This window comes from Malus sylvestris, chromosome 9, assembly GCF_916048215.2.
Source record: "Malus sylvestris chromosome 9, drMalSylv7.2, whole genome shotgun sequence".
Lineage (NCBI taxonomy): Eukaryota > Viridiplantae > Streptophyta > Magnoliopsida > Rosales > Rosaceae > Malus > Malus sylvestris.
Genome location: NC_062268.1, coordinates 27,443,601 through 27,586,115, shown reverse-complemented (window position 1 = coordinate 27,586,115; position 142,515 = coordinate 27,443,601). Strand labels below are relative to the sequence as shown.

The window sequence follows — 142,515 nt, the reverse complement described above, 5'->3', positions numbered from 1 at the left end:
TTAACAATTGAGCGCTAAATTTCAAATTAAAATACATGGACATTTTTTAGGGTTGAATGAAGAAAAAATGTTAAAATAATGGTTCTTATAATAATTTTCCAAAACAACAAAAAACTAAAAAATAAATTATTGTTTTCTGAATTTGTAGCACTTTTGATTCTTTGCCCAAAATGAAATTCTAGTCAGTATTGTGAAGTTTGAGATGCAATTTGGTGATTATACATAATAATTGTTACTAAACGTCCCAAAACTTACTCTATTTTAATCCCCAAATGAGTGAAATGTTCAAAATACTTATGAAAGGGAAAATGTTGACTTTGATTGACCTTTGAGGTTGTGACACCAATGATCTATTCTCTTAGCAATATCGTCATAGCACTCAACGATACAAACGTGTGGGCAGAAGCGAAGATAAAATTTAGAATTCAAAAGAAGATTTGGATCTTTAAAGTTCAAGAGCATTCTCGTAATCTACTATCTTCTAGATATTTCCTTTATTTTAAATTTTTATTCCTATTTAGTCACTTAATATTACGGTCTAGTAGTATTTCTCATCACTTGTAAGTGAGATCTCTTATATTCAATTCTCGTTAAAGGTAAATTTGAACCACATTATTACTATTATGAGATTAAGCCCTACTCCCTCCCTTAATAGAACAATATCGTTTATTAAAAAAAAAAAAAAAAAACAAAAGAAAAAGAAAGAAAGAGGTTCCTTTTAGTTTTGGGTCCACTGGGACCCATCAACTCTCTCTTTCTCGACCCTCTTTTTCCTCTTCCTCCTCTCTTCCGGAGTCGCACTCTTTTTCTCCCTCGTCATTCTCTCTCCCCTTTCTTCTTCTTTTAGACCACACGAACGCTTCGTCGCCGTTCTCCGACGAACCAAGCCACCCAACTATAACCGTTGTAATCTCTTCTTCCCCATGAGTTTGTTCCCAACTTCCATTGCCTGAAAATTCAACCTGAGATGTCAATTCAAGGAGCTCCGACACGGAGGAACTTTATCGGCGAGTTTCTCGCTGTTTCCAACGAAGGCAAGTCTCGTGTGACTACTACCATTGGATTCCTCGCGTTGAGTAGATCAATTTTATGTATTTATGTCGTGATTGGTTTAGAAATGAAGCTGATTCAAAACCGAGAAGTTTGTGTTTTTCGGCGAGAAATCCCAGGATCCGGCGAGAGGACAAAGGCATGCAAGGAATCGTTCCTCGAGGCTACCACCATTTGATTCATCTCAGTTCAAAGAGTCGGAATATTTCCTTGGATCAGACATCAGAGCAACGACGGCGGCACGGCGAAGAGTTGAAGAATCCTTGGATCGGACAATGGAGCAAGGACGATGGCACATCGAGGAGTTGAAGAATCCTGGCCGAATTCCCAATTTCTGGCGAGAGTAGTAACAACGTAAATTTATACACCTAGCATGTTCATGGCAGGGTATCTCTACATGAGCTCGTTCCATTGTCTGATGAGCATACCATACCTGTTTTATTGATGGTTTGTGATGTAATGCTTTTCAGTTAGGGGTGTGGACACACCCTATTTACTTCTCTCACAACTTTTTAATTTTTAACTGTCGGATCGGATGAATTGAAGAAAATCAACGGACAGAAATTAATTAGGGTGTTAGAAAAGTAAAAAAGGATGCATGGATGGCACACCCATTCAGTTATTCTTGATTTTTACTGATGCTGTAGTACTTTATACTATTTCGGTTTCGCAATAAGATACCTTGGAATTGTGATTTCCACCCGTTTGATCTTTCGCAACAAGATACCTTTGAATCATGATATAATAGTGCACTAGACCCAAATGTGATTAACTTCGTATTAAATTACTAATCGGTTAGCATTTGAATACATATGTTTCTATTTCGGTTTCGCAACAAGATACATTGGAATTGTAATATCCACCCGTTTGAAATTTCACAACAAGATAGCTTTGAATCATGATATAATAGTGTACTAGACCCAAATGTGATTAACATCGTATTAAGTTACTGATCGGTTAGCGTTTGAATACCTATGCATGTACATATATATTATTCATAGCTGAACTAATGAACAACATTTTATTGTTAAAACGTTTTATTCATTTCAATTCTTTATTGTAGAAAAAAGATTAGTACATGCTTATTTTGGAAGTCCAACATTATACCTAGCCCCTTATGGCTAATTTATAAATAGCTAGATCAAAGAAGTTTAACCTTTAACGCATCTGCATCTTCTACCAACAGTACAGTCGACCTTTCCCCCTTGACATACAAAATTAATTCCGGCGCAGTCAGTAGCATTGGAGCACACTTTGGGATAATCTGGTCCGCCGCACTCACATACCCCGATATACGTATTGCACGATCTATAGTTACCCCAAGGACATGGAAAATCTTTGCAGGTGGGGTCATTAATGTCATCTCCACAATATCTCACTAGTTCTTCCGAGAATATTAACGGTGCACCTGCAAATAGAAACTGCCGTTATTGCTAATACGCTGCTCAATATAAATCGAAGGAGAAATGTTAAGGAGACTCTCTATAGACTCTGCCACTTTATACTTTTGGCACAATATTTTACAATGTTACCACGAGAATTGATGTTAAAGTGTGAGGTGTCAGAGAGCCTATGAAGAGTTACACTTTGAGAGTTACGTATAATGTGGATGCTTATCACACCACTAGGAGGAAGAGAAATTAGATAGTAGTGTGGGAAGAGAAAACTCACAAGATGCGATGACCAGGAAGACGAAGATCATATGTGCCTGAGATGTAACGTTCTTCATCTTTCTTTCTCTTTTTCTTTGGAACTTGGAACGATATGATGAGAAATTTCAATGTTTTACATTACAGAATTGGTGACCTTATATGTACTAGGTTTAACGGTTGGGTAAATCTAATACTTTACTTCTCTGAAGTTAATACGAAATTCTTTTGCATGTTAGATTCAACATTTCCTTGATTAGGATTATCATCATGGAAACTAAGGATTTTCATTTTCCAAATTTTGAAACTTCTGTATATATTGAGATTAATTTCCTTATCGGTAAATCTCACGATCGAAATCACTTGCATAACTTGATACTTTGAGATCTCCTTACTATGTATAATTCTCACTCAAGTGTCAAAATTAACCTTTGCCTACACTGGACCCGTCTATTTTTTATTCCTTTTTTTAATACATCGATATTTTAACTCGAAAAGGACATCCTAATTTGGTATTACATTTGCCATCCACGAGATTCGAACTTTAGACCTCTCACTTCTAAGCCAAGAGGAATACTACCAAATCATAGTACTGAGTGGTTGTACCTATCTTTTTATTAGAACCAAATATATACACTACAACGATCCAACCATTTATATTTTAGATCTTCTATCAAAGATTGTGTCTACTAAAAATCATCAAAGTTTGAAATCATATGATCGTCATTTTAGTGTTTCTTTGAAGAACCATATTTGTCTATTTTCTTTACTAAAAATGAATGTCTTAATAGTTACGTATTTATCAAATTTTTACAAGAAGGATTTATGAATGATGAATTGAAATATAGACAACTCAGATCTTTGAAAATAAAATTACGAGTGGGCCCTATTAGTAATCTTGAGTTTGATTTAATTTCTTTATCAGTAATCTTGAGCTGGAAATCACATATAGATCACTCAGTTCTTTAAGATTTCCTTTAGTGCTCTATAGTGTTCTTTTAAGAAATTGTTGACCCTAAAAACTACCAAGCCTACGTGGCGCGCATGCCGAGTAATCTATGAGCTAACTACATCATTCGGTTGAATGCAGGGCGTGCCAACTCGTCGGCCGAGCTCAAACGAGGAGTAAAATATGTTGATGTTGCGTTGGGTGCGCGGCCGACTTCTTCGTCTTACGATTGCGACCAAGGAAGGAACACGTCTCGGCCTCTTGGGTTCTCGAACTTAAAGACAAGGCTACTATTCTTACGAAGTTCACGAATCGTCGTCGTCGTCAGATTCGGTCACAGTGATGGTATTTGTCAGAGTAAACTCATGCCGAATAGACACCAAGGTGTAAGGGCACAAATACTCAAAGCGGATACATGTTTTAACAATAAACGTGGTTCGGCCGTCGGAATGCCGAACTCTAAATCCCACTTGAGAGTATCCAATCATAAACCAACTCGGCATGCAATGTGCTGAGCCTAATAAATTGTAACGTCTCACTTCGTCGAAAAGGCTAATGAGATGACTTCCACCAACAAGGATTCGGAAACCCTTCTCGACCGAAACTTGGATAGATAACCAGTCACCCTCACCGCAGTGTTATCTATGCCAACTGAAGATGCTGCGAGACCGGCTGGTTCTACGGTGACAGTGCTATCTATGCCGACTGAAGATATCACAGGTTGCCTTCACAGTGCTGTTTATCCAAACTGAAGGTGTGTCGGCGAAAAAGAAAAGGAAAAAGTCTCAAGGTTGTTGAGAGAATTTGCGCAGGGCAATTGTATGTTGAATTGGAGAGAGCTGAACGATGCACAAACTCTTCTATTTATAGCACCAGACACTTTCTAGACTGAGTTAAAACCCTACTCGGATTAGGATTTCTTCTTCTCATCAAACACCATCTCGACCAGTCCTATGTTCACTATGACTTTGAACCCAATCCTTTATCAAATCGGATTCACTTCTATCCATATTTTGCCGAGACTCATTATTGTGCCAGGATTCAATTACCCGTCTCGCAGCATGACTTGACCAACCTAGGTTAGGAAGTCCATAAACTAAACGATCCATGGTAATCTTTCTGTAAGGCCTTCCGGGCCAAGAATACATCTCGGCCCAAACCAATATTTTGGGCCCAAACATTGCCCCCTTGCTTCTGAGGACTTTTTCGGCCTGAAGTTTCTGGCCGAGGCCTGACCTTGAAGAGGTGACACCATGCTCCGTCTCCCGAGGATCATTTATGAAGCATAATTGCACGATCTTGATTTCGTCAGATATCTCGCCAAGTGTCCTCTTCTCAGCATGACTTAGAATGTCCTTTCATCATTACCTCATTGATTCGCGAGATTTTTGAATTCCTCAAGATGTGCGGATGTCCAAACGTCTTCAAATCAATATACCTGTTGCCGCATGCCATCATGCAATCTTGATTTGCGAATCTTTCTGTACCCTCGAGATCATGCGGACACCAAAACGTCATTTCTTCATAAAAGACACCGTCACGAAATCATCATGACCCCTTAATCTGCGAGTTTTTTTTTTGTTCTTTCTCCTAAGTCTGTTAATATTCTCCATCACTCCATCTTTATTAGCAATCTTCCCTATCACTCTCCCCGTTTGGTTTTCCATTCCACGAGTCTATAAATACCCGACTTTCTATCATTCATTCTTTACGCTTTCAAATTTTCCTAACTCTCTTTTGCTCAAAGATTAAACTAAACCCCCTGACTTTCTCCCAGAAACCCTTCGAAACCATTTCCAATGGCCTCCTTCATTTCCAAGCTCTCTAAGGAATGCGACAAATGTGGGACCATCATCGATCAGCGCTCAATCAAGACTCTGCACTTTGAGAGCGATATGAGCACCCACCACTAAATCCTTGGTCCACTTTTCAAGGATGCAGTGCCACCAGCCATTACCAAGCTCTACAAGGATTAATGCCTAACACCCCTACTGTCAGGGTTTGAATGGTTGAGGTGGGATTTGGCAAAACCCCAAGGCTCTTGGCCCTCGACTACTGCGACCTGGGCAGCCTAATAAATCTTGCCAAGCCACCATTTTTCACTCACCCACCACACCGAGAACCCACATCCTCCACTTTCCTCACCGCATCCATCTTATCTTTTGCCTCTCTCGCTGCCATAGTTATCTCATTCACCAACCCTCTCGTTGCCATAGCCGTCAATTACGGCAATCCAAATCCGAAAACCTTCTAGAAGATTCCACAGCATGTTAAACATGGTCACGATGGTGATTGACAGCTTAGATCTGGCTGTGACGGTGAATGAGTTATCTACTATTGAGTACCCCGACCGGATTAGGATGAAACAACCGCTTTAGAACCTGGCTTTGTCCATACGATTTTAGAAACAAATTCTTTGAACCAGGAGTAGTATATGACCTTGGCAACGTCTTCAGATCCCGGTGGTAGATGCCACTGTTGTGGTAAAAATCGATGGCGGAGAAAGCTTTTGAAAATAGCTCACCGCCGCGGACCAGATCCATTACGAAATAGATCTTGGACTTGCTCGCCATGACCTTTTGGAGTTGGACGATGTTGGGTGCTTCATCATCCTCATCACAGAGGATATGAGGGTTTGGTAGGTTGGTGCAGACAAGAAAATGAAGGGATAAGGGAAGAAGGGAAGGTCGGAGGAGGTAGAAGACGACCAAATTTTTTTTTTTAATTTTTAATTTCTACGTGGACCCCTTAATGACACGTGTCGCCCAATCATTATCCACATAGGCACCACGTCATTAGTTAACGAGAGACTTAACAGCTAGACTAACAGATTTATAAGACTGTCTCAAAATTAACACTTCAGGTATGACTTTGGGTCAAAAAAAACTTCATGTACCAAATGTTGAAAACCACAAAACTTGAGGGTAGTAAAGAAAAGCAACAATTCAAGAAACTTACATGGACCTGCTTAGTCGTCTTGCACCCAAGTAGAACATAAACTTCCTTGAACATGTTGATATCTAGAAACTTAGAACCCTCTTGAAAAAAAAAAGGTTAAAAAATTAATCAAGTAATCTTAATAAAATTCACTATACAAATAAAATACAATAATAATATACTTTTATCTCTTGTTGCTTCTTCAGCCTATATGAGAATGCTTCAAACACGAGCGGTGGAGAAATTTCTTTTTCGACTTATTTATCTTGTTGGCCTGAGATCTCTTATGTTAAACATTAAATTTATTAGTGAATACATTGGAATAAAATTATTAAAATATTATTATACTTACCAAAAAAACTTAGGGTCCTGAAAAAATGGCTTCCAATCCTCCAACTGTTGCGCCAATTCCTTAGGGCAGGCAGTGACGATAATAGTCTCCATGTCCGGAAAAGCGAGAAAATGGCTGTGGAGGCCACTTTTCCACTCAATGTACCACCTAGTGAAAGCCTCATCTATATAGGTGATCATGTTGTGATCGAGGCCTTCAACATTAAAGTTCAACTGCAAATATCAACATTATTAAAATATTAATGATAATAGTCTTAATTATAGAAAGAATTATTAAAATTTGAATTTACATTTAGCTATAGCTCATGCCACATCACCTTCTTCATCTCTTCTGGCACTTTTGTTCAGGACAGCCACTGCATAAGTCAATGGGTCCGCATTATCGACCCTATGTCGTGCATGTTGTGCACCTTTTTGTGACCTATGTGTGACCTTAGTAGACTTGATTCGCTCATTTGACATATGTGTGACCTTAGCAAACGTGATCTGTCTTCAAGGCCCTCTGGTATTTTTCTTCCTTGCTAAAAAAAAAACATTTATGGTAAAAAATCAACATACAATTCTACCAAAAAATTGGTAGAACCTCCCTAAAATATAACAGTTCCCATAACCTACAAACAATTATATTCATACATATCTATCCAACCAATATTTTCAACAATTAACAGTAGTAATGGTGGGAAGGATGATAGTGGTGGTGTTAGGTGGTAGTAGTGGCGGGTGGAGTTAATGGTGGAAGCATGGTATGAGGTTGCGAGGAGGAGGATGGTGGAAGTGGTAGTGGTAGTAGATGTGGTGGGAATTTATAATAAAAGAGAGGAAAAAAAGTAAAACCTATCAAAATCTTGAGGGGAGAGGTATGATTTGTCATTGTATAAAATGCACTATAAAATCACTCAAATCAGCTAAAATCCTTCACCTTTCAAATCACTTTAAATTCAATTGATTTTTGAATGGCCCAAAACTTTTGAGAAAGTCCTCTTAGCATTTCTCAAATGATTAAATACAGCTTGATTTCTACGGACTTTTATAAACTCATTTACAATTATGATTGAATAGCTACAAACTTTCATTAAATTCTTTAAAATCTTAGTTGAATACCTTTAATTTTTTTTAAACTCCTTTAAAACCTCTCAAAACCCAAATTGAATACACCCATACTAAAAGTCATACGCATTTGGAGAAATATGTGTTTTATACATGACTTCTTGGCAAAATAAGATTCTAAATGATTCTTGGATAAAAAATTCCAAATTCATATACGCATTGACTTGAACAACTGATTTAATATATGTAATGTATACATAGGGAAAGCTACATAACGGCGATGAGTGGCGGCCGCCCCTCCCTTTACTAAAAAAGACTCCTAAAAGCGTTGGTTCCGCCTCTTTGCTTTTGTCGGAAGTGAGAAATGACGCTTTGGTGTGCTTTAGTTTATGCTGCTGCGCAACATGTTCTAGCTTGGATTTAAATAAGAAAAAATTAAAAATTCTACATAAAACAATGTCGTTTCGATGATTAGGTTAAAAAAAATCAATTATAGGAGGACCTCTGGTCCCCTATTACCTTTAACTCTGTTCCCACTTACCAATCAAAGAGCAACAAGGTGTGCTACTATCCTCCAATTCCCAGCAAGGTGTACAATATAGTATATTACACTCTTGGATTAAGAGTCTAAGACTTTGTTTCTTCCATTATACAGTACATAATGGAACGATACTATAAGAAACAATGCTTAAATCCTCCTTCAAATATTCCAGGTATTCCTCCTTTGAATATTCCAGATAGTCATTCGAGTATTCCGAGTAGTTCCCAACAAAGTGAGGTCATTGAGTTGGATGAAATATTGGCTAATTTTCCTGCTGACCCTGGACATAGACGTTAAATGATTGATTATCCACCTAAATATCGTAAAGCAATTCGTAGACACTATCTCCAAAAATAATCATTGTCAACCTAAAGATCACATCATGCTAAAAAGCTAGCGACAATCAATGTTTTATCACCCGTTGGTTTGATATTTTTGAGCAGTTCAAGTATAGTATAGTAACAGATGCCTCATTTTACCGTTATTGCTATCTTTTCAAATGTGATTTTGATAAGGGGGATATGCCCAAAGCGATGGCGTCACTAAGAGGGTTTATAAATTGAAAGAAAGGACTTGAAAATTTGAAAATTTTTTAGATCATCAAGGATGTGTTAGAAGTTTTCATAATAAAGCTTTACAACAAGTTAGAGATTTGATGACGCAAAAGCAACACATTAGACAGCAAACCGATGAAACTCGCATTAATTATCACACTGAAATGAGTGGCGCACCTGATTGCACAAGATGGTTGTTGCGACAATGTATGTTGTTTCGTAGCCATGATGAATCGTTGAAATCAAGCGATAGGGATAATTATGTGGAGCTTATGCAATTTCTTGCTTGAGAATGCTTCCAAAAATCTCAAGTATACTTCTTTCAGCATTCAAAAGGATCTTATCAATGCTTGTGCTGTTGAAACTATTGTTGTAATCACTAAAGATATGAAAGGTACATTTTTTTCTTTTTTGGTTGATGGATCACGTGATGTTTCAATTAAAGAGCAAATGTCGGTAGTGTTGTGTTATATGAATAAAAAAATGAGAAGTAATTGAAAGGTTTTTTGGTGTTCAACATATCTTCTCTACAAGTAGTAGGTTGCTTGAAGAGGTCATCAAGAGATTATTTGCTACAACAAATTTAAGTATGTCCAAGTTATGGGGACAAGGCTATGATTGAGCTAGTAATATGAGACGTGAGCTAAATGGCCTTAAAACAAGGATTTTGAACAAGTATCCTGAAGCTTTTTATGTTCATTGTTTGCACACCAACTTCAACTAACTTTGTAGCCGTTGCAAATGGTGATGAGGATGTTGCTATATTTTTTTCAACAATGCGAGTAGTTTGGTCAATATTATTAGATCATCATGTAAGCGTCATGATGCATTTAGAGAGAAATAACAAGAATAAATTAAGAAAGCTCTTGATTTAGTGATCTTGAAACCAGTAAAGAGTTGAATCAAGAGAGTAGTCTTATGTGTCCTTTTGATATACAGTGGAATTCACATTATGGTACTATAGTAGTATTATTGTTATGTTTGAAGCCGTGATGGAAATGGTTGAATGGATTACATGTGATGGCAACCAAGACAATTTCGATAAAGCAAATAAGTTATTTAGAGACATACAAACTTTTAATTTTGTGTTTCACTTTTTTTAATGAGACTTATATTGGGAATTACAAATGAGTTATCACAAATATTACAAACGAAAGATTAAGATATTTTGAGTGCGATGGCGTTAGTGGAAGTATGCAAGTTAAGACTATAATCATTGAGAGATGACTTTGAGGACTTGTTTAATGATGTACAAAAGTTTTGTGAGGAACATTATATTATTGTTCATAACATGGAGGATCTGCATCTTGTACCTGGAAAATCAAGAGGTAAGGCTCCAAGACTCACAAACATCCATTACTATCGTGTGGACCTCTATTTTCAAGTCCTTGATATGCAACTAAAGAAGTTGAATGACTCTTTAATGAGGTAAACACCGAGTTGCTTCTTTGTATGGCATATTTGAGTCCGGTGAATAATTTTGCATCTTTTGACAAAACAAAAATTGTTCGTTTAGCCCAACTTTATCCTCAAGATTTTGATCCTATGGACCTCATGAATCTTCCAATTCAACTTGGTAATTACATTCATGATATGAAGATGCATAGTGAATTTTCATCATCGAGAGAAATTAATGATCTTGCAAAGGAGTTGGTAAATACTAGGGATGTGCAAGCTATATGTTACTATATAAGCTTCTTACATTGGTTTTGGTGTTACAGGTTGCAACCGCTTCGATGGATAGAGTTTTTTCTGCTATGAAGATTGTGAAAACACCATTGCGTAACAAAATGGAGACCAATGGTTGAGTAATAGTATGATTGTTTACACTAGAGATGTATTTGCTTTTATTGCCCAGCCCATTAAACAGGCAAGAATACATTTTTCCGATGTCGGCCTTTCCTCTCTCATCTTCATTCCTTCAATTCCAAAATCCAGTTGCGATCGAATTTGTTGGTTTAGGTTTCCGAAAGAGAAAACGAAGAAGAAGCAGAAGCAGTTTGCGAAATGGCAGGGAGATTGAGCAGCGTAGCTTCCAGAATCATGGGCGGAAGCAGCATCGTCTCACGTTCAGCCGCTTCCTCTCTTCGTCTCCGTGCCGGCATGAGCCTTCCCGTCGGTAAGCATATCGTCCCCGACAGGCCCCTTCCCGTAAACGACGAGCTCGTCTGTGACGACGGCACGCCGTTTCCCGAACCCTGCATCGATCGAATCACCGACACCGTAGGAAAGTACGAAGCTTTGGCTTGGCTCTGTGGGGGTTTGAGCTGCTTTGCTGGTCTGGGTTTGTTAGCCGTGTGGAACGACAAGGCGTCCAAGATCCCATTTGCCCCAAAAGTATACCCCTACGACAACCTGCAAGTGGAGCTCGGCGGAGAACCGTAGGTACATCCAGTGGTTAGTTTCTTATTGTTCATTGTGTGGTTAATGATGTTTCGGATGTACTTTTGTTGATTTCTGTGTTTGATATGGTGGTTCTAAATAATGTTCTGTGGCTCATACTCAGATAATTGGTCCATTGTCGGCACTGTGATCTTCAAACAAATTGTGTTTCTTATTAGTATGAATTCCATGTGAAGATGCAATTTTTCTAGTTTTGTTCTCAGATTTAGGTCATAAAGGTATTGTATTATTTACAATGGATAACTGTTTTCAGAATAATAATACTTTGAGTAATGTAGCACTAACAAACTAAGTTGAAACCTGGAATTTGGTCTCAAGAGTCTGTTTGAAGTTTGTTTCGGTTTGGTTTGGAATGATGCATCTTTGATTTGATTCCGAAGTTGTGTTTGAAGGGTCATCCTGTGTCTTTGCTTGTGTTTCTGAGGATATAATAACAGCGTAGTTGAGGGTTGATTCATGTTGAGTTTGTTTTTGTACGAAAGGATTGTCATTTCTGAAATGGAGGCTGTAACCTTGAAATACCTTATGGATTCTTCACTTGTCGGAGTGTAAATACATAGTTGATTGAACAGATGCGAAAGGACAACCGTCCTACATTATAATCATTTCAGTTTTTCAGTAACACTTAAGTGGCTGTTGCAAGACTAAGGCTTGCTCTGCGCCACAGGTGGTAAAGGGGTTCCCTTTGAGGATGGTGCCATGAATTCATCCACAAGTTCCTCTACGCCCCCATCACATGAATCATTGTAAGAAGCTGCTCCATCGCTAGAGTTCATTGGCGTTCCAACTGATGCACCCTTCTCTATAGCCATAATCTTCTTCACCAATGCCAGCTCCTCTGCTACAGTGATTCGATATAAGCATGCCACAGTGATTCGATAGTTCTAATCAACATACTAACATTCATAGTCGTAGATATAATTATGGCATCAAAGATTATAGGCATACCTGTGCATCCCGTAAGATGTAGCATATTTCATAAATTCCGTCATTTCGCTAATTCTTATAAACTTTAGTCAAATCCAGACGTATGTAAGAAATTATTTTTCAATTGTATAAATGGAAACTATCAATCATATATATACACTATAAAAAGGAAAAGACCCACTCACAGATCATGTCGTCGAGTCGAACCCGTCTCGTAGCATCGGGAGTCCTTGCGATGCGTTTTGCCTAGAAACGAAACCATTTATGTAAATACGTAACGTACTAATCTATAAATGCATTTTCGTACAAAGTACGGCTAATAAAGAAACTATTTTAAAATGGTTGAATTTCAGAAAACGAAGGGCGGATTCAGGTCTGGCAGGTCGAGAAACCTAAGGAGAGACCTCGGGTTCCTCCCAGCACCGCCACACACGCCTCACGCGCCCTCACCACGTGCACCTCATGCGTTGCGAGTACATCATTACTCGCCTTCTCCGTGAGGGCCAGAATTTTGCTAGTTTTCTTCCTAACTTCCAAGGCTGATTTCTAACTCAATACTTCACCAAATTCAATTATTCAAAAGCCAACTCGAAGCTAGGAATGTGGGGAAGAGGTTTATACTAGTTTGGGGTCTAATAGTGGCTAGAGTTGAACAGGGGAACGACCTAAAAGTGGTATGATGGTCACTGCTAAATTTTCGAGAAATTTGGAAATTTCTTCCCAACTTTCATAGCTAATTTCTAATTCGATACTTAACCAAAATTGATGATTCAAAACTCATTTTGAAGTTAGAAGTGTAGATAAAAGAGTCGTACCCTTAAGAGGCCTAACGAAGATCGGAGTTGGCCTGGAATTTAGTCTGAAAAGGGCCAAATGGCCACGGTTCCTTGTTTTTCCAGAAATCTTTGAAAGGTTCCATTTCGTCATTTCAGTCACCACACCCTACCAAAACAAGTTTAAAACCCTAAGATCATTAACAAACAACGAAAAAGAAGGGAGATAGAGTGCTCCCGAGGTTCAGCTTAGTCGCAGACAGAAGAAACTCACCGAAGATGGTCAACTCGAAACAGATCCCTCCTTGGTCCGTACATGCCCAGAGAGCTCAGCTCTCGAATGAGGGTTTGGTAGTTAATATAGTAGTAATGGTTCAGTGACCTGAGATGGTGTGGGGTGCTACGGTTGTTCCTTTTGGTGCTTGCAAAGAAATAAGAGAACAAGGGGGAAATGGAGGGTTAGTAATAAGGGTTTGAAATAGGAGATGGAGGTGAGACAGTGCAGTGATGGTGGCCTGAGAACTCGCTAAGGTGGTGCTAGTGGTGATGGACCGATGTTGCTGCACCTTCTGTGAAGTGCATGTAACTTAGAGATAGAGGGAAAGAGTGGATGATGAGGGTGTATGGCCTTCGGCCTCTCTACATGTGAAAATAATAGAGAGAGAGAGTTTAAGAGGGATAGAGATGAAAGCTGAGAGGGTTAGAGGGAGAAAGTGACGTGGTAGCCATCTAGTGGAGGAAATACGATAGGGAGATTTGAAAAATGGGAAAAGGGTGTCCCAAGAGATAAAGAGACAAGGTAGTGGTGAAATAATGGGTGTGGGCCCTACATGTCTCACAAAACAATACAAAAATATCTTTCAAAATGGAATTACTAATACCCCATTTACAATCGTAGTTCCGTAAAATCTTCATCGTAACTCCAATTTTGATTTTGTTTGCGCCTACGCGTTCGTACCGTCGAGTACTTCGAAAATATGACAAAATAGTAACTCGTACGCATCACAAAAATATGGTCAACGAAAGTCAAAATCCTTGCCTCTAGGGACATTTCCGTCAATGCACTCATTTAAAATTAATAAAATTGTCAAATTAGGGACGGGTCGTCACAATCTACCCACCTTAAAAAAATTTCATCCCTAAAATTTGAAATCATTTGCTAAACATAAAAACTTCAACAAAAAAAAAAGTAGGGAGAAAGTATATATATAAGGAACAATCAAGCTGGAGCGGTTGCACAAAAGAGAACGTCATTCCGTCGCGATCGGATTGCAGTGATTCCTCTTTCATGCCTCCAAACTTAAACTTTCCTTCTCCTTCAATACAATACTACAATATAAAATCCTTTATGAAAACATCGAGTCAAAAATAGATATATATTAACATATCATCAAAATACGTATATAAATTAAAGTACAATTTAAAATAGTTGTGCTAAAATCAAAACTGAACATGAAATATTTTTCACCTACGCACTTGTTGCGTCACGTACTCTGAAGATAAGTGTGTATGTAATATCTTTGGGTCGAACCCAAACAGTAAATAGGTAAATATATAACAAATAAATAAATAAGTAATCTACCGTAAACGAACCTACCTATCCACTTGCTTAACGAATCCAACAAATAAGTTATCAATATTACAGTCTGCAGCCCGCGATATCAACCGTTCATTGTTGTCTCGATAAGCAAGTAACAAATTCTCGAGGGTGTAATATTACCATCTTGCCCCTCATTGGGAAATACATATAAGTCATCTAATTAGCGCCTCGACCGTGCTCACATACTACCTTATTGGGCAACATCGTCAATATTATAAAATTTTCTATATCGTAATCTCGATTATTCAAATACATGTTCACAATACTCTTCTGTCAATCATATGCTATGCATAAAGTCTCCATACTATGTCTTAACAGTGTCATACCCAGAACCAAAAATTGTAACCGTAGTTACAAGCAATTAAAATAAAGATAACTATATGTTACAACCATGCTAATTGTAGAACGGACGAAATGTAATACGTCCACTAAGGTCTGGCTAGTTCGTTCAAACTGATCATTAATCTGGGGGTAAAAATGTGATACTGGACAAAAACTTAGTACTCATAACCTTCAACAAGGCTTACCAAGACTTGGAAGCTAAACACGCATCACAATGAGGTACAACAACGACATGCATACCATGAAATCGAACAATGTAGTTCACAATGCCTTAGCCAGCAACTTCATATTGAATTTCCCCCGGATTTAGCGAAAACTATGTCGGGAAGGCTAAAAGAACAATTAAGAATTTGAGAGTCAAAACAAGTCCATCAATCTAGAATACAAAGTAACTAGATTAATGCATAACATCTCTCTACCACGGTAGCTTCTAGAATATTCAATCACCAACGGTAATGATTCGCTTAGCAGAGTATTTGTTGGGTGATTGAAACATTAATGGTCAAAACTAAAATTTGATATCCGAGCGATTTTTCTGAACAATTTGTCTATTTCAAAATTAATACGAAGTGTAGTAGAAATCTGGGAAAAGTTCCATTTCGTCCTTTCAGTCACCACACCCTACCAAAATAAGTTTAAAACCCTAAGATCATTAACAAACAACAAAAAAGAAGGGAGATAGAGTGCTCTCGAGGCCCACCTTAGTTGTGGACGGAAGAAACTCACTGGAGATGGTCAACTCGAAATGGATCCCTCCTCGGTCTATACGCGCCCATAGAGCTTAGTTCTCGAATGAGGGTTTGGTAGTTGATATAGTAGTAATGGTTCAGTGACCTGAGGTGGTGTGATGTGCTACGGTTATACCTCTCAGTGCTTGCAGAGAAATAAGAGAACAGGGGAAAATTGAGGGTTAGTAATAAGGGTTTGAAATAGGAGAGGGAGGTGAGACAGTGCATTGATGGTGGCCTAAGAACTTGTTGAGGTGGTGCTGGTGATGATGGACCGGTGTTGCTGCACCTTCTGTGCAATGCATATAACTTAGAGATGAAGGGAGAGAGTGGATGATAAGGGTGTATGACCTTCGGCCTCTCTGCGTGTGTAGAGAATAGAAAGAGAGTTTAAGAGGGATGGAGATGAAAGCTGAGAGGGTTAGAAGGAGAAAGTGACGTGGCAACCATCTAGTGGAGGAAATAAGATGGGGAGATTTGAAAAATGGGAAAAAGGGTGTCCTGAGAGATAGGGAGACATGGTAATGGTGAAGGAATGGGCCCCACATGTCTCATAAAATAATACAAAAATATCTTTCAAAATGGAATTACTAATACGCCCTTTATGATCGTAGTTCCGTAAAATCTTCATCGTAACTCCAATTTCAATTCTGCTTGCATCTACGCGTTTGTACCATTGAGTACTTCGAGAATACAACAAAATAGTAACTCGTACGTGTCATGAAAATACGGTCAACGAAAGTCAAAATCCTTGCCTCTAGGGACATTTCCGTCAATTCACTCATTTAAAGTTAATAAAATTGTCAAATTAGGGACGAGTCGTCACAAAAATTGATTTGCCTATCCAATTGCCTAAATCATTGAAGATGCTCTAAAATCTTAGCAAGAGTCGTAGATCAAATAATCTAATGGAATCTAATGACTTTTGTTTGAGAAATGTTAAGGAGACTCTCTCAAAGTATGACTCTCTATGGAGTCTCTGCTACCGTTGGAGTCAAGTACAACACTCCGGTGGGCTACAACATAGGAAGAGTTTTAGTTCTTTAAGCTTAAAATTACTAATCACTTGGGCTATTTTATAATTTTAATTGTCACAACCCACCTATCAAATAAAAGTATAAATCTTAGAGCTGGTTTTAGGAAAATAATAGTAAATAAGTATTAAATAAACTCATCACTTTGACCAATACTAAAATTTAATAGTGATAAATTAAAACTTGTATACCTTCCTTATTTTATTCATTTGAAATTTCAAAGGCTAGAAGTCAACAAAAAAAATTAAGTATTTGATTTTGTAGAAATAATTTTAGCTTAGCTCACTCACCGAATAATTTCTAGCTCTGTTATTGCTCTATGTGATCCCACAATTTAACATCAATCCACGTGCCAATAATATAAAATATTGTGTAAAAACATGAGATGACAGAGATTCTATAAAGAGTCTAACTTTTGAGAGAATCTTCTTAACATTTTAGGAATACGTGGGTTGTAAAAGTATCCAAATATAACCCTTAGTTTTTATTAATTTTGAGTCCCGTGAATCTAGGTCATCCAATACTTGTAGCATTTACTATTACGTATCATCGAAGTGGAACGCAGTTTGAGGAATCTGTTGATTGGGGATTATATGCCATACAACATTCAGCTTCAACTTATCACTTCCAAACTCATCATAGCCGCAAATGTTATTTGATAAAAATCAAAGGACAAGATTGACTGAAGTTGGGTAACGCTTAACATTTAACCTCAGCGTCCAGCATGTCTTTCTTGTCTGACATCTGTTCAAGTTCATCACTGATCGTTCTTTCTTTTCAATTGTTTCTGATTTTCGGTTATCATTTTTGTGTTAAGAGATAGAGGAGAAATACATACGAGAGATATGAGATATAGAAGAGTGAGCACGATGGGAGAGATGCAGAGAAAATGAAAACTAATTCTCGCATGAGATATAGAAGAGTGAGCACGGTGGGAGAGGCGCAGAGAAAACGAAAACTAATCCTCCATTTTCCCAAGCAGTCACTAATGCTGCACACAACAAATCACTAAAAGAAATTGTTAAGTTTTTCCAACTCTGCATGAGATTTTTTGATGAAAGGAGAATTTATAATATCATATTCTTGTGAGAAATAAATTTTATTGTGATTCAAATACAAAAATAAAAAAGCAAGGGAAATAAAAAACTCGATTTTTAATATACATAAAGGGCAATGACAGAGTCCATCGCGAATGATGGCATTACAAAACTCTGGGTAGCTTGCAGTTGCAAACACCACCCTCTTTTAACAAAAATAATCAGGAAAAAATAGAGCATTATTGAATTTGACATCGAGACGCTCATATCCGAACCTCCTAGCCAACAACATTCCGTATATACTAAAAGTAAATATTTAGTTCTTCTTCTGATTTTTGGCAGCGGCTGCAGAATCTCGCCTCGTGTTGATTCTCGGACAAATATACTTCTTGCCAAAAGCTTCACCAAGATGCATGAAGATAAAGTTTTCCTGCGTAAATGATGTACCGTCAAGTTAACAGAGTAACCTATTGTACAAATGAGATTGCATGAGAATTCGACAATGTGCATCGGTTAACAGAGAACCACTATTTTTACCAGGAATCTGAATAACATTTCACTGACCTATGGACTGGATGGCCGACTACTCAACCTCAATTAAGAATATGACTGATACTCGCAGTCAAAAACGGAAATTGTATGTTTTGGACAGAAATTGAGGTAACGGAAAGAAAACTAAGATCCTGATCCAGGTAACAAACTCTTAGGACCTAATACTTAAGAGAACTTATGACTAGAGCTATCATAAGTTTACATTACAGAGCCAGTTATTATTTACGCCCTTTATAAAACCTTTATCCTCTACTTACACCCGACAAACTATTCTTTTTTTTCTTTCCGCCCCCTACATGTGCTTCAACAGTGGAAAACTTCTAAGTTTGAACCAGGAACCCCTCTCCGCATCCACCTCCACCCACTTCCTCTCCCAAAACCCAGATTCCTTCTCTACTCTCTCACCTTGAAGCCTCCATGTCTAGTCATTGCTCTGGTTTTTTTCACTAGGTTTTAGAAAATCCAACAAAAAAGCGAAAAAGCAAGGGAAACTATGTTTATTTTCAATTATTTTGGTCTGTAACTATTTGATTTGTGACTGTTTGAATACAAATGTCTAATCTGTAATTGTGGAATTCTCTAATTATCTATAACAACGTCAGCCCCATTTCTGTGTCCCTTGCATGCCCAGTGCACCCCAAAACTCCGGCAATTGGTGAGCCGCCATTGGCCCTGCAACCTCCTATTCGTTTGGACATTCATAACAGGGCTGGGTGCAACAAAAAAGGGCTTCAAGTAAGAAGACTCATACTGGGCTAGTTGATTTTGCAGCTCGAATGAAGATCTTACACACCAAAATGAATTAAGGGGGCGGCAAATAAATAGAACAAAAGCTGTGGGTAAACAATGGATGGGGTTGTAACTAGGGGGTTATCCATAATTTCCCAAACATTAAACTCTGTGATGTACCTCCTTCACTTGAGACAGTATTCTGGATAATAACCACCAATAGGGTACCACCAAGCAGACAACTACAGAAATACAAATGGCCTCATCTAAATACAGTAGATCCATAAATGTAAAAGGAGTAACGACAAGCCAGTCACATTGGAGAATGACAAGTTTCTTTGATACACATATATCCCAAAGTAAGACAGAATTGTGCATGGACTTGGCAACCCAAGCAATTAGCATAAATTTCAGATGATTGAAGAAGTTCATGAACTTACAATTTGGCTTCCTTCAAATTTAGATGCATGGACTTTGTAAAGCTTTCATCTGCCATCATCTTGCTCATCTGTCTCCTCAAGAATGACATACTTTGCAACAACATTTGTCGAGACTGGTTCCTCCATGTCATCTTCACTTGTATGACGCGCCTTTAGCTTATCGTATCTGTAAGATAAATGCATAAATAATCATGAGTGAGACTTACGTATTTAAAAATTCTTGTCTTTTACTTCATCCTACTTCCATCCAAGCAGAAACTACTTCCCTACACACTTCCTATCTTCTCCTTTTCTCCCCAACCATATATCTAGACAAAACCAAAATTTACCAATCATAATTTCTCTGCCTCTCCTGCCTATATTGTTACTCATTCTCACTTGTAATTTTATGTATTTATTCAATTACTGAATGTAGGTATCCCACTACATATTTTCAGCAGACTAATGGATGATAACAATTTTCATATGACTGTTTCACTTTTGAACATGCTACAGCATAAGCAAAAGAGCAAACGATTCTCCCCAAACTGAAAGAGTACTTACTTGTACCAGTTGAATAAACTAACACCAAGCATAATTATGAAGAGTCCAGCTCCCTTCAACCTGGTAAATTCATCATGGAAGTAAATGACTGCAACCTGAGTATGACAAAATGATAGGATCAGAAATCAACACAAAATTTTGGCCTCCAGGATAAATATATGGACAAGTACAGAAACCTGATCAGCATCAAAAGAAGACAAGAACGCAAAATGATAAACAGAAATTTTCAACTTCTATGATTCTATCCACTAAAATCCATAGAGACTCAAATCAGAACATGTACAAAGCATAAAAGAAAGATCTAACATGTGAGTAACCAGATTGTTTGCAAACTCTCCCATGGCATAGATCTAGGATCTAGCAAATCATGAATGTAAAGTTCGCGCATAGAAAATGTAAACTAAGTGGGAATTAAATCAGGCATCACTGCAATCTGCAACTAGTTCATGCAACTCCTTAATTAATTTATGGAATCTAAGAGATAAAGCTCTAAAACATGAAACTATCGTATTAAACTATTAATGCAACCAGCTTAGTTGCTCCTCTCTTCACGCAATCAGTGGCATGAGGAAGTCTTTTGTTTGTTGCCACTTGATAGTTTACTGTTTTTCAAATCAGGTAGGAAAGCAGAAATCATTGATATCGACCATAGAATCCAAACATATTCCAAGCCTTGGCCTCCCAGTTCCACACCACTCAAGTCAAGTCAACTATTCCTTTATCTCCAAAAGGATAGGCCAGACAATCAACTGTTATTTAAGGTAAAAAAGAACTATAGTGATACATGCATATAGTTCTCCCTCTGATATACACTGTTCAGGCATACAGACAGTTCGACAACAACAGAATTCACATGCATAGACAGGTAAACTGTAACTAGCAGCCACTAGCACGAATCCATGCAGGGATTGAAAGCATGTCACCTTCTACAGAAAAGACGTTGACAAAACACTTCTCAACCTAAAACTGAAATTAGCCTAAAAAATTTGTTAGGACTACATATTCACACAATGCGAATAATTAAAGAAAAGGAAAAAAAAAGAAAAAAAAAAGAAAAGGATTCTGTTTCTCCAAGTGAATGTGGTTGTAATGCCAATGAAACCATTTGGGTACATTACAAGTACACACATAGATACACTCATAAATAAAAGTTTCACTATTTTTTTGCAAGACAACTTTTTCAGGCAGTGGGTATACCACTAGTCAGGAAAGTAGACTCCTAAGGTTCTATATATCAAACATCTTGTTTGTTTTTGACAATTAGGGTAACAACCAAGATTTACAACATTGATAGGCGCATAACATGCTACACATTGCAATAAGAAGATGCTTCGTGATCAATCCCTACTCTAAAGGGAAGTCATTCTAGCATTCACAAGAGTAGAATCAAGAGACGACAGTTACATGAATCTGCTTAACAGCACTGATGAGCCATTATGTATAACAGTACTCATGTAATTCTTAAAAGAAACAAAAAGTATATAACTATGAGATTGTCCAGCTTAGGACAAGTAGGTCCAAAAGGTAAGACAACCAGAAATTTAGAAGAAAGGACCAACATAGAAAACAGAACATACCAATATAGTGACAGCCTCCTTAACAACACCTGCTATTGTTACTGTGACAGCACTCGTTACGGAGACAAGAATGAATTCTGTTAATACCTGCAGGAAAAGGAGAGCTTTGTCAGCCTAAACCCTGCTTGATGATTATACAGTGTATATATATGCATGTATGTAACTATTCTCTTATAAGATCGTAAAAACACCTCTGCTTCAACCGTTCAATTATATATAAATAGCAGAGATGATTTGAGTGTATATCTTCTCAACTCCTATGCGTCTCAGCCATCCATATCCAATCTAACCACTAACAAAAAAAAAGGGATCTCTATTCAAGGACCTTATTACATACATACTTGGGTGTTTAAAATCAAAGTAGAACTTAAACCAGGAACTAGTCAACACATATCCTGCTAAACTTAAAGCAGCTCCTCAGCCCTCACATAATACCCAAATTTAAAGTCAACAACAAAAGTCTCAAGTATACAAACATACAGAAAAATAAAAAATAAATAAATAAATAAAAAAATTTGTAATAAGAAAAAGTTTTCACTATTCTCCTACCATAAAAAAGGCAAGGGTTCCACCAAAAAGCATCAGCAAGCAACTTCGACCGACATGCCCTGGATTGTTGAAGTAATTGTTTTTTCTAAGTTCATCCCACGGATCAAAGGCAAGAGAGAGAAGGGCAGTCAATACTGCCATCACTGGGGTCAAATAGCTCATCAATGTAAGCGGATTTCTCAAACCTAGAGCAATTGAACAGAACTACAGTAAGAGTATGTTATGCAAACTTGCAGCATTTATATATTGAAAAAGAGAAGATAGTCAGATAATGTCCTGATTCTTATAGAAATACTCCCATCTAAATAAAATTGACACCAGGAATTAACCTGGTGCGAATTGCATCTAACCTGACTGCATGCATAACCATAACTATTCCAGTGCCAAAATCTTGTCTAAACCAATCACCAATGGTAATCTCTCAACTTGGTCCGGTTCAGTTGGGTGAGATCATTGGAAAATAAGGTGGAGCTTCTTTAAATCAAGTATGAATTTTGTGCTATAACGTGATGAAAACATTTTCGAACATTACAATATAGTCTCGCAGACAACAAAATCAACAAGTATGTCTTCTTTTATTACGATATTAGTACTATCTCAAAATTACCATAAACTACAGATATTGAATCAATTTTAAATATCTTTAGATGAGAAAATAAACATGACATCATAAATTACATATCTTTAGAACATAATCATATCGCCATCGAACTACTTGAGGACTCACAGTATATAATATGAAAACAATTAATAAAATATCGTGGCAGTGAATGTAAGTACTTCTATATGCATTGATGCTCTTATTTCAAAAGAACTTGTAGAATTTACAAATCAAAATATTTGTTTAAATTATTAGAAAATGGAAAACTGTTACACTTGGCAACAACGACAATTTACTTGAATAAGTTGTAACTCTAGCAGGGACTGGCCACATTGACATGTTATTTATATTACATGTAATGATTTCACCATAGTGGCAACTGATGACCCTATACAAGGTGCAAGAACTCTTTTGAAGACAACAGGTGAAGTATAATAGTGAAACACTGCAAAAATATTGAGATTGCAATAATATCAAATAACACTTACCATAATCTTCTTTCTTTATTTCGATTTTGGGAAAACGTTCACGAGCATTGTGCATAACAAACCAATAAAATCATGTAAGAGCATGTAATTATTAAAAGTGAAAAATGGTTGAAACCCAGTAACACATAGAAAACACACCTGCAAAAGAATTTGGGTCATGCACCAACGGAAGCCGGACATTACAGCAGCAAGCATGACAAAAATGAATCCCCAAAAGTCAAATTCTGTCTCTTTTGCAACTGCACATCATTCAATATGGAAAGATAAGAAAACATTAACATCGGAAATCATACATGATTAAAAGTTCCACCTGAGAAATTTTCTTAAGAACCTAATTAAAGCAAGGACTAGTGGCATAAAAATCAACAAAAATGGTAAGGGTTTAAATTGAGGTCTCAGTTGATTGAGATACTTAAAATCTCAAAGTACCTTTACAAGTTCAAAAACTTAGTGATCAATCTGCACTAAATTCTAAAACATACAATAAGTTTTTAAAAAGTTTCTGTAAGTTCCACGAATGTGATCACAAAGATATCTTATTATAAATGGAACGTGACGGGGACCTTGGTTATTTCCATAAATAGGCCAAACCCAACAATAGCAAGACTTTAGGACAGATTTAATTTAACAAAGAGATGGCAGAAAAGCCTAATGATAAGTTCATTAAAATTAGAAGTATAAAATGTCCCGTTCAACTTTCTTTCAAGCAAACACAATATTGTTGAAAAGATTGATGAGAGGGAATGAAGTAGAGATAAATGAAACGAGAAGCAAGAAAGAAAGGGGCAGGAAGGGAAAGAATCTTTCATCGTGAGAATTGAAATATAAAATTTATAAAATGAAAAGAAAATATGTGCATATTGAAATAAATTATATGCTAAAGCTTGTTACCTGTTAATAGTATTCCGAGGGAGATAATTAATATGATCCCTGAAAGTCTAACACTTGGTGACTCCAATCTATGAAGCAGCGAATTTGCAGTGCACAGCAGGACAAGAGTCACAATCAGAGAGAAAAGGAAAGTGGTGGAAACCAAACAATAAGCACTAACGTAGAGGGTTTCTAGACAACAATTTGTAACACCCATTCTCAAATTTACTACTTAATTGAGGTAATATTTGATTGAGAGGCCGCACAGATTCTTACATTAAGAGTATGAATCCCAAATCGGGAAAATAAGAGACCTTGCATGTGCTTGGTGTTATGGTGGAACCCAACTTTCTTCATCTTAGGGGTTCATTATCAATTTATCAGTCATAATACATAAAGCTCATAAAAACAAATTTTGGCCCCTAACCTAAGATTGACCTCAAGCATGCAAAATCACAGAAATGGAAACTGGAAATGATAAACAAGACAAGAGAGTATTTATTTTAGTTTTCTTTTTAGTCATGTCTCGAGGCTTGGGGCGTGGCACAGTGACATGCATGATATAATTTATAGTTCAGTTCAACACTAATGTTGACCCAGAATAGATTTTATAACTATAGTATAAGAAATGAGGGAGAAGAATCGCTCAAGCACCAATAGGGATAGTAGAAAAGCACTGGATTACATAAAGTAAAGACTTGATAGCATTCAGGTACGGATATTTATGCACATGATTAAGGAATCTGGGTACAAAACTCTAATGGGAAGAAATTTACCTGAAAGCAAAAGCAAATAGAAGGAGAAATATAGGAGCAGCTGATTTACACTGCAGAAGTGGAAAGGGAAGTCAGTTGCTGACTGATAAAAGTTGAAAAATGATAGGTTGTGGATGTGTAGAGAAAGTAACCAACCATTGTGGCAAATGTGACGGATATAAAAACAAGGGATGCGTTGCTTAGATTAACATCCATTGCTGTTCCAATAGCCGTCGGTACAACTGTGAAAGGCAAAGTCCATCTGTAGCATTAGTTGATAGAAAAGTTAATTTACCAAATAAAATAAAAAGTATCAAGTATATGACCACAAACTTATAAGAATGGAAGGATATTTTGTAAACATTAGCATAAGGCACTAAAGGAAGTGTGGCAAATTTTTGATTAAGTGTCTATGAAAAATTAAATGCCATGCAAAGAACTCTGATTTTGACGTAATCTTTAGCAACTCTGTTTCCTTTACAATAATTGTCATTTGCGACAAATAATAAACGAGCTGATGCAAGTAAAAGTTGTTAATACTGCACTTGTCCAATTATAAACAAAAGCTCTGTTTCTAAACGAGGAAAAAAAATGCAAAATCAGTCCCAGCAGGGAAGCAGATTATGAGAGAACCTGCAATACGTACATGCTTCATGACCTAGGTCTAAGATTCCTCTAAAAACTTATACAAATCTACATTTGTTGGTTTGAGAGTACATGTCATTTTCTTAACTTACACGCGTCCTTAAACTCTCTGCAGTCTGCATCCTTCACCACTTGCTCCTTTGGAAAACACACACCCCCCCCCCCCCCCCCCCCCCAATTAGGAAAATATATACTAAAAGGAAGATTCTCTTGTTTTGACAGAAAATCCTAAGGAGAAGAAAATAGTCTCTCTCCCAAATTGATCCCATTTCCTCCTTCCAATAGAAGATTCTCTTGTTCTGTTCCAACCAAACAACACCACCAAAGGGACAAAATAGCACGTGCACAATGTGAGCACCTAATTAGCAACATTAATCAGACCGTGTTCTGACAGCACCAGATTTCAGTTTCTCAGTCACACTCACACCAAACCACCTCTAGCAGCCAATTCCAAATCAGCAATGCAAAATAAATGGTCTATACTTGCTCTCTCTCCTCTTTATAAAACACGCACATGTAAATAAACATGGAAAGGGACATATTTTCTGGAGCATGTCACGTGTTTTATTATCTTTCCATGAACCACCAACATGAGAAAATTTGCACCGTAGTTGGAACACCAGTATTCCAAACCAAGCCAAATGGCTCGAATGGAGAATCAAATTGATTGGTGGCCAACTCAACTGAATATGGAAATATTAGTACGAAAAGGAAAAGGAAGGATGAAACACCACGATCTTCTACTCAATTAGGATGGAAAGAAATATCCCTTAGAGTGGACAAGTCTGCATATTCTAATAATTGTCTATCATTCAAGTTTTTTACAAAACTGAAGGTTCCAAGAAATAACACGAAGTGAAGAATGGGAGGCCAAGGAGTAGATGGCAGCATTGCAGTTTAAAGAGATTCTATTTAAGATAACCTTGAGAAATGTAGTTCCAAGGACTTGGGAGAGAACCTTTCTCCGCTAATCGAGCATCCAACTCATTGGCTGAAACTCCTTATTTGCTCCTAATGACTAAAATCACAAGGAACATGCTCCTTTGGATATGAATATGGCTTGGTGCACGTGTAGGGCACAGTTCAAACAAAAAAACTATCGTTGCTTTACAAAAGATCATTAAATGCATTGCATCCTCTTCGCAGGCCACAATTATTAGAGTTATAGATGGTAGCATATAAATTTTACATTTTGCATAACAAAATACCACTTGAATCTTCAAAAGAAGATAAGAGAAAAAAAATTATGGGGGGAAACTAATCCACATAAATGCTCCTATTTGAAAGAAAAAAAAAAGAAAGTATAGATCCTAACAAACAATAAAAACACGGAAACTGCAAACCAACCAGTGTCTGAATTAAAAGATGAAAGCACTAGGTTATTCAGTCAAGAACTTCAATCAATTTACCAAATTGGAATAACGAAGCAAAACAAATATGACTTTACCTTTCACGAAGTAATCTCTCCATGACATAGCAACACCAGTTTGGAATCTATTAGACCAAAACCATGTGATTCCCTTTGACAAAACAGCTTGCATTGTGAAATGAACTGTATTCATCAAAAAGGGAGCAGGGAACTTCCCCAAATCATCTCCTAACAGACTTTTATTGTACCTAAACAATCCAGAGAACATTGAAAACCATAGGAAATAACTTTGCATCAGTAAGTAATTTGAATATTTGAGTAACTATATACATCTGATGATTAATAGAGACGAGAGGCAACTTACAAGGTCAACAACAGGCTGAAAGTGTACCATACAAGTACAAAGAACAATGTCTTCAACACATTTGTAAGAGTAATAGGGTTCTCCAAATTGGGTGGTAATGCTTTATGGTCATGCATAGAAATGAAGCTATCTACACCATTTGCCTCCCTTGCAGACCCATTCTCGATATCAAAGGGCAAATACTCCTCATTTCCGTTTGCACCAACCTGGTTAGCAGCAGAATCCATGGTATCACCACCGTTCAAGTGCATATTTCTCTTCTGAGATTTTGTATTGTGGTATTTGTCCTTATCTAAAATATTGTGTGCTGGCTCACCCTGTTGGAGCTTTGGCAATTCAAAGTCAGACTCTTCTTCTGCAGCCGCATCCGTATTTCCTAATAGACGATCAAAATGCATCGTCCCATCTTCATCGCACCAGCGAGAGAATGAGGGCTCCCTGCGATGACCTGACGAGTGGCTTCCACTCTGAGCGTAGTTGGCTTCCGTGTACCCGACCTTTTTTGTGGTCAAATCACTCCCTACCATCTCCTATCAAGATCTAAATTAGATCCATCTATACCCTCCAACACAATCCAATCTACCAAATGGCCTATGAGGTTTCCGTAAAAGCAGTCCAAAGCATTGTCTAGCTTAACCGCACCATATTATCTAGCGCATAAACAGCATTCTGAGCACGAGTTTCTTGGCCTAAACTCAAGACCCCTCCGAAGCTCCTCTAGAATTTCCACCAGATAACATAAAGTAATCAAACAGGTATGCTTGGATGAATGTGAAGACTCCTCCAGCAGTTGCTATTCAGATAAAAAATTCCATCAACAAAAAGCCAAAATTGTCCAATATAAGCTAAACTGAAATCAACGAGACGCAAGAACGAAAATTCTGAAGAAAACAACCCGCAACTCAGTACATAAATGATTAGCTGAGCTCTTGCAGGTTTTCCCGAGAAAAGTTTGGGTGGATCATAGAATTTCTAAGCAACCAAACAGTGTTGAACCCAATGAAATAAAGTGAATAAAGCATTACAGCTGGAGAGCAGGTACCAAACCCAAAAAACCAACTTTGGGTCTGTTCCTTAAAGCATTGAGATCAAATGAAACACGAATGAATGAATGAAAAAATGGATACAAAAAAGTAGCTCATCGGATTATAAGCACGACCCACAAACTCCAAGGCCACAATCTTTAGCTTAATTCCATCAGATTACACAGAAATATACAGATAAAATATGAAAGGTCAGAGTTAGAAATTGAATGCCAGAAGAGCATTGAACTGACCTCAAATTTTGCGTGTTTGCCAGAGAGAGAGAGAGAGAGAGATGTATAGAGCTGAGGAGGAGGAGGAGGAGGAGAAAAAGATCCAATCTGGGATTTGTTTGGTAATTTGCTTTAATTAAAATTTGATGTGAGATTAATATGCATACGGTGTTTGTAAATTGTAGGTGTGGTGTCGGAGGGATTTTTTTGTCAAAGGACAGAGGGGTATGAAACGGTGGAAATGTAGTTGCCCAATGATATTTCTCATGGTTTGCCAAAAAAAAATGATATTTCTCATGATTGCGCTCATGTCTGCCATAATTTGTCAAAAATATTGCAATTTAGTACTACAGTTTTTATTGATAAGCGGTAATTTAGTACTACAGTTTTTATTGATAAGCGGTAATTTTCAAGTTTGATTGTGAAACTTTCATTCTATCGTATGTAATAAAAAAAATATTGTCAAAACCGTTTTTAATTTAATATTAAAACAAATAAATTTGTCATCATATGGTATTTTATTGTCCTAAGAAAGTATAGTATTTTGGTTTTTATATTGAGCTTGGAAATTTATAGTTTGGTAGGATTTTGCTTTATTAGGTAGGGTTTTATTTTATTTTTTTATTGGGTAGGCATGAATTGAAATATTTGGATTTGGTGGATCGTAGACTCGAACCCTTATTAATATTTGCTTTATTTCTAAGATACAGGTTGGTCACTGGTGCCTGCATTCCCGCCGATGTGATTTTGACCCAACTTTTTTTATTATTATTATCATCAACAAAAAGAACTCGGGACTCATCTATAGAACTCAACACTCAATCAATTAAAATATTAGACCATATGAAAAATGAAAAACACGTCAAATTTGTAGTCGGAGATTGTTCTGGTAGTTAAGACATTTCCTCCAACTTAATGAGTCTAGCTTTCTAGCGTTAATTAATATAATAATATCAGTTCTATCCATAGATCCGGATAGGCCATTTTTTCTTATGATGGGCTAGGTTACTAAGACGGATAAAAGGTTAGACCACTAACGGAGTTATAGTTTGGGGCTTTCAAGCTGGCTCTTTCTGGCATGGACATAGTTATTATGCAGTTCGAACTATCTATGGGGTATTAGGCATCAAAATTTGGATATTTGTAGACGAGGAATAATAAGAACATAACAAACCTCCTTTTTTTTCTTTTCTATTGCAATTTCTTGATTATTATATGATGATTTTTTAACTTTCCATATATATATATATATATATATATATATATAGAAAGAGATAGATTTACGAAGAGAATATCACTAGAGTGCATAATTAGATTTTTTTTTTTTTTAAAGACAATGAGATATCTTGTATTGACATGTCATACTTTTATGTTGTAAGTTGTTATTAAAATGAAATAGTTCACCAGTATATATGTATGATGATATTTGGGGTTGGTGCAAAACAAACTTGCAAATGAAAAAATTGATGGGAAACTGTTAGCATTCAAAGTTTGGTACGAAATTGAAGGTAAAGTGTATTCCACGTAAAACTCAATCATTATAACAATAAAGAAGGTATTTTCATACACTTTTTTGTAGCTTCTTACACATTTTTTATTTATTTATAATCATTAGCTTTGAATAAATTAAACGGAATTAATGGACAAATTAAACAAAGGTGTGCAAGAAACTAAAAATGATATGTGTTTATCATTTCCCGTACTGATAATAGCTTGTCCCCCTAAAATAGGTGAGGGTTCAGGGTGCGACACCCTGAGTGAGTGTGGTATGAGCACAGTAGAAAATATCGATAATATCGGCGAAATATCGCCGATATTATCTTTTTTTTGGGACCCCGATATTTTAGTAACTATCCAACTTGTTTTCGGCAGAATATCGCGATATTATCGATAATATCGCGATATTTTCGAAACTATCGCGATATTTGGTATGGACTCATCGGAGAACACAGCCGGAGCAAATAATCCGAAACCCTAAATCCCCAAATTCTAATTCAAAGCAAATGAACTGAATCTACAATACAGGATTCCCTAAAATCGATTTCAGTACAAAAATCAACATGTTTACAAGCCGAGAAGAACGATTTCAGTACAAAAATCAAAGCAAATGAACCGAATCCCTAAATCCCCAAATTCGGATTCAAAGCAACTGAACTGAATCCCTAATTCCTAAATCCCTAAAATCGATTTCAGTACAAAAATCAAGCAACATGCAGATAAATCGCAATCTGTACAAAAATAGAAACCCTAATTCCTAAATCCCTAAAATCAATTTCAGTACAACAAAGGTGCAACATGCAGAAAAATTGAAATCTCTACAAAAATTTAAAGTAAAAGTCGAGAAGAAGAGAAGTAGGAGCTTGGAACATCGTCTTCCTCACGAATCCAAGACGGCTGGGACAAGGTCGTGCTCCTCAGTGGTGTCGACGGCTTGGACTACGATGATTTCCGGTCGATCTCCATGGATCAAGGTGGTTTAGAAGGCGGTTATGGAGTGGTGTCGACGGCTGGGTTTAGGGCGGGTGAGATGGGAGGAGCAAAGGGAGACAGGGAGACACGGAGACACGGACGAGGAGGATCGAGAATCGAGAGATGATGTCTCTGTGTGTGTGTGGAAGAACTGGAGAAGGGGGAAGGGAGGGAGAAGACTGAGAAGTTCTCGGTGAGAACAATGGCTCAGACCGACCTCAGAGAGAGAAGAGAGAAGAGAGAGATTGAGAGGATTCGAGAATATGGTAGTGGAGTGGGAAATGAAAGATCGAGAGAGAGACCTCCGTGTGTGGTGTACGTGTGTGGTGTGCGTGTGTGGTGTGGTGGGGGGGGGTCTCGAAGTGTGTGTGTGGTGAAGTGTGAGTTCTTCAGTCTTTTTTACTGTCTGAGTGATGGCGTGTAAGAAAAAAAAGCATCAAATGCTCCAAATTATTCAAAACCAAATCATTCCAAACCTATGTCTACCTCTCTGATCCAATGATCCAAAGAACTTTTTGCAATTTCAGAACATGCACAACAAATACTACTGCTTTCGTAATGAAAGCGTGTGACAGTCTTTCACATGCAAAACAGTGTCAATGTCTTTCACATGCAAAACAGTGTCAATGTCTGTTATATACTTACATTCTTTCATCCAGTGGAGTATCAGAGGCATTCACCGAATTTTAACTTACATTCTTCTTCCCATACCATTTTCAAAACCATTCCAGATCCTTTCCATAGCCAAGCAACACAAAGGCTTCCATATTTAAGGTAAGTTTACAAACTTAAATTTATATTATTGTAATTTATACAACAACAAATAAATTTGTGTGGACTCGTATGTTAATTTTTTTAAGTAATTACTTGCATGTTAATTTTTGTAAGTAATTAAGTAATGTTAATATTAATTGTTTTAAGTAATTAAGTAATGTTGTATAATTATTCCCTAGGACAATTTTAATATGTTTAATGTTATTTATTATTTTATTTTCCTTACCATTTTCAAAGTCATTCCAGATCCATTCCAAAGCTTGAACACAAAGGCTTCAATATTTAAGGTAAGTTTACAAACTTAAATTTATATTATTGTAATTTATACAACAACAAATAAATTTGTGTGGACTCGTATGTGAATCTTTTTAAGTAATTAATACTTGCATGTTAATTTTTGTAAGTAATTAAGTAATGTTAATATTAATTGTTTTAAGTAATTAAGTAATGTTGTATAATTATTCCCTAGGATAATTTTAATATGTTTAATATTATTTATTATTTTATTTCCCTTACCATCTTCATTATCAAATTGGATTATTATTCATTAATATTAGGTTTTTTTATTATCAAATTGGATTATTATTCTTTAATATTAGATTTTTTTATTATCAAATTGGATTATTATTCTTTTATATTAGGTTTTTTTATTATCAAATTGGATTATTATTCTTTTATATTAGGAAATGTTTTTATCAAATTGGTGGATTATTCATTAAATTGGATTATTATCAAATTGGATTATTATTCATCACCATGTTTTATATTAGGATAATTTTTTTATCAAATTGGTGGATTATTCATTAAATTGGATTATTATCAAATTGGATTATTATTCATCACCATGTTTTATATTAGGATTATTTTTTTATCAAAGTGGTGGATTATTCATTAAATTGGATTATTATCAAATTGGATTATTATTCATCACCATGTTTTATATTAGGATAATTTTTTTTATCAAATTGGTGGATTATTCATTAAATTGGATTATTATCAAATTGGATTATTATTCATCACCATGTTTTATATTAGGATTATTTTTTTATCAAAGTGGTGGATTATTCATTAAATTGGATTATTATCAAATTGGATTATTATTCATCACCATGTTTTATATTAGGATAATTTTTTTATCAAATTGGTGGATTATTCATTAAATTGGATTATTATCAAATTGGATTATTATTCATCACCATGTTTTAATTTAGGATAATTTTTTTTATCAAAGTGGTGGATTATTCATTAAATTGGATTATTATCAAATTGGATTATTATTATCAAATTGAATTATTATTCATCACCATGTTTTATATTAGGATTTTTTTTTTATCAAATTGGTGGATTATTCATTAAATTGGATTATTATCAAATTGGATTATTATTCATCACCATGTTTTATATTAGGATAATTTTTTTATCAAATTGGTGGATTATTCATTAAATTGGATTATTATCAAATTGGATTATTATTCATCACCATGTTTTATATTAGGATTTTTTTTTTTATCAAATTGGATTATTATTCATTAAATTGAATTATTATCAAATTGGATTATTATTCATTAATATTAGGTTTTATTATTCCATATTATTTGTATAATTACTTAACTTTTTACAATCATTTTCTTTACTTTGTATTTAATTCTTCTGTAGAATAACTTTATTATTTAGGTTCTCTTATTTTTATCAAAAAATAATTGTCTAATTTTAATGAAAAATAAATATAGGTACGTTTAAGATGTCCAGTAAACGTGATCCAGCTTGGGAACATGGAGACCCAATAGACGGAAACAAACATGGCACAATTTGCAAATATTGTGGTCGGGTAATGAAGAGTGGCGGAGTGACACGACTGAAGTATCATCTTAGTGGATTAGATCCATCAAAAAATGTCCAACGATGCGATAATGTCCCCCCAGAAGTGAAGGCATTCATCAGCACATTATTAAAAAATAAAAAACAGCAGAAGGAAAAGATGACACAAGGAATGGAAAATATTCGAGCTGGGCTACGGGGAGAAGTCTATGGCCAAGCGGTTGACAGTGATGATGATGACGATGAGGACGAATGTGATGATGACATGGGACCTGAAGAACGACGCAGTTTGAAACAAGCATTACGTGCCTCCAAACAGTCAGCATGGGAAAGAGAACACCTTCATAAAATTCCTAATAGGGGACAAGGTTCCGGGACAAGTGGTGGTGCACAAATGAGACGGGGAGGCAGTCTTAGAGAATCACAACCAACACCACCAATAGCCCCAAGTTTATATAAGTCATCCAACGCACGTCAAAAGAGTGTTTGGAGTTATTTCAAGGGAGGTAATGTGAAGGAGGGAATAGGGCGTCTAATTAGCAAGTTCTTTATCTATGAAAATGTCCCTGCTGCGAAGGCATCATCACATCATTTCAAAAATATGGTAGTGGGATGTCAACAGGCCGGTGTTGGAGTACAACCTCCCACTCCCTATGAGATAAGAAACAAATATTTGGATATGGAGTATAAAGACATTGGTGAGTATGTTAACAAGTTGAGGTCAAAGTGGGAAACTAATGGTTGCACAATCATGTGTGACGGATGGACCGGCCCGACCAGATTATCTATCATCAACTTCATGGTATACTCCAAGGGAAAGACAATTTTTTTGAAGTCTGTTGATGCTTCAGACCATATAAAGAATTACAAGTATATTTACAAATTATTGAGGGATGTAATCATGGAGGTGGGAGAGCATAATGTTGTTCAAGTCGTGACCGACAACGGTTCTGCATTTGTCAAAGCTGGAAAAAAGTTAATGAAGCATCATAATGTGTTTTGGACATCATGTGCAGCACATTGTATTGATCTTATGTTTGAGGCAATGGGGAAGAGAGAGAATGTTGCTACTGTGGTCAAAAGAGCTAGAACGATCACAAATTATATTTACAATCACGGTTGGTTGTTGGCAAAGATGCGTGAATTTTGCAGAGGAGAAATTATTTGTCCAGCTACCACTCGATTCGCCACCAACTATATTGCATTAAACAGCCTACTCAAGAAGAAAGCAGGGTTGAAGCAACTATTCACTAGTGACGATTGGGCCAACCACAATTTCAGCCGCTCAAATACAGGTCGTATGGTGGAAAGTATAGTGCTTGATCATGCTTTTTGGAGTCAAACAGAACATGTGTGTCAAGTGTTTGAACCTCTTTACAAAGTTTTACGGATCGTTGACACAGAAGTGTATCCTACTATGGGGGCAGTATATGAGTTGATGCGTGTAGTGAAGGATGAATTGGAAAGAAAACACGGTGCAAGGTGGGTCGTAAAAATAATTGAAGACCGATGGTATAAAACATTATACCACGATTTGCATGCAGCAGGTATAAATTATGTCATAATTTGCAATTCATTTCTTTAGTTGCATAAGTATTATTTATCTTATTAGAGTATGTGTTTCTTTGAACAGCATATTATTTGAATCCCCGATACCAATACAGACCCGGTGTTGGAGATGATGGTGACTTTATACGTGTTGTACATAATGTATACTCTAAATTAGACCCTGCATCACCAGCAGTTGGCCAATTTGGAAATGAGGTACACAATTACTTAAATTATAATAATTACTTTGTTGGATTAAACTAACACAATTTATTGTATTCAGCTAACATGGTTTAAAGATGCAAGAAGAACATTTGGAGAACCAACATCAGTTGCTGCTCGAACAATTATGTCTCCTAGTGAGTATAAACATATTTCACTATAAGTTTATAATAGAATTTGTTGGAGTTATTAGGCTTATCAACATTATTTTTCATTGTAGCTGAATGGTGGATCATGTATGGGACCGATGCACCAACTATGAGAAAGTTAGCAATAAAAGTATTATCACAAACAGCTTCCTCATCTGCTTGTGAAAGAAATTGGAGCACATTTGCACTCATCCACACAAAGCAAAGAAATAAGTTGGCTCATAGTAGCTTGGAAAAATTAGTTTATTGCTACTACAACATGAAGCTTCAAATTCGAGATAAGGAAGCAGAAATCGATCATGTCGACCGTGGTGACCCACTAGATGTGTTTGATATTGTTAGTGAAGATGATGATACGGAGGGTAATCAACTTTTTCAATGGATTAGACCTCTTCATTTAGATGATGATGAAGGCAACCCAGCTCCCAGAGTTGCTGAAGAAGCACGTAATGAAGGGATAAATGTAGAAAGAGTATTAGAGGAGGAGGTGGGATCTAGCAGCGCTGACTCTTTCGAAGAACTTTTGCACCCAAGACCAAGCAACACTGGAATTCCACCTTTTTCCAATCCTACACAACCACAACATCGTGCTGATACTAATGATAGCTCTAGTACATGATCAGGAGACTCACCTACCACCGGAGGTGGGAATGATGAAGGACATAGTGGAGCTGGAGGTAGTGGAGCTGGAGGTAGTGGTGGTGGATATGGAAACTATTATGGACCACCACCTCCCGGATATATGAGCCCCTTCACTGGTGAGGCAAATTTCACGCATGCAACACAAGATGATGACCATGGCAGTAGGCGGGCAGGACCAGGAATTGGTGCCATAGGGAAGGACTATACTCGCAGAGAAAGAGGCAAAAGGATTTTGTCAAGTCAAGAAGATGACTCGTTATCTAGAACTTCAGACTCTGTTGGATTGGGAAGTAGTAACTATGGTTATACTCATAACCAACCATTTCCCTACCCTTCATATCCCATTCCTGTTGGGATGGAATCGAGCGACTCATGGAATCAATCCTAGCCTCAATCTTCAAATGATTTTTCTTATGGACAACCTCAACCAATCTCGGATCCATATGGGTGACATATTAACAATTACATGCAAAACTATTTTGGGGATTTATCATTTGATAACTACTCTTCACAATACACTCATTCTACACATAGAGATGATGAAGATAGTGACAAATTTGAACCTCATAGGAACTCTATGTGGTACTAAAGTGTAAAATATTGTACTAATTCATTATATATAAATGATTATGGTGTGTTTAGACTTCTTTCATTAATTACTACATATTTTCTACACTCATAATGTTTGTCAGATCGTTATATAATCAACTTGATAATGTTAAATCCATCATGCAATGCATTTCCTTCCAATTTTTTGTGATAAACTAATAGATAATTGACTAAATAAACATCCTACAAAGTTTCAATAAAAATTTCCAAGTTTTTCTTACAATTTCCGTGGTTTCCATGTAATTTTTATCGATATCGATATTTTACCGATATTTCCATCGATATTTCCGTGTTTTCGAACTACCGATATTTCCGATTTCACCGATATTTTCTTCCTTGGGTATGAGAGAGGATGAGAGCAAAAATGTGTAGAAATATAAAGAAATACACTCATAATATCCATATAAATTTAATCAATTAGCTAATACTCAATTACATCAAATATACATATAAGAAAATAAAGGAGTATACAAAAAAGAGTAAGGAATAATTTGGCATGTGATATCAAGATGGGCATTTTTTTTTCATTGTTTTAAAGTCGTAGACGCCTCCCACGTGCAGGTTAAACAAGGCATGCCCCAAGGATCCTTATCATTTACCTCGAATAGATTTGATCGTCGATTCCACTCTAGGGGCATGATTTGCTGAGCTTTATGGACGCGTACTTCGGATACAACCAGATCATAATGCGCGATAGTCCTCCACGACCTTCTTGGGAGCACAACACACATGGACCTAGTGGTCTGATGCCTTACAGTGGTTGCACCACTGGCGAAGCCAGAAATTGTCGGGGAGATGTGCGAATTTAAAAGAGTGCAAGGTTCAAAAAAATGGCAACAACCAAATCATTTTATATAGTAATGTCTTGGCATGATATGGTTTTTAGGTTGACAAAAAGCATTTTGGAGATAGTGTTTACGAATTACTCTGCGATAATTAAGTGGATAATCAAGCATTCAACTTTTATGTTCAAGGTCTGTAGGAACATTAGCCAAATTTTCATCAAACTCAGTGACCTTACTTTGTTGTGAATTACCCAAAATATTTGAAGGAGGATTTAAGCACTGTTTCTTATAGTATCGTTCTATTACGTAACTGTCTAATGGGGAAAAAAAGAGTCTTAGACTCGTAATCCTAGAGTAGAATATACTATATGACTAATAACTAATTAAACCAACAATTCAATTAAACAATACCAATAAGCATATAAATTATTCCCTAAACAAAAAATTCAATTCAATTAATCAATATCAATAATCATATAAATTTTTGGGCTTTTTTTTTTTGCCGAAATAAGGGGTGGCCACCCCTCTCTGCACCTTAAAAGCTTCGTCACTGGGTAGCACATTTCAAGTTGGAAGGATTTTTGGCAACTTTAGGTTTACTCTTAAAGTTATGGGCTTTGGGAGCAAGGGAATCATGCTTCGGACAAAACATCTTTCTTCTGCTGGTCAGATTTTAGTCTCCCCTTGATTACATGCTTGGATTTAAGATCCTTGTTGCGTCCCTTACACCTTTGACAGCGTTTCTAGCTATTTAAAGTGATCACATGTGCTTCTGGATCAACTATATTGTCAGTGGGTCAAGACTTATGGTTTTTCATCAGTAGTTGATTGTTCTTCTTAGTAATCAACAAGACAAATATGAGATCCGAGAATTTAGTAAAATTTTGTGCTCGATATTGCTGCTGCAAATTGATATTCGTACCATGGAAGGTTGAATAGGTTTTTTTGCAAGAAATCATGTTCATTCAATTCTTCCTCCCAATATTTCAACAATGACCGGATTCTACATACTTCAGAGTTATTCATTCACAATAGAACCAGCCCAGGCCTAGTTCTAACAGGGCGCTTGTCCTGGGCCTAAAATTTTAAGGGGCACCTAAAAGTTTTTGTCCAAATATTAGTTATAAAAAAAATTATAAATTTTGATATAGTGCACACTGACCATCACATTGTCTTTTGGTGTTGAACACCTCGAGATTCTTGGTTGTTTAGTACGTATTCCAATTCCAAAGATCAAATTTCATGTTCCAAGAGAAGCCTTTAATTTAATTAAACATTATAAATCAGTCCTTATGTCCAAACTTTTCATAATCATATGCTTGTGCCATTGTTGTTCGAAATTCCAAAATTTCAAAGACATTCGAGTTTCTGAATTTTAGTCGGTCCATTTGGAATTTCGAATACCCAGCACAGTGTCAGTGACGGTGCCAAACATCCAATCTCCCATTTTTTGGTTTTGCTTCCGACTTCTAGTTCAAGTTGCCTTACTTCAGTGAACCATGCTTCCTGCTTCCACCAGGGCAGCTAGGTAAAGACCTACTTTTATTTTTTCAATTTGATGTCTGCCATTGCCTACTGGCTCACTGCGAGACTGACAAGACCCACGCAAGCCACACCCACACCCTTGGGCCTACAAAGACGCAGTCTTGTAGTCTGCACTATGCAAACGGGCTAGACAGCCCAAATTAAAAACTTTTTTTCATCACTTTTATCAATTATTTCAAGTTGGTTTTGCTTTTTACAAATTAGTTTTAATTTTGTAACAGGATTGCAAATCTACAAAAGCAGCAACTTGCAACAATCGTATATCGTATCGAGACTTCCAAAGCATAAAAGTTTGAGACTTTGAGTGGCAACTGAAGAATAGGGTTTTTTTTATTTTAAATATGTTGAATTGATATGTCGTCCGTTACTAATTTTTTTAATAATATATCTTAGAATGCTATGCCAGTATTTTAATTAATATATAATATGTTTGAAAAGGGCACATTTTAAGCCTTCACCCTGGGCACTTGAAAACTTAGGACCAACCCTGATTCACAAACTTATAGTCCTGGTATATCAAATTAATGTAATCGTGCCTAGCTTTAAGTAGGGGTGGGCAAACGGGTACAGGAACCGCGGGTTGGGGCGGGTAATCAAGGTTCAGGGAGGGTACGGGCCGGTTCCTAATTTTTAAAAAGAGAAATAGGGCGGGCGGGCCGAATCCAGAAATATAAAAAAGGGGTACCCGAGGACCCATTTGTGTAACATCCCAATTTAAAAATATTACTGTCTCTCAGGCCCTCATGATAGTTCTCACTCTTGAGATTCGAGAACATTGTCTCCTTGTCTCCCCGTGACAACTCTTTCCTCTATGAGAACACACCCACACACACCCTTAATCTCTCGATCATTCTCCCTCATTCCTCTCCTTGTTTCTTCTCCCCCCCATCTCTGCAACTTTCTTTCCCGGAGCAAACACACCACACGCACACCCACACCTCACCACGACCTCCACCATAGTGTCTCACACCTTCTCGAAGACTCTTCTCTCCTCAGTCTCCTCATTCTCTCTCTCCCCCAATCTTTTTCTCTCCCCCAGTCTCTCTCTCTCTCCCAATGCCTCTGTTTCCAATTTCTCACACCTTGGATCTGTCAATTCTCAACCTCCTCCCTCTCGATCTCTCTCTCCCCTAACATTCTAATTTTTCTTATTTGTTTTGTTTGTTTGGTTTGAGAATTGAGGTCTTAAAACAATTAGGTTTTGGTTTTGGGTTTTTGGTTTAGATTTGTAGGTGTCAGAAAATCTTGCTTGCTGTTACAATTCACATATAAGAGGTTCCAGCATGTGCATGATTTTACCATCGGTGTCGAGTTTAGAGCTCGACTGGTCACCATCGATGGTCGTTCCTTCTTGTTTTCTGTTTGGCTACTGAGAAAATAGAATTTTCGTGGTGAATTAGGTTTATGGTTTTGTACCAGATTTGGAAACGACATGGCAAGAAGATGTGGGTCTTGATGTTGGAGACCAAGTCGAAGAGTTGGAGGATGGCAAGTCCGAGAGGAGATCAAAACAGGTAAAAAAAAAGACCCGTCCAAAACCGGCCCGTTTCAAACAGGCTGGGTTAGGTCCGATTCCAGTAATCAAATTTGCAATACCTGGCCCGTGCCCACCTCTAGCTTCAAGCAAAGTAATCAACTTCTAGTGACTAAATCAATTATCTAATGCTTGTCAGAAAGGTTCCCTTTTCAGCTTCAATCAATCAACTAATCCTTCCAATTGTATCTAACTTCAATATGTAATGCATGATGCATGTGGTGGCATATATGATCATAGTGGTTACCTTCTCAGCTTCACTTATTTGGTTCTCAACCTCGATGGTTGCTCTAATACCCTTTGCGGTAAGGTGGAGCTTGAAGTCTTGAATCCACTTGATGAGTTTCTTCGGATAAGTCCAAAGTAGTGAAAAGACCAAAACATGAATTAGTGCTTTGAATAAATTTGCACCCGTTGTAGCTAGAACCATAGGTTCAAGGGACATAGTTTGGTTTAAAGAATTTACATCATGGAGATCAATACTTGCTAACATGGTTGGTGAACTTCTTCAGGAACAAAACCCCAGTTTTTTCAGTGGCACGCCCAAAACCTTGGGATCAAGATTGGAATGAATCTCAGGTTCACTCAACATGTATTCATAAAAATCCTATGAGAATACACACATATACATATGCAATAGAAAACAAATATAACATTTCAATAGTATATGAAAAGCATATAAAGTAACAACTTCAAATTCTTATGTGTGGGGAATCATCTAGACTCGTCACTACTTATGTTTGAGCTTCAAGCTTAAGTATCAGGACATGGGTGTGTGTGGACATTCAAGCCCATTCCAAAATCAAAGAGGGATAGATCTATATAGGGGTTTGAAAATGTCCAGCCGAAACTGAGGTTCTATTTGGTACCTTCATGCCGAAGCTGGGAGATCAAGTTTGGTACACCCTTGGTTCTGAAAAACGCTAGGCGCTACTCGAGCGGAGGATTGGGCCTAGCGCCTAGGCGGCCTAGGTGGACTAAGCGGATTTAAGTAAATCTATTATATTTCGTTTAAATAAGTGTCTTATTATACTTAAAATATACGTGAACTACAAAATATAATGACATATATTATGAATTATTGAAACATAATGAAAATATAGGAAACAAACATATAATGTATGTTCATTTAAGTATGCTACAAGTCTTTTACAATTTATGGGAAAAAATAAAATGCAACATAAAAATTATCTATTTTCTGTCTCACTGAGTTGCTACTTAGGCGGGTCTAGACGGGTTAGGCGGGTGCCTAGGCGATCTAGGCAGGCATTTCAACAAGTCTAGGGGCCTTTCTTAATTTTCAAATGCCTAGACATGAATTGGGGTGGCCAACCACCTAGTGCTTAGGTGTGGCCTAGGCGGCGCTAGGCGGAGATTTTTAGAACAGTGAGTACACCATAACCGAAAGCTGGGTGTGTGATTCGGTAGGCTCTTACTGAAGCAAGCACCTTGATCGGTATATCATTGCCAAAACAGAGCATGTCTTTTGGTACATCATAGCCAAAGATGTCAGGGTTCCTTCGATAGACACTTGCCGAAGCAGGGTCAATATCGCTCGATATCTCTTAACCAATCTCTAGGATAACCTCTATCTCGCCAGAATAACCAGGCCATCCATTTTAGGTGGTGTATGGGGTTTCTAAGGTCGAGGAAAGGCTCTAAACTTCACCATAAACTTTGATAAATCGAAGAAGGTAGTTTCCAGGCAAGGTTCGAGATTTGGGCTTTTGGTGAAACGCAAAGTCTTACACGACAGTGTAATCTCGACGTCGGGGGTAACGAGTTGTCCTTAGGTCTATTATTCTAGAGTCTATAGATATATCCCCGATGTCATCGTCGTCTATGACAGAAGACGTTGATGGTTGGACGAAATTTAGGTCAAAGGTTTTGACTAGATTCTCGAGTAATTTCCTTAATATTCTGTCACCGGCGTTATCCCCATCTCAACCTCGACGACTACATGCTTCATAGATGGGTCACGATCAACGACGACAAAAGTCATCGGAGGTGGCTTGGAATCGCAACCCTTACGATTGCACAAGGTAGGAGGAGTCGACCAGGTCGGGAAGAAGAAGACATGTCAAATGGCTTATCGTCTAGACCTGGGTGGATGACTAACGCAGCTCATCAGCTCGCATGACTACTCTCGAAACGTAGGTGCGGCTTCTACAATTTAGGGTTTTGGAATTACTTCGTTTTTCTTTTTTTTTCTTGATATACCCACACTTGTTTATTAATATATAACTTGCATAGTACGCATAAAATCATGGCATAAATTAAATTGGAATCAAATAAATGAGAGTTTAGAATTACTTGGATGTTTGATGAAAATGGTAAAAATACTTTCGCCGGGTTTAGATCCTTTTTTCTTACAAAGACACATCATGTTGATAATGTGTTGTGAAACTAATTAATTATAAGAGTATGTGAAAAAGAGAGGATGGTAGAGAGAAAAGAGCTCATATGTATGAAAATTGTGTCCTTACCCCTTGGCCTTTTACTAGGGATGGCGATTTAACCCATCAAACCCGATCCCCGCATGTAATCGATCCAAACGGTTCAATTTCAGAGATTAAATTTCAGGTATTTTCCAATTATGGATAGCCGTCGGGTAAATTTTCAATTTTGAGTTCGGTTATGGTTATTAGGGTATCTGCCTCGAACCCATATCCAAAATAGAACTATTTTCATTTTTTAATAAAAAAAACATAAATATTTATTATATAGAAAAACGAGTTATCAATAATCATGCGTTATAAAATATGGAAGTCCTTATAAGCATTATATCATTAATAGTATAATTAGAGCATCCCAAAATGAGATGTAAATTATACTATGTCAAATTTTATTTGATAGCTGATGTGGCCAATTGAATACAAATGTCAAATTTTCTTCTTTTCCAATAGATATGTCAAATATTTATTTTAGTATTATATGGGCCCCATAGTTACATTAACTATTAAAAAATAGTTAAAAACCATGCATAAAAAGTTAAATTAAATAAAATATATTAGACTCCTTCTTTGTTTTATGTAAAAAAGACAGCTAAAAACTAAGGAGTCAAATAACTCAGCTGCCACATCATATATGACATATACATTTGAGAATATCTAAATGTCATTAGTTCTATTTGGTATATTTGACTTCTCCTTTAGAGATAAGAATATCTTCTTTGGAGATGTCAACTATAATATGTCAATATTTTGTTTGTTGGCTGATGTTGCCTATTGAATGCCAATATTAAATCTTCTTGTGGCCAATTGAATATAAATATTCATTATATTATTATACTGGGCCCCACATTTACATTAATTATTAAAAAATGGAGTTTTAACAAAACATTCCTTGTACTGTTCACTTTTAATGAAAAATCACATTTATACATTTCCTTGGTACTATTCACTATACCTTTAAAAATGACTTTTCATTCAAAGGGAGGTTTTTTTTGGACTTTTAGTTAGTTTTCCTTTAAAAAAAATAATTAAAATTGATTTTAGTTTTTATTCTATTAGTTGTCAATGGGACCATGCATAAAAAATGTAATTAAATATATTTGACTTCTCTTTGTTTGATGTCAAAAAATGCAACTAAAAAGTAAAAAGTCAAATGACCTGTCACATCATATATGGAATATAGAATGAAAAACACCTAAATGTCATTTAGTCTTACTTAACATATTTGACGTCTCTTTTGAAGATAGTCTTATATGGTCATCGATTATCATTAGTATAAATATTTTTTTGATAATGTAAATTTTTTATATAATTTATTATATGCATTATATTAGTTATATTAATAATAATAGTCTATTTAATCTCGTTTTTATTTAAAATCTACTATTTAATTAATAATATAAATAAAATAAAGATATATGAATATCATAACATGAAAAACCGTTACTTGATGGGAAATCCGTTATCCAATGGGTTTGATTACGGGAAACCTGTATGGGGATTCTACAGTTTTGGGCTTGGGAAAATATCGCATTTGGGTGCGGGATGAGACAAACCCGATCTACCGTTGCCATCCGTACCTTTTACCTTTATTTATACTAATCACCATGAGTTTTCTTGCCTTACAAGTAATACAAACGTATGAAAATTTGATCTTCAAACCCAGTTGGAATTCTACTTAAGTTTACGCAATTACATTCGCAACTAATAACAATAACATTCAAATTATAAAACTCCTTGAAACCTGATATTATTTACATACAAAAACTAACCAATGTCTCTAATTCCAAGCTACAGCAGAAAGAATCCACAACAATGAGCTCAAAAAATTGGATGTCTAGAAATACATGACTAAGTAAATCCACCTTCAAAGTTTAAAAGTATACATAACATAAGCATCAAAACGTCCAAGTGTTCACGGTTTATCTAAAATTAGTAGCTGGAGTGAGGCGCCCTATTTGGTTCCTAAAGTTATCTACATTATCTGTGTTCCACCAAAGCTTCTTCCGAATAGCCGGATTGGCATCACTCGCTTTGCCATCGCCATCGCCATCGCTTCTTTCTGACTGTACTTCCGCTGCATCATCTAAACCAGGAGTCTCTGTTAGGCATTGTTCCCAAAAGACATCATTTGCCTTGGCAGGCTCGGCATTTTTCACTTGTACTACATTGTCTTTTGAGGAATCAAGAGCAGGGGCACTGTCGGGCTTGGAGTTCATATCAATTCCTGAAGATTTAGACCTGAAATCAACAGTGTGGCACATTGATGTTATAGCAAGGATGTCAAAAAGATTTGCAGACCCAGCCACCCCTGGGAAGGAATGAGCATTCATTGAATTCGGTGAAGATATATGCGATCTAGGTGAGCAAGGCCCGCTATTCATGCTGGTGTCTTGTATTTCTGTAACAATGATAGGAGAGGCCTGAGACAATGGGCCAATATCATTTACTTCTTCGGGCATCGCTTCCCCAACCCCATGTAGAAAATCTTCCCAAAAGTTCAAGGAAGACTCCATCTTCTCAAGCTGGTCCAACTTTATTCCCAAAGTTTCTTTCTGCGGATTCAAAGTCAAATCTTCCATACCGAAGTCATCAGGAAAGTGGTTCGATTTCAGTAATCTTCTCTTTTTGCTATGGATTTCTGACTGCTGCACAAGTACCGAAGCAAATCCCGGTTTCTGCACTAGTTGAGCCAGGAAAGCCGTGTATTGCCTCTGCCGATTCTCCATGTTCTGCAGTTGTTCTCGTAATATCTGTATTTGAAATTCAAACTCCTGACTCTCTCTTTGATGCCGTTGTACCTCCAACTCAAGCAAGCTTTTATCATGATTCAGTCTGTTGATTTTCTTCTCATATTCTTCTCTCTCCGTATCAGTCAAAGGAACTGAAGAATACTCGTGATTCTGCAAGGAATGACTATGAATTGGCTTGCGGCGGTGAATATTCTTCAGCAGATGTCTTCCTCCTCTTAAGAATTCCTCATTTGCAAACTCCCACTGTTCTGGATCAATCTTTCTAAACCCCTGCGCATACAGAACACAAATGTTTAACAATTACAAATCATACGTACTCAGATTAACAACTCAAAAGGAAAAAGAATTTCATGGTGCTAGGTTAAACAAATATTGTACTAAAGTAGCACATGCTATATTAATCAAGCACACACATAATACATATTTCAAGCTTTCTAATCTCCTGAGGAATGGTCTAAATCCTCCTTAGAGCAGATTTGTCGGTACTGTTTTAGGAATGGAATCAATGGTTCAGTTTTTTTCATCTGCACAGTGAATGGAAAAAGTTCAAGAAGTAGCAATTCTAAATCTCAGCACTAAGAGCAAAAGTCTATAATTCGACTTCAGGAATGACCCGCTCTTTCGGATAAAAAATAACTTAATTATGACCTTTCTTTAGATTTCCCGCCCTACAAAATGCAGGTACTAGCTGAACTATATTTTCTCCTTCTTTAAGAAATCTCATCCTACAAATCTCAGCAAACCAGGGCAATATAAAATCACTTCAAACCAATGCCTTTACATGCTCCATAACCGTGCAACATAGGAAATATTTGCACCCTTTGCTCTCCCTTATCCAGAAAATACCTCTGAATTGCTGCCCACCATATGGTAGCATGTCTTGGAAGCTTTCTGGTGAGGCCTCAACACCGTGTGCCAACAGGGTACCTACCTACTCAATGTGCTGACACTTTCCCCTAGTTCAAGCAAAATAAACACCCCGTGCAAAGCATTTATATAATCTTATCGCTCAAATTTCAAACCATGTCAATTGACTGCTGATTATCCTCAGTCGTAGCAGCCACAACAAGTATTTCTTGTTTTCGCCATCATTTTAGAAGTTTACTCCATGACCAGGTTTCTTTGTTTCGCAGCGTTAGACCCAGGCACCTTGTTTATGTTTGGAACATATAGGAAAAGCATCTAGGGCTCGTAGCTATTTGCGCTCCATAGTCTTGGCCATATTGAAGACCTCCCATTAAGGAACAATTTTCCAATTTGATTCTATAAACTCAGCTAATTTCTGAGAAGGGATCACCTCCTTCTCAATTTTGTCTATGAGAGAAACAATCTACAAGAAAAAGTTCGATTAACTTTTCGAGCAAAGGCCAAACCGGACTAGTGCACTCGCAATCGAAGACAACAATTGTAAACAGAACAATTATACAAAAAATGATATCAGCGTCACCATGCTTGCAACTGCTTATGAAATAGAGTTACAAATACTCCAACAAACACAAATAAGTCCTACTTCAGAAGGCAATAAAGTGTGTACAAGCACAAATTAGAACAAAAAACTGCAAACAAACTAACCAATTCTGAAGTTTATAATCCCACTGAGTTAATAAGTCATTTAAGTTTAGTTCATCACAATAAAATTAAACACATAAACATCATGCAGTGAATCATATCGAAATGCTATGATTCCAATGCTAATGAGCCACTTTATTGAAGATAAATTAAATGCTTAAAAAGTGAAGGAAATACCAAAGAACTTACATATGTATTAAGCTGCCTCACGAAACTCGAAAAATTGTTGTGCTTGAAATACATGGGAAGCATTTCCTTGGCGAACTCGGTGGGATCCCAAACTACAAAACTAGAACCAGTTTCACTCCAAGACACCATGTGGTTGGACGAAGGATCATCCACCAAGTCATATGTTTTTGTAAGAAACGGCGCCGGCGCACCACCAGAACCACCCTGAGAACCATCCATAATTCACAAACTCTGAACCAGAAATATTCAATCAGGATTGGCAATTGGCAAGTGGGTCAAATATCTTCAATCTAGCAGGATTTTTTTTTATACAAGACCTCGCAAGTAAGGGTAAACACTCTCGACCACTTGAGCTACAAGCCACTTGCAAATCTTAGTTGAAGTTAGTGAAAACACACAACTCTGTGAGCCAGAATTTTGAAAACCCGGAATCCATAGACTGGCAAAAAAATTATTGAAATTCAACTCAAGTTTCAATGAAGTAACAGCAAGTAAACCGTGTAAGCATCGAAACCAAACAATCTGAAAGATGGGTTTTCTTCTACTTCTTCTTCTTTTCAATTCAGAAGCTGGAGAGTTGGCATCCAATCATGTTTCTGGGGGAATTTGAAAAAAAAAAAAAAAAAAAAAAAAACCAACTACAATCCAAGTCAATCAAAGGGAATTTATTGTTTTGGTGAATCCGAACTGGGATTGCTTCAAATGAAAGCAAAAAGCGTAGAAAGGAAGAAGATGAAAGATTTAAGCCAATCCCAGAAATTGTATAAATGAACGATGCAAATGGAGGAAAGCAGTTGAGAGGTAATGTCACAGAGGACGACCGGAACTCGGTTTTTGTATGCGCACAAGCTTTGACTTTTCCGACCCAATCTAAACGCGCAACTTGGAGAGAAAGCAAAAGGGACAGACAGAGGAGAACTAAGTGTTTCATTTTTGTAAGCATTAGCGTGTCAATATTTTGATTTACTTTTTGTTTCAATTTTTTATTTTTATAATAAAAAATATTTTCCACTGATTTAAAATAAAGTGATATAAAAAGCTGATTTGGAATGGCGGTGCTTTTAAAAAATCAGCTTATTAAAAAATTTGAAATATCAAATGTATTTGGTAAAACACAAAAAAATGCTTTTTTGAAAAACGGTTGTTATTGACAGTAGAAAATCATAGAAATGAAAAAACAGAGTCTAACATGCTTCTAAAAAACTTTTTTTTTTAAAGCATAGTAATCAGTATTCATTTAATGAAATTTTCAGGACAAGTATATATTTTACAAAATTTACAATCATTGCCCCTACATTATTCTCTTTGACAATTATTATATTACATTAAATACCATATATTTTTTAGTAATGTAATATATTAACAACAATTTATGTAAAAAAAAAAAGTTTATCAAACACTGAACAACTTTATTTTATAGCAGTTTCTTCTCACAGCACAGTAGAAATATGTTTTTTTTAAAAAGCACATCAATACCAAATTAACCATGAATATGAGAGACATTGGATTGAAAAGGAAGAACTCTAAAGACTGGGACAATCCACCCCTTTTAATTTGTTTTAAAATATTTTTTATACAACTATATATTACGCCAAAGAGGTATGAGAATAAATTAGTTTCAAATCTAACACCGTATTTCGTTGGTTCATACACGTATAAAAACTTAAAAGAGAGAAAATATTTGTGTTGTTTTCTTTTATATTTGTTATAATTTGTAGGAGAAAATTATGAGGCAAATAGGCAGCACGGGACTTTGGTGTTTTTATGTGTGGAAAGCAAACCAGCGTTGACTGGAGCCTTGGGGATAGCCTTTCAACGGTTCAACTTTCAACTTTCAACCTTTCAACGGTTCAACTTTCAACTTTCAAAGAGAAGTGGAGGAGAAATGGTCTTTAGTCTTGCTCTTTATACTTACGCCCCCACTACTTTTTCTCATCATTTTATTACAATATTTTTTTTTAACAAACGATTTTATCTACACTAAAGAAAGGAAAATGGGCTAAGCCTCACAATGAGTTAGCAATAATGTGGTTCAAATTCGTATTTGACGAGAATCGAATATAAAACATCTCACTTACAAGTAAAGAGGAATACCACTAGACCATAGTACTAAGTGGCCACTACAATATGTTTATAGTTTAGGGTAAATCTCAGTTTACTACCCTCAAGTTTCGTGATTTTCAACATTTAGTACATAAAGTTTTTTTCATCCCAGAGTCATACCTAAAGTGTTAATTTTGGGACAGTGTCATACATTCGTTAGTCTGATTGTTAAGTCTCTCATTAATTGATGACGTGATGCTCATGTGAACAATGACTGGGCACCACGTGTCATTAAGGGGTCCACGTAGAAATTAAAAATTCAAAAAAAAAAAAAAAAATTCCTGCCCAAATTTAAAATATTAAAATAATTAATTAAATAAAAATATTTTTGTTTAAAAAAAAAGCCCATAACCCCTTTCGTCTTCCCCACCCGACACCCCTCTATCCCTTCCACCCCCTCCACGGCTCCACCCCTCCATCCCCTCCACCTTCTTCATCTTTTCCACCTGAGCACCCCCTTCTCCCATCCACCATTACCCACCCTTTGCCCACCCGAGCCACCTTTTCTCCGATCCACTTCTCCCAAATCAAATGTCAGAAAACCTTAATTCAAAATTTCCAGGCAAAATCCATTGTCTTCTACCCAATTCATAGAACCCTCGAAAAAACAAATTTAACAACCAGAACCCCAAAATTTGAGCACAAATCAAATGAAAAAAACCCCACCATCTGCAAGCTTCAAGCTTTAAAACCTAGCAACCAGAGGACCATGATTTCAGGTGGAGGTCAAGGACGGCGATGCAGCCTTGGCAGTCGCCGACGTTGAGGAGGAGGTGGGAGCTAGAGGGATTGGCGGAGAGGATATCGTGGCAGAGAGAGAGCGGAGATAGACCTCACTGCTGCTGACGCTGGTGCGTCTTCTTCGAAGAGGTGGGGTGGTTTGAAAAATCTTCCCCAAGAAAAAAATCAAGGTGGTAAAATTGCCATTGCTGTGGTCTGGATTCTTGGGGAGAAAAACCTTTTGGGGTTTTGGGACACCCTTGCTTCCGACGGATCGGGGGTGAGAGCTTCGGTTCGACATGTTCTCCCTCGCACTGAGTCCGATCAGATTTTGATTAAGGGCAAGAAGAAAGGAAAGGATGGAGGGGTGGAGGCATGAAGGGGCTGTAGAGGATGAAAAGATGTCGGGTAGGGAAGATGAAGGGGATATGAGTTTTTTATTTTTTATTTTTTTAGGGTAACGTCTTCCCCACATGGATCGTTTAATGACACATGGCGTCCAGTCATTGTCCACATAGGTGCCACGTCATCAGTTAACCGGAAACTTAATAGTCAGACTAACAGATGTATGAGACTGTCCCAAAATTAACACTTTAGGCATGACTCTGGGACGAAAAAAAACTTCATGTACTAAATGTTGAAAACCACAAAACATAAGAGTGGTAAATTGAGATTTACCCTATAGTTTAAATGTTATAAGTATAGCTGCAAAGTGCAACCTCTTGTTTAAGTCTCTTAAGACTTACTTCAACTACAGCTCATTGTCATCTTTCACATTCCAATCCAGTTAAATATTAGATCTTATGGCAAATTTGGAATGATTGTAATAATATGGTGTTCATAAATGTTATGCCCATCACGACGAAATTTAAGTTATTGGTTATATCTATGGGTGGGCGATATCTTAAAGCCAATTGTAATGATTGAGAAGGAATACTGATTATATTTCCACGATTATTAAATGGCATCCTCTGAATAAGAGTTTTGTTAAGCTAAATTTTGACGGTTCGGTGGCTAGGAACAAGGTGACAACGGGATGTTTTTCTTAATGAATCATAAAGGGCAACTTACTAAGGGCAAAGCTTTAATTCTTGATGATGCCACTACTTCAGAAGTGGAGGCTAAGGCCATCATAGATGGCCTTTTTTTTTTTGCTTAGAGGAAGGGCTATACAAAGATTATGGTTGAATGTGACTCTAAGTTGGTCATTCAGTCAGTGTTGGACCAGAGTGTGATGCTGTGGAATCTAGTTCCTATTTTGAAGATATCAAGTGGACGGCGACCAAGGCCTTCTTATTACTGATTGTCATATTTGGGATCGCTGTATTCCTTCATTTGCTCTTCATGCTCTTCAGTTTGATTCTGTAGGGAATGATTTAGGGTTTAGGTAATGATTTTTTAGAGAGTCAAATATCTTTTTTTACTCTAATCTAATTCTCATTTCCCCACAATTTCATACTTGATAGGAAATACATTGTTTTTATTGCTAAGCCTTACATCATTGTTTTTCTAATTCTCATTGCTAAACATGACAATGAGCTAACAATATTGTGGTTCAAATCTGCCTTTGGAGTGAAAAGGAATACCACTAGACTGTAATACAAGGTGACTATCATTTCCTTAATTTCCTTACTTGACGGATTTGGATCCCATCCGAATCCAAATTGTGGGAATTTTAGGGATCTTCACATCTAGCCATTCATTATGCATCGTGCAATCAGAAATCATTTGACTTTTTTTTATTTAAAATTAAAAACATATAATACCTAACGAAAATTGACTGCATGATATACGATGAACAGTTAAGATGTGAGGATACCTAGGATCCCCACAAAGTGGATCTAGGATCCTCTTCCTTACTTGACAATAGAAAAAACATAATATTGACATAAAAAAAAAAAAGGAAAGCATACCGGTCAAAATTCAAACCAATTGCTTAAAAGCAAGAACTAAATATGTGATATGAGAATTCTTTATTGGAATTAGTTGGCATCTAGGGGGATGTCATGACTTCACCATCAGCCCTCAGGACACAAGCTAAAGCAATCCCATGGTTATCACCATCAAGACACAAAAAACAAAAGTTAAGATTAAACAAATGAGAATTGGTTAAATTTTAACAGCTCACTTGCGAAAAATAATGTAAAAAAAGAGAATTGTTGATTAACATCATTTATATTGCGACAATTACAATAATGGTCTATGAATTTATCTCTGTGGTTCATTTTGTACTTGAAACTTTTTTTTCTATGGTTTTTGAACTCACTCTTATGTCGCATTTTGGCCATTTTCATTAACTTCGTCAAATTTTCTGCTAAATTTATGGGCAAATGAGGCTTTTGCATCTAACAATTAAATAAAACAAAAAGAAAAGTGTTAGGAGGTAGCACATTGTACCAACTCGGGTCCTTAGGTAGGCCACTTGTCTAGTCTTGTGGCTCACTCACTCCCTCTACGAGAATTAAATCACTTCCCAGCTCAAATTTCAAACTTCTTAAGGTTTCTGCACAGTTGGATGGATCAGAATTTGGAATATTGATTCCTTTCTCAATATATTTTCCTTTTTTTTGGTTCATTTTTTGTATTATTTAATTTAATTTTTAAGATTGTGGAGTGAATTTCTAAATTTTCTTTAAATGTTAACAAAAGGGGTGTGATATCCACACACTCCTTTTTACTTCTCACACACTCCTTTTTAACTTTTCACACACCCTTTTAATTTTCGACTGTAGATTCGAATGAATTGAAAAAAATCAAAAGACAAATTAACTAAAAGTGTGTGAGAAGTAAAAATAGATGTGGATAACACACTCCTAACAAAAATATGGATGGAGGTAAAGGAGACTCGAGAATCAAGAGGGAATTTTAGGATCATAGATTAGACAATACACGAACTGAGATCTTCTCCGAATTAGTCCCGTGGGGATCTTGTGGGTCCACTGATCAAAGTCGTTGGTACAAATCCAATGGTCAAAAAAAAATTTCTCTTGCAATCACGTCGTCCGCTTCTTCCTTCTCCGTTTTGTCTCCCTGAAAGTCCCTCCCTTCATGGCCATGTCAGTTCCCTCTCACCTCCAAAGGTATAATCTTCGTTCCATTTCCCTGTTTGCTAACTACTTAGGAAGTTTGTTAGGCACTTAAAGACAATCTTTAAACTTTCTTATTTTGCTAAGAACTTATTATGTGGTTTCATATGATGGAAGGCCCACTTTTGGTGCCTATATGAAGGTATATAATGGAAGGCCCACTTCTAATGTAAGAGCTAATTCTTTTGTATTAAACATTATGAATGTTTAACTTATCATATTAATGTAAGTGATGAATGTCTTCTACTATATTTGTTCCCCAAAGTAGTGTTATGAATTGAATATTGTCTTGTTGTATTCTAGTTGAGATACAAGAAATGAATAACTTATATAATGCGATATCCAAACTTTGGATCCATTAATTAAGGACATCTCACATGTTGGCCATAGATGGATACAATGAATCTTTAGATTTGGTTCCAATTGCCTACATATAAGTTCTATATGAATTTACAAAGTCTAGAGATCCCTTTCTTGAAGAAAAGGAAGATCACATTATAATGAAGTGAATACTACATAAGAAAAACGTTTCTTATATATGGTTATCACTTACTTAACCACAATAACCAAGATCACTCTTGGTTCAACCAGTAGTTTTGAACAACTAATTGGACATTCTTAAATTGTCTTAAGAAATGTCAAATGTGTAAGTAATAACCAAACCAAGAATAAGTGTCTAAAATCTATAAAAGGTTTAAAGACCTTAGTCACTTAATAACAAGACATCAACTTAGTGGAGTTGGAACAATAAGCTTAAAAGGTTTGAAGCTACTCCATAATATCATCTACCGGTATACTTCAGAATTATACACTTTGAATGTATAATGCGATTTCTCATTAAAGTCATGAGAAGCAGTGGGAGGTGAGAAAAATGATATAAACTTGAATATGATTGGTTTATAGTTGTCTAAAATTAATAGTACAATACTATTCTTATTGAGCTTGTAATTTTAATTGTTAAAGGTCTCAAGCTCTTCAAAGCGTTAAAATTCTATGTTGTGTAACATTCTAAGAATAACCTATGAATGTTGGTTTCACCAACCTAGCATAAAATGGTTATATGTTGGGAGTTGTCCATCATTCTCATTTATGAGAACAAGCTAAGAACAAAGCAAATGGACAAGTTGATGAAACAAAAGGGAACAATTTCAAAATGAGTCACAACATATTGTTTAAGAACAAGACAATCCAATTTCGGCACCTCATGTAACTATAATTTTCTATGTAGTTTTGATAAAGAATTAAATCAACCACCTAGGAGGTATGGTTGAATTTCTATATTTTTAGTTGGATCCATGCTTCCACTAAAGATTTGGATAATTCTTATATGACTACTTTAAAAGTCTTAGTATGACTAAAACTTGAAATATGGTGTTTGACACCATATGTTTTAAATGAAAGGACTTGACAAAACAAGTCACACATTTGGTATTGGATCTAAATCCAGTTTTAATCCAATATTAATGGATTACTTAAGAAGGAATTCTTTGTGTATGTTCATTTAAACAACTTGTATTAGCTAGAATTGTTGACTGCCTCAAATCAATTGAGGCATCAACAATAAGCTAATGGATATGAAAGATTGGCAATAGATCCAAGACAATTTAGTGGGAGTTATATGCATTAATCAAGAAAATATAAATGTTAAGTTTTTTCTTAAAGTTTCGAATAAATGCTTAGTTACAACAAGGTCAGTGGGAGTGATGTCATACTTTTGAGCAACATGTTATGAGTGAAGTCTATTTGATAGACTTAATGAAAAACAAATGTTACTCAAAATGACAAATTGTGACACGATCAATTTTGAAGTACAGACTTAAAAATGGACTTAATGATACAGCAAGGCTATCTCAAGAATGTTATATACGGAAATTGAATCTCAAACGTTGAAGATTTGATAAAGTATTTCTACATATGATAGAAAAACTACTTTCATGACCCTTATAAAGAATATGTCACAAAATCACAAAAAGGGACACATGTATGGACTTGTGAAATGATATCTAAAGGTGAATAACCATCGGGGTTGTCACTTTTAGATATTACTAAAAACCCAGGATCAAAACCATAACAACTGATAGAGTATTATTACATTTGAGAAAGGAATATCAGAGTGAGACTCTGGAAGCGTGCATTTACTTAGGTTATAAACCAAAGTGACAATAACACATTTTAACAAATGGAACTTCATGGTCGATGAAGTATTAATCATATGAATGTATTGTTAGTATGGTACTACACTGGTCTCAAGGTTGGAGCAAAGTTTGTATAAAGTATACAAATGAAATATATGTCGATATATATTAAAGTTTTAAAAACTGCTTCAAAAGGTTTTTCGATAGACGGGGTTCATTTTGAACCAATGATTGAATCCAAACCATAAGGTCATTAGTAGGATACTGCGACGTAATAGGGCGATAGCTCAAGCCATGGAATCAAGGTCTCATCAAAGTATTTGAACACAAGGAAGAGACAATGTTAAATGTTTTCGAAACATTTAAGAAGTAAATCCTTTTTCTAAGTTGAAAGGATTAATACATAACCTAGTTAACCTACGAGCTCAAGTTCACTCGACTTGCATCTGTAAGATGCATTAATGATTGACTTTAGGGCAAGTGGGAGATTGTTGAAGATATGCCCTGAAAGTCAATCTTTGGAAGAAACCTTTCAGGATAATGTTTTTATTGTAGATAACTTTCATACAACAAAAGGGCAAAGTCACTCATTAGGACTATCGCAATAAATGATATACGTCCAAAATAGTGAATCCATGGACAATGGATCGATGGAAGAAGTAATCTAAAAATGTTAGACTACAGAGACCTTCTTCACATAACCATAATATCCAAAAGGTTCATGGTCATAGGATTGTCAGAGGGACATTGGCAATACATAGACTAGTACATACTATGTCCTCTTCAAATGGGAAGGATAAAAAGTCTCAAGCCATTCGTGTAGTGACACTAAGACAAGTATGTAGATGCTCATTAAGGGAATGAGTTCACTAAACACAATAAAACGAGAGTACTTGCATGGAGGTTTACTCACATATCAAGCAAGTTACTATACTGGTTGGAATAATGTAAGTAATCCTTTGACCTGAGACATCATAGTTGTCTTGGGGATACGTTGTTGATCATTTGATAATGAGACGTGACCACATCTCATCTTGGATGTGTTCTATGCATTGTTGGGGTAAGTGATTTATTCTCAGAGGCATGTGAATGATCAACAAGGGATCTTTAATCCTCGTTATGAGATGAAGAATACTCTTAAATATGATTCGGGAATCTTCTGCCAAAATATCAAGCGTAATGATGGAAGACGTTCCTATATGACTCAATTGAATCATATAACTTGGTATATTCACATTAAGGGTTTGACATTAAGTATCCATACCCTAGTAATGTGATTGTGAGTATTGTATTAGAGAAGGATCGAATTACATTGTAATTCCAACTGAATAGCTTATCCGACCAAATTCTACATTAGCTTAGGTAGCCATGATATATAGTTAGATGTCACTCATGGCTTGTGGGTTCTTCAGTATGATTAAATAAGTAGTCATCACAGAAGAAGCAGAATTAAAAGTAAGTTTTAATTCATTGAGTGATTGGATCAATACTAATCAATTGGATTGGTACCAATCACCTCACTGCCTCGCTAATTAAAACCTAAAACGATTGTACATCGATACACTCTTGTGGTGAGACAACTAAAGGATGATATAATTAATTAATTGGATTAATTAAGTGCTATGGTTAATTAGAAAGTCTAAAGAAATCATAGAAGTGATGAAATATCATTTCGGGCTTAAAGAAAAGTTCAGGTTCTTTCGGGCCTATTCGGCCCATTGGGCCCAAACCCATGAGTTTTTTTATTCAAGCATAGGATGACTTGAAATGATGAAAACCCAAAGTCCAAACCTACATTAAGGGGCCGGCCAAAGATGAGGAAAGAAGAGAGAGAAATAGTCAATTAGTTGACTTACTTTTTTTACCTTTATAAAGAGAGTTGAATGAAAAAGTTTCATTAGGGCTTTTATATGTTTTTTTTTTCAACTAGAGAAAAACAAGTCTATCTCTCTGCACACACACATAGCTGGCCACCAAGAGGGGAAATAGCTAATCATCTCTTCTCCTTTTGGTTATTCCAACATCCATCTCACTACACTAGTGGATGTGGATCTTTAGAGGTCTTCTACTTTGTAGACTAGAGGAGAATCAAAGGAGTTCCAAATCTATCAAGGTGGAGGAAACAAAGAGGGAGGCTAGACTCAAGGAGTTCCTAGAACAAAGAGATTGGAGGTGGTCCATCCTTGGTCTAAAGTCTAGATCAAGAGGTATAAAACTCAACCTTCACTTTGTTCTTCAATATTTTGTTTGATGCATCATATATGAACCTATACTTCTTGAAGGGGATTTGCATGACTATAGTTTTGATAATATGTGATAATATGCTTCCGTTGCTAATGTATGTAAATTTAGAATTATATATGCATGCTAGTCACTAGAAATCCCATAGAAATCTCATTATTTCCCTTCATGAGCAACCCCACGACACGTAGATAGACTGAACACAATACATGACCGTGCACGATCAAGTTTTTAATTTCCTTCCAACATGTAATCATATCCAAAACCAAAAAAACGTTATTATTTTCACATTTACTCTCTATTTAGGACACTTGATTGATCTTGGATTTACCTATTTTTGCTTTTCTTTAGAAACTTTTGCGTTGACTTGTTTCAACAAAGTGGTATTAGCTGCTATTGTTGCTGCTGGCAAAGTTCTTTCAATTTGTTCTCGGTTTGCACAACAAAACCCAATCAATTAGAAACTAACTACCAACTAATTAAACAAAAAATTTGCTAATTAATAAAGAAGGGGAAGAAGAAAAACCTGGTTGGGAGTGACATTGAAAACATGGACGGTGCCTTTGTAAAAAACTGTGGGCGACTTTGCTTCCATTCGAGAGGTAAATCGGTGTTCTTGTTGTTGTTTTCTTTTTTGTTGGGGGGGGGGGGTGGGGGTGGGGGTGGGAGAGAGACGAGGGTTATATAGGCGGGGGTTGTGGTTTGTTAAGTTTCAGTATGAATATATAAGTATATAAGTTTCAGTACGAATGCATCGGTTCATAAGTTTCAGTATGAATACATCAGTACTTAAGTTTTGGTACGAAAGTATGAGTATCTAAGTTTTGGTACGAAAGCATCAGTATGAATGTATCGGTACATAAGTTTTGGTACGAATGTATCGGTACGTAACTATAATATCTAAACACATATAGGTACGTAAAATGCATATACATATATATAGAGAAATTCACGTGCAATGAAAAGTGGATGATAGTATTTGACTTTTCTTATTATGGGAACTTAATAATAATTATCAATGATAAACAACATTTTAATTGTTTATGGGAGTCAACGTATAACCTACACACAAAAAACTCAAAACTTATTACAAGCTAATTAATATTTGAAAATTACAATTAAATGCCAAAGCTATAGTGAGTTTTCATCTTAGAATATAATTTTTTTTTTATGCATTTACTTAGCTCATATTATGGAGAAAAATTTGTGTGGGGCTTGACTTGCCACTAGACTTCATTGAATGCCAACAATCCACTCAAAACTCACCACGTGGCAAGTCTTAAATATTTAGGACTTTGTTAAGTTTTGGTATGAATATATCAGTACATAAGTTTCGGTAGGAATACATCGGTACGTAATGAAAGTATCAGTACGTAAATTTGGATATAAATGTATTGGTACATAAGTTTGGGTACAAATGTATCGGTACATAAGTTTTGGTACAAATTTATCGATATGTAACTATAATATCTAAACATACATAAATACGTAAAATGCACACACACACACACATATATATATATATATATATATATATATTTAGAGATGTGCGACCCTATGACATGTAGATGGACTGAACACAATACATGACCATGCACAATCAAGTTTCTAATTTTTTTCCAACCTATATTCATATCCAAAACAAACAAAAAAAAGTTATTATTTTCACATTTTCTATTTATTTAGGACACTTGATAATCATGGATTTACCTATTTTTGCATTTCTCCATAAACTTTTGCATCGACAAAGTGGTATCAGCTGTTGTTGGTGAAATTCGTTCAATAAGTTATCGACTTGCACAACAAAACCCAACCAATTAGAAATTAACTACCAACTAATTAAACAAAAAAATTTCTAATTAATAAAGAAGGGGAAGAAGAAGAACTTGATTGGGAGTGACATTGAAAACATGGACGCTGCCTTCGTAAAAAATTGTCAGAGACTTTGTTTTCATTCGAGAGGAAAATCAGCGATGTTGTTGGTTTTTTTTTGGGGTGGGGGGGGGGGGCAGAGATGAGGGGGTTTGTTAAGATTCGAGTTTCAGTATGAATATATCGATACATAAGTTTCGGTACAAATACATCAGTACATGAGTTTCGGTATGGAAATATTGGTATAAGTTTTGGCACGAAAGTATCAGTATGAAAGTTACATAAATTACGAATTTATCAGCACGTAACCATAATATCTAAACATACATATGTACGTAAAATGCATATACATACATATAGAGAACTGAGCAACCCCAGACGATGGTAGATAGATTGAACACAATACATGACCGTGCACAATCAAGTTTCTAATTTCCTTCCAACATGTAATCATATTTAAAACCAAAAAAACATTATTATTTTCACATTTACTATCTATTTAGGGCACTTGATTAATCATGGATTTACCTATTTTTGTGTTTCTTTAGAAACTTTTGCATTGACTTGTTTTGACAAAGTGGTATCTGTTGGAAAATATTAGTATTTTGGTTTATTTGAATGTTTGGTTTTATGGGCTTAGCCCGTTAGAATTAGGTTTTGTTAGAGATTAGGTTAGTTTATTATAAATATGGTGCTTTGTTATTCATTAGAGAACAAGTTAGCCACAATGTAGTCTCTTAAGGTTTTGTAGCCGTTTCGGCATTCTCAGTTTGTTTAATAATATTCTTATTATTTGTTAGTCCTATTCGTTGCGCACTCTGCTGTTGCAATTGCAGCTGCTACTGTTGCTGCTACAATTGGAGCTGTTGTTGTTGCTACTGATGCTACTGGCGAAGTTCGTTCAATATGTTATTGGCTTGCACAACAAAACCCAACAAATTAGAAACTAACTACCAACTAATTAAACAAAAAAGTTTGCTAAGTAATAAAGAAGGGGAAGAATAAGAACAGTGATATTGAAAACATGGAAAATGCCTTTGTAAAAAACAGTCAGCAACTTTGTTTCCATTTGAGAGGAAAATCGGCATTCTTCTTGTTGTTTTTTTTGGGGGGGGGGGGGCTGGGGAGAGAAATGAGGGTTATACAGGCAAGGGTTGTGGTTTGTTAAGTTTTGGTACGAATATATAGGTACATAAGTTTTGATATGAATACATTAGTACATAAGTTTTGGTACGAATGTATCAGTACATAAGCTTTAGTACGAATGTATTGGTAAGTAAAATGCATATACATATATATATAGAGAGAGAAATTCATGTAAAATGAAAAGTAAATAATAATATATGACTTTTCTTATTATGGGAACGTAATATTAATTATCAATGATAAATAACATTTTAATTGTTTATGGGAATCAACATATATAACCTACACAAAAAACACTCAATACTTATTACAACCTAATTAATATTTGAAAATTACCATTAATTGTCAAGGCTATAGTTAGTTTTCATCTTAGGCAAGATTTTATTCAAAAAGTAATCTTTTTTAAGGTTTAAAATAGATTTTTTTAATGCATTACTTAACTCATATTATGGAGAAAAATTTGTGTGGGGCTTGACTTATCACTAAACTTCGTTGAGTGCCAACAATTCACTCAAAACTCACCACGTGACAAATCTTAAATATAATATGTTATCATTCTTTTATATGTAAAATTCTCATAATTATTTTTCTTACTAATTATTATACACCATGATAACTATTTAATGGTTCCTTTTTTCCTTCTTTTCTCCTTTTTTTTTGGTCGTGAATCTTCTCTCTCTCTCTCCCACTTATTTCTCTCTCCCAGTTTTATTGCTTTTCTTAAAAAAATAATTATGCACCTCTTTTTCTCCCAAAATTTCTTTGCTTTCTCCCTCCCTCCCCAAAACTCCCAATACACCCTTTTAAGATGGTTGAATTGAAGGAATGATGTTGGATTTTTTTTTTCTTTCTTTTTAGTTATGTAATCTGGCTTTTTGAAAATTAGTCAAAATAACTTTTAGATTTAATTTGGAGATCAAGTTTGTTTAGCAACTTATGTTTTGATCAAAGTTTAATTTTCAAATAGTATTAGTTATAGTTCTTAATTATATTTGGTAGAGATGTACTTTCTTGAAAATAGAAAGCTACTATGATTAAAACAAAGTGAAAGATAACAAATAGATTGTGAAAAAATTAACTTGATAATTTGGAGTACGCATGGTTGTATTTAGAGAGAGGAGAGAAACAGTGAGGGAAAGAAAGCACATAAATTTTGGGAAGAAAAAAGGTTGCAAATTTTTTATTTTTTTTATTTTTTATTTTGAAGAAAAGCAAGACATAGAATTGGGAGGGAGAGACAATGAAGACTCACTAACACACCCCGACCGAGATCAAAGCATGCTGGCCGTCACGTGAGAGTGACGTAGCCATGTGCATAGTGCAGAAGCAATAATGATAAGAAATATACGAATAATTAAAAACCAAATTACTAGAGTGCACTACTAAACAGGAAGTGATAGGAGTTAGTTACAACAGTAAACACTCCTAATTAGAGCATAAGTCTAGGTGTAGTCCAGTAGGAACTATTTATAAAGTACCAGGAATGTCCTACTATTATTTAGATAGGTCAGAACTGCTGACGTCCTCAAGCCACCAACAACAAGCTTACGTAAAACCTGGAGGGGCGCAAAACAGAAAACGTGAGTAGGCAAAAACAAATGTTTTACAAAACCATTTCATTTATCAACATATCTAACCCCTCGCTGTAAAACATGTATAATTTTTTCCAGAATCAAGATATAAGTATACACATAAATATATATATGAAATCATATCAATTCAATTCATGTTTCACATAATCATATTCATATGCAAGACATGCCAAGATATACCAGAGTAAGCAATTCAGGTAAGAAAAATTTCATAGAAATATAACATGTTAGCCAGAACCCTTATGGTAGTCTGTACGGCTGAAATTATAACTCAAACTCAATCTAGCCAGAGTCACTACTATGACCTATACGGCAATATACTGCACAAGAGTCGGAACCAAATGAAAATGTCTGTACGACAATAATGGGTGTAATACAATCATGCTCAATACTACTCTCACATAATAGTTGGGCGATAAATCGCTAGTTACCTATGAGTCGGAACCATAAATAAGGTCTATACGACAAGACTGTGCACCTAAATTGGATCCAATATGAGCATATGGTGCGGGAGGTGACATAAAAAACAGGCATGTGCCATATCTATGGCTAAATCACAAACACCCTAAGTGCAGTTTTATGAGCTCAACATTTTTCAATCATATATCACATCATCGATGATTCATATAACCAAACATAACCAAACATAACTTACCTCGGCTTACCTGAGCGTCCACAACACCACAATTATATATATAACGTATCACATACCAATTCATACTTGAATTATAATTTATATGCATGGCATTTATGGCATACTATCATTTAAAACACATATTTCTGGGAAAATATCGAGTATATAAATATATACTGAAAACCAAAAGCCCACTCACTGGTATGTCGAAGGGTCGTAGCCCCTAAGTCGTCCTTGGATACGATTGTCCTCAGGATAAGTCTCACCTATATGTGAATTAACTATAAAAACGTTATTTTAAAGCACATAGGCAAAACTAGCTAATAACTTCTCATACAAAGCTCAAAATGGGTATATGAACATACCACAGTGACCTACACAACCTCAGGATCATCCTTATATTTTTAGATAAATTTTTGGAAGGTTCACTCGCCCCCACGCGCCGATAATGGCACGGCCAGATGCGTCCCCCACGTGCGGCCATGTGCCAGGCACACTGACGGCGTCAATTAACGCCGTCAGGTATATACCGCGAATATTCCATTAACTTCTAACTGTTACCGTTAAATCTAACTAACGGTGTTGGAATATTCCATCAGACTTGACGGAATATTTCGTCGTCTTCAACCTTGGGACTATGGCGACCATCGCCGTCGTCGGAAAACTGGGGATTTTTAGAACTTTGATTTCTCACTCGTTTCTTCACCACTTTTCATGCAATTTATACTAAAATGAAGCTCTTAACTTGTAGAACACAATCATACTAATTTAAAGTTCTAAAAGTCACAGGATCTCACCGGAGAATTCCAAGAAAAATCGACTAAACTTCGTCCACACGATCCCGACGTCCAAAACCTTCAAATGAAGCACTCCGAGATTTCTTAGGACCTTACTAAGCTTCCTACAAGCTTCAAATTTCCAAAAATATCCATAATTACGTGTGCATGAACAGTGCATAAATTGGGGGTTATGAAAACTAAGTTTTTCAAAGGTATCTTTACCTGAAATGGGTACCAATCGACTCGTCTGAGCTTCACGAACACAATGGTGCCAACTTTGACCACGATCCATGAAGCTTCAAGGGTTTTGGGTGTTCGTCCGTACGAGTTCGAAGGAGAGAGAGAGTCTGCGAGAGAGAGAGAGCACATGAAGGGAGAGTGAGGGAGTGGGTGTGGTGTGTGTGTGATCCACGTGGTCACCAATCCAAAACCACACAATAACCTCTAAGTCTTAATATGTCACACATACACACTACAATTTTTCCGTTCAAGGATAAAATTGTCATTTTACATCACTGATAATTGAATTTCAGGACGGGTTGTGACAATCTCCCTACCTTATAAAATTTCGTCCTCGAAATTATACATAACAAATACATCCACTAATAATCATAAAACAAGCATGGATACATCTCTTTCATCTGATCCTCTGTCTCCCAAGTAGCTTCTTCCACTAAATGATTTCTTCATAATACTTTCACTAAGCGCACGGTCTTGTTCCTCAGTTCCTTATCCTTCCAATCCAACAGAGTCACTGGTTCCTCATCATAATTCAAATCCGGATTAATTTCCAAAGGTTGAGGAGGAATCACATGTGAAGGATCTGAAACATAATGTCAAAGCATCGAAACATGAAATACATCGTGCACTTTGGATAACTCTGAAGGCAACTCAAGTCTGTAAGCAACCTCACCGACTCGCTCGGTGATCATATATGGTCCAATATACCTAGGACTTAACTTTCCTTTCTTTCCAAATCATACTACACCTTTCCAAGGTGATAGCTTCAGAAATACCTAATCACCTTCATCATACTTCCGATCAGTGGCATGCTTGTCTGCTAAGCTCTTTTGTCGATATTGGGCCGCTTTCATGTTAGACTTAATTACCTGAACATTTTGAGAAGTCACATCCACAATCTCAAGGCCCACTAAAACTTTTTCGCTAACCTCTGACCAACATAAAGGCGTATGACAAGATTTCCCATAAAGTGCCTCAAATGGTGCCATACCAATACTCAAATGATAACTATTGTTGTAGGCGAACTCCATCAAATCCAAACAATCATGCCAACTATCTCCAAACTGCAGCACTGAAGACCTCAACATATCCTCTAATGTCTGAATAGTCCTCTCAGATTGTCCATCTGTCTAAGGATGATATGTTGTACTATAAAGCAATCTCGTACCAAAAGCTTCCTGGAATGCTATCCAGAACTTGGAAGTAAATCTAGGATCCTGATCCGAGATAATATTAACTGGCACACCATGGTACTTCACAATCTGTGATATAAATAACTTAGCTAATCGGCTTAATGAATACTTCTCCCTCATTGGAATAAAATGTGCTGACTTAGTAAGCCGATCAACTACCACCCAAATGCCATCATAACCATTCTGTGTACGAGGAAGCTTGTACACAAAATCCATAGTAATATTTTCCCATTTCCATTATGGAACGGAAAGTGGCTGCATCAACCCAAACGGCTTTTTCCTTTCAGCTTTAACTTGTTGGCAAATGGCACACCTACTCATATATTCGGCAATTTCTCTTTTCATACCCAACCAATAATAAAATGGTTTAATGGTATGATACATCTTAGTGCTTCCTGGATGCATCGCATATGCTGAAATATGTGTTTCATCCATAATTTATTTCTTTAACTCTGCATTATTTGGCACATACATTCTGTTTTCTTGCATAAGCATACCATCAGATTCTCGAATTCCGAAATATCTCTTTTTGCCTTGATTCCTTGCTTGAATTATTTCCTGGGTCTCTTCATCATACATCTGAGCCTCCAGCACACGGTTAATTAAAATTGGCCTCACTTGAAAATTAGCAAGCAAGGCTTCTTCTCGATCTTCCATTCTTAACTCCACTTCAGTGGATCTAAAATCTGCTAGAAGAGGAACATGACAATCATAAATGGCATTAAGTTTGGCTGAAGTCTTCCTACTAAGTGCATTCGCCACAGCATTTGCACGACCAGGATGATACTCAATCGTGCAATCATAGTCACTAAGTAATTCAATCCACCTCTACTGTCGAAGATTAAGATCTTTCTGAGTAAACAAATACTATAGACTCTTATGATCTGTGAAGATCTTACATTTCTCACCATAAAGATAATGTCTCCAAATCTTCAAAGCAAAGATGATAGCTGCTAACTTCAAATCATGTGTAGGGTAATTCTTCTCGTGAGGTTTCAACTGTCTCGAAGCATAAGCAATTACCCAACCATGTTGCATCAATACATAACCCAAACCATTCAGAGAAGCATCACTATAAACCTCATAATTACCGCTATCATCTAGAAGTGCTATAACATGTGCATGAGTGAGATAATACTTCAAATGTTGGAAACTTTGCTCACATTTATTATCCCACTCAAACTTAACATCCTTTCGAGTCAACCTCGTCAATGGCAAAGCAATCACTGAAAAATCCTTAACGAACCGTCTATAATAGCCTGCTAGGCCAAGAAAACTCCATACCTCAGTGACGGTTCGAGGTTGCTCCCAATTCTCTACAACTACCACTTTCTGAGAATCCACTTGAATGCCTTGAGCAGAAATGACATGTCCCAAAAATGCCACTTGATTCAACCAAAATTTGCATTTGCTAAACTTAGCATATAGTTGGTGATCCTTCAAACTACTCAACACCAACTTCAGATGTCTAGCATGCTCAGACATAGACTTAGAGTATACCAGAATATCATCAATGAAAACAATAACAAACCTTTCCAAATATGGCTGGAATACTCGATTCATCAAATTCATAAAAGTTGCTGGTACATTAGTTAACCCGAATGGCATCACAAGAAACTCATAATGACCATATTGAGTCCTGAATGCGGTTTTTGGGACATCTTCATTTTTTATCTTCAACTGGTAGTAACCTGACCTCAAGTCGATCTTAGAAAATACACATGCACCTCTGAGTTGATCAAATAAATCATCTATACGAGGCAATGGATAACGGTTCTTATTGGTCACCCGATTCAATTGCCTGTAATCAATGCACAGCCTCAAAGTTCCGTTTTTCTTCCTCACAAATAAAACTGGAGCTCTCCAAGGTGAAGTACTAGGCTAAATAAAACCTTTATCAACTAACTCTTGTAACTGCACTTTCAATTCTCTTAATTCAGCAGGAGCCATTCTGTAAGGAGTCAAGGATAGAGGATTCGTACCTGGAAGCAGATCAACAACAAACTCCACTTCTCTATCCGGCGGCAATCCAGGCAAATCTTCAGGGAATACATTCGGAAAATATCTGACCACACGAACATCTTCCACACTACTAGGAGCATCATTATTCAACACCACATGAGCCAAATATCCTTGACAACCTTTCGACAACAATATATTTGCTTTCATGGCTAAAATAATACCATGTCTTACCCTACTAGGCTTTCCTACAAATATAACTTCAGGTAATCCAGGACAATGGAATGTGACTGTTTTTCCATAACAATCTATCTTGGTACAATTATAGTGCAACCAATCAGTGCCCAAAATCACATCAAAGTCCAAAATATCCAACGACATAAGATTAGCCGGCATAATAACGTTATCTACTATCACTGGACATCCTGAATACACCCGATCCACAAAACATCTATCCCCTCTAAGCATAGACAATTCTAAATTATATCCTAGAGATGTAGGATGAGGTTGTCTCACTTGAGCAAATGTATGAGAAATAATAGAATGTGTAGCACCACAATCAATCAATACTCTAGCAAAATGACCAAGAATATTTAACGTACCCATGATTAAATCTGGATTATTCTGGGCATCTTGCAATGACATGTTGTGGATACACCCCTAATTCTGTTGTTGTCCACCACGACCTCTATTGGCATGAACACCACGTTCTTGCCTTTGCTGACCCGACTGCCTCGAAGATCCTGCATTATTAACATCAATCTCTTCCTGATGGGGCTATCCCCCTTGGTACCACTGAGATCCTCCGGCTGAATGTGCCTGATAAGACAAAGATCCTCCCTGATACTGAAGGTATCCACTTTGATACTGAGGATCCTGAGAGTACTGCTACTTTCCTGAGGTGTAAGCAGCGGCGTCGCCTGATAATGATAAGTACTTTCTCACCTAGTCTGAGTATAACCACCAGATCCTGAAGCTTGTTGGGTCGGTGCAGGTGGTGGGAATGAAGGCTGCTGGGGTCTCTGCTGACTTTGAGAGCATTGAGCAGCCCTATAAACCATCTGACCACAAGTGAAGCATCCACTGTTGCCTCTCCTACACTCCCCAAAATGCCTAATATTACATATGCGGCATAAGGGAGCACCAGATCCACCTGAACCGCCAAAATCTCTCTTCCTCTGGAACCTAGGGCCTCCAGTAAATCTACCACATTTCCTCTGCATATTAGTAATCAATCCCCCGCTAGAAGAGCTGGAACTGCCACCACTCATCCTTAAATTCTGAGTCTTGCGGGGTCCCTGAAATGCTTCCCCTTTTCCTTTGTCATCTCGTCTCTGGCCCCCATTCTTTCCTTCCTTATCCTCGCTTTCACTAGGCATGTTCTCTGAGTCCTCAATCCTTAGTAGAATCTCATAAAACTCCTGGTAAGTGGCACGGTGAGTCGATGTTTCTATTGAATGCCATTTCTTCTTAGCACCCAATATGAAACGGCGGAGCATCTCAACCGGGTTAGCAGCAACCTCCGGATCATATCTCGACAGATCAGTAAACATCCTATAATACTCATTAGCTGACATCTTTCCTTGCTTCAAATGAGTAAACTCCTGTTTCTTACGATCAATATACTCAGGATGAATGAACCTTTTTCAAAACAACTATTTAAATATTCCCCAGTCTGCAATCTCTGTTGGGGTCAACTGGTAAGACTCCTGTCTCTACCAGGATGCAGGCTGCTCTCCCAAAAATCAAGTAGTCGTCTCAACCCACCTATCAGGAGAAAGATTCCCCTGACTCTGCATCACTAGAAAGGTCTTCTCAATATGATTAAGCCATTTTTCTGCCCCCTCATGACCTTCATTTCCAATGAAGTGAGTCAACTTCAGGTTATAAACTGTCTCAAGAGGTGTCCTTTGAGGAGTACGGAATGCAAGCTGAATGGCAGATACTATAGCTTCCCCTAATTGAGCAATATTGGGGAAACTAGGTTCAGCTGATTGACGGGGCTCTCTAAGAGGCGGCATAGTTCTGACATAAGACATCACAAGGATTAGAATATTCAAGAATTATACAGGACTGCTAAACCTAGGCTCTGATACCAAATTGACACACCCCGACCGAGATCAAGGCATGATGGCTGTCACATGAAAGTGATGTAGCCATGTGCATAGTGTGGAAGCAATAATGATAACAAATATACGAATAATTAAAAACCAAATTACTAAAGTGCATTACTAAACAGGAAGTGATAGGAGTTAGTTACAACAATAGACACTCTTAATCAGAGCATAAGTCTAGGTACAGTCCAATAAGACAAGTACTAGTTATACAGTACCAGGAATGTCCTACTATTATTTAGATAGGTTAGAACTGCCGACGTCCTCAAGCCACCAACAACAAGCTTACTTAAAACCTGGAGGGGCGCAAAACATAAAACGTGAGGAGGCAAAAACAAATGTTTTACAAAACCATTTCATTTATCAACATATCTAACCCCTCGCTGTACAACATGTATAATTTTTCCCATAATCAAGATATAAGCACATATATATATATATATATATATATATATATGAAATCATATCAATTCAATTCATGCTTCACATAATCATATTCATATGTATGCCATGCCAAGATATAACAGAGTAAGCAATTCAGGTAAGAACAATTTCATAGAAATATAACATGTTAGCCGGAACCCCTGTGGTAGTCTGTACGGCTGACATCATAGCTCAAACTCAATCTAGCCGGAGTCACTACTATGACCTATACGGCAATATACTGCACAAGAGTCGGAACCAAATGAAAAGGTCTGTACGACAATAATGGGTGTAATACAATCATGCTTAATACTACTCTCACATAATAGTTGGGCGATAAATCGCTAGTCACCTACGAGTCGGAAACATAAATAAGGTCTGTACGACAAGACTGTGCACCTAAATTGGATCCAATATGAGCATATGGTGCGGGAGGTGACATAATAAACAGGCATGTGCCATATCTATGGCTAAATCACAAACACCCTAAGTGCAGTTTTATGAGCTCAAAATTATTTAATTACATATCACATCATCGATGATTCATATAATCACTTACCTCGGCTTACCTAAGCATCCACAACACCACAATTATATATATAACGTATCACATGCCAATTCATACTCGAATTATAATTTATATGCATGGCATTTATGGCATACTATCATTTAAACACACATATTTCCGGGAAAATATCGAGTATATAAATATATACTGAAAACCAAAAGCCCACTCACTAGTATGTCGAAGGGTCGTAGCCCCCGAGTCGCCATTGGATACGCTCGTCCTCGGGATAAGTCTCACCTATATGTGAATTAACTATAAAAACGTTATTTTAAAGCACATAGGCAAAACTAGCTAATAACTTCTCATACAAAGCTCAAAAAGGGTATATGAACATACCACAGTGACCTACATAACCTCAGGATCATCCCCATATTTTTAGATAAATTTTTGGAAGCCTCACGCGCCACCACACGTCAATAATGGCACGGCCAGACACGCCCGCCACGCGCGGCCATGTGCCAGGCACACTGACGGGGTCAGTTAACGCCGTCAGGTATATACAGCGAATATTCCGTTAACTTCTAATTGTTACCGTTAAATCTAACTAACAGCATTGGAATATTCCTTCAGACTTGACAGAATATTCCGTTGTCTTCAACCTTGGGACTCTAGCGACCGTCGCCGTCGCCGGAGAACTGGGGATTTTTAGAACTTTGATTTCTCACTTGTTTCTTCACCATTTTTCACGCAATTTATACCAAAATGAAGCTCTTAACTTGTAGAACACAATCATACTAATTTAAAGTTCTAAAAGTCACGGGATCCCACCGAAGAATTCCAAGAAAAATCGGCCAAACTTCGTCCACACGATCCCGACGTCCAAAACCTTCAAACGAAGCACTCCGAGCTTCCTTGGGACCTTACAAAGCTTCCTACAAGCTTCAAATTTCCAAAAACATCCATAATTACGTGTGCATGAACAGTGCACAAATCGGGGGTTATGAAAACTAGGGTTTTCGAAGGTATCTTTACCTGAAATGGGTACCAATTGGCTCGTCTGAGCTTCACGAACACAATTGTGCCAATTTTGACCACGATCCGTGAAGTTTCAAGGGTTTTGGGTGTTTGTCCGTACGAGTTCGAATGAGAGAGAGAGTCTGCGAGAGAGAGAGAGCACGAGAAGGGAAAGTGAGGGAGTGAGTGTGGTGTGTGTGTGATCCACGTGGTCACCAATCCAAAACCGCACAATAACCTCTAAGTCTCAATATGTCACACATACAAACTACAATTTTCCCGTCCAAGGATAAAATTGTCATTTTACATCACTGATAACTAAATTTTGGGACAGGTTGTGACACTCACGGCAAAAAACATAGTGGAAGGAAATTTTGGAAAGAAAAAAAAGGGAGAAAAGTAGAAAAGAAGTCACCATTAGATTCATCTCATGGTATATATTAATTAGTAAGAAAAATAATTATAAGAATTTTAAATATAAAAGAAAGATAAAAAATTATATATAAGAATTGTCATGTGACAAGTTTTGAGTAGATTATAGTGCCACTTAGCGAAGTCCAATGACAAGCCTCTAGTGCAAGCCAAGTTTCATACAAGTTTTTCTCCATATTATGATTAGTTAATGGCAAGGGTTCCTCTCTAAACAAAAAACTTGCCAAAACAAAAAAAAAAAACAAAAGAGAGGATGATTCCTCTCAGTGCGTTGGACTGTTAATCCAATCCCTATGTCAGTACGTAGGACTAGGGATGGGCAAATACCCATTGGTTATGGGTAACCGCGGTTACCCGCCCATTTAAATTAAACGATTACGGTTATAGGTACCTGTATAGATAAATAAACGGTTATGGATATAACCGTTTACCCGCGAAATTTAAATTGGCGGTTATGGGTATTAACCACGGTTATAAACGGGTAACCGTTTACCCATTTATTTTATATATGTAAAACTAACATAAACCATATTCTCGATCCAATAATACTTAGCACCCAATAAATTAGCAAGGAATTCATCGATCATTTTCTCAATAACACTACTACCGGAATGATGATTCTCATCATCAAGGAATTGGCCAAATTAATTTATATTCCTTGTGGGTAACCGTGAAATTGACAGAAATGCTTTGACAAAAATGTCTTCTAAACAATTTTTGTAACCCAATAATACTTAGCAAATATTATATTTACCTTCATTGGTAATAGTTAAAAATATAGTCCGTAAACTATTATTTCAATTATTATAATGGTATAAGAACTTAAAAAATTAAAATATGGAAACGTATGATGAATGTACCTATAACGGTGTTTAATTGTCAAAAAAAAATATGACAAATTTTTTTTTATTTTCAAGTTGTTAAAAAACATGTAGACGGGTGAAAAAATGGTAATGGTAAAAAAAAAAAAGATAAACGGGTTAAAAAAGGATAAATGGGTAAACGAGTATTAAACGGTTATGGTTAAATGTGTATGCGGTTATGGGTATGGTTAACCGTTTATAAACGGTTATGGGTATGGGTATAACCGTTTAAACAATTACCCAACGGGTAAATGGTTATGCGGGTATGAGCATAAATGGTTATGGATAAATTAACCGCGGTTACCCGCCCGCATAACCATTGCCCATCCCTACGTAGGACTCCTACCCATTCACGTAGGAGATTGTCGACGAATGCATGTATCAGTTTTTGGGTGGAGAAGAGAAGGTGTTTCCTTTTCTAGTGCGTTATTTTTCTTCTTTTACAAATTTTTTTATTACCGGAATTGAGTTGCAGTATTAATTCATACTCCATATCCAAAACGGGAAGAATCCGACCGATTTACTTTCTTAATTAGTAGGAAATAATCTTATATACCTATTCAAGACTGCAATAGGCTAATATAAGGGGGTGTATTCAATTAGGATTTTGAGGGATTTTAATTATTTTAATGAATCTAAGGGTATTTAATCGAGATTTTAAGTGATTCTCTAAAATTTAATATATATTCAATCAGGATTTTAAGATAGTGTAAAATTAACAAATTCTGTTTTCAATTTCATTGTTCTTTTAAGTTAACCAAACAACAAAATTCACAAATTCTAGAAAATAAAATCCCTTCATTTCAATTTTGTCATTTTAAAATTCCTTAGTAATCTTAAATTTCTTCATCCAAACATAGTGTAACTTTTTCAAATTCTTGAAATTCTAATTCTAATTGAATACACCTAGAATGTTATAAACTTTTTTAAAATTCTAATTGAATACACCCAGATTTCTAAGGATTTTAATAAACTATCATAAAATCCTAATTGAATACCCATTAAATTTCAAAGAATCACTTAAAATCCTGATTGAATACCCCTAGATTTATTAAAAGAAATAAAATCCCTCAACATCCCAATTGAATACACCCCCCCCCCCCAAGATTTTGAGAGAATTAAATTAAAATTTTACATGAAATCTCTACAAATCAATTAGACTCCATAAAAATCCATTGAAATCTCTCAAATTCCCAATTGAATACACCCCCTAAAATCAAGGGTTGATATAGACATATTGTCACTTCTTCTTGGAGCCTTTCATTGAGATAACTCTAGAGATTTGTTCAGTGTTGATATCTCTTTATGCTTAATTGGTTCCTTAACATCATATTGTTGTTGAGAATACGAAGGTGAAGTGATCCAATCTAGTGGTTCAAGTAGTAGCAAGAGCCGGTCATCTCTTAGAATGCATATGTCTAGTGGAATGAGAATGAGTAAGTTCCTTATGTATTACTTTTGAGGAAAAATTAGTTAAAATTATCAATTTTCAAATTGAAGTATTATCGTTGATGTTTGATTGCTATGTTGTCCATATTTGTGAGAGCGATTAGAAAATTTGTCGCTCTAAACACGTCTCCAAGAAATTGGTTCAAATTGGTGAGCAAAATGCTTAATATCTTTTGTAATAGTCTTCAATCTCCATCGATTACCAACTTAGCATCACCCCCCACAGAGACAGGCTTAAAACTTTGGTCTTGCTAACTTTGAAGCTTCCCTGAGAGCAATCCCTTTCACAATAGGGACAGTAGTACCCCTAAACTGTAGATTGATTCGATTTGAACTAGGTTGTCCCTTGATTCTTCATCTTTGTGGCCTTTTCTCTATTTCGCGTCCAGATTTTTTGTTTCTGTATTGTTGCTTGCATGAGAATTAATTAATCAGTTAAATTTTATTTTTTTTGGCTATCCAAAGTTGAATTAGTATCATAGTTGCATGATTTAATTAAAACCGTTCAATTGATTTATCTTATCTTTATATGGTCGATAGTGATATATTTCCTCCAAATATAACAAGCATTCCTATGAATATTGAAGTATATTTTTAGTTTATCTTTCTACCAAATGCTGTTAGAATATATATTTTTTTTTCAATTTAAAATTTAGGTACAGTGGAAGGTCGAATCGTAACAAAACAAAAAGGTTATTTTATCTTGCACGGCAATTCTCTTTTCTGTTAGAAGCCATTACTTGCACAGGTCGCATTTGCATGGGATAGAATTCTGAATCCTTCATAGTCGCCAAATCAATTATCTTAAGACACCAACAAAGAATGAAAATTTCCGACAAAATTTTATCGTGGCCCATGTGTATGCACTCTATCCAATTTGTACACTGTAGATAACCTTGCAGGACTTTATATAAAGGGTCCTTCTGCTACCATTTTAGACACTCCAGAAGAAATCAAGTCATCTCACTGTTTTCTCTCAGTATCATTGTTCCTTCTTTCCGGACCATTATACTGACTTGTATATAAATAAAGACGTAAACAGAGTAATCATCATTTGCGTTTTACTTCAATCTCTAACAAAGATTCTCTCACTTTCATATATTTTAAACACAGAATTTTTTATTTTTTATTTTTTGCATTTACTCAGGAAAATATTTAGAAGCCAATTCGTTTGTTGGTCGAGAAGTCACTGTCACGTAACAAATCATTTAGTTATTATCATTTGTGTAAAGTTTTGGTTGTGAAGACTGAAAAGTTATGTTTTCCCTTATTTTGATTTGGTGAGCCCACAGAAGCTAACCAATGGACAGCTCCAAATTGTCCCCTCCTAGATATCTACATTCTCTCTAACTCCACCAAACCATTTTGAAACTCCCTCTCCCTCTCCCTCTCCCTCTCTTTCAGTTCCCTCCCTCTCCATATTTAGTTTACCAGGAAAAACCAAATCCCAGTCTCCATTATTTCCACATTACCTTAATTTTACCATATATATTATTACTTCATAGTTCTATGATATATGTATACATATACTTTGTGAGTTGGACCAGCCTTCTAATATCCCTCTGTGTTTTCATGGCTTCTTTTGCAATTGGAGCTGCAGTAGTTCTGCTTCTACTTCCTCTTCTGCATCACCAAGTGCATGGAGGACTCGTAGGGAGCGATATCAACGACTGTGATGTTTCTAACGGAAACTGGGTTTTTGATGATTCATATCCTCTTTATGCCGCTCCCAGCTGCCCCTTCATTGAGAAGGAATTTGATTGCGTAGGGAATGGCCGCCCGGACAAAAACTACCTCAAGTATAGATGGCAACCCTTTGCCTGCAGCTTACCAAGGTACGCGACGATTTTCAATGTTATACACGCATATTGCATACATACATAGATAATATTCTCTTACCCGACTTCTTACATGTTGTATCACGAGAGTCTCAGTTTGAATCACACATGTTCAGATAAAACTTGGTCATCCGAGCAAATAATTAGATTGCTAATGTGGGTTAACTAATTACAAAACTTATTGGTCCAAAACTTTTTGAGTTATCACCTTCTAATTTTACTTTCATGGTCTAACTAAGTTTCTAAAAACGATTAAAAATTCTGAAATATTCGATACTCCATATAACCTTGTCCTTGAAAAAAGAATTCATGCCTTTGATGTTTTGGTTCAGAAAACTGAAAATTAATTTTGAGTAACTTTCAATAGCTTCCAACCTCGTATATATGCTTTTGTTTCTTTTATCGTTGGTTGTGTCATCCGATATTAGCCACTCTGGACAGACTCGCAAACTTAAAGCCCATGTGAGATGTGATATGGCTTATTGTTTTGGAATTTGTTCAACTAATTTTTGCTCTGCTGTATTTTTCCTTTAAAGTTTGGATTTTTGAATGTTGTTTTCATAACACTGTTTAGTTGATTACACGTAGACATTAATTTTCCACATTTAAATATTTCTCATTAAAACAACAATATAAATAAAAGTTCTTCTACCTTTCCTTACATGTAAAAGTATTTTATTATTTTATTTTATTAATTTTAAACTTTATGATTGGGTTGATTTTTGCATCATTACAACACATTTGAGATTGGTTGGTAGCATTTCGCATTAGCACTTTGGTTCCTTTCATACTTTAATACAAGTTGAAGAGCACCTCTATATGGTATTTACCCTTTTTCAACGCTATGCTGTGTATATATATGCGTGTGTGTATATATATATATATGAGGACCATGGCCAGATGGATAGTATGTGGATATTTGCTTTTATAAGTTAAAGTCTCTGTCACAACGAGTATTTACCTTTTTTTTCAACGCTATGTTGCATATATATATATATATATATGTGTGTGTGTGTGTGTGTGTGAGGACAATGGCCAGATGGATGGTATGTGGATATTTGTTTTTATAAGTGAAAGTCTCTGTCACGTAATTGAGAAATATACTTTGCAAAAACAATATCAAACTAGTATTTACCCCTTTTTTTTAAACGCTATGTATGTATGTATGTATATCTATATGAGGACTATGGCCTGATGGATGGTATGTGGATATTTGCTTTTATAAGTGAGTCTCTGTCACGTAATTGAGAAATATACTTTGCATAAACAATATCAAACAGTCGTTGGTCATACATTTTTCTTAATTTGAACATGAAATTAATACATCTTAAGATTGATTTCTTTGGCCATATTCTTGATAAGAGGAGATTCCAAATTTCCAAAATGGATAAATGGCACGATCGGAATTTGAATGTGCAATTCAAATTAACAATTTTGTGATAAAACAACATAAATTTACTACGAGGGAACATTTGCACAAATCACACAATTTACTTATCTTTGTAACATACTATCTACTTAATACGTTATAAAACTTTGATATTGACCTGTGTGTTTGAATTTTGATGATGCAGATTCAATGGAAGTAGTTTCTTGTCGACATACACAGGGAAAAGCATCATGTTTGTCGGGGACTCGTTGAGTTTGAACCAATGGCAGTCACTTACTTGCATGCTTTACACAGCTGTTCCAGGAACCAAATACACATTGGTCAGGAAAGAAGGACACTCTACATTCACATTCCTGGTGAGCATCTCGTACTCAAATTATAGACCTAAATTCTTATATTTGGATCCTAAAAAAGTTGTAGATTTATGTATTTTGGGTTTCATCTCCAATGCAAGGACTCAAATCCTGACACTTATTTTGAGTTTTCAGTTTTGAGTCTTTGCATCGGAGGAGAAACAATGAACTCAAAACTCAAATTTTAAGTTTTGACAATTTCGGTATGTGCACTGGAAATGATTGGAGTCAAAACTCAAACCCTAAAATTTTTCCTTGTTGGCATAGGGTCCACCAATGACCCAAATCTCCTATTGAAAGTCAAATTCAGGTCTCAATATGTTTGCCTCAAGTTTTAAGTTTTATGTGCATTGAAGATGCATTACTTCTCAAGTCTCAACTTACACCTAATTATAATCTATATATTAGATGCACAAAATGATGATCTATATATGTTTTTATTTTTCTTATAATTATTTCTATAAAAGAGAAGACTTAAACTAGGTACACCAATGAGGTTAGTAACTCAAACTAATAACACATTATATGTTTTGAAATTTTCATATAGTAACGTATTATTGGTTTGAGATATTGTTATAATGTCTCACTTAGCATAAAGAAGTAGATGATATTGTTTGGTTCAGTTTCGAAATGATCATGTTTGCTGCACTTTGGTCCTACGACAATGATTGCTTTGTGTTCCAAACTTTTTTGTTAATTCGAAATCAAGAAGTTGCCATTTATTAGTTTTACATGACAGATTTGGTTGGATTACTTACATAATGAATGCCAATTCAAAAAATTTCAGGAATACAATCTGAGTGTGTCCTTCTCCCGAAATGCCTTCATTGTCGACATTGTAGGCACACCTGATGGCCGTGTCCTCAAACTCGACTCAATCTCACCCGAAAACGAGCAACTGTGGCTGCAAAACGATGTATTAATCTTCGACTCATGGCACTGGTGGCTTCACGTCGGAAGAAAGCAACCGTAAGACGCCTATTGATTTGAAATCCACTCAATCTTTGAGTTTGCGTGTTGCGCAAGTAATTGAATGATTGTTTTCAAATGCGTTGCAGATGGGATTTAATTCAAGTGGGGAATCAAACTTACAAGGACATGGATCGGTTGGGTGCATATGAGAAGGCGTTGACCACTTGGGCTGGATGGGTTGACTCCAAAGTGAACTCCAACAAAACCAAGGTCTTCTTCCAAGGTGTTTCTCCAGATCATAGCAAGTAAGTATTCTCAACTGCCAGTGCAAGTATGAACACGGCACGAACATGACGCACCCGAGAGAACCTTCTGATAGTTTCTAATCAAACTCAATCTTTTTGTTTGTATCAGTGCAACAGAGTGGGGTGATCCTCAAGCAATTAACTGCAATGCACAAACAGAACCACTGCCAGGCCCAGACTTTCCAGGAAAACCACATCCAGCAGAGCAAGTACTAGAGAAAGTGTTACGCACCGCGTCAAGGCCGGTCCATTTGCTGAATATTACAACTCTTTCGCAACTACGAAAGGATGCGCACCCGTCGGTCTATGGCCTCGGCGGGCACCGGGGCATGGACTGCAGCCATTGGTGTTTAGCTGGAGTTCCTGATACTTGGAATGTGCTTCTTCATGCAGCTCTTACTCAAAATTAGGCATTCTTTATATCTCAAAGAATTGTTTTTTTTTTTTTTTACCAAATTGGCGATTAATAATCATTGATTAAGCTTTTCTCAAATAAGGCTTCATTATGTTAAATCTTACGTTAGCTATTCGCTAAAAGTTTTCTTGTGCTGTGCTCTGTTTGGTTTCCTTATTTTTTTTACTTACTAAATATATTTATAATCTAAGCTACACTGAGGGGGGGGGATGAGGATTTGAACACGTGAAATAATGGGCCGAAAAGGAAGACTCTAACCACTGCAGAAATTAATCATATGTTCGAAAAGTAGAGTCTAATCGCTATATATAATCACATAGAAAATTCAAGAAATAATCATACAATTAAAATTAGCGTTGACCTGGATGAAACTTGGGTAATTAACATTGGCGTAGGGTTCGGTTATTGTTAATTAAGTAGGAAAGTATTGAGCCCGCACGATGCCGCGGGTTTTAAAACTGTGTTAAACGTGTGAAATATATTAAAATCTATTTACATGCATATCAAAATTTATTTACATATTTATGTTCAATAAGAAACAAAAGATAGTATTTGTATAATATATCACATAGCTATTCATACAGATATAACACAATGGCGTTAAGGTGAGAGATTAGATGTCAAATGAATTCATTGTGATGCTTATCAAACATCCTACACTACAGATTCTTCTTAGTTAAGAACCCTATGAGGAAGTGATATTAATGTCCCAAATCTTTGTGAAAAACCATAAAAAGGTCACTTCCAAGTACAGGTTTTCCAAATACCCCACATGATATGAAAAAGTGATTATGTCCCAAAACTATGTAAAAACTATAATAAGATCTCTTCCAAGGACATGAACCATACCACTCACAATTGCTACAATTTTATTCAAATACAAACATGTATAATGCTTCCAGATTCAATTATCCAGAGACCAAATATTGGGAACTTTCGAATTATAAGCTCATTGGACATAATTTCCCAACTATAGGCATAGGGAGAATTGAAATCACACGGGAATGAAAACAGAAGCAGAAGCAGGAGAGTCCACTCACCCTAGATGAATATGCTCGTCTACGTTTCCAAAAATTAGTCCGTAATAGCTGCTAAATCCTTTTCAACTTTGTGCAAAAAAAATATCTTTCTTCTGTTTACTTGAAGTGCAGATTTCAAATCGGTGATCCCTTTCGCACCCTGGTAATATTTAACAATTGCAATCAGTAAAATTTTATTGATAAGGGAAAAGAGAAAGGTAAGTAATAAGCAAAGTAGACAGACGTAACAGACCAATGCACAGAGAGAGAGAGAGAGAGAGAGAGAGAGAGAGATAGAGAGAGAGAGAGAGACTTAATGGTTTTATATGAAACTTGAATTCCTTTAACTCTTAGCCTTCTAATAGTTGCAAGCAAAATTGAGGTTCACACGCTATGAACGTGGTATTGAGGTTTCATATAGAAAAGGTCAGTTGTTTATTATTTTCCATACTATTATTGAATTTTGAAAGTCTGAATAGTTGGGTTTTCTGGTTGCTTCATTAGATTTTGAAAAAAAAAAAAGGTACAAAAATATAAAGTGCAGGGAAGATAAACCACAAATCTTAATTACCAAGGACTAAAATACGCATAAAAGCATTTGGTTGAGGAAACGTCCATAGAAGAGAATGCGTGTGTGTTATGTCACTCTTTGTTCATGTTTTTCTCAACCACAGCCAAAAATAAATAAATAACATAATGATGGAGATGAATATGAAGATCGATTGTGAACTTGTTGCATGGTGATGGTGACGGCAGTCAAATTTGTTGGAATTTAAAAGTATAATAAATACATATGAAATTTGATTGCCATGTAGCAGCAATTTAACAGATATAGATTGCCAAAGATTGCAAAACAGTCTAAACTAAGCATTGCTCAAGCAGTAGCAAGAATTCTCCAAAACAAAAGTTTGACTCTGTTTCCCCTAAATCAATTAACATTTGTTAATATATCATCAAATTGTTCAATTTATGTGAATTGGAGACATCTTACATGTCCACACTTTCCCCTAAAATTTGATTTTTCACACCCAATTTGATCAATTAAATGGCCTTGCTTATTGGTATCCTCGAAAGATGTCATCTAAACCATCCCCATTATCAGAGAAATTAAAGAGGTCAAAATCCACTGACTGATGATTAAAGCATGGCATGTATGAAAACAACTAAAATTATTACAAAAGATACAACAAAGATAAAAGAACTCCTGTAATGGAAAACAAAACCCAAAACCTGGTTTTGGTTATGTTTTTTCTATTTATGAGATGGATAAACAGATAGAAGAAAATAATGAGCAACATTTACGGAAAAAGAAAAAATCATCAAATACATCTCATTCATCCCATGCAGTTAAAAAAACAAAAAAAACTCCTAAGTAAATCCAAGTTGATAAACTGATGGGTTTAGGAAGAAGACTAATGCCAAACATATATAAAGCTCCAGTAAAAAAAGCACAAATTGTTTGATTTCCTTAAACATACCTGGCCTTTACAATTTTCTTCTTCCCTTATTTGTCCTTGACTCCTTCTTGTGAGTGTTAACGACAATATCAACATTCACAAAGGAGAATTAATTATGAAGAAAATTTGATATAGAATCAAAGATATTGAGAAAAGAAAAAAAAGCAAGACCTTTGAACTTGTTTCTAATTTCCTCATACATATACGAACAAAAAGAAAGAAAAGATGAGTACAACTATATCTATAATCCAACCAAGTAATAAATCCACATCAAGAATATGTACAACTATATGAATAACGAATTTCAAAACACACTAAAGTAGAAAATCAATCACATACAATTGTTCTTTAAACTCTCTTTAAAAGCAAAAATAGAAAACTGACCTCTTGTGTAAAAACGATGAGAAGGAATGGAGAAAAAAAAACCACCTGTTCAAGAATTAAAAACATGAAATATCAAAATGTAAGAACAACAAAAATCAAAGTTCAAAATTGTACACAAATTCTTTGTTCTTCGCCCCCTCTACAACACCACCAATAATATCACTTTTACTAAGTGAAAGTGGAGATATTTGCAAGTTTTAGATACATATTAAGAAGCAAGAATTGTACTAATAATTTGGTTAATAAATCTAACTTTTTGATACAAATGTCAGGGATCTCTACCATATCCCTTTACATTTGGTTAATAAATCTAACCTTTTGATACAATGTGTTTACCAAAAAAATTAGCGTAGGCTTCTGTAATCATTGCTTCATCATTTTCACACTGATTTGGGAATACATCTGTGATTCCAGGACCTTAGATCATTTTCACACTGATTTGGGAATACATCTGTGATTCCAGGACCTTAGATTCAACTCTACACCTATGTTCTTCATATATTAGAAGAAAGAGGTTACACATTCTTTTGTATGTGTATAATGTTGGACAGCACAATCCTTCCAAAGCCAAATGATTTCACGTCAATGCAAAATCATCACACCTGTAAACAAAAATTAATCAAATTCAATATCACGGATTAATGAGATTTATTGAACAGGAAGAATTGAAACTCCGATTTCAATAACCTCAAAAATTGAAACTGCTCACATTGAATACAAAGAGCTTCAGAAAATGGTAACCTTCGACGCTTGAAACAAAATCCACAAAATCGGAAAAGAAAATAAAGCAAATTATATACCTTAAAATAAAGCAAATTATATACCTTAAAATGTCAAACTGATGATGATGGTGCATCTAAATAGAAGATTCCGCGAGGTTCAAAAGAAATCTTCAGCAAAAAAGATGGGAGAAGCAAACACCTTCACAAACGATCGGATCGGAATCGAAACGAAAGAGATAGAGAGATCAAAACAAAGGCAAACACAGACGGAGAGAGAGGAGAAAAGAAGAGGAAAGGAAAATAACCCTATCGACCCCATCAATACCCACATCCCAAATTTCACAATTTTTATCAAAATTTGATGCAGTACGAAAACCCATCAAAATCAGGGAAGATGATGAGTTTTACCCGAGGACTCGAGCTGAGTTTTGAAAGAGAAGTCGAGGACTCGACCTGAGTTTTGAAAGAAAAGTCGAGCTGGATTCGTCATTTCTGCGAAAGAGAGCTTGTGGGTACTGCGAGAGAAAGAGTTGACGGAAGTGAATCGGTGAGAGCAGAGAGAGAAAGAAGCAAGTCGAAACATCGAGAAGGAAGAACACGCATCGCCATTTTGTTCCCACAGCATAGCAAACCGGCAAAGTTGAAATAACAAAAAAGAAGTAGGGGCAAAAACGGAATCACACTGTGTTTATGAACAGTATTTCATTTCTTTTTCTCTTTTAGTATATATATAATATAATTTACTGGTCTAGCTAGGGTTCTGTTTTTTTTTTTTTTACAATTTTTGGTGTTCATTGTATGTGAAATTAACATTTCTTTTAACCTAGTTGACCGAATAGGATAATGCAGAACATGGAGGATGAGTACATGAATTAATATGAGAGGAAACTTTTTTTTTTATAAGAGTTACAGTAAAACTTTGTGTACAATTCATGTAGCATTGCTAAAATAAGTTTTTTATTTGGTTTTGCATGATTATTCTATTATTTTGGGATCCTTTCTTAATTTTAAAAATGATTCGTATTCTTTTTACTTTGGCAGTTTTCTTAGTCCTTTTCAATTTTTAGTGGTTTAAATTACTAATTTCAATTGTATTTGTTTACACACAAAAAATCAAAACACAATGATTCCAAATTATAGCCTAATCGTATTATTCTCTACTATTAAATTGGCAAGTTGGGTTTTCTCTAAATAACGAGTGTAATATGGGATCCACATTTGTGCTGACGTGCTGCCACATTTGTGACACGTGACAAAAAAAGTAATTTTTATGCATTTAAAATATAATATTATTTACCTTTTTTTAAAAAAAAAAAACAACCAAAACAAGCCAGAACCCAACCCCCCCGGGCAACCCACTTCTCCATCTCCTTAATATAAACAAATACAAATTTCAATTCATAATTTTTAATTTAAAAAATATAGTAACTTAGACTATTACATTAATGTCAAGGCTTTCGATCAAAGCTAAAAACAGATAAAGCTTCAATAAAAGAATATTAATAACTAGAGACCGCATCCAAAGTGTCATATATATGTGGACCGCATCCAAAGTGTCATATATATATATGTGGATAATGGAGATTACACAAAACTCTCTCCCAGTCCTTTCCATCCACCCAATCATAACAAAATCCAAATCTTTAAATTCCATGTCTTGGAGTACATTTCATCTCTAATCCACAAAATCTCCTGCCAAAAAGAAGAAACATGTAATTTCACACGTATATACATACATGCATTCTCACCCCCTAGCTAGTCACATACATTGTGAGACTCTCCAACCTCCTCCTCCTCCTCCTCCTCCTCTCTCTCTCTCTCTCTCTCTCTCTCTCTCTCTCTCTCTCTCTCTCTCTCTCTCTCTCTCTCTCTCTCTCTCTCTCTCTCTCTCTCTCTCATGGATAATTTTGCCATTGGCACATTTATTATGGTGCTCTCTATTCTGCACCATCATGTACGCGGAAGTCGCCAGTACTCTAGTGAAGGATGTGATATTTTCGAAGGAAGATGGGTTTATGATGAATCATATCCCCTTTATACATCATCACAATGCTCCTTCATCGAGAAGGAATTCGATTGCCTACAAAATGGTCGTTCCGACAAATTCTATCTCAAATTCCGATGGCAGCCTACTCACTGCAACTTAACAAGGTAAATATATGCAAGTGGTAGATTGCTTTGGTGATTAGAGTCTTCCTCTTCAACTCACTACGTTCAAGTCCAAAACCTCCCCCTCCCTTAGTATCAATGGCTAGATACCCCTTTGCTGTATGCTTTCTTCAACTTTTAGTTTCAAAAATTATAAATACTTTAATTCTTTAATTTTTTTTTTTTTTTTAATACTGGTGTATATATAGGTTCAACAGTGAAGATTTCTTGCAGAGATTTAGAGGGAAAAGCATCATGTTTGTTGGAGACTCATTGAGTTTGAACCAGTGGCAGTCACTCACTTGTATGCTTCATACAGCGAATCCACAGACTCAATATAACCTGTACAGGACTGGCGGACTATCCACATTCGCATTCCCAGTGAGACCATTGATACCTATATATATTTTACCTTCTTTTTAATTGTTAATGCATTTCTTATATTAGTTGTCCTACTGTTGCACTGTATTTTAACCCTAGGTCTAGGGAAATAATGTTTGTTGGTTTTTGTCCTCTGATTCACAGGTGATTTATTCAAGCTATAAACAAAACAAGAAAATAAGATAAAAATGAAGTGCATAATCTTTTTCCTTCACAGTAATGCATAATTTTTTATTGGAATACTTTGGATGTAGTCCCTAACTACCAATGTTCTTTGACTGAACCTTTTTGGTTTTTAGTTTTTTATTGAAGTCTCTTACATTAACATTAATGTAATAATGTATTTCTATGTAGGTTATTATATTTTTAAATTAAAAATAAAATTTATAGTTATTTATATTAATCAGATTTTAAATAGAACTCATAATTTATAGGATTAAAAATATTAAAGATGAATTATACTCCCCAATATATTGTGTGTATATATATACATACATGGGTACGTTCATCAAAACTAACCAAAAAATTATTGTACCAAAATATGGGTACATTTTTTTAGAACATAAAAAAATATATATATTAGGCTTAATAACATTATTAAATTTCTTTTATTAAACTTCTGACATGGCCGCATTCTCAAATCAACGAAATAGAATGTACCCATATAAATTAAAAAAAATAAATTAGAGAAAAGATTGAATATGAATTTTATATAAAAACTGGGTACATTTTATATTAAAAAAAGGTACATTTTTAATATAACAAATTGGTATATTTAAGAATTGGTACATATAAGATTAAAAAATTGAATTTTTTAGGTAAATTACATAAAACTACCTCAACTATTGGTCCAATCACAGTTTCATACTTCATCTTTAAAAAATGTCAATGTCATACCTCATCTTACGAATTTGTTACAATTTCATACATTCTGCCAAATTTTCTGTCAATTATTCAATTAAATAATGACGTGGCTTGAGACGGAGCCACTTTCAATTCCAACTAGATTAAAAAATTAAAAACAAACAACAAACCCACACCCAGATCCATTTCCTTCCCCCTCGCAACTCCCGCCCTCTCTTCCTCCCCCTCCCCCTCCTACACACCCATCACCCTCTCCATGTATGCTCACTCTCCTTCCCCGTCATCGTCGTTCATACGATTCGTGAACCCTACCACACACCCATTGCCGACAAAGCCCTCTCACCAAATCGCCTTCCATTCCTCCGATTCTCACTGACAACGGCCTAGTTGTTATTGTTCTTGCTATTGCAGATTAATTCTTCACCAAAATCAAACGGCTTGGAGATCTAGGGCGGTTCATGAATCGTACAGACGACGACGATGGGAAAGGAGAGTGGGTGGGCATACATGGAGAGGGTGATGGGTGTGTATGAGGGGGAGGGGGAGGAGCGCAGAGGTGGAGATGAGGAAGAGAGAGCGGGAGTTGCAGAGAGGTGAGGGGGAAGGAAGGGGATCTGGGAGTGGGTTTGTTGTTGTTTTTTTTTTTTTTTTTTTTTATAATATTTAGTTAATTTTTTTAATCTAGTTGGAATTGAAAGTGGGCCCGTCACTATTTAATGGAAGAATTGACAGACAAACTAACGGAAAATATGAAATTGTAACAAATTCGTAAGATGAGGTATGACATTGACATTTTTTAAAGATGGGGTATGAAACTATGACTGGCCCAATAGTTGAGGTAGTTTTCTGTAATTTATCCAATTTTTTTTATAAAAATTCAATGGGTACAAACTTATTCTAATTTTATTTTTTATATTTTGGAAATGTTTGAATTGAAAATTAATTATGAGTTTAATAAGGGTATGAGTATTAAAACTCTAAATCAATTACTAATTTTCATTATAAAAAATTATGTAACTTACATGTAATTCATTAATATATTAATGCTAGGAACTTTGATCAAAATCTAAAAACTAATAAGGTCTTAGTCAATAAACATTAAAAACTAAGAACCAGATACTGATTTTTCCTTTTTTATTTTTATTTTTATTTTTGGGGTCTCATATAAGTATATTACTGTAGATGTAGTGGGTCCTCCTAACTATAAAAATAGTAGAAAAGATGACAATTATGCTGTAATGATTCATGCATTACTCTACCGGCAATTATTTTGGAAATTAGGTAAGCTTAATGCATGTGAACGGTAAAGAGCAACCGCTAGGATGGAATATTAATCATAGATTTCTTTAATTAGAGATTCCTTGGTTTCAAATCTCTTCCCTAAAATATAGCCTATCAGCATCAAAACTTGACAAACAAGATATAAAAAATGTGAGACCACCTATAAATCTCTAGCTACCAGGATAATATAACGTTCATTAAATTTGTTTAGTACATGACGACTCTGGCCTCCTTGGATATAGATAAGGATTTGAATAAATAACGACACAGTACCGCATATTCTTTGGTGAACAAAATTTGGTAAATAAATTTTGCAAGTGCATCATTACTTTGATATAATATGTGTCAGCCATGTCTTTGACTTGATTATCGTCACGTGTGAGGAGGTGTGTGATGTTGTAGAGTATTGCCCCACGTCAGAGAATTAAGAAACCTTGCATGTGATTGTAAAGAATCAAGTTAATTCCCTTATTGCTAATTAGTTTTAGAGTAGAACATTAACTTTCAATCGCACACACGTCAGTTATTAATGGTCCTAGCTAAAGTAATTTGATGTCATCAAGTGGTTCTAAAACCGTATTGTTCCACATCTGGCTGCAGGCATGCAATATGAAGGTCATGTTCTCTCGGAATGCATTTCTGGTTGATACAATAAACACAACTGCTGGTCGAGTTCTTAAACTCGACTCTATCGAAAGTGGGAAACTGTGGAGGAATAGTGATGTTTTGGTCTTCAACTCATGGCATTGGTGGCTTCACACCGGAAGGAAGCAACCGTAAGCTCCATTTTCCAACACCCGATGGGCCTGTGCTAGATGATAGAAAACTGCTTAAATAATTGAATTTGTAAATTTAGCTTGTAAAAATTTGGTTAATTAACAACGTTAAGTAAATGAACGTATGTGTTGCAGTTGGGATCTAATTCAAGAAGGAAGCCATACATACAAAGATATGGATCGCTTGGTTGCATACGAGAAAGCGCTCAAGACATGGGCTAGATGGGTTGATACAAATTTGGAATCGACAAAAACAAGAGTTTTCTTCCAAGGCGTTTCCCCAGATCATAATAAGTAAGGCTAATTTCATGTAGCACATTGTTTGTAATGTAACCGCATTATTCTATAAGGTCCAACATGTTATCAAATTATGAACGTCAACCTTTACAATATGAACTTTTATTCAAATGCACATGTTCAGTTATCCGGTAAGAAATCTTGTGGCTTTCATCACATAAGGAAACATTGTTACATTGGTTTAGGATTTAGTATCAATTAGCTAGTGTTTTACCTTATTTTAACACAATTGTTTGCTCATTTTGTTTACATTTCTTCTGCAACCTTTTGTTTTCCTGTCTCATTCTAGTTGTGCAATGTTTTGTCAGTGGAAGTGAATGGGGAGAGGCAGCCTCAAAGCATTGTGAAGGGCAAACGCAACCAATGGCGAGGGATGAGTATCCGGCAGGTTCACATCCAGCAGAGGTAGTAGTAGAAAGAGTGCTGCGTTCAATGTCAAACCCAGTTCATTTGCTAAATGTCACAACCCTTTCACAACTAAGAAAAGATGGGCATCCATCTGTGTACGGTCACGGCGGTCACAGGGACATGGACTGCAGCCACTGGTGTTTAGCCGGAGTTCCTGATACTTGGAATCAGCTTCTCTACGCATCTCTGATACAAAGCAAAATCAGTTACTATGTGTATGTGGACTCGGAAAATTAAAAGTAAGATGTAAGCCCTCAGGTTTAGTCCAATTGGCGATTCCATCCAATTAATATGGTTTACTTACGCAAGCATGCGATTTCAACTTATGAGCATCATCTTTATTCATCAAAAGTAACACAGTTATGAACAAGTACATATATACTGTAAAAACGAGCACTTACTAATACAGTCTATTGGTATTTTTTTTCACTTATAAGTGAGAGGTTTTGTGGATAACAAGTTCAATACCTACTTATCCTCTCGCCCCTTAGGATAAATCTACCATAAATATATACACACACATATACATATATTATATAGGTTTAGGTTAGGATGACACTTTTTTACACCCATTTTGACAAATATTTTGTTGGCTCACTTTGTATTGTATTTCAATGATCTAATCCATTTTCTAGGTCTTCCCTAAAAAATTATGTCTACCAAAAATCACCAAAACATTCAAAACCATATGAACGTAAAATAATAATCATTTTAGTGTTTTTTTTTTTGCATAATCATATTCGTCTATTTTCTTTACTACAAATGAATGACTTACTGGTTTTGGATTTTGTCTAATTTTTACACAAATTTTGTAGGTCACTCCATAATTTTTTCAAGAATTCGAATCGTCTAGATTTCAATTCATCATTTACAAATCTTCCCTGCAAAAAATTAGACAAATCTAAAATCAATAAAACATTCATTTGTAGTGAAGAAAATGAATGAATACGGTTTTGTAATAAAAAAAACACTAAAAATGACTATCATTTAAGCCAATGATCATATGATTTCTGATTTGAATGATTTTTGATAGACATAATTTTTGATAAAAGACCTAAAAAATAAACGATTGTATTATTAGGCTCGAAAACTTTGAATAAATTTATTTCTCCTTCAAAAAGATGAACTTAAAGTAACAAGTGGAAGAAGCTACCGTATTGTAAATAGAATAAGATAATCCTGTTTGGTTGAAAACACAATGGCCCTTTCGTAAGTTGGATTCTCAGTTGTTTTCGGAGGATTGACACTCAAAGCCTTTGGTGAACCTAGTGAATCTATTTGATTGTTGTTATAAAGGCGTCCCACTATTGATTTCTGTCAATAGAAAAGATGAATTAATTTTAGAATAGTTAATATATGTATTAATTTTATACTAGATTATATATGTGGTGCGTGTGCCACAAGTAAGTAAACTTCTTAATCAAATGATTGTGTCACCGACTGGCTTATGATTGCTTAATCAAATCTCTCCCTCTCAAGGGGAGTCATAATGACCAGGTGGGGCGACTGTTTAACAAAAATACAAGTCTTCGCAAAAGTAGACAATTTTTTTATGACAGGCACATGTGTCCCGACAAACACTGCAGCAATGGGCCCCAATGCAGCATATATCATAGAACCTTCCAACAACTGGTTGACGTGGTAATGGTTACGATTAAGTCATATCAATATCTTGTATTGACTTTTTTTTTTTTAGAGATAAAGACAAAAAAAAGTGTGAAAAGATGGGAGAAAAAAAAGGAGGAAATTTAGAGGGAAGTAAATCCTATGCCGTAGCAATCACTGAAGCGACCGTAGTTCAGTATATATCTACTGCAAGTTGGAACCTTGATGGACACCACGCTGAGGAGCTGCATGTATATTGTATAGGTTCGATCGAACCAAAACACAAAATTAAAGAAAAAAGAAAAATGTGACGAATTGAAGGTAGCTAGCCTCCAACCTTATCATTTTAGAGTGGAGAAAAGCCACTCAGAAGTTGGAATAATCCAAACAATAAGGTCCTCTATATGCCTCAACTACTCAAGCCTCGACCACTAATTTTGCCACTTGCAAAGGCCAATATCTAGTCAATTAGATAGGAATATGGAGATTATTTGCCTTCCATTGTGTATCGCAATATAGTATATTAGTATTTATCTAAACCACATGACTTAAGGAAGTGGCCATCTACCATTCAATCTTAATCCAATAGGGGATCAGATTTAATATTTTGTTGTTTTACTTTCTCATTCACCATTAGATAAAGATCGAACGCTATTAGAATTTTCTTGGATTATTTTGTCTAGGAAAACATGATTATTTATTGCTAATGTACTTAAATATTAATATGAAGAGGTTTAAGACCTTAGCTTTTTTGTGGGGTTGAAAAAAGGACCTTTACTTGTATTAGAGCCTTTGTTTTGAACAAAAGCTATATTGGGAAAATTCAATATAAAGAGTGATTAATTCACTTTTGTCAAATATGTCGTCAAACAGAGAATTTAACTCTAGATATGAAGACACAAACCATCCAATCAATGGTCTAACTAATTACTAATGTTATGTTGTTAAACTGCTGATCTAGCAATCAAAATATATTCTTCTTAATTAGGGTGTTCAATTATAAAAGAAAAGCTAATATATCAAGCCAAGAAAAGCTAATATATAACAAGCCCTTAATTGCCATATCGATTAAGAAAAGATTATGCATATAGAGGACGCCCCCTTATTTAAACAAAAGCAAGACTATAATTCTAAGCAACTAAGAATATTGTAGCTAGCTATCATCCTCTTGTGCCACATGGGTGCTTCCTCTATATTTTCTGCAGCATTGATATTTTCTCTTTTGTGTCAAATAGGAGGAAGGGTGGTGAGTCAAGGGACAATAAAACATGTAAACAGTGCTGGTTCTGGGTCTGGGTCTAGGTGTGACCTTTTCCATGGGGAATGGGTATATGATAAGTCATACCCTCTCTACAATTCAGTAGACTGTCCCTTCATTTGGAAGGAATTCGATTGCCAAAAGAATGGTCGACCAGACAATGAGTATCTCAACTACAGATGGCAGCCCACTTCATGCAAATTACCAACGTACATTTCTTATCCATCATTTTGTTTCTCTCTTCATCTTCTCTATCCAGTCCTTCTCGCCACTATACAATAAACATATTCTGACTGTCAAAAAAAAAATTATGGCATTTCGTTGTACAAATGGTCAGTTTTCAATAATGTCAACAAATTGATCATAAACATATGTTAAAATATGTTTATTGTAGCGAGTTGTCTTTTTTTTTTTCTTTTTTTTTCTGAAAGTATTTACCACATGGTTAATGCATGCTACAATAATCATCCTTAATTTCTAAACTATTTTGGGAGCAACACCTCGTCATAATTTGCATTTCTATTATTCCTAATTAAGGGTCATTTTCCCTAAAAAAAAAAGTGTCATCTCAAGCATTTCATATACTAATTTATACTCTTAGAATTATCATTAACCCATAATTATGTACGTATATATGTAGGTTGGATGGGAAAAGCCTTTTGGAAAAATTTAGAGGGAAGCGCATTCTATTTGTAGGGGACTCACTAAGCATAAATCAATGGCAGTCCCTCACATGTTTACTTCATAAATCAGTGCCACAAGCCAATTACACCTCAAACAGGGTTGGAGGTGTCTCCACATTCAAGTTTCCGGTAAGGCTAACTAGCTTCATTTCCCTCTAATACACCCGTCATATTACTAATCAGGTTCCCTTAATCACACGAAATATGTTAATTACAAGATGCGATCGTGCTCACTTGCACTAATTTGTAGGCCTACGACGTTTCGATCGTACTGTCCCGGAATGCCTTCCTAGTAGATATTGTGCATGAGAACAGCAGACGTGTTCTAATGCTCGACTCGATTCAGAATGGGAGTTATTGGAGAACCTTTGATGTCTTGGTCTTCAATACCTGGCATTGGTGGCTTCATACTGGAAGAAAACAGCCGTACGTACGCATGAATGTTCTGCTAATTTTTTTTTTCTTTTGCCTTCTTCATGTTTTTACATTAATTAAACAAAAGCAATGCAGGTGGGAGGAAGTTCGATATGGCGTAAACAACGTACACGAAGACATTGATCGCATGATGGCATATGAGAAAGCTTTGAAGACATGGGCTAGGTGGGTGGACTCCAATGTGGATCCTGGTAAAACTAAGGTCTTCTTTCAAGGTGTTTCTCCAGATCATATGAGGTAAAGGTAATTAAGCAATTGGACCTCCTAATTAAACAACATCATCCGCTTACTTCAACTTTGACAATATTGCAGACCTAGTCGTTGCCAAGTTGACATAGACAAGTTCTTCTGCATCCAAGTTCGAATCACTGTCCCTGTAGCTTAGATTAGATTAGATTGTTGCTCGAATAAAAAACTTTGACCATTAATTTTGTTCCAAAAATAAAAGCAATGACGATTAGTTCTCCCTCGTACAATTAATTGTGATCTAATCTGATGTTTGTGGTAATGGCCAGTCCAAGAGAATGGGGCGATGATGCAAAATCAGGGAACTGTTTTGGACAAAGGGCACCAGTGATGGGGGCACAATATCCAGGAGGTTCACATCCAGCACAAGTTGTTCTAGAAAACGTGCTGCGGACAATGTCAAAGCCAGTTCATTTGCTCAACATAACAACTCTTTCACAACTAAGGAAAGACGGCCACCCATCGGTCTATGGTTTCGGTGGCCACCGGAACATAGATTGCACCCATTGGTGTCTTCCCGGCGTTCCGGATAGTTGGAATCAAATTCTGTTTGCAGCACTCTTCCATAGCTAATATATATATATATATATATATATATATATATATATATATATATATATATATATATATATATATTATGTTGTTGCATTCTTCCTTTTTCCTTTAGATTAAATAATCATTTTCTTTTTCTATAATTACTAATAATGTTTTCCACTTGAAAGCTAGCATTGGGTTGCAGTTTGTAAGTTGAAGGTTGCGTAGCCTGTATTCGAATTTCGAATAAATAGTTTCATTTGTTTATGTGATATCTTCTGTAATTTTGTTGCCGGGAAAATATGGACTATAATTATCAATAACCCGTAAATTGCTAGTAAGCTTGAGTGAGCCATTTCTATATAAAGATGTTGGCCCATTAAGCACTCACGAATCTCTCCGGCTCTTCTTCTATTTTGAGACATTTTACTCAAATTTTACGTGAAATCTCTAACAGTCAATTAAATGCCATCAAACTTCATGAATTTATAATTCATTAAAATCTCTTAAAATCTCAATTGAATATACCTCTAAATATATAATTTACCAGAGATCAAAGAACTTTTTGCCACAAATGATTCCTCACACAGTAATTTTGAAAGGATTGTTTTCGCAGCACATCAATGTCAAACTAAGCCTTGGTATCTTTAGTGCGGCCTGTCTAATCAAATTGTGGACGTCATCAAAAGTATAATTCTTATGCATTGTAACATGAAAGAAATTCAAGAGATAAAAACAAAGCGATGAGTGCATAAATGAAGAAGAGGGCGAAGAAATCGTTACCCTAAAACGATGTTGCCACTAGCAAAGGTAGGAAGGACCAATTTGTGCCTCTAGTCCAATTTTTTTTTTTTTTTTGGAGAGAAAGGCATTTTATTGCCAACATAAAACGAAAGTTACAAAGCCAAGGCCCCAAACATAATAAACAACAAAAAGGTGGGCCTTCCAGACAAAGCAGACTGAGCCTAACCAAGAGATTAGGCCCAAAAACATAAACAGACCAAAAGAAAATAGAAAACCCTAGTCTGCTGCAATCCCCGCCGCCGCAGCACCTCTTGATCATCACGTTCCATGAAACCTAACGAATACCATAGATTCGACCAATCGACACCTCAGAGGTTGAAGGAAGGAAGATGCCATCATCCATCAAAGAAAACCTCTCCGATTGCAGCCACCAGGTAGAAAAAATGAAGAAAGCTAGTGGGATCTCCACTTGCGACATTGCCAACAAAGGCAGACCAAGAGAAGGAGGTGGTGCGAACACCCGAGCCGGTGGAAACACCGGAGCTCTACACACCCTCTCGATATACCGCAACAGATTGCAGTTGAAAGTGATGGCAAATTGGCTAAGGTAAGGTATTGATGAAAGATGGAACCAAATTAGAAAGAACAAAACAAATTGCAAAGGATGGAGAAGAAAAGAGTGGTTATGAGGACATCGGCTAATAGGATCGACAACATATGGGGTGGAAAGAACAAACAGAGGGGAAATGATAACTGGGGCAAAACAGTAGCAGGAGGTAAGGGAGAGAACAACAAAACACATAAAGAAAAGACTGCCACTGACCTTAGCCATAGCTAAGGCTGGCGGCTAAATGGAAAACTGGATCTAGAAACCCTCACACAAAGGGAAGAAGGAACTCTCACTCACGGAGAGAAAGGCTCTCACTTACGGAGAGAAAAAGGTGATTTGCCCAAAAGATTTATACACAGGTAATACAGCTCATGTATATTTTACATTATTTTTGCAAATAATTAAGGACAAACATCATATACACAAAGACCAGTATAAATGTGTATTAATTAGAGTATTTGAGTTGTAAAAAAATATATATATGTTCAATGAGATCGGGTCCGAGGTCTCTTTCAACATTAAACATTTTTTATACAACTTTCAATGCTAAACATTGGATAGAAATGTTAAAATTATGTCTTTTTCATAAACACTATAGAAGTTTCATAAACAGTGTAAGGATGCGTGGGTCAGCATGTTAGATTTTTTTTTAAAAATATTAAAATTATATATTTTTCATTAAAATTTAAGTTCGTTTGTCATTTTTATTAAAATTTAAGGGTTTTTCATTAAAATTTAAGTCTTTTTCATTAAATAAAATTATAACATGATTTTTTATTAAAATAAACTTGATTAAAGCCCTTTTCATGAAAGTTCCATTTTTTTTAAATAAAGTTATAACATCGTTCTATTCCGTGACGGAAATTTTGTGAAAAACATGTTCATTTGAGCAACATCTATGGCATGTAATTAACATTTAAAGGCGGAATCATGCTTGTATGCACTTAAAAACAAAACATTACTCATGAAATTCAAAGCCTAGTAGTTATGTGAACCAAGACTCAACTCAAGAACAAAGTGAGTTGAGAAATTTTATACCTTTGTTGATTCCTCTTTGCATAAGCAAAGGCTAATCACCCAAGGATAGGGCCTTCATTCCTTGCTTCTTAGCTCCATGGATTTTTTGGATGAGGATGGTTGAAAGGATTCTCCAAGTTCCCAAAGTTGAGAACCTCTAATTTTTTCACACCAAGGAGAGATTCAAATAAGAGATGAGTGACCTTGGAAGAGGGAAGATTGCTAGCTAATCTCCTCCAAGGGGGCCGGCCTCCTAGAGAGAAAGGGAGAGACATTGTGTTCTCATTTTTTCTCCAAAAGAAACCCTAATGAAGAAAAGGCTATAAAGTCACATTTGTACCTACCTTCATTGGAGTGGCAAACTTGTAATAAGTCTAAAACCACTCCTTTATCAATATGGCGGGCCATAGGGTTTTATTGGGCTGTTTAGGCCTTTGAGAATTATTAGTCATTAAGTTGTCATACAACTTAAGTCAATGGTCTTGACGTTCGAAGCCCATTGGGCCTTGAGGCCCAAAACTAACCCGAGGTCTTTAACGAATTTTATTCGTTTGATTAATTAACATATTAATTAATCCTTACCATAAATAATTAAACCATTTAATTATCTTTACTCATCTCCGTTGTTTCTTCAATCTCTACCTTACACGGTGTACCATTAGGTTCCTTTTAGCGAGGCAGTGGGCGATTAGAACTCTTTCAAATCGATTGTGAATTGAAACTTACTTTCAATTCTCCCTTTAGTGATTATACACGTTTAGGGCTTCCACAAACCATGAGTGACACCTAGCAGTATGTCATGGTTATCCAAGCTAATCAGAAGAGGTGGAGAACCTATTCAGTTTATGATTACAATGCAATACGGTCTTTCTTTAATACAATACTCTTGACCACATTGTTTGGTTTGATAGTTTATCCATGTCTACTATCCAATGTGATTCTCTTACTTATATGATTACCTTGAATGTGATTTGGAATGATTTCCTAAATCTCATTCATACTCTGGCCAGATATTCTTAATCATATCATAGAGTATTCTCCCTCAAACGGTTTAAAGGTTAGAGATCCCTTGTTGCGCATTCACTTGCCTTCATGGCTAAGTGGCTTAATCCCAACTATGCCGTGGACACCCTCTGATGGAGTGACTTTGACATAGTTAACGATCAAGGACCTAACCACAAGACAACTATGATGCCTCAGGTCAAATGACTACTTTGCATTATCCCAACCATGAGTTCTCATGTGACATGAGTATGAGAACTCCTTGTTGATCGTGTTCAGTGGACTCATTCTCTATTGAGCATCTACATGCTTGTCTTGATGTCAGTCACACCAATGACTAGAGACCAGTCACTATCCCTAAGAGAAGACATAACACGTACTGATCTTAACAGACTGTTAATGCCCAATTGGCAATTCTATGATCAGGAACGTTTAGGATATGTATACGAAAGAGAATGGTCTCATGAATCTAACTTCTTTAGATTGCATTCTCCCAATTACATATTCCTTGGACTTATCGTTTAAGCGTATAACATTTATATGAGACGACTTCAAACAATAATTTTTGCCCTTTATATTAAACTATATTAGTTTAACATGTGAAATGTCCGTAAAGTATCATCATATGATTGGTTTTAGGGAACATTTCCAACATTCCGGGGATTAGAAGGGATGCTAATCAACACAAATTAAACTTGTAAAACTGAAAACTAAGTTAAACTAACTACAAAACAATGATTGGGGGGATTTTGGACGAATTTGATTAAAACAAAAGTAAATTGCAGCAAGTAAATTAAGTTGTGAATGAAAGGATAGCTAAATGATTCTTTTCCACACATGAAACATATGCATACAAATCGATTTCCAGTTATTCTTCCTCTAAACCATGAATGACAATGCCCCAAATTAACTGTGAACAACACTAATTAATTCTCAAATTTTCTTAAGTTCATTGAATTGGACTCAGTGACGCAACCAAATTATTTTTCTCAAGTTCCCTAATTATGAAAAGCATGATAGAGATACATCTCAAAGATCATTAAGTTCTGTGAAAATCATAAGCATTGACAAAGCATTCGTAATTATGAAAAGCATGATATTCTTGCGAATAATTTACTTAACTCAATCATGACTAGTGACTTTTACTACTTGCAATTTTAAGTTCATAATGATTACGTGAAATTCCCTTATATTCTAGCACCAAATCCCTGCATGCAAACTAAGTATGCACCCTTAATAAACATACAAGAATAAGTTTTCTACAAAGTAGATAAGTAAAGTGGTGTGATATCTGTTGATGCAAAAAATTAGTGGGGACTTTGGTATAACAGAAAATATTAAGTTTGTGACCTTCGCTAGATTGCTCCGGTCACTAGTGTGGATAAGTATGTAAAAGGATAGAGACAGGGAAACAAACACAAGATGTACGTGGTTCACCCAGATTGGCTACGTCCACGGAGTAGAGGAGTTCTCATTAATTGTGAAAGGTTTACACAAGTACATAGGTTCAAGCTCTCATTTACTGAGTACAAGTGAATGATTTAGTACAAATGACATTAGGAAATATTGTGAGAGAATGATCTCTATTTATAGAAGAGAGTTTCTAGTTTCATTTTGACATTGACACGTATCGTGTTGTGATTGGCTTCTGATGTTGACACGTGTCGCGCTATGATTGGCTTCTGATGTCGACACGTGTTGCGTTGTGATTGGCCTCTTGGTTGGAGGGAAACTCTTTTGGGTCCTTGACGGTATAACGTTGACCTGTGCTCAGTAGTTTCTAGATTGGTCAAGTATGGTACAAATAGTGCTCCCCTAAGTTCCTGAGTGAAAGAAGCTCCTCGGTTGGGGACTTGCAAGATCCAAGCCATTGAGTAATCACGAAACTTCTAAGTACCGAAGTGTGGTATCATTTTCACTTGCCTTATCTGTCTCATACGTAGCTGTGGCATCTTCTCTGGAAGTATTTTTCCTCCATCCAGAAGTGGTATCTTTAACTGATGAAGATGCACAAGGTAATGTATCAATTTCACTTGAAGCTTACTTGTAGTTTCAGGCTTGGTCAAGTGCGATACAAAACCCTATAGTAGGAGTCCCCCAAGTCACCAAGCTAGGAGATTTGGCGAAAGAGGTAACAGACAAGGTAAGCAATCAGACTTCCAAGCAAGCAACCTGGATCGGAGGTTCGACTTTGGCTTCCAGTTGATTGTTCTCCTTCTCCTTGTGTCGTAAACAACAATAAGGATAAGGAGAAGCAAATTGAGAAGAGATGATATGAGATACTTTTTGTCACAGCCCGTTTCAGGATTCTATATATATCGGGGGCGTGAAATGATGGAATTACCCTTGGCGGGTATTAAGGTATGTGTGTGTGTGACTTGTTGGACATATTACATTCACTCCTAAACTTTTGGAAAAAATAGTTTAAGTTGGATAAAAATTGAGTTGTATGTTTTGTGTGGTTAGGGATTAAAATTGGCATGTATGGTTTTGGTTGGACCACACACACGCACAGGACCCCTTCATTTTTCCCCCGTGCTCTCTCTCTTCTCCATTCAGTCTCTTTCTCCCTCTCAAATTGTACGGACGAGACCCAAATACCCTCGAACCTTTGCGGATCGATGCCAAAAAGGTATGGTTCTTCATCCTTTCGACTTCCTGAGTCATTTGGTGCTAGTTTTAGGACGTGAAACCTTTGAAATCACGTGAAACTCGAACCCCCATTTTATGTCACTATTCATGCAATCGTAATATGTCGATTTTCAGGGAATTCTAAGCTTGTAGTGAGCTTAGTGAGGTCCCAAGGAAGCTCGGAATGCTTCGTTTGAAGGTTTTGGACGTCGGGATCACTAAGTTTGAATTTGGCCGGTTTTCTTGGAATTTCTCCAGTGAGATTTTGTGGTTTTTAGAGCCTTAAAGTAGTATAACGTGAAACTACATGCTTAGGGCTTCATTTTGATGTAAAATACGAAGAAAATGGTTGAGAAACGATGGAGAATAGGAGATTGAAAAATCTCCAGTTTTTCGGCCACCGGAAAAACCAGTCCGACGAGCCGAGGTAGGAGACGCGCGTGGGGGGCGCGTGGGTCCGTGCCCCTTCCGGCGTGTGAGGGTGCATGCAGCCTCATAAAAATTTTCTACAAATTTCTCGACGTCCGTGACGTCGAGTAGGTCGATGTGGTATATTCATATACCCAAATTGAGTATCGTATGAGAAGTTATTTCGAATTGTCAGTTATGTGCTTAAATTAACATTTTTATAGTTGTTTCGCATATAGGTGACACCTATCTCGAGGACGAGCGCATCCAGGGACGTCACGGGGGTTACGACCCATTGACTTACCAGTGAGTGGGCAATTTTGTTTTCAGTATATACCTATATACTATTGATTTTCCCAGAAATTGAATTTATATGAAAGTATGTTTTCAAATGCCATGCATGCATATTATGAATTATATGAATTGATATTGATGCATATATATATGTGAATTGGTGCTGTGGACGCACATGTGAGTATCAGGTGAGTTTTATGTTACTCATGTGAATCATTGATGATGTGAATTGTGTTGAGAGCTCATAACCTGCACCCTTGGTGTTAGTGCTTATATTATTCACTGCACCGCACGCTCACCTTGGATCCAAGTAGGTGCATGTCGTACAGACCATGAGAGGGTTCCGACATGCTGGTCGTATAGATCACTAGTAGGTGACCTTAGATTATGCGCGCAGATGATTGATGAGAGAAGCACTAGAGCGTATCATTACACCATTCCTGTCGTACAGACTACTTCAGGTAGTTCCGACTTATGTGCAGAGTAGTGCCGTACAGGTCACCGTGGTGACTCCGGCTGGGTTGGATATTGAGCTATGGAATTAATCGTACAGGACCAACTGCAGGGTCTCCGGTTGATTCATTATTTCACCTGTTATTTTGATGCATCCATGTTTTGTTATTGACATTTATGGCATGGCATATTTCTGGATTTGTGATAGATTGGTGATTTGTGACGTATGAGGTTTTATATACTATTATGTTATTTTCTGGGAAAGTATACAGGTTTTATAGTGAGGGGTTAGAAATGTTTTAAATGAAATGTTTTGGAAAACTTTGGTTTTACTGACCCACTCAATTTTGTTTTTGCGCCCCTCCAGGTTCTAGTTAGCAGTTGGTGGCTCACGAGGTTTTCTTCGGCGTTCTGACAGACTTCCTGCATGTAGGACTAACCTGCGGGTGTTGTAATTTAATTATAGTCCTACTTGACTGCACCTAGTTTTTAAGCTTTGAAATTATGTACTGCACACGTAAACTCACTCTAGCATGCTAGTTGGAAATTATTGCTAGTAGTTGTTTTAAATTCCTTCATATTTCTCATATCCTTTGCTTCCGCATCGCACTTTTGGTTACGTCATACTCACGTGACGGCCAGCACGCCTTGATTCTAGGATCGGGGTGTGTCACTTTTGCTTTTGAAGAAGTAACTTTCCACAGGCTTATTCTTGATAAGGCCGACTCAAGAATTTGAGGGTCAAAACAAGTCCATCAAATCAAGAGTGCGTTCGACCTTGATGATATGGGATAGTTTTGCTGTTGACTATGTAATAGATGAATCGATAGGTGTTCCGTTGCGCTTGTCTCCACATGCTTCCTTGTATCCTTCTCACTTGCCCTATTTGTTCCTCAGGCAGATGTGGTATCTTTTCTGGAAGCATAAGATGTTGAAGATGAGTACTCGAGAGCAATGCCAGGTAAGTAATCAGGCAAAGGGTTCCAGGCACTCAGTTCCTGATTGGAAGCTTGATTCTAAGTGTTGACTGATTGCTCTCTTTCTCCTTGTCTTGTAGGTAAGAACAAGGGCAAAGGAAAAGACAGGGAAAGGGCATGATATGGGATACTCTTGCTTTTGACCCTGATGATATGAGATACTATTGCTCTGGTGTGGCTGGTTTGCATAGGTATTATTGGGGGGAGGGAAGAAAACTGAGTATTTTGAGAGGCTTCGTTGGGAGTGCCTTCTCAGATATGAGGAAGGGTTGAGCATTTTTGCAGGTCTGCTTATCCGTGGAGGATGAATGTCGACATATATAGGAGTCTCCCTAACAACAAGTAGTAATGTTATTCCTTTACCCTTCTTGGTCGTATCAATGTAGTGGGAGCTGCAAATTTAACGTATTTTAACTTTGTCAGAACACTTTGAAAAAGTGGTATGTGGTATCTGGAAAGCTGATGTTACGTTTGAAGATTTCAGACAAGCTTTATCCAAGGAAATCTGGCTTTCGAAGTTCAGAGAGCGATGCCTCTTCGGTTTTCGAACAAGCAATCCTGTCGGGGATCTGGCTCTCGAGATTCAGAGAACGGTGCCTCTTCGATTTTTGAGAAAGCAATCCTGTTGGGAGTCTAACTCTTGAGATTCAGATAGCAGTGTCTCTTCGATTTTTAAGAAAGAAATCCTATTGGGAGTCTGGCTCTCGAGATTTGGAGAGTAGTGCCTCTTCGATTTTTGAGAAAGTAATCCTATTGGGAGTGTGGCTCTCGAGATTTGAAAGGCGGTGCCTCTTCGATTTTTGAGCAAGTAATAATGCTATTCCTTTACCCTTCTTGGTCATAGCAATGTAGTGGGAGCTGTAAGCTTCACATGTTTTAACTTTGTCAGAGTGCTTTGAAAAAGTGGTCTGTGGTATCTGGAAAGCTGATGTTGCGTGTGAAGATTGCAGACAAGCTTTATCCAAGGAAATCTGGCTCTTGAAGTTCGGAGAGCGGTGTCTCTTCGATTTTCGAACAAGCAATCCTGTCAGGGATCTGGCTCTCGAGATTCAGAGAACGGTGCCTCTTCGATTTTTGAGAAAACAATCATGTTGGACGTCTAACTCTTGAGATTCAGAGAGCAGTGTCTCTTCGATTTTTGAGAAAGTAATCCTGTTGGGAGTCTAGCTCTCGAGATTCGGAAAGTGGTGCCTCTTCGATTTTTGAGCAAGCAATCTTATTGGGAGTGTTTTCTCAAATGTGAGTAAAGGTTAGGCATTTTTGCCAGTCTGCCTTGCCACGGAGCATGGAGGTTGACACACATTGGGACTTTCTAGTTATCAAGCAGTGGTGCAGTTCCTTTATCCTTGTGGGTAATAGTAGGGTAGCTGGATCTTCAAAATTTATGTGTCTAAACTTTGTCAGAGATCTTTGGCAAAGTTATCTGTGGTACTTGAGGAGCTGATGTTGCGAGTGGAAAGTGGTGCCTCTTCGAAATCCGGAGAGTGGTGCTTCTTCGATTTCTGAACCAACGACCCTATTGCCCTTTCTTTTATAAGGGCACCAATTGCGTGCAAGAAGTACATTCAGAGAGTTATTGCTTGTAGGAAATTTCCCTTTACTTCAGAGATTTATTACACCTCATTTCTCCTTCATCATTTCTGAGAATGTCTGGCCTATCCGACCGTCGTTTTAACTTGAACTTTGGTGAAGAGGCAGCCATGCCTTCTCAAGACAGCATATGGCGCCCATCCTTCTTATCTCCTACTGGTCCTCTTACTGTTGGGGACTCTATGATGAAGAATGATATGACCGCTGCGGTGGTGGCCAGGAACCTTCTCACTCCCAAAGATAACAGACTACTTTCCAAATAGTCTGATGAGTTGGCTGTTAAGGATTATCTGGCTCTCAGTGTTCAGTGTGCAGGTTATGTGTCTAATATAGCCCAACGCGTATTTGCTCGAACCCGCCAAGTTGAATCATTGGCGGCTGAAGTGATAAGTCTCAAATATGAGATCAGAGGGCTCAAGCATGAGAATAAATAGTTGCACAGGCTCGCACATGACAATTTTACAAACATGAAGAGGAAGCTCAACCAGCTGCAGCAATCTGATGGTCAGATTTTACTTGATCATCAGAGGTTTGTGGGTTTGTTCCAAAGGCATTTATTGCCTTCGTCTTCTGGGGCTGTACCGCGTAATGAAGCTCCAAATGATCAACCTTCGGTGCCTCATCCTTCTGGGGTTCTGCCTAGTACTGAGGCTCCGAATAATCACCCTCTGGTGCTTCCTCTTTCTAGGGCTTTGCCGACTGCTGAGACTTCTTCTGAGCAACCTTTGTGAAGGCTCCCTCTTGTTTGTTTATTTTGATTTATGTATATGTACATATTTGTAACTTATCGGAGATATCAATAAACAAGCTTTGCTTCATTTCAACGTATTGTGTTAAATACACCAAGGCCTTCTTTACTAAGTTCTTTGAATTTTTCCTTTTGTTGAAGCTTGTATAATGAAGCTTTGTGAGTGAAGCATGTAGGTTGAGGTAGTGCTCCCTTAATTTCCCGATTGAGGAAAACTTCTCGTTTGGAGACTTGAAAAATCCAAGTCACTGAGTGGTCGTGAGACTTCCGAGTATCAAGGTGCAGTAGCATATGGTACGGTCGAGGGAGTTGACGAATGAGGCATTTCCTTTCTAAGTGGTAGCCCAAAACTCCTTCTTCATATATATTTGTTATGAAAGTTGTTAGGCCCAAAGAAGAGGAGGCCTAGGCAATTTTTTTTTTTCGAAATTTTTTTTTTCGATTTTTTTTTTCAAATTTTCGAATTTTTGAATTTTTGAATTTCTGAAAATATATATATATATATATATATATATATATATATATTTTTTTTTTAAAGCTTTGTAGGTGAAGCTTTGGTGTTGAAGCTTTGTAGGTGAAGCTTTGTTAGGCACCATGAATTGATTTTGCTTCACACTATCTTGATCAAGATAGTGTGAAGCTTTTGTAGGTGAAGCTTTTGTGTTGAAGCTTTGGAGGTGAAGCTTTTGTGGGTCAAACTTTTGTAGGTGAAGCTTTTGTGGGTCAAGCTTTTGTAGGTGAAGCTTTTATGGGTCAAGCTTTTGTGGGTCAACCTTTTGTGGGTCAACCTTTTGTGGGTGAAGCTTTTGTGGGTAAAGCTTTTGTAGGTCAAACTTTTGTGGGTCAAGCTTTTGTGCGTGAAGCTTTTGGGGTCAAGCTTTTGTGGGTCAAGCTTTGTAGGTCAAGCTTTTGTGGGTCAAGCTTTTGTGGGTCAAGCTTTTGTAGGTGAAGCTTTTGTGGGTGAAGCTTTTGTGGGTGAAGCTTTTGTGTTGAAGCTTTTGTAATTCAAGCTTTGTTGGACACCATGAATTGATTTTGCTTCACACTATCTTGATCAAGATAATGTGAAGTTTTTGTAGGTGAAGCTTTTGTGTTGAAGTTTTGTAGATGAAGCTTTTGTGGATGAAGTTTTATGGGTCAAGCTTTTGTAACTGAAGCTTTTGTGGGTCAAGCTTTTGTAGGTGAAGTTTTTGTGGGTCAAGCTTTTGTGGGTGAATGTGTTGAAGTTTTGTTGGGTACCATGAATTGATTTTGCTTCACATTATACTGATCAAGATGGTGTGAAGCTTTTGAGAATTTGTAGTTGTCCTCCATTGATGAAGCTTTGTTGAATTTCCCTTTTTTTTTTTTTTGGGAAACTAGAAATTATGTGGGAGATACAACATATACAAATTTTGCTTCCACACTGTTGAGCAAGAGGTTGTGATGCAAGCCACACCTTGTAGTAGTCGAAGGTTTGGATGAACCATAAAAATTGAATTTGCTTCGAACAGTCTTGAATTTGCTTCGAAGGTTTGAGAATTGTAGTTGCCCTCCATTGATGAAGCTTTTGTTGGCACCATAAATTGGTTTTGCTTCACACTGTCTTGATCAAGAGTGTGTGAAGCTTTTGAGAATTGTGGTTGAACTCCTTTGATAAAGCTTTTGTTGGCACCATAAATTGGTTTTGCTTCACATTGTCTTCATCAAGAGTGTGTGAAGCTTTTGAGAATTGTGGTTGCCCTCCCTTGATGAAGCTTTTGTTGGCACCATAAATTGGTTTTGCTTCACACTGTCTTGATCAAGAGTGTGTGAAGCTTTCTACGAGTTGTAGTGTTTGCATTGTTACAGAGGGGAAATGTTTGAATCAGATGTAAGAGGGCTGAATAGCTTGATCTTCGTATGCCATGCACTGAAGTTGTTGTTGGCTTGCAATAAGACTTTGTTGGTGACTATAACTCTTGTTGGGCATAAGTGCTCCCCTAGTTGAGTTGTCAAACTTGAGGGTTTTTGATTATTTGTGAATGCTAGGAGTTCACATGTACAAGTTGTACCACTCGTCTTCTGGTAGGTGTAATGAATGGTGAGTTGCTTTCATCACTTGGTTGGTGGTACGAAGGTGAGTTCCTTCATCACCTTTCATCACATTTCATCACCTGGTTGGTGGCACGAGGATGAGTTCATTCTTCACCTGGTTGGTGGTATGAATGGCAAGTTGCCAAATGAGATTAGAGTACGGGTTGTACATTTCATCACCTAGTTTGTGGCATAAAGGAGAGTACGGGTTGTACATTTCATCACCTGGTTGGTGGCATGAAGATGAGTTCATTCTTCACCTAGTTGGTGGCATGAGTGGCAAGTTGCCAAATGATATTAGAGTACGGGTTGTACATTTCATCACCTGATTGGTGGCATGAAGATGAGTTCCTTCTTCACCTAGTTGGTGGCATAAGTGGCAAGTTGCCAAATGATATTAGAGTATGGGTTGTACATTTCATCACCTGGTTAGTGGCATGAATGGCAAGTTGCCAAATGATATTAGAGTACTGGTTGTACATTTCATCACCTGGTTGGTGGCATGAAGGAGAGTACGGGTTGTACATTTCATCACTTGGTTGGTGTCATGAAGATGAGTTCTTTCTTTACATTTCATCACCTGGTTGGTGAGAATAAGGGCTAGGTGTCTAGGCACATTGTAGCAAGTGTTGAATGACACAAAGTATGTTGAACCCTTTCAAAGTATAGTTGGCTTATGTATGAATATGTTGGAATGTATGATTGAACGAATACACTGTGAAGCTGTTCGTTTATTTGTATAGTCTTGTTGACATATACTTAGACTTTGTTTCATGTTGGAAACATTCATGTTGAAGCTTTGAACCCGAGTGTTTCATTGCTAGGAATGTAAGAGGATTAGGACCGAGTTGTCTAACTCACCTCTTTATTGAATTCATGCCAAATAGTCTTCGTTACATAGGATGCCGAACGGATGAAGCTTAACACTTGTACAATGTGAGTTTACTTGTAATAGTACTTCAAGTGATCAGTGTTTCATGGATGGCCAAGGGTCTTGCCATCGGAGCTTCTAAGCTTGTAGGAGCCAAAGCGACTGATGCCAACAACTTCAAACGGTCCATCCCAGTTTGGACTAAGTGTTCTTTCACTCGGGACTTTGTCGCAGAGTAATCTTTTCTTCAATACCCAGTCCCTCATTTTGAAAGAACGAAGTTTGACCCTGGAGTCATAGTAGTTGGAGATGCGCTGTTTGTAGGTGACATTCCTCAAGTGAGCCTGGTTTCTGTGTTCCTTGACTAGATCTAAGTTGAGGGTAAGTTGTTTGTCATTTTTGCTTTGCACGTAGTTCTGAACTCGGAACGTTGCTTGCTCAAGCTCAACTGGGACAACTGCCTTTGTACCAAAGGCAAGTGAGAATAGGGTTTCTCCTGTTGATGTTCGATATGAAGTGCGGTATGACCAAAGAACTTGGGGTACAAATTCTGGCCAACAACCTTTAGCTTTGTCCAAGCTGGTTTTCAAAGTTCGCTTGATTATTTTGTTGATGGCTTCAACTTATCCATTAGACTGGGGATGAGCTGGGAAGGCAAAACATAAGTTGATGTTGAACTTAGAGCAGAACATCTTGAACTTATTGTTGTCGAACTGTTGCTCGTTGTCAGTGACTATCGCATTGGGAATGCCGAATATGCAAAGGATGTTCTTCCATACAAAGTCTTCTATTTTTACCTCAATAATGGTTGCCAAGGGTTCTACTTATGCCCACTTTGTAAAGTAGTCAACTGCAACGATTGCATAGCGGACATTGCCCTTCCCTGTAAGCATTAGGCTGATCAAATCAAGTCCCCATTGGGCTAAGGGCCAAGGGCTGATCATAGGAGTAAGCGGCCAGGGAGGGGAGTGAGGAATAGTTGCGTAGCGTTGACACTTATCACATGAGCGGGATATTCTGATGGCATCTTGGTGGAGTGTTAGCCAGTAATATCCTTGGTGAAAAGCTTTGTGTGCTAGGGATCGAAATCCAGCATGATCTCCGCAGACTCCTTCATATATTTCCCGAAGAACAGTTTCCACCTTTGCGGGCATAAAGCATCTTAGGTATGGTAGGTTAAAACCCTGTTTGTAGAGTTGGTTATTAATGATCAAGTAATGAGTAGCCTTTTATCGAATCTGCCTAGCTTGGACTTTATCATTTGGAAGGGTGCCATGAGCAAAGAATCTATAAATCGGGGTAATCCAACTATCCCCTTGTTGTAAGTTGCACACTTCCGCAGCCATGGTGCTTGGTGCTGCCAACAATTTGACCTGAATTTTTCTCCCAATCTTGTCTTCCACCGCTGAGGCGAGGCGAGCCAAAGCATCTACATGACTGTTTGCTGCTCGAGGAATTTGGGTGATCTGGTAGTGGAAGTGCTTGAGCAACAATTGTGTTTGTGCTAGATAGGCTGCCATTGAGCTATCCTTAGCGTCAAAGTTGTTGGTGACCTAGTTAACCACCAATTGGGAGTCACTGAAGATATCAATTCGTTTAACCTCAAGGTGTTTAGCCAAATGTAAGCCTGCTAGGAGGGCTTTATATTCGGCCTAATAGTTCGACGCCTTGAATTTGAAACGAAGAGCATACTCAATCGCCACTTTGTCAGGGGTCGTAAGGACTAGTCCTGCTCTACAACCCTGTTGGTTGGACGAGCCATCAACATATAGACTCCATGCTGGGGTTGTTGGTTCTATTTTCTGAGTTTCCGAGGGTAATGAAACCACTTCTTTAGGCGTAGAAACAATGTCAACATGATATGTGAAGTCGGCGATGAAGTCTGCCACTGCTTGGCCCTTCTCAGCTGGTTTTGGTTGGTAGAAGATGTCAAACTCACCCAATGTTATCGCCCATTTGATCATTCGCCCGGAAGTGTCAGGACTTTGGAGTATCTGTCAAAGAGGATTATTGGTAAGCATGATGATGGAGTGTGCTTGGAAGTAAGGGCAAAGTTTTCGAGTAGACATGACCAATGCTAGAGCCAATTTCTCAATGTTGGAGTATCATGTCTCCGCATCTTGAAGGCCTTGCTAGCTTAGTAGACAGGCCGTTCGACATTACCATCATTTCGAATGAGAACAGAACTTACTGCTGAAGCTGATACCGATATATAGATAATGAGAGTGTCACCAACCTCAGGTTTGGAGAGTAGATGGGCTTTACTCATGTAGTCTTTGAGATTCTTGAATGCCTCAGCACATTCATCAGTCCATGTAATGTACTTCTTACTTCCCTTAAGTGATTTGAAGAAAGAAGCACATCTGTTTGTGGCCTTAGAGATGAACCTAGTTAAGGCTGCCACCTTGCCAGTGAGGCTCTGGATGTCTTTTGAAGTTACCGGTTCCTTCATGTCGAGGATTGCTTTGATCTTCTCGGGATTAGCCTCAATGCCTCATTGGCTTATCATGAAGCCTAAGAATTTGCCAGAACCTATGCCGAAGGCACATTTGTTGGGTTTCAACCTCATTCGATACCTCTTCAGAATGGTGAAAGTTTCAGATAGGTTGGTGATGTGTTGGTCAGCATATTTGCTCTTGACTAGCATATCATCAAAGTAAACTTCCATGCTCTTTCCAATCTGTTCGGCGAACTTTGAATTGACCAGTATCTGATAAGTCGCTCCTGCATTCTTTAGGCCGAAAGGCATGACTTTATAGCAATATAGTCACTTGTCAGTAGTGAAGGCTGTGTGTTCTTGGTTCGGAGGGTTCATGAGGATTTGGTTGTATCCTGAGTAAGCATCCATAAAGCTCAGAAGTTCACACCCTGTCGTAGAGTCTATAAGTCTGTCTATGAGATGAAGAGGAAAGCTATCCTTCGAGCATCCTTTGTTTAGGTCGGTGTAATCGACACACATTCTCCACAAGACCTTTTGGAGCATGAGACTTTCCTTGGTCGGATTCTTCTTAACAAGGACAACATTTGCTACCCACGTTGGATAATTGACTTCGCGAACAAAGCCTATGCCTTTGAGTTTTTCAACTTCTGCCTTCATTGCCTCGTACCGTTCAGCGTCATAAGATCTTTACTTCTGTCTCACTGGCTTGGTCTTGGGGTCAATACTTAAGCGATGACAGATGATATCGGGAGAGATGTCTGGCATGTCCTTGTATGACCAGGTAAAAACCTCAGTGTTCTCTTGCAAAAACGAGATCAATGCCAACCGAATGGGGGGTGACAAGGTAGTGCCAATCTTCACCATGCGATCCGGATAATCTTTTGAGATAGAGACCTTCTCCAACTCTTCAGCGGGTTGTGCTTGCTGGGTGAAAGAGTCATCTCGAGGATCGTTGGGTTGACTATTGCCACCGTGAAGGTCCAAGTTGGCTTCGTTTGGGCTGGTATTTATGACTTGGTCATGTATAGAAAGGGTTTCCTTGGGCACATGCATGCAAGGATGAAAATATCGATATTATCGGCGATATTTCGCCGATAATATCATTTTTTTGAGATAACGATATTTTTACATATATCCACTTAATTATCGTCCAAATATTGCGATATTATCGATAATATCGATAATATCGTGATATTTTCGATATTTTCAAGATATTTTCAATATTTTCGCGAGGAGGATGCTCCAATGAGGAAAAAGAAGGAGCAGAGCTGGAAGAGGCGGATGAGGGCTTACTGAACGATGGATAGGGAGTGGAGCCGCCAGAATCCGCCGAGCGCAAGGACTCCTCTGGACAGCCAATCACAATCACCACCGCCGAAATTCCCCCAAATCCCCAGAAACAAACACGAAGTTGAAGCAAACCCAAATTCCAATAGATCAAATTATGGAATTACAGTGCATAATGATTAAAAAATTACCTTAATTTACACAAAAAGCTTCAAGATCTAACAAGAATTACATATCCAAAGTAGGGAAATTTAGGGAAAAACCCACCGAGTGTTCTTCTCGTAAAACCGAATCGAGAAAAGCGAGAGCGACAGATTCACCTCGTCCTTTCCCCACCGAATCGAGAAAAGCGAGAGCGACAGATTCACCGCGGCCATGAGGACGAGATGGTGATGGTGATGTTCCTTGCGCAGGGAGATGGGTGCGTGCGATGGGTGCTTGCGTGCTGCGGTGCAGAGAAGAGAGATGAGGGAGATATGAGAGAGAGAGCCGAGAGGGAGACAGAAGAAAAAGAAAAGAAAACAGAAAGAAGAAGAAAAGAAGAAGGGAGTCACGGGGGAACAGAGAGAGAAAAGAGAAGAGTGGAGGGGGGGCTGCCACGTGGCCACTTCAGAAAGAAAGGGATCCAATGTTTTGGATCCTGATTGGGTAGTCAAAGAGGACCAATTTGATATATTAAAATGTTTAGGGGATAATTACACAAATATATCTTTATAAATGGGGGTGGGTGTTACATATTGCCCTAAAAAACTCCAAGTAATTACAACATCGTATTAGAATTGTAATTGATCCTTGTTAGATTTGGTTTAGAAATTCTATGTAATTTAGTGATTGTTTCATATTAGGTTTAGATTTGAATTTTTTACTCCATTCAGATTTTAAAGGATTATAATAGATTTAAAAATTTATGAATTTTGATGAAGTTTAATAATTTTTAAAACTTTTATGTAAAATTTTAAGTGAATTCCCTCAAATTTTCAGGGAGCGATTTGAGAATGTTTAAAATATTATGTGAAATATTTCTAATTTTTTCGAGTTTCCCAACTTTTTAAAAATCTCTTCGAATCAATTTCTAAATGAATACATTTGGAATGTATGAATTTCTTAAAAATCATGATCGAATACCCCTTAAATTTTAAAGAATCACTTAAAATCCTGATTAAATGCCCTTATATTTTTAAGGAGAATTAAAATGTTTATAAGCCCCAATTGGATGTACCGCTTAATTTAACTAATTGACACAACACAACAAAACCAGTTAAGATTACAAATTAACACAAAAGACGACTTGATGCGAGGTCATATCTAAAAAACTTGCCGCAATAAGCCCCAATTGGTGTGTTTAAACTTCTTTCATTAATTACTACATATTTTCTACACTCACAATGTTTGTCAGCTCGCTATATAATCAACTTGATAATGTTAAATCCATCATGCAATGCATTTCCTTCCAATTTTTTGTGATAAACTAATAGATAATTGACTAAATAAACATCCTGCAAAGTTTCAATAAAAATTTCCAAGTTTTTCTTACAATTTCCGTGGTTTCCATGTAATTTTTATCGATATCGATATCATCCCGATATTTCCGTGTTTTCGGACTACCGATATTTCCGATATTATCGATATTTTCTTCCTTGCATGCAGGTGCTGTTGCTTGACCGAAGTGTTGTAACATGATCGTGCACTAAGTTGATCTCCTCTGATGTAACCATTGCCATAGGGGGTTGGAAATTTCATCAACAACATATGTGTGGATACCATGGCCTTGAGAGCATTGATGCATGTGCGTCCGAAGATGACATTGTATGCTGTTGGACAATCAACCACCAGGAAGTTAGTGGTAATGGTAACTGTGTAAGGGCCTGTACCAATGATGAAAGGTAAATGTATGCTCCCCAAAGGTTGCACGATATCACCGGAGAAGCTTATCAGAGGGGAAATCGAGCAATCGAGCAAGTGTTCAACTACATTAAGTGCCTTGAAAGTTTCAGCAAACATGATATTGACCGAAGCCCCCGTGTCTACCAGGATTCGTCGTACTTCAAAGTTGGCTATGTGAGCTTCCACAATCAGTGGGTCGTTGTGAGGGTACATGATACCTCTTTCTTCCTCAGGGTAGAAACATATTGGATCCCAGTTAGGCTTTTGATACTTACCTCCCCTGATGTCTTCCACGTGAAACATTTGGTGGCCAGACCTTAAAGCTCGTTCACTATTTTTCATGGCCCTGTTGGAAGATTTAGATATGGGTGTGCCACCACTTATGGAATATATCATATTCACCTGGCGTTGGTTACGGTTACCCTTTGGAGGGTGAATAAGGAATTGATCAATTTTTCCTTCACGTGCCAAAGCTTCAATATGATCACGAAGGGTGATACACTTCTTGTCGTCATGGCCGTTATGCTCGTGGTAGCAGCAAAACGTGCCCGTGTTCTTCGTGGGCTTGTAATCCGGGTGCCTCGACTTTAGCTTCGGTATTAGGTGTGTATGCCTTATACCTTAGGGTAGGGGTTGTCCTGACACGTGCTTGACCCACTGTGTTGATTGCCTGGGGTCGGGGATTATCATGGCGATACCCTTGGTTATCGCGGTAGTGTCCCTTACTCCTTTTACTAAAATGAGACTGGTGAGGATGGAAATCTTTCCTTTTGCCCTGAGATTGATATGTCTGTTGACTTGGCAAAGTATTAAGTAAGGTAAGGAGAGGCATCGCTGCCGTTTAGAAAGTTGAGGTTTTCTCATTTGGTTGGATCTGGCTTCCACTCCCTACTTGCTGATAAGGGGTGGTTGTGGGGGGTTTCTCTTGATATGTCATTGCCTCGGCGGAGGCATGGTTGTAAGCCTGTGCCATCACCTTAGAGTAAGTCTTCCAAGTGTTGGCATTGATCATGTACTTGAAGAAACAATCACGTAGGCCTGCCGTGAAGGCCTTGAGGGCGGTCTTGTCATCTGCCTCAGCGTAGCGAGACTACTTATGGCTAAAACGATCAGCATACTCTCATAGTGACTCGTCCGGCTTTTGGTGAATAGTGTACAAATCATCTGCAGAATGCAAGCGATCGGTCTGGAAGATGTGTTGAGAGACAAACAGTTTCCTTAGTTCTTCAAATGAGTCTACTGTCTCAGGTAGAAGACGGCAATACCAGTTTAAAGCTCCGCCAAAGAGGGTGGAGGGGAAGAGAAGACATCGCTCTTTGTCGGTGTGCATTCGATATGCCATGGTGGACTCAAAGAGGTTAAAGTGTTCAATTGGGTCTTCCCTTCCAGTATAGAGTTGTAAACCAAGCTTTTGTTTTGTCTTTGCTTGAAGGGGGTGTCGAGGATCCTCCTTGTGAGAGGGCCAGGCCTGGGTTGGTTCCAGTCAGGTATCTCAGCCTGACGTTCGGCCTTCAACTTGTTTACTTCCTCAAAGAGCTGTAGGACAAGAGGGTCCTGAGTGGAGTCATGTACCACTGGTATTTTTTCGTTAGTCTCCATTGCCTCTTGGAAGTAGGAAAGTTTGAGCAAAGGCGTGTGATTTTTCCTTGGACTCGCCGTACTGACTTCTAGGGTGAGTCTGTCGGAATACCTCAGAGTCCCCTGTACCTGCATGTTCTTCTGGGACCTGTCGTCCATTCCTTAGATTGGCAGCTGGCCTGGGTCGTGGGAGGGGACCGAGTCTTTCAAGAACCCTTGGGTCATTGATCTTCGAGCATATGTGGAAGGGATTCTCTCGACGTTGCTTTAGGAAGTCTCGGCAGTCACGATAAACGACTTTCGATCATTCCAACCCTTCTGCAAGGAGGTGTTTTCATCCACTTCTCCTGCTTTGGGTCGAAGCAGTTAGGTTGAGAGATGTGTTATGTTGATCAATGTTTTAATGATTAGCTCGTTCTTCATCAGGGGTACCCATGTCGAAGGAAGGTGACCCTCCGTGTTGGAGGACACCCAGATGACGGTTGATGTCCACTGGGGCAACGAGCTCGTGTGTTTGAGTACGCCTAGTTTCATGGAGCGTCTCAAAGAGCTTCTCATACTGCTCCTGGAGGACCTCATTCTTCATTGCTATCTTGTTGTTCTGAGCTTCTAGCTCATCGACTTTAGCTTGAAGAGCAATCCTCTTTCCTTCATTCTTTCGTTGCTTCGCACTAGGTGCAAGAGGGGTGTCATTCTGTGTGCTGTGGCTTCCTTCGCTCCCCATGTTGAAGAGGGATGCCTGGTCAAAAGAGAGTGTACGAATGGTGGAAACCAGCTTGACAAAGCTAAAGAGAGTGGGAATAAGTGTCGTTCCCACATATAGCGCCAAATGTTGATGCACAAAATCAGTGGGGACTTTGGTACAACAGAAAATGTTAAGTTTGTGATCTTCGCTAGATTGCTCCGGTCACTAGTGTGGATAAGTATGTAAATGGATAGAAACAGGGAAGCAAACACAAGATGTACGTGGTTCACCCATATTGGCTACGTCCACGGAGTAGAGGAGTTCTCATTAATTGTGAAAGGTTTACACAAGTACATAGGTTCAAGCTCTCCTTTACTGAGTACAAGTGAATGATTTAGTACAAATGACATTAGGAAATATTGTGAGAGAATGATCTCTATTTATAGAAGAGAGTTTCTAGTTTCATTCTGACATTGACACGTGTCGTGTTGTGATTGGCTTATGATGTTGACACGTGTTGCGCTAAGATTGGCTTCTGATGTCGACACGTGTCGTGCCGTGATTGGCCTCCTGGTTGAAGGGAAACTCTTCTGGGTCTTTGACGGTATAACGTTGACCGGTGCTCAGTAGTTTCGGGATTGTCAAGTATGGTACAAACAATATCCACACACCCATTTTTACTTCTCCCACACCTTTTTTATTTTCGACCATCAGATCGGATGAATTGAAGAAAATCAACGGACAAAAATTAACAAGGGGTGTGTGAGAAGTAAAAAGGGGGTGTGTAAATAGCACACCCCTAAGTAAATCGCATTCATGTCTTACAAAACAATAACTGGATGTAATCCATTTATAGAAAACATATGATCATGGCTTCGAATTCACTCTAGCTAAAAAGAAACTTAGTTACACATGTTCATCATAACTAAAAAAACAATCTAAAATAAACATTGAAACTTAAAACAAAGATAGAAAGAACTCTGAAAATTCTAGCAACTTCAATGGATGAATGGCAGACATGGCACACTCTAAATCTCTGCATGAATTTCATATATATAGGGGAAAATGGTTGAATCCAAGGAGGAAAGGGATTAGGTGTTTTGAGTTATTTTAGGACTCTTAAAATCCGGTAGAAAGTGTTGAAATATGATTAGGATTCCTCCTTGCAGCTGGAGGTGAGATAAAATAATGTTGGATAAGATAGGATAAGATAGGATAATGTTCCTCTCCAATTAGGATTCATCTTTCTTGTGTAATTCCTTGCCTTCCAAGGCTAAACTTTAATTTTTCTAGATTTTAGCACATGTCTAGCACCAATTAAACACCAAAAACGTTCAGCTCATATGCTATCCAATCCAAGTCCAAAACTGCTCCAAATTGCTCCATTCAGCTATTGATTGTCATCTTTACCAACTGGACCTACAATAATAGGAAAATAACATAAATTACCAAAATAAATGGAAATTAACGAAGTAAATGCAAAGAAATAAGATAACAAAGTTGCACATATATGCTCCTATTAGGTATCTTTAGTGCGGCATATCTAATCAGATTGTGGACGTCATCAAAAGTATAATTCTTAAGCATTGTAACATGAAAAAAATTCAAGAGATAAGAACAAAGCAAAGAGTGGAAAGAAGAGGGTGAAGAAATCGTTACCCTAAAGCGATATTGCCACTAGCAAAGGTAGGGAAGGGCCCTTTAGTGCCTCTGGTCTGGCCCAAAAGATTTATATATAGGTAATACAGCTCATGTATATTTTACATTATTTATGCAAATAATTGAGGACAAACATCATATACACGAAGACTAGTATAAATGTGTATTATTTAGAGTATTTGAGTTGTAAATACAAAAAAAAAAAAAAAAAAAACATATTTGTTTATCAATGAGGGAGCAGCCTCTCCATAAATGGGGGTAAGGCTAGCCTACATTCACCTCTCCCAGACCCTGCGTAAAGCGGGAGCCTTGTGCACTAGGTACGACCTTTTTTATTTGTTTATCAATGAGATCGGGTCCGAGGTCTCTTTCAACATTAAACATTTTTTTATACAACTTTCAATGCTAAACATTGGATAGAAATGTCTCAGAAGGCTAAAATATGTAGGAAATTAAATTTGAGATAAAAATTATATCTTTGCTAAACATGCGCATGACTTAAAGTATATGTTATTTTTTTGGAAGATATGGCTGAAAAGTACATATAAACAATCAATATGTGATAAATTCTTTGTCACACTCTGATTGCTATAAAATTCTAACTCCGTCATTGGATGTCACCTCTTTTTAGATTGGCTATAGATATAATACCATTGATGGGTTTTATTGTGAGATTTCCTTAAAGTGTCTTATGAATTGTAACACGATGCCCATTGGTGTTGTCAGCAAACCAAATAATTTGATTGCTAATTAAACATCTCCCAACAGTTTTGGGATGCTACATATAGCTCTGCAGGCTAAGAAGAATGTAGCTGCAAACACAGAATGCAAATTATAGGACAAAACGAGACCAATCATCACCCTTGCATGGAACAATCATGATTATATTCCCAAAAGCTAGATATATATACACACAGTGGCGAAGCCACGTGGGAGCGAGGAGTGGCGGCCGCCACTCCCCTCGCCAGGAAACACCACTGGACCCCAGGTCTTCGCCACTCCCCTCGCGCGCCTCGCCTGAAAATAATGGTTCACGGCGCCCTCTGTTTTTCTGGGTTTTCTGGGCAATCTGCAGTGCAGATTGCATTCTAATTTTTTTTTTTTTAAAAAAACCAGGCTAAAACGACGCCGTTTTGGACCTGGTAAAAAAAAATTTAAAAAGCTAAATCAAAACGGCGCCGTTTTGATAGTTGAATTTAAAAAAAAATTATAATGGGGTGGGGGACCGCTTCCGCGTGTCGCCCCAATGAAACCCTAGCTTTCTGTCTGTCCCCCCCACACACGACCCCATCCGCACCGCACACCCTTTACTCTTTTCTATCCTTTTCTTCTGTCTTCTTCACCAATAATCAACACACACACAGAGAGCGGGCCATCCATCTCAGCCAAGCTGCTCCCCAAACTCCAGCAGCCAAGCCAAAGCCACAAAGTCCTCTTTAATTTCTGTTCCACAAGTCAGTGAGCCACTCTCCTCTCCTCTGAGCTTAAGCCGGCTCCAATCATTATTTAAAGGTAAATTTTTTAATTCTTAAATGCATAATCCCTACCTTAATTATGTGAATCAAATGATATGGTTATTGATTATTCATGTCATGGTTATTTAATACAAATTACGAAATTATTTTTTAGGGTGAAATTATTGATACGAATTGGGAATTAGAAGAATCATGTGTATGTATAATTGTACATATAGATAAATTGGCATGTCAAAAGTCATCTTTAACTAAACTTATTGGTAATAAGCCACATTTTGAATGAAATTATGAAATTATTTTTTAGGATGAAAATTAAAATTTGAATTCTTTGAATCTTGATGGATGATTAGTTGAATTGCTTAGTTGTATTCATATGAATATGATTAGTTAAATTACTTAGTTGTATTATGAATATGATTAGTTGAATTGCTTAGTTGTATTCATAGAGTCTAAGAATTTTTATTTCTTTTCATTTTACAGTTACGTAATGGAACGATACTATAAGAAACAGTGCTTAAATCCTCCTTCAAACATTTTGGGTAGTCCTCCTCCTTCAAATATTCCGAGTAGTCCTCCTCCTCCTTCAAATATTCCAAGTAGGTCACAACAAAGTGAGGCCACTGAGTTGGATGAAATATTGGCTAATCTTCCTGCAGACCCTGCACATAGACGTCGAATGCTTGATTATCCACCTAATTATCGTGAAGCAATTCGTAGACACTATCTCCAAAATGATCCTTGTCAACCTAGAGACCACATCATGCCAAGAAAGGTTAGCGACAATCGATGTTTTATCATTGGTTGGTTTGATAAGTTTAAGTGGTTGGAGTATAGTATATCAAAAAATGCTGCATTTTGCCGTTATTGTTATCTTTTCAAATGTGATTTTGATCAAATGGGTAGCACTGGAAGTGATGTCTTCACTGAGATAGGGTTTACAAATTGGAAGAAAGGACCCAAAAATCTTCGAGTCCATGAGGGAGGTGTTGGAAGTCTTCATAATAAAGCTGTACAACAAGCTAGAGATTTGATGACACAAAAACAATACATTGAAACATTTGTGATTAAGCAAACCGATGAAGCTCACATTAATTATCGTACTTTATTGAGTGCCTCATTTGAGTGCACAAGATGGTTGTTGGGACAAGGTTTACCTTTTCGTGGCCATGATGAATCGTTGAAATCAAGCAATAGGGGCAATTATTTGGAGCTTATGCAATTTCTTTCCAAGCATAATGAACAAGTTAGGAAGGTTGTGTTTGAGAATGCTCCCAAGAATCTTAAGTATACTTCTTCCGATATTCAAAAAGATCTTGTCCGTGCTTGTGCCATTGAAACTGTAAGTGCAATCACTAAAGATATGGAAGGTACATTTTTTTCTCTTTTGGTTGATGGAGCACGTGATTCTTCAACTAAAAAGCAAATGGCGGTGGTATTCATTATGTGAATAAAAAAGGAGAAGCAATTGAAAAGTTTTTGGGTGTTCAACATGTCTCCTCTATAACTAGTAGCTCGCTTGAAGATGCCATTGAGAGATTGTTTGCTACAACAAATTTGAGTATGTCTAAGTTACGAGGACAAGGCTATGATGGAGCTAGCAATATGAAAGGTGAGTTGAATGGTCTTAAAACAAAGATTTTGAACAAATACCCTCAAGCATTTTATATTCATTGTTTTGCACACCAACTTCAACTAGCTCTTGTATTCGTGGCAAAGGAAAATGAGGATGTTGCCAATTTCTTCATCAATGCTAGTAGTTTGGTGAATCTTATTGGATCATCGTGTAAGCGTCGTGATGCATTTAGAGAGAAACAACAAGAACAAATTCAGAAAGCTCATGATCTTGGTAATCTTGAAACGGGTAAAGGGTTAAATCAAGAAATGAGTCTCATGCGTCCATGTGATACACGGTGGAACTCGCATTATGGTACTATAGTTAGTATTATTGTTATGTTTGAAGCCGTGGTGGAGGTGGTTGAATGGATTAAAAGTGATCGCAACCAAGATAATCTCGGTGAAGCAAATAGGTTATTCAAAGACATACAAACTTTTGATTTTGCATTTCACCTTTTCTTGATGAGACTTATATTAGGAATTACAAATAAGTTATCACAAGCATTGCAAAAGAAAGATCAAGATATTGTGAATGCAATGGCGTTAGTGGAAGTATGCAAGCAAAGACTACAATCCTTGAGAGATGATGACTTTGGGGACTTGCTTCATGATGTAGAAAAGTTTTGTGAGGAGCATGATATTATCGTTCCTAACATGGAGGATTTGCATTTCGTACCTGGAAAATCAAGGCGTAAAGCTCAAAAAATCACAAACTTCCATCACTATCGTGTGGACCTCTATTTTCAAGTCCTTGATATGCAACTAAAGGAGTTGAATGATGGCTTCAATGAGGTAAACACCGAGTTACTTCTTTGTATGGCTTGTTTGAGTCCAGTGAATAATTTTGCATCTTTTGACAAAGCAAAAATTGTTCGTTTAGCCCAACTTTATTCTCAAGATTTTGATCGTATGGACCTCATGAATCTTCCAATTCAACTTGACAATTACATTCATGATATGAAGATGCATAGTGAGTTTTCATCATTGAGAGGACTTAGTGATCTTGCACAAGAGTTAGTGAAGACCGGGAGGTGTGAAAGTTATATGTTAGTGTATAAACTTCTTACATTGGCATTGGTGTTACCGGTTGCAACCGCTTTGGTGGAGAGAGCTTTTTCTGCTATGAAGATTGTGAAAACACCATTGCGTAACAAAATGGAAGATCAATGGTTGAGTGATAGCATGCTTGTTTACATTGAGAAAGATGTATTTGCTTTTATTGATAATGAGCCTATTATGCGACGTTTTCATGACATGAAACCTCGCCGGCAACAATTGTAATTTGTTTGTATTGATTAATTATGGAAGACATTACTATATAAAAAGATTTAGTTGTTGCCATATTTTTTTAACCTTGCATTCTTTTAAGTTCGCCCCTCTTCCCGAGAAATCCTGGCTTCGCCACTGTATACACACACACACACTGAAGCAGTAAAGCAACCAGAAAAACCACATACCTGAGGGAGGAGGACAGACATGTTATCAGCTATATAGTCCGTAAACTTTGGAAAAAGAAGAATGGAAGCACAAGAGCTGTTCATTTTGTAACTCTTCCAAGTTCCAGGGATGTATCGTTTGCTTCTGCACGGTTTAATTTCCAATACATCCAACTCTTGATCCAAAATTTGACAGAGATCCATGACAACTTTCATGAATCTTCTGCCACAAGTGAGCACAGAATATTTGAACCAATCAAGGTGGGAATCTTTCCCTGCATAAACATACTCTCGATTTTCTTGAGATTTTGGAGCTCTGTGCGAAATCTAGTCATCAAGGTTTTTTAAAATTGCTTTCATAAGTCAATAGTTTTACTAAGCTTTTAAAAGCAACCAACTAATATGCAAATCAATCAGAAAGTTTGAGTCCAAAAGCGTAAGAAGAACCTATAACCTGTAAGAAAACCCCATCAAGATTGAGGTAGATGAATGTGTTTAATTTATCAAGGATTTTAAGTTAAGCATTCCATAATATTGATTTTATTTATCAAGCTTCGTAGGATAATTATTCAATTTTAATTGGAAAAAAATACAAATAATTGACATACACCATTGGAAGGATACTAGGACCATTTTTCTATACTCCGTGGCGAATATGTGCCATTTATACAAATCTGTGTATATTTTGAGAATAGTCTTGTAAACTCTTCAGAGGCCTAATAAAAATCTCAAACTATTTTTAAACTTTAATGAATATAATTTTCCGTTCAAATTAATGAAAATACTTACTGAGTACATACTTCGAACTTCATGTTCTTAGATCGAGACCTTTGATTGAGAATTTGTGTAACTTTTAAGAAGATGCTTTGTGATATATGCTTCAAATGATTTCAAAGCGTTTAAAGTTTTCATGTAGCAGGTACAAGTCAAACGTTAAAAGTAACCAATGTTTATAGAAATGTAATTACACTTGTGATGAGAGGCTATGACGTTGTAATATTTGATTCTATTTCACTTTTACTGCATAAAGCTCATAAAAAAATTTGAATCTTTAAATTTTACAAAGAAAGTTAGAATTCCATTGTAAAATTAATTAATAATATAAAAAATAATATAACGTTTTATAAACATATATAAGATCCCTTCTTTCATCGATATCACATCTATCCCACAACATTCAACATCAAATCTGCCATTTATTCTGTCGACGTACTTGTTAGAGGCTTTAAGCTTATAAAGCAAAAAAGCAAGTACACCTGTCAATACATTGCTTGAACCACGAGCAAGGGTATTTAGCCATTTGGGATCTTCGGTACCCTTTCACTAAGATCTTTAGATCGAGTGATAAAAGTTTTTCAAATTTCATTAGATGGTAAAAAATTATCTTAATTTTTAAAAGGTCAAAATATGTGATTCGTTTGATGAAATTTGAAAGCTTCAGATCATTTAATTCGATGATCTTGGTAAAAGAGATTCAGAGAAAATCTTTTTCCAACCATTTCGCCGTACAACAGAAAGAGGATCCTTACGGAATTCTCTTTAAAGAGAATCTCAAAAATTCTCAAATCGTATCCGTTTATCGAAGATTATATATGGTGCGGATCTGAGAATATCCAAAGGCCACAGGAACAAGGGTATTTGGCCATTTGGCCTTGCAACATTCCAAAGGCCACACGACATTACGCCAGTCCGTAGGAATACAAAACTCCACCGCCTTCTGCAGCGACTGCAACAGAATTCGGTTGTTTTCGATTGTCTCACCGATATTTCTAGCCGACATCTCAGAATATCGACGATACTGGGTGAAGCAAGCCGGCGTCAGCGAGAATGGGGGCCTCAACTTCGACGGAGCACAAGGTGCCGAACGAACAGCGAGAGGCGGAAGCCTTAGCAGCCTCCACCGGAGCTCTTCCGATGCTCCAGAAATCTTTCTCCAACCTCGCTGATCCCCAATCCAATGCAATCCCCCTCCACTCCCTGCAGGTAAAGTTGCCCTTTTTCATTTTATGCCTCTATCAACCAGAAATTGAAGCTTTTGGGTCTGACTTTAACAAAGAATCATATGGTTTTTCAGCAATGTTTCCGTTTAACTTACAAAAACCCAGTAGCATGTGAAGGCATTCCATTGCCTGATTCGTTTCCGGCACTGCTGGATCATCTTGGTGGGTCGATTTCGGACCTGTTTTTCGTGTCGGATAAAGGCGGAGTGAATTGGGTTGAGTTCGTTAGGGGATATAATAAGTGTTGTGCAAGAATGTCTGCGTCTGTGTCACTTAACAAGTTGCTGAGAGTTTTTCCTGCGACACTTCGGAAGGCGGGTTCGCCTTCAAACTTGGAATTTGAATCTGATGATGCTGATTGTAAGATAACCGGATCGCTTATGCCCGCGGACGTGCTTATGCTTCTTTGGATGTGTTGGGCCATGTCTTGGTACTCTAGGACTTCGAAAATATCAAATGAGAAACTACATTTACGCTTGCCGGATGTTAAACATGTTGTTTTATCTGCTATTGTTTCGTGCGCTGAAGCTGGCAGTGGCTTGAACGTGTGGGATTGCGACTTCTCGGGCTTGGGAGTTCAACTTCCTGTGGGGAAGTTTCAATCTTGGGTTTTGAAAACAGTGCCTGGTCTCCCAGATTGTTTTACACAGTTTGCGCATGGAATAATAAAAAAGTGTGCTTCTCAGAAGGTATGTAATATCCCTTATCAATTGAACAAAATATTAGGTCTTCATGTTTCCATTTCTCTTATATTTCATTATCGTGTTGCCTTGCCGATATGCTTTCATGTTTTAAAGGTTCATTATCACATAACCTTGGGAGTATCTTTTATGTATTTCGGTACTTGCTTATACAATGAGTTACTTTTCTAGAACACTTAGTTTTCACCATTCTATAAACTTGGATATATTTTTTACCTGAATGGCATTGATTTTAATGGCAGGATGGACAGGAATGCTCAACTTCTTCAGTGGCAGATAATTCCTCCACCATGGCAAACAGTTCCAATCTTTTGTCCCAAGGAATGGCATGGGCGATTTCCCTCACATTGAGAGGCTCAATTAGTGATGAGATGTCAAAACTATGCTTCCCCCACAGTGACGTTCATGGAATAGATAAGAACCTACTTTACAGGTTTGTCATTTTAACCTCTTGATTGATCTTTTGTGTTTGAATTCTTGACAATCCATTCAGTTTCCATGTTACTCGACTCTGTTCTGGAATGATTAAATTCTAAATGAAGTCTTGAATATTAATTCAATACCAGTATATACAAGCATAATATCCTAAACATACTTTTTCATTGTTTTCTGGTCTCTGATGTCAATCATTGTAGTAGATGTGTTTTTATTTTTTTATGAAAAAGTTTGCATTAATGCATCCTTACTGTTATTTTCTTGCAAAGTTTGCATATATGCATCCTTACAGCTAGAGGATGGTGTTTAGAGTCTTCTAGGAAAATCTCTTGCAAATCCAACTTTAATCGGTTAAGAGGCATTCTGGGTAGTCTTCCTTTAATCTGATCTGGAAATCAAAGGTCCCACCTAAGTTTAAGGTTTTAGCTTGGTTGGGGTTCCATGGGCTGGTGAACACTTGCGACTTACTCCAAAGGAGGAGGCCGGGATCCTTTTGGTGGCCACAATGGTGTATCTTATGTTCGAGCTCAGGAGAGAGTGCTGATCATGTCTCATGTCATGCCCTCTTAGCTGGAAATTGTGATTTTTTTTATTCAATGATGTTAATGCTTGCTGGGTGGTACCAAAAGACTGCTTCTCTTTTTAGTGACAAGTTTAAGATTTTAGGTGGTGGAAGAAAGCTAAAGTGTTCTGGAACTGTTTGGTGATAGCTGTTGTTTGGGCTATTTGGTCAGAAAGGAGTCGATGAATCTTTGATGATGTTAGGGGGCTGGAAGTGGAGGCAGTGTGAGAGAAAGTCAAGTTTTGGGCGGCTCTTTAGGCTCATGTTTCACCTGTGTTTAGTAACACATCTTTATCTGATCTTGTTCAAGATTGGAAAGTTGTAGTGTCATGATTATCTAGACTGTCTTTATTAGATGTAGCTAAGTCAAATTTTATCTTGTTTGCTAATGGGTGGCTAACTTGACCAATTATATTTACAGTTTTTTTGTTTTGGAAAAAAGTTTCATCTTTTCAAATAATAATAATTAATAATAATAAAGCATCCTTACTGTTATTTTATGACAGATTGCAGTAGGAACGAGGCTAAGATTTTGTGAGCAGTTCTTTTACCTTTTTTACTGTCTAGTGTGTTTGATTGCATACTACTTTGCAGGTCCTCTGTTCATGGCAGAGGGTTGAATAGATTCTGGTCCAATGTTGAGGGTTACCAAGGGGCACTGCTCATGCTGATTTCTGCAACTTCCAGAGATGCCAATGATGATAGAGAAAATGAAAGAAAATGGATTGTAGGTACACTCGCGTATCAAGGTTTTGAAAACAGGGATGCTTTTTATGGAAGTCCAGGAAATCTATATGCTATAACTCCAGTCTTTCATGTGTATCCACCTACTGGTATGCAATGTAGAGGAAAAACGGAAGGAGGGGTGATCTAGTTTATTTTCCTTTCTTAAAATTGTTGAGTAGAGGCTTGTGAGGCTAACCAAGTAACAAAATATGACTGGTGACAGGAAAGGAAAAGAACTTTGTGTATTGCCATCTGCATCCCACTGGCAGGGCGTATGAGCCGAAACCAAAGCCTGTGGGGATAGGATTTGGTGGAAGTATGGGAAATGAAAGAATTTTTGTTGATGAAGATTTTTCCAAAGTTACTATTCGCCACCATGCAGCTGACAAAACGTATCAACCTGGCTCCCTGTTTCCTGATCAGGTATACAAGATTGTTGCATTTGACTCTTAACGGTGACTAAAAAATCATGATGGCTAAGGTATGCTGGGTTAACTTTAATTGAATTGGTGGTGCAACTCAGGGCTTCCTACCTGTTGAAGCTTTGGTTTCAGAAGTTGAAGTTTGGGGGCTTGGTGGAAGAGGCGCAAAGGATGTGCAAGATTCATACAAGAAGAGGGAACAACTTTTCAATGATCAAAGGCGGAAGGTAATCCATATACTTGGGACACGGTCAATAATTTCATCTTAATTTTAATACCGCGGTTGTTTGCCTCTTTTAGGTTGACTTGAAAACATTCGGGAATTGGGAGGATTCACCGGAGAAGATGATGATGGACATGGTCACTGACCCAAATGCAGTTCGACGGGAGGATCGCTAAATAAAGCCGCATATGATGCACTGCAAATTTGTGGTTTGCTTTCTGGTATTTCTGGCTGGTCGCGTTGTGATTGTTTGTAGAAATACCGAATTGTGATTGTATTTAGAAGAAAGAAGTCAGCTGGTTCTAGATGATGAATGTAAATAATTCGTAAAAGAAACTAGTATAATGGATATAAGTTTAATTCCACTAAACGATCCCTTTTACTCTCGTCGGACTTTTTCAAATAACACTTGGGGATGTTTAGATATAAAACTGACACGATTGATGACAATCTTTATCACTCGTAAGCTTTACCATTGTGAGAAAATGTCAGCATATTGTTTGTTTTAAGCGTCTAAATAACATTGCTCTGCCAAATATTTTTGTCTCGGGTAGTTGACTGCCATTGCAAGACGGACAGCATATGATATCTTTTTTAAATTACGTCTCTTGATTTTATGTATCAGCTACATTTTCTTTTTAAATCCATAAATTAGATATCTGAATCCAATCTTTTTTTTTCCTTTATTAATTTAGATGTTAGATTAGAAAGCCGACATGGTTAGAAAAAGCAAAGACTCAAGCTGAGACATTAAGAAAATAAATACAACAACAACAACAACAAAGCCTTTTCCCACTAAGTGGGGTCGGCTATATGAATCCTAGAACGCCATTGCGCTCGGTTTTGTGTCATGTCCTCTGTTAGATCCAAGTACTCTAAGTCTTTTCTTAGGGTCTCTTCCAAAGTTTTCCTAGGTCTTCTTCTACCCCTTCGGCCCTGAACCTGTCCCGTGGTCACATCTTCGAACCGGAACGTCAGTAGGCCTTCTTTGCACATGTCCAAACCACCGTAACCGATTTTCTCTCCTCTTTCCTTCAATTTCGGCTACTCCTACTTTACCTCGGATATCCTCATTCCTAATCATATCCTTTCTCGTGTGCCCACACATCCAACGAAGCATCCTCATCTCCACTACACCTACGTGTTGATGCTTCACCGCCCAACATTCTATGCCATACAGCATTGCCGGCCTTATTGCCGTCCTATAAAATTTTCCCTTGAGCTTCAGTGGCCTACGACGGTCACACAACACGCCGGATGCACTCTTCCACTTCATCCATCCAGCTTGTATTCTATGGGTGAGATCTCCATCAAATTCTCCGTTCTTTTGCAAGATAGATCCTAGGTAGCGAAAACGGTCGTTCTTTGGTATTTCCTGATCTCCGATCCTCACCCCTAACTCATTTTGGCCTCCGTTTGCACTGAACTTGCACTCCATATATCGGCTTAGGCGAGGACCTTTAGATTCCAACACTTCTCTCCAAAGGTTAAGCTTCGCGTTTACCCCTTCCTGCGTTTCATCTATCAACACTATATCGTTTGCGAAAAGCGTACACCAAAGAATATCATCTTAAATATTAAGTTTGTGATCTTCGCTAGATTGCTCCGGTCATTAGTGTGGATAAGTATGTAAATGGATAGAGACAGGAAGCAAACACAAGATGTACGTGGTTTACCCAGATTGGCTACGTCCACGGAGTAAAGGAGTTCTCATTAATTGTGAAGGGTTTACACAGTATATAGGTTTAAGCTCTCCTTTAGTGAGTACAAGTGAATGATTTAATACAAATGACATTAGGAAATATTGTGGAAGAATGATCTCGTAATCACGAAACTTTTAAGTACCGAAGTGTGGTATCGTCTTCACTTGCCTTATCTGTCTCATAGGTAGATGTGGCATCTTCTTTGGAAGTACTCTTCCTCCCTCCAGGGGTGGTATCTTTAACTGGTGGAGATGCACAAGGTAATGTATCAATTTCACTTGACGCTTACTTGTAGTTTCAAGCTTGGTCAAGCGCGATACAAACCATGTAGTAGGAGTCCCCCAAGTCGCCGAGCTAGGGGATCTGCTGAAAGAGGTGACAGACAAGGTAAGCAATCAGAGCTCCAAGCAATCAGTCCCAGATCAGAAGTTTGATTTCGAGTTCCGGCTGATTGTTATCCTTCTCCTTATCTTGCAGGTAGCATGAAGGATAAAGAGAAGAAAAGGAGAAAAGGTGATATGAGATACTTTTGCTTTTGAAGAAGTAACTTTCCACAGGCTTATTCTTGAACTGGGCTGGAGGGTTTTCTTGTTTCCGCCAGAATATAAGGCCGGCTGAAGAATTTGAGGGTCAAAACAAGTCCATCAAATCTAGAGTACGTTCGACCCTGCTGATATGGGATACTTTTGCTGTTGACAAAGTAGTGGATGTATCGGCACATGTTCTGTTGCGCTTGTCTCCACATGCTTCCTTGTATCCTTTTCACTTGCCCTATTTGTTCCTCAGGCAGATGTGGTATCTTCTCGGGAAGCATAAGATGTTGAAGATGAGTACTCGAGAGCAATGGGGTTCCAGGCAGTCAGTTCCGGACTGGAAGCTTGATTCCAAGTGCTGACTGATTGCTCTCTTTCTCCTTGTCTTGCAGGTAAGAACAAGGCCAAAGGAAAAGACAGGGAAAAAACATGATATGGGATACTCTTGCTTTTAACCCTGATGATATGAGATATTCTTGCTCTAGTGTAACTTGTTTGCAGAGGTATTCTCGGGGGGAAAGAAAGCTGAGTATTTCGAGAGGCTTCGTTGGGAGTGCCCTCTCAAATATGAGGAAGGGTTGAGCATTTTTGCAGGTCTGCCTGTCCGTTGAGGATGGAGGTCGACATATATAGGAGTCTCCCTAACAAGGAGTAATACTATTCTTTTACCCTGCTTAGTCATAGCACGGTAGTGGGAGCTGCCAGCTTCACGTGTTTTAACTCTGTCAGAGCACTTTGAAAAAGTGGTCTGTGGTATCTGGAAAGCTGATGTTACGTGTGAAGATTACAGACAAACTTTATCCAAGGAGATCTGGCTCTCGAAGTTGAGAAAGCGGTGTGAGGATTACAGACAAGCTTTATCTAAGGGGCTCTCGAAGTTGAGAAAGCGGTGCCTCTTTGGTTTTCGAACAAGCAATCCTGTCGGGGATCTGTCTCTCGAGATTCGGAGAACGGTGCCTCTTTAATTTTTGAGAAAGCAATCCAGCTAGGAGTCTGGCTCTCGAGATTCAGAGAGCGGTGTCTCGTCGCTTTTTGAGAAAGTAATCATGTTGGGAGTCTGGCTCTCAAGATTCGGAGGACGGTGCATCTTCGATCTTGAAGCAAGCAATCTTGTTGGGAGTGTTTTCTCGAATGTGAGTAAAGGTTAGGCCGGTTTGCTAGTCTACCTTGCCACGGAGCACAGAGGTTGACCCACAGGGACTTTCCAATTATCCAGCAATGGTCCTATTCCTTTACCCTTGTGGGTAATAATATGGTAGCTAGACCTTCAAAATTTATGTGTCTAAACTTTGTTAGTGCTGTTTCTTTGCTATTCTTTTACCTTTCTTGGTCATAGCGATGTAATGGGAGCTGCAAGCTTCACGTGTCTAAACATTGTCAGAGATTTTTGGCAAAGTTATCTGTGGTACCCGTGAGCTGATGTTGTGTGTGGAAAGTGAATGATTGAACAGTAACATTCACGTGCTTTCTACTTCACTAGAAATCTTCGACAGAATGCCCGTAATTTATGCAAAGTTGAGTGTGCATGTGACAGGTGCTGACAAGGCTGAAAAAGCAGGTGCCTCTTTGATTTCTGAGATCGGCCTTCGTGGTCTTTGAGCAGCCCAGCTTTTGAGAAAGTAAGCGCCTCTTCGATTTCTACGATCGACCTTCGTGGTCTTTGAGTAGCCCAGCTTTTGAGAAAGCAAACGCCTCTTCGATTCCTGAGATCGGCCCTCGTGGTCTCTGAGCAGCCCAGCTTTTGAGAAAGCAAACGCCTTTTCGATTTCTGAGCAGGCGCCTCTTCGATTTCTGAAGCTCCATCGAGTGCTGATTTTTATAGAGGCTGGTATTAAGTTCCAAAGCACACTTGAATCTCTACCAGTAGAAGCTCCCTTCTTGCATTTCTAAGATCTTGATTTGTCCGACCTCTTTTCTCTTCAATACCTTTGAAAATGTCTGGCCCCTCCGACCGTCGTTTTGACTTGAACCTTGTTGAAGAGGCAGTCACGCATTCTCCAGACAACATATGGCACCCATCCTTCTTATCCCCTACTGGTCCTCTTACCGTTGGGGATTCCGTGATGAAGAATGATATGACCGCTGCGGTGGTGGCCAGGAACCTTCTCACTCCCAAAGATAACAGACTACTTTCCAAACGGTCTGATGAGTTGGCTGTTAAGGATTCTCTGGCTCTCAGTGTTCAGTGTGCAGGTTCTGTGTCTAATATGGCCCAACGTCTATTTGCTCGAACCCGCCAAGTTGAATCATTGGCGGCTGAAGTTATGAGTCTCAAACAGGAGATTAGAGGGCTCAAGCATGAGAATAAACAGTTGCACCGGCTTGCTCATGACTATGCTACAAACATGAAGAGGAAGCTTGACCAGATGAAGGAATCTGATGGTCAGATTTTACATGATCGTAAGAGGTTTGTGGGTTTGTTTCAAAGGCATTTATTGCCTTCGTCTTCTGGGGCTGTACCGCGTAATGAAGCTCCAAATGATCAACCTCCGATGCCTCATCCTTCTAGGGTGCTGTCCAGTACTGAGGCTCCGAATGATCCCCCTCCGGTGCCTTCTCTTTCTGGGGCTCTGCCGATTGCTGAGACTTCTCCTAGGCAACCTTTGTGAAGGCTCCCTCTTGTTTGTTTATTTTGACTCGTGTATATGTACATATTTGTAACTTCTTAGAGATATCAATAAATAAGCTTTGTTTCATTTCAACATATTGTATTAAATACACCAAAGCCTTCTTCACTAAGTGCTTTGAATTTTTGTTTTGTTGAAGCTTGTATGTTGAAGCTTTGTGAGTAGAGCATGTAGGTTGAGGTAGTGTTCCCTTAATTTCCCGAGTGGGGAAAACTTCTCGATTGGAGACTTGAAAAATCCAAGTCACTGAGTCGGGTCGGCTATATGAATCTTAGAACGCCATTGTGCTCAATCCTGTGTCATGTCCTCCGTTAGATCCAAGTACTCTAAGTCTTTTCTTAGAGTCTCTTCCAAAGTTTTCCTAAGTCTTCCTCTACACCTTCGGCCCTGAACCTCTGTCCCGTAGTCGCATCTTCTAACCAGAGCGTCAGTAGGCCTTATTTGCACATGTCCAAACCACCGTAACCGATTTTCTCTCAGTTTTCCTTCAATTTTGGCTACTCCTACTTTACCTCGGATATCCTCATTCTTAATCTTATCCTTTCTCGTGTGCCCACACATCCAACGAAGCATCCTCATCTCTGCTACACCCATTTTGTGTATGTGTTGGTGCTTCACCTCCCAACATTCTGTGCCATACAGCATTGCCGGCCTTATTGCCGTCCTATAAAATTTTCCCTTAAGCTTCAGTGGCATACGACGATCACACAACACGCCGGAAAAAGCACTCTTCCACTTCATCCATCCAGCTTGTATTCTATGGTTGAGATCTCCATCTAATTCTCCGTTCTTTTGCAAGATAGATCCTAGGTAGCGAAAACGGTCGCTCTTTGGTATTTCCTGATCTCCGATCCTCACCCCTAACTCATTTTGGCCTCCGTTTGCACTGAACTTGCACTCCATATATTCTGTCTTTGATCGGCTTAGGCGAAGACCTTTAGATTCCAACACTTCTCTCCAAAGGTTAAGCTTCGCATTTACCCCTTCCTGAGTTTCATCTATCAACACTATATCGTCTGTGAAAAGCATACACCAAGGAATATCATCTTGAATATGTCCTGTTAACTCATCCATTACCAACGTAAAAAGGTAAGGACTCAAGGATGAGCCTTGATGTAATCCTACAGTTATGGGGAAGCTTTCGGTTTGTCCTTCATGAGTTCTTACGGCAGTCTTTGCTCCTTCATACATATCCTTTATAGCTTGGATATATGCTACTCGTACTCCTTTCTTCTCTAAAATCCTCCAAAGAATGTCTCTTGGGACCCTATCATACGCTTTTTCCAAATCTATAAAGACCATGTGTAAATCCTTTTTCCCATCTCTATATCTTTCCATCAATCTTCGTAAGAGATAGATTGCCTCCATGGTTGAGCGCCCTGGCATGAACCCGAATTGGTTGTCCGAAACCCGTGTCTCTTGCCTCAATCTATGCTCAATGACTCTCTCCCAGAGCTTCATTGTATGACTTATTAGCTTAATACCCCTATAGTTCATGCAATTTTGTATGTCGCCCTTATTCTTGTAAATAGGCACCAAGGTGCTCTTTCGCCACTCGTTTGGCATCTTCTTCGTTTTCAAAATCCTATTGAAAAGGTCAGTGAGCCATGTTATACCTGTCTCTCCCAAGGCTTTCCACACTTCAATCGGTATATCGTCTGGGCCCACTGCTTTTCTATGCTTCATCTTCTTCAAAGCTACAACCACTTCTTCCTTCCTGATTCGACGATAAAAAAAGTAGTTTCTACACTCTTATGAGTTACTCAACTCCCCTAAAGGAGTACTCCTTTCATGTCCTTCATTGAAAAGATTATGAAAATAACCTCTCCATCTATCTTTGACCGCGTTCTCTGTAGCAAGAACCTTTCCATCCTCATCCTTGATGCACCTTACTTGGTTTAGGTCCCTTGTCTTCTTTTCCCTTGCTCTAGCTAGTTTATAGATATCCAACTCTCCTTCTTTGGTATCTAGTCGCTTATACATATCGTCATAAGCCGCTAACTTAGCTTCTCTCACAGCTTTCTTCGCCTCTTGCTTCGCTCTTCTATACCTTTCACCATTTTCATCGGTCCTATCCTTGTATAAGGCTTTACAACATTCCTTCTTAGCCTTCACCTTTGTTTGTACCTCCTCATTCCACCACCAAGATTCCTTTTGGTGTGGAGCAAAGCCCTTGGACTCTCCTAATACCTCTTTTGCTACTTTTCGGATATAGCTAGCCATGGAATCCCACATTTGGCTTGCTTCCCCCTCTCTATCCCACACACACTGGGTGATTACTTGCTCTTTGAAAATGACTTGTTTTTCTCCTTTTAGATTCTACCATCTAGTATTTGGGCACTTCCAAGTCTTGTTCTTTTTTCTCACTCTTTTGATATGTACATCCATCATCAACAAGCGATGTTGATTAGCCAAGCTTTCCCCTGGTATAACTTTGCAATCCTTACAAGTTATACGATCCCCTTTCCTCATTAGAAGAAAATCTATTTGTGTTTTTGACGACCCACTCTTGTAGGTGATCACATGTTCTTCTCTCTTCTTAAAGAAGGTGTTGGCTAAGAAGAGATCATATGCCATTGCAAAATCCAAGATAGCTTCCCCATCCTCATTTCTCTCCCCAAAACCATGGCCACCATGAAAACCTCCATAGTTGCCTGTCTCCCTGCCCACGTGTCCATTTAAATCTCCTCCTATAAATAACTTCTCAGTCTGAGCAATTCCTTGCACCAAGTCTCCAAGGTCTTCCCAAAATTTCTCCTTCGAACTCGTATCCAACCCTACTTGAGGTGCGTACGCACTAATCACATTGATGAGTTCTTGTCCTATTACAATCTTGATTGCCATGATTCTATCTCCTACCCTCTTGACATCTACAACATCTTGTGTCAAGGTCTTGTCCACAATGATGCCAACACCGTTTCTCGTTCTGTTTGTACCTGAATACCAAAGCTTAAACCCTGAGTTTTCTAGATCCTTTGCCTTAAGACCAACCCACTTAGTTTCTTGTAGGCACATAATATTTATCCTTCTCCTCACCATAACTTCCACTACTTCCATAGATTTTCCCGTTAAGGTTCCTATATTCCACGTTCCTAAACGCATTCTACTCTCTTGAACTCTACCCTTCTGTCCTAGCTTCTTCACCATCCCCCGTCTAATAGGATCAAAGCACTTCTTTTGTGTGTCCTGTGTAAAGTTGATAGGAGCATATCCTCCCAAACAACTTTGAGTGGAGTCGTTTGAAAAGAAGTTTCTATGGCCCCCTTGCTCATTTAACACTGCATCCGGGTGCCGATCCATAATTATCATTCAGGGGTTCCAGTCCTCGATGTCAAAAAAATTACGTTGAGGAATTACAAGATATATACACAGTACACTCTAATGCAAATCAATACAAGACCACGACCGAGTTCATGCTGAAACACATATCAAGCACGACGCTTACTAAGACGCCAAGAGTTAGGTTCATGGTACCTATCATATAAGGGTTCAACTCGTTCCTGACGCTTGCGCTTACTCATCTTTGTAGGATCTGATACTTTGAAGAACCTTGGAGCCAGTTCTACCAGCCATTTGGGGTCGACGACCATCACCTCGCGCGCATGTACTCCTTTGTAGTCATAACCAGCTCATGGTAGATGACCCAATCTGGTTGTCTCTGGAAGAGAGCACTGCTTGGGTGAATATAAACTGGCTGGTTCTCGACTAGGGTTCTATAACCCTCATGTGGGTCATTTCTAGCACCATGGAAGAAAAAACCTGCTGTAATTGCCTTCCTGATCTTTGTAAAATTCTTTCCTGCACTGACCACGTCCAATTTATACCTGAACTTCACAATCAGTAGTCAAATCGCAATTTCATGTTCAAATCCTAATACTGAACTTTGATCCATTGGCCGGTTCTCTACTTTACATTGTAAAATAAACGAAAACAAGGAAGTGATAGTAGAGCGTTACATTGTATGTAATACAAACAAGAAAGGACTCTGATGCTACGAGTGTAATGCTTTTTATGATGATGCTACATTGTGCTATCCTGGAGTTTACGTGATGATGTTATGACAATTGATGAGGGTCCATTAATGGTGGAGGGGAACGTGCCTCCTCTATCAAATGTTCTGAGATAACTCTATCAACAATTGATGAGAACACATCTTAAGAACAACAAATGGGAATTAGCTGCAGTGTAGACAAAACGGAAGTTACCAAGATAGATTATAGAACACTACTCCCTATAAAAATGGCGGTCAGAGAGTACTGGTGAGATAACTCTATGAAAAAAACAAAGTTGAAGTCACATGACAATTCATAATGACCCTCATATACCAGGTCTCTAGATTGTAGCAAATAAACTAGGCCTGAACAGCAGTTAGCATTTCCATCAACTAACAATAATTGGATTTCTATATGATGCAATTACAAAAAGATGGCAAACCAGAACATGGTCATTAAATTTTTCAAAACCTTGCATATACATGTTAAACCAGAAGACAAAAAAATAACCCATGCAACCACTACATACACAAAAGATAAACTAGATGAACAAGCATGACATGACAGCGAGATGAATCAGAACTACATACTTGTCCATGATGCTCAGAAGCTGTTTTCTGACATCTTGTGCCCTCCTCAAGGAACGGGACTGAACAAAGTTCTCAAAACACCATGGACCTGAGAAATTCTTAGCTTTCCAAGCCTCATAGACTGCAAGTAAAGTCAGATGGTCTCCCTCTGGCTGGAAAAACTTAGCTCTCTTCTGATCAGCCTGGGCTTGTTTTTCCCTAGGCCTGTAAAAGATATTGCCAGTCTGAATCATTGCAATGATGGTCAAGATCTCATCACTACATCTGAGGTCCACACTAGCGAGAAGCATTTTAGATAACGGTGGATCAAGCGGAAACTCAGCCATTTTCCTGCCCAATTTGGTCAGCAGCCCCTCCTCATCCAGTGCTCCTAAACTGTACAGTTGTTCCATGGCAGAAATGAGTGATTGGGGTGAAGGAGGATCCATAAAATCAAAAGAGAGGAGATCATTTATCCCTATGGCTTTCATCGTGAGGGTGGTAGTTCCAAGATTTATCCTCTGGATTTCTGGAATTGAAGTAGGGGACATTTCATTGCGGTATGCACTCTCAGTGTAGAGACGGTAACATTTCCCAGGCCCTGTGCGTCCGGCTCGCCCAGCTCGTTGCTTGGCTGATGCTTGTGAAATTAGAGTAATGACAAGTGAATCTAGCCCCTGCTTTGGGTTATAAACATTTTGCTTTGCAAATCCAGGATCAATGACATAAAATATCCCATCAATGGTCAGCGATGCTTCAGCAATATTAGTAGCCACAACCACTTTCCTCTTCCCTGGTGGGGCATGATCAAATATCCTTGACTGCATTTCACTAGGAAGGGCACTATATACTGGTAATATAATTAACTCAGGAACATTTTTACCTAGACCTTTCATCCTTTCATAAAGAGACTGGCACGCAAAATCAATCTCTTCTTGTCCAGTCAGGAAGAGAAGGATGTCACATTCAGGTTCTGTTAAGTGGATCTGTAGAACAGTGATCAAAGCTACATCAAGGTAATCACTTTCTGGCTGCTTGGTGTAGAGTATCTCGACAGGAAAAGTTCTCCCGGGGATAGTGAAGATGTTACAGTTGAAGAAATAACCTGAAAACTTCTCTGCATCCAAAGTAGCAGAGGTGACAATCAAACGAAGGTCTGGTCTCCGCTTCACAAGCTGCTTCAGTAATCCAAAAAGAACGTCCGTGTTGATTGTCCTCTCATGAGCTTCATCAAGCATGACCACAGAGTATTGGGAAAGGTTCTCATCAATCAAAATCTCATTAAGAAGCATACCATCGGTCATGTACTTGATGACAGTATCTGGTCCAGTGCAATCCTCAAAACGAATAACATAGCCAACTTCCTCCCCCAAACGACAACCAAACTCTTCAGCCACCCTCTTGGCTACAGACATTGCAGCAACCCTACGAGGCTGTGTACATCCAATCTTGCCCTTTGTCGTGTAACCCGCTTCTGCAAGATACTGTGTTACCTAGGTTGTCTTACCAGAACCAGTCTCACCAATGACGACGAGCACTTGATTCTCATTCACTGCCTGAACCAATTCTTTCTTCAGCTTGTATATAGGCAAGCTCTGTCTCTGTTCCTGAATTGATAACTTGGACCTCTGCCCAAAGCTGATGGTTTTCCCAAAAGCATCATTCTTCCACTCAGGCATATCATACGCGGACAAACCAACACCTCTAAGCTCTTGGGCAAGATGCCTCTCACCAGTTTCTGACATTGGATCTTCCCAGGGACGATTCAGATCCTTTGGGATGGAATCCAACATAGTTCTTTGCTGCTGCTCTCGCACTTCTCTACGCTCCTTAATGAGTGCAGATTGAAGTGCAGCTGCACGACTCAAAGACCCTTCGGGATTCTTAAAGATTTTGACAGGCGACATATCCACTGAATACCTGGTTTGCCCATTCAAAAAGGCTGGCTCTTCTTCAGCTCTCTCTTCCTGGTATAGCATCCCATCTGCTTCATCATCATACATTGGGTACTCTATCACACTCAAAACACCTGAGGCAATTAACTGTTTGGCTTCCCACTTTTCAGGCGAACTCATTCTCTTTAATGGCCGGCGTGATGGACCAACATCATCCTCTTCCATAATCCTAATCCCAGAAAGACCCGTCCTAGTCACAGGTCCGTCTCTGGACACTGACATATTGGTCCTATGAGCATCATCCTCTGAGCTCTTCTTCAATGGAAGCAAATCCTTCCCAGAATGCTGATCAACATCCTTCATTAAAAGGCTTAACTTCTGACCCGAAACCGAAATCACCTTCACATAAACTTCCTGATCCCGCTTCACCACATCCTTAACATTACTAATTCGCCGAGTTGCCATTTGTGAAACATGAACCAAACCTTCATTCCCTCTCAAATCATTTAACTGAACAAAGCAACCAGTGTCCATCACTCTCGAAACCCTACCCCTATACACCTGGTACAATTCAGGCTCATCGGAAAGGTTCTTACTAGGACCATTCTGCCTATCCCTATTACCTCTCCTAGCATCTTCATCCACTCTATCATTTCCATTCTCTTCATACCCATCTCTCTTATGTTTATCGTATTGATCTGTATACCTCATTCTTTCCCCGACATCATCATTATATTGTGAATCTCTATGATTATCGTCTCTGTCATGCCTATCCTCTTCCCTGTCTCTCCGACCTTTATCCCTAGCTCTGTGCCTATCACGATCTCGATCTCTATCTTTATTTCTATCTCTATCTCCATCCCTATATCTATCTCTACCTCTCTGCCTATTGTCTTCGCGCTCTCCATCCTACTCCTCTAAGCCGGTGTGCTTCTCCCTGGTCTCCAGCTCAATTTCCTTATCAATTTCCTTGACTCTATCTCTATTATCAGCAATAGCCAAAGCCTTAAACTTGGTTTTCTTACCTTCAGAAGCGCCGTCTTCCTTCGAAGCATCCTTCTTCGGCTTCGGCTTCGGAGGAAGGATTGCGTGGATGATAGTGATGAGTGTACGGACAAAGTAGTCCGGCATCTCGGCGCCGTTCGCCTTCAATCGGGTGTCGAATTCGTCCACCGTCTCACAGCTCCGTCCGATTTCGATGATGAACTCCGCCAGAACTTTGTCCCCAAACCTTAGATGCGTTTCGAGCTCTGAACAGACTTTGGAGACCAGGGAAAGGTACTCCAACTTCTTCAGACCGTCGTCGGCAGCCACCATTGTTTCCGGTAGGATTGATCGATTCGAAGACGAATTACGGCGAGGTTTTGCGATAAATTTGATTAAAAGGGGGGAAATTTTCAGTGGTTATAACAATTATTAAGCGCTTTTGGTTGCCAGTACCTTTGATTTGAGTTGCAGCGATTAGCACCAGGGATGGGCATGGCCCGGGCCGGACCGGTAGTTTATTTAAGAAATGGAATCGGATTTAACTCGGTTCGTTTTAAACGACCCATTTCTTACGAGTCCACAAATTCCATTTTTCTCTTTTGATTTTTGTTAACAGGCCTTTTTGGTATGCAGACGGGACGAGACAGAACGGGACGAGACGGGACGAAACGGAGAGAGAGTAAAGATGCCCTCGGATGGAAACAAGGAGGAAGAAGAAGGAGACAGAGATGTTATAATTTTGTGTTCCACGGATGTGGAACGAGTCGTTCCAGGAGGTGAGGCGGAGCGAAAATTTACCCAAAATTTGTCCCGTGGAATAGCGCGTTCCACCCGTTTTAGGCGCACCAAACGTGGAACGGAACGCTTCGTCCCACTCTGTTCTATCCCGTCACACGTACCAAACGGTACCTTTATGAATGCTTAAAATGACGGGTGCTCAGCTGGAAGTCCTTTTGTGAATACTACTTTAGCTATTGTATTGCCACATCTGACAATCATAGTATTTCTTGCCTTGAACCTCTTAACATAATTGTGGATTGACTCATTTGAATCCTTCTTGATGTTGAAGAGGTGGTCAAACTTTTTGTAGAACAAGTATTCTTTAGTGAAAACAAAGATTGTTGAAGTTCCAGATTGATCATGGAATCAGGGTGTAGAACAAGTCTTGCACCTCACCTTGTAAAGTTGTAGCAAAAATTTTGCACATAAGTGCATCATTGTTCTTGTAAAGAATCATAATATTTGCGGTAATGCTTGAGATGTCCCTTCGAATTCTCGTGTCCTTTGAATAGAGTGAAGTGAGGCATAGTGAACTTGGGAGGTGGATTTGTCTGCTCAATCTCATCCATGAATGGTGACCGACTGATTTGGTCACATCTCTTCTAAGTATTTCGTTCACAGCCTCAATTCCCTGGAATTCGCTCAGTTAAGATCCTTTCTACTTCCACCTAGATTTGCCATTGATGGGGCAATGGTGCCTTAGGCTATCCCCTGCGGTGGTTTGCAGGCATGTACTACTATTCCTGACAACTTTCTTGTTCATGTCGTGGTTTCGGAATACTCTGCTCATCTTTGGCTGTTGAGTGAGCTGCTCGTGTTTGCACGTCATTGAGTGCTAGTTAGGTTTTGACCTTGCATTTTCTCAAGCTTTTTCATGTTCTCTATGTCCCTTACTCTGATGTGTGGTGAGAGAAGCTTCTTGCGAGCTAAGTCAGGAGGGGACACTACGCTTAGACTCAAGTCTTGAGTAACTTTTAGAGCGTGGACATTGTTTTTTTAACACTTTTTGGAATGGAACCTAAACTACCTTTTGGTTCTCCCAAAAAACAAACATTTATTTTTGAACCAATTCCAACTGTTAATGTACACACGCATGCGTGCCAAGTTAAGAACGAACACTTTTCTATGTACCAAGGTGGGATAAAATGTTTTCGCAAGGGGCAAGGTAAGAGTGCACGCTGCCTAAATGCTCAGTTCGAGACTATTTGAGTGGCTCAGTTTAAATTTTCTTGAGAAGTTGACTCACCAAAGTAGTTTGTTGCACGAGTGCACTTGTAAGGTCTGTGACTTGTCGGGGTAGGTTTGAGTCGCCATTCAGAGTAAAGGAGGTAGATTGATAGACAGCTTTGCGAGTACTGGAAGTATAGTGGACATTGGGCATGAAATTTGAGTTGGGTTGAGTAAAATCGGCCAAAAAATAGGGTGAAAGTACCTCTAGTTCAACTGCTGGTTCGTGGGTCAAACTGAATGATATTTTCTATATCGAATCCTGTCAAGAGTCTTATTCCAATTTAATTGAATTGACTCTAGACCAGTTAAGAGGCGCAGAGCTGGGTACAGCATTGAGATCTTGCAGAATGAGCTTGTGTGGCCTAAGCTTAGGAGGCATGCTTGACTGTAGCATTAAGTGTTGATGTTGCTGTTTGGGCAACCTATGCTGTATCAATTGTTATGGTTGTTGCTGGTGATGAGATGGTGGTTGTGGTCGAGGCAGGGTTGGTGACAGTCGTCCACGTCTATATTTCGCTACGTGGAACAGCGAAGTGGGGCTAAGGCCTTCTTGTTGGTTCCATTTATTATGATTTTAGAATTTCTTAGTATGTTTTCCTTCTTCTAGGACACATGAATCAAGGAATTAAAAAATTTGGAGATTAGATACTGTTGACCCTAAAAACTACCAAGCCGATGTGGCGCGCAGGCTGAGTAATTAATAAGCTAACTACGTCCTTCGGCTGTATACGGGCGTGCCAACTCGTTGGTCGAGCTTGGCCAATGAGTAAAATGTGTTGATGTTGCGTTGAGTGAGCTGCTGACTTCTTGATCTCGCGACTGCAGCCGAGGAAGGAACACGTCTTGGCTTTCAGGCTCTAGAGCCTGAAGACAAGGCTACTAGTTTTGCGAAGTTCATAAATCATCGACGCCGGATTCTGTCACAGTGATTATATTCGTTAAAGTATAAGCACACCGAATCGACACCAGACTATATGAGCACAAGTACTTAAAACAAATGTACATCTTGATTATGAAAGTGGTTCGACCGTCAGAATGCCGAACTCTAAAGCTTACTTATGAGTATCTGATCATAAAGGAACTTAGCGTTCAATGTGCTGAGCCCTAGTAAACTGTAACACCTTACCTCGTCGAAAAGGCTAATGAGATGACCTCTGCTAATAAAGACTGAGAAGTCTTTCTCGACCGAGACTTGGATAGATAACCAGTCGGCCTCGACGCAGTGCTATTTATCCAAACTGAAGGTGTTCCGCGGTTGGCTGGTTCTACAGTGATAGTGTTGTTTATCCAAACTGAAGGTATCACCGGTTGCCTTCACAGTGCTGTTTATCCAAACTGAAGATGTGTCGGCGGAAAAGGAAAATAAAAATCTCAAGGTTGTTGAGAGGTTTCGTGAAAGCGAGGGTTTACGCAGGGCAATTTGTGTGTTGAATTGGAGGTCCTCCCTTTGTTGCGGAATGCCTTGATATTTATAGAGATCTGCAGGTCCAAGTTGCGAAAACCAATCCTAATTGCACTGTGACTCTGAGTTTTTATTGGTTGCCAACCCCACGTCTTATCAAAAGTTGCCATCATCTTGCAACCTGATGCAATCTTGTTTTTAATTAATAACCTTTATCCATTATCATCATAACCTTTATTCATCATCATAACCTTTATCCATCATCATAACCTTCTGCCGAAGACCACGCATACATGATGACTCCTTCACCAACTTAAACTTTAAAAAGTAACTTTAAC

General features: G+C 37.6%; 8 protein-coding genes, 5 long non-coding RNA genes and 1 pseudogene across 21 annotated transcripts; 6 read left to right on the top strand and 8 right to left on the bottom strand.

Moving 5' to 3' along the window:
* Nucleotides 1-8,329: 8,329 nt before the first annotated feature.
* On the bottom strand, nucleotides 8,330-13,821 carry LOC126583287 (uncharacterized). Of its 3 annotated transcripts, none has more exons than XR_007609712.1 (4): nucleotides 13,456-13,821; nucleotides 13,224-13,350; nucleotides 12,594-12,654; nucleotides 8,330-8,804 (listed from the first exon to the last, which is right to left on the bottom strand). It is a non-coding gene; the product is annotated as an uncharacterized LOC126583287 (long non-coding RNA). The 3 variants fall into 3 exon arrangements; XR_007609713.1 differs by lacking the exon at nucleotides 8,330-8,804 and adding an exon at nucleotides 12,028-12,322; XR_007609711.1 differs by lacking the exon at nucleotides 8,330-8,804 and adding an exon at nucleotides 12,028-12,319.
* On the top strand, nucleotides 11,086-11,597 carry LOC126583286 (NADH dehydrogenase [ubiquinone] 1 beta subcomplex subunit 8, mitochondrial-like). Its single transcript, XM_050247623.1, has one exon. The coding sequence runs from the start codon at nucleotides 11,086-11,088 to the stop codon at nucleotides 11,461-11,463; it is 378 nt and encodes a 125-aa protein (XP_050103580.1). The 3' UTR covers nucleotides 11,464-11,597.
* A 4,203-nt stretch (nucleotides 13,822-18,024) lies between the features above and the next one.
* Nucleotides 18,025-28,863, bottom strand: LOC126634525 (probable sugar phosphate/phosphate translocator At1g06470). Of its 3 annotated transcripts, XM_050305037.1 has the most exons (13): nucleotides 28,681-28,863; nucleotides 27,405-28,197; nucleotides 27,119-27,288; nucleotides 25,183-25,268; nucleotides 25,048-25,097; nucleotides 24,293-24,360; nucleotides 23,540-23,640; nucleotides 23,402-23,414; nucleotides 22,313-22,497; nucleotides 21,764-21,850; nucleotides 20,187-20,281; nucleotides 19,644-19,809; nucleotides 18,025-18,352 (listed from the first exon to the last, which is right to left on the bottom strand). In XM_050305037.1, the coding sequence occupies exons 2-12, from the start codon at nucleotides 27,929-27,931 to the stop codon at nucleotides 19,689-19,691; spliced, it is 1,503 nt and encodes a 500-aa protein (XP_050160994.1). In that variant the 5' UTR covers nucleotides 27,932-28,197; nucleotides 28,681-28,863; the 3' UTR covers nucleotides 18,025-18,352; nucleotides 19,644-19,688. The 3 variants fall into 3 exon arrangements, with proteins under 3 accessions (XP_050160994.1, XP_050160996.1, XP_050160997.1); XM_050305039.1 differs by lacking the exon at nucleotides 23,402-23,414 and having other exon boundaries at nucleotides 23,527-23,640; nucleotides 28,681-28,861; XM_050305040.1 differs by lacking the exons at nucleotides 18,025-18,352; nucleotides 23,402-23,414 and adding an exon at nucleotides 18,372-19,445 and having other exon boundaries at nucleotides 23,527-23,640.
* A 16,069-nt stretch (nucleotides 28,864-44,932) lies between these two features.
* Nucleotides 44,933-48,539, bottom strand: LOC126634526 (heat stress transcription factor A-4b-like). The gene is made up of 2 exons (XM_050305041.1): nucleotides 47,719-48,539; nucleotides 44,933-46,230 (listed from the first exon to the last, which is right to left on the bottom strand). The coding sequence occupies exons 1-2, from the start codon at nucleotides 47,935-47,937 to the stop codon at nucleotides 45,130-45,132; spliced, it is 1,320 nt and encodes a 439-aa protein (XP_050160998.1). The 5' UTR covers nucleotides 47,938-48,539; the 3' UTR covers nucleotides 44,933-45,129.
* Nucleotides 48,540-75,359: 26,820 nt separating this feature from the next.
* LOC126634527 (protein trichome birefringence-like 43) lies at nucleotides 75,360-79,556 on the top strand. Its single transcript, XM_050305042.1, has 5 exons — nucleotides 75,360-76,056; nucleotides 77,634-77,805; nucleotides 78,590-78,771; nucleotides 78,861-79,019; nucleotides 79,129-79,556. The coding sequence occupies exons 1-5, from the start codon at nucleotides 75,731-75,733 to the stop codon at nucleotides 79,427-79,429; spliced, it is 1,140 nt and encodes a 379-aa protein (XP_050160999.1). The 5' UTR covers nucleotides 75,360-75,730; the 3' UTR covers nucleotides 79,430-79,556.
* On the bottom strand, nucleotides 78,475-79,400 carry LOC126634530 (uncharacterized). The gene is made up of 3 exons (XR_007627377.1): nucleotides 79,252-79,400; nucleotides 78,895-79,083; nucleotides 78,475-78,780 (listed from the first exon to the last, which is right to left on the bottom strand). It is a non-coding gene; the product is annotated as an uncharacterized LOC126634530 (long non-coding RNA).
* A 478-nt stretch (nucleotides 79,557-80,034) lies between the features above and the next one.
* Nucleotides 80,035-83,739, bottom strand: LOC126634531 (uncharacterized). Of its 3 annotated transcripts, none has more exons than XR_007627380.1 (3): nucleotides 83,119-83,739; nucleotides 81,932-82,896; nucleotides 80,035-80,613 (listed from the first exon to the last, which is right to left on the bottom strand). It is a non-coding gene; the product is annotated as an uncharacterized LOC126634531 (long non-coding RNA). The 3 variants fall into 3 exon arrangements; XR_007627379.1 differs by having other exon boundaries at nucleotides 80,035-82,339; nucleotides 82,610-82,896; nucleotides 83,119-83,730; XR_007627378.1 differs by having other exon boundaries at nucleotides 80,035-82,896.
* A 975-nt stretch (nucleotides 83,740-84,714) lies between these two features.
* Nucleotides 84,715-89,497, top strand: LOC126634529 (protein trichome birefringence-like 43). 3 transcript variants are annotated; one of them, XM_050305045.1, is made up of 6 exons: nucleotides 84,737-84,819; nucleotides 84,880-85,167; nucleotides 85,374-85,545; nucleotides 88,291-88,466; nucleotides 88,602-88,760; nucleotides 89,072-89,497. In XM_050305045.1, the coding sequence occupies exons 2-6, from the start codon at nucleotides 84,914-84,916 to the stop codon at nucleotides 89,406-89,408; spliced, it is 1,098 nt and encodes a 365-aa protein (XP_050161002.1). In that variant the 5' UTR covers nucleotides 84,737-84,819; nucleotides 84,880-84,913; the 3' UTR covers nucleotides 89,409-89,497. The 3 variants fall into 3 exon arrangements, with proteins under 3 accessions (XP_050161001.1, XP_050161002.1, XP_050161003.1); XM_050305044.1 differs by having other exon boundaries at nucleotides 84,715-85,167; XM_050305046.1 differs by lacking the exon at nucleotides 84,737-84,819 and having other exon boundaries at nucleotides 84,933-85,167; nucleotides 85,399-85,545.
* A 2,369-nt stretch (nucleotides 89,498-91,866) lies between these two features.
* Nucleotides 91,867-94,199, top strand: LOC126634528 (protein trichome birefringence-like 43). Its single transcript, XM_050305043.1, has 5 exons — nucleotides 91,867-92,243; nucleotides 92,675-92,846; nucleotides 92,968-93,143; nucleotides 93,228-93,389; nucleotides 93,668-94,199. Exons 1-5 carry the CDS (start codon nucleotides 91,954-91,956, stop codon nucleotides 93,969-93,971), a joined length of 1,104 nt encoding a protein of 367 aa, XP_050161000.1. The 5' UTR covers nucleotides 91,867-91,953; the 3' UTR covers nucleotides 93,972-94,199.
* Nucleotides 92,433-92,735, bottom strand: LOC126634533 (uncharacterized). The gene is made up of 2 exons (XR_007627382.1): nucleotides 92,649-92,735; nucleotides 92,433-92,601 (listed from the first exon to the last, which is right to left on the bottom strand). It is a non-coding gene; the product is annotated as an uncharacterized LOC126634533 (long non-coding RNA).
* Nucleotides 94,200-111,183: 16,984 nt separating the features above from the next.
* LOC126634532 (uncharacterized) lies at nucleotides 111,184-111,641 on the bottom strand. Its single transcript, XR_007627381.1, has 2 exons — nucleotides 111,428-111,641; nucleotides 111,184-111,379 (listed from the first exon to the last, which is right to left on the bottom strand). It is a non-coding gene; the product is annotated as an uncharacterized LOC126634532 (long non-coding RNA).
* A 7,594-nt stretch (nucleotides 111,642-119,235) lies between these two features.
* On the top strand, nucleotides 119,236-121,389 carry LOC126633923 (uncharacterized). The gene is made up of 6 exons (XM_050304449.1): nucleotides 119,236-119,707; nucleotides 119,797-119,949; nucleotides 120,037-120,186; nucleotides 120,301-120,354; nucleotides 120,571-121,085; nucleotides 121,324-121,389. The coding sequence occupies exons 1-6, from the start codon at nucleotides 119,236-119,238 to the stop codon at nucleotides 121,387-121,389; spliced, it is 1,410 nt and encodes a 469-aa protein (XP_050160406.1).
* Nucleotides 121,390-123,007: 1,618 nt separating this feature from the next.
* On the top strand, nucleotides 123,008-126,909 carry LOC126582034 (uncharacterized). Its single transcript, XM_050246004.1, has 7 exons — nucleotides 123,008-123,373; nucleotides 123,465-124,079; nucleotides 124,334-124,524; nucleotides 125,683-125,921; nucleotides 126,038-126,237; nucleotides 126,338-126,463; nucleotides 126,537-126,909. Exons 1-7 carry the CDS (start codon nucleotides 123,218-123,220, stop codon nucleotides 126,633-126,635), a joined length of 1,626 nt encoding a protein of 541 aa, XP_050101961.1. The 5' UTR covers nucleotides 123,008-123,217; the 3' UTR covers nucleotides 126,636-126,909.
* A 7,708-nt stretch (nucleotides 126,910-134,617) lies between these two features.
* On the bottom strand, nucleotides 134,618-139,215 carry LOC126582033 (probable pre-mRNA-splicing factor ATP-dependent RNA helicase DEAH5; annotated as a pseudogene).
* Nucleotides 139,216-142,515: the final 3,300 nt, after the last annotated feature.

Excerpts from the sequence above, each read along its gene's own strand:
- LOC126583286 (XM_050247623.1), top strand. The coding sequence starts at position 11,086 with ATGGCAGGGAGATTGAGCAGCGTAGCTTCCAGAATCATGGGCGGAAGC.
- LOC126634529 (XM_050305044.1), top strand. The coding sequence starts at position 84,914 with ATGGATAATTTTGCCATTGGCACATTTATTATGGTGCTCTCTATTCTG. Across the intron at positions 85,546-88,290 it reads TATCCACATTCGCATTCCCA|GCATGCAATATGAAGGTCAT; the intron begins GTGAGACCATTG and ends ATCTGGCTGCAG. Across the intron at positions 88,467-88,601 it reads CACACCGGAAGGAAGCAACC|TTGGGATCTAATTCAAGAAG; the intron begins GTAAGCTCCATT and ends TATGTGTTGCAG.
- LOC126633923 (XM_050304449.1), top strand. The coding sequence starts at position 119,236 with ATGGGTAGCACTGGAAGTGATGTCTTCACTGAGATAGGGTTTACAAAT. Across the intron at positions 119,708-119,796 it reads AATCACTAAAGATATGGAAG|GAGAAGCAATTGAAAAGTTT; the intron begins GTACATTTTTTT and ends TGAATAAAAAAG. Across the intron at positions 121,086-121,323 it reads CTTTTTCTGCTATGAAGATT|TTCGCCCCTCTTCCCGAGAA; the intron begins GTGAAAACACCA and ends CATTCTTTTAAG.
- LOC126634526 (XM_050305041.1), bottom strand. The coding sequence starts at position 47,937 with ATGGATGGTTCTCAGGGTGGTTCTGGTGGTGCGCCGGCGCCGTTTCTT. Across the intron at positions 46,231-47,718 it reads TGAGGCAGCTTAATACATAT|GGGTTTAGAAAGATTGATCC; the intron begins GTAAGTTCTTTG and ends CTGTATGCGCAG.
- LOC126634528 (XM_050305043.1), top strand. The coding sequence starts at position 91,954 with ATGGGTGCTTCCTCTATATTTTCTGCAGCATTGATATTTTCTCTTTTG. Across the intron at positions 92,847-92,967 it reads TCTCCACATTCAAGTTTCCG|GCCTACGACGTTTCGATCGT; the intron begins GTAAGGCTAACT and ends ACTAATTTGTAG. Across the intron at positions 93,390-93,667 it reads GTTTCTCCAGATCATATGAG|TCCAAGAGAATGGGGCGATG; the intron begins GTAAAGGTAATT and ends GGTAATGGCCAG.
- LOC126634527 (XM_050305042.1), top strand. The coding sequence starts at position 75,731 with ATGATATATGTATACATATACTTTGTGAGTTGGACCAGCCTTCTAATA. Across the intron at positions 77,806-78,589 it reads ACTCTACATTCACATTCCTG|GAATACAATCTGAGTGTGTC; the intron begins GTGAGCATCTCG and ends AAAAAATTTCAG. Across the intron at positions 79,020-79,128 it reads GTTTCTCCAGATCATAGCAA|TGCAACAGAGTGGGGTGATC; the intron begins GTAAGTATTCTC and ends TGTTTGTATCAG.
- LOC126634525 (XM_050305037.1), bottom strand. The coding sequence starts at position 27,931 with ATGGTAGGGAGTGATTTGACCACAAAAAAGGTCGGGTACACGGAAGCC. Across the intron at positions 25,269-27,118 it reads GAGAGATTACTTCGTGAAAG|TTGTACCGACGGCTATTGGA; the intron begins GTAAAGTCATAT and ends TGCCTTTCACAG. Across the intron at positions 20,282-21,763 it reads AGGAGGCTGTCACTATATTG|GTTGCAGTCATTTACTTCCA; the intron begins GTATGTTCTGTT and ends TGTCATACTCAG.
- LOC126582034 (XM_050246004.1), top strand. The coding sequence starts at position 123,218 with ATGGGGGCCTCAACTTCGACGGAGCACAAGGTGCCGAACGAACAGCGA. Across the intron at positions 124,080-124,333 it reads AAAAGTGTGCTTCTCAGAAG|GATGGACAGGAATGCTCAAC; the intron begins GTATGTAATATC and ends TTTTAATGGCAG. Across the intron at positions 124,525-125,682 it reads GATAAGAACCTACTTTACAG|GTCCTCTGTTCATGGCAGAG; the intron begins GTTTGTCATTTT and ends ACTACTTTGCAG.